The sequence below is a fragment of the Miniopterus natalensis genome, chromosome 20 (assembly GCF_054644295.1).
Source record: "Miniopterus natalensis isolate mMinNat1 chromosome 20, mMinNat1.hap1, whole genome shotgun sequence".
Classification (NCBI taxonomy): Eukaryota; Metazoa; Chordata; class Mammalia; order Chiroptera; family Miniopteridae; genus Miniopterus; species Miniopterus natalensis.
In genome coordinates, this window is record NC_142100.1 from 21,388,518 (window position 1) to 21,532,388 (window position 143,871).

Here is a 143,871-nt window from a genome sequence, read left to right on the forward strand (position 1 = left end):
TTTTTAAAAAACATTAAGTATTTGCTGAATAAATGAATAAAATTACAGGAAAAAATAGTTACTTAATTTTAAAATTTAAAAGCCATTATAAGTCTTCTATATGAATATATTTGTTATCTTGATAAACACTACACTAATTTATACAAGTGGAACGTTTTAATTATTTGGTGACATTAAAATTTTGGGACTGGCAAAGTGGATTCTTTAGTAAGAGATCTCCAGTTTCCCATGAAGAAAAAAAATTGTAGCTTTCTTGCTCAGAGAAAATAATGAGTATACCATATTACACATTAATGTGAATTTCTGAAATAGCTGATTGTTTGGGTTTTTGATAGTAAGCTACAGAGTTTGCTGTACTCTAGTGTAGAGCTTTGAGCTTGAATGGGGAGTAGGTCGGGTTCTCCATCTCTGTGTAAGTGAGGGGTAGTGCATTAAATTTATTGAATGTTTCTTCTATAGAATGTAAGCTCTCTGAAAGTAGGGTTTGTATCTCACATATTTCTGTCTGGTACCTAGACAAGCTGGTCATTTTAGGAACTTATTAAGAATTTGTTGGCCCTGGGCGAGTAGCTCAGTTGGTTAGAGCATCATCCTGATACACCAAGGTTTCGGTTCAATCCCCAGTCAGGGCACTTACAAGAATCAACCAATGAATGCACAAATAGGCAGAACAACAAATTTCTCTCTCTCTCTCTCTCTCTCTCATACACCTTTCCTCTCTCTCTAAAATCAACAAATTAAAAAAATTTTTTTAAAAAGAATTTGTTGTATAAAGAGGGAACATTACAGAGGAGATCTTAGTTTTTTGTGTGGACTCTGTGTAGTAGAATGCATATGTGATCAATTTAAAAAGTACTACTTACTGTATAAATATAATACACTTTCTGAAATATGCAAAAATATTCTATTGGGATAAGGAAAATCACAATTTTGGGGTTGGTTTTATATGATATTGTCACTCTTTCCAGCAAAGTAATTCTAAATTAATCCATAAAGAGCAAATGGACTTTTCAAATCTTATCTAGCAATAGAAATCAAGGAGGATAGTGTTTGTGGCCTCTAAGTCAATCTTTATTCAGGAAGACATAAGATGGAAACTCTTAATGCCAATTATCCTGAGGCTTATTTATGAACATTTTATTTTAAGAGTTTTATAATAGTTTCTCTTCTGCCAGAAAGGAAACTTGAATTTGAGAACCAGTCTCTAAGGACTTGATATTGAATGAACTTAACTCTTTGTCTAACACAGATTGATTTCATTATTCTTGGCACAAGATCAAATAGCTCAGGCATAGCATTTCTATGAATGTTTGGAACATTTTCCTTCACTATTATTATTTCTCAATATATGTAAGTGCTGTTCTTTCAAAGTGATATATGGTTATATTATATAAACAAGAGCTTCAAACTTGTTTGAACTTTAGCTTTACTGCTATGATTAGAAAGTTAACAAAATGAACTTTCCCTAGTCCTGCTTCTTAACCTTTTCAGAACCTCAGCTTCCTCATGTATAAAATTGGGATAATAGTGTCTACTTCTTAGGATTCTTGTGGGAATCAATTAATATAATATATATTAAACCACCACTAAGATTATGTCATCAAGGCAGAATGGTTTTTTTTTACACCATCATATATTTTCCTAATAAGACCAAAGAACATAATTTATGCCAAATGAGTAGGAACTCTTGTGTTTTGGATAGGAAGCCATTTTTTTTTTCTATTTTTAAAAGAGGAACACTTGCAAATAAAATTTCTGAGGGAATACATGTAAATTAATAGTACATTTAACCAGACTCTTTTGAATAGTAGATATGCTCTGGTTAAATGAAAGATTAAAAGAGAGGTTAAAAGGTAAGATTTATATGGATAAATCCATGATCTTTATGCTTTTTAAAATATTTCTTTAACTATACACTTTAAAACCTGACACTGTATAAATGTACTAAGAAGAAGGCACAGTCACTCGCTCCCCCATGTTTATCGCAGCATTATTGACAGTAGCTGAGACATGGAAACAGCATGAATGTTCATTGTTGGGTAAATGGGAAAAGAAAATGTGAGATAAGATCACACACACACACATACACACAATTGTAATTAAGTGAGGTGATGAATGTGTGTTAACTAACCTTATTGTGCTAATTATTTTGCAACATATACATGCATCAGATCATCACATTGTACATCTTAAACTTATACAACGTTATATGCCAATTATGTCTTTAAAGCTGGGGGAGAAAAAGGAAGCAGTCACCCAGTTAGCATTAGGAATAAATTCAGGGGGTGATCTAAGAAATCAAATAATTAGAAACAGTATCTATGTAATATATGCATGATGTCCGGTCCAGCCCCCCTCGCAGTTTTTACGAGTGCCTTTGTTAGCATTAATACCTCATAGTAACCATCCACCTCCTAAATATCCATTCTAAAATATCCCAGCAGCACACAAACTGTCTTCATCAGGACCACCAGCTTATGGTGAGCTTGGAGAACTGTCCAATCCAAAACCCACAGTCTCCTGTATTTACTATTTCATCCATCAATTTTCCTTTGTCATTTACACTTACAATTTAGTTAATTTTACCCCAAACAAATGTTTCTCACATGTGCATGTGGACTCTCATAATTACCTCAAATAACTGTTTAGTCCAGTCTCTTCCATTTTTAGGTCCTCTTCTTTGGGGAGCAGAAGACTTTTTTTTTTTTTTAATTAACCAAGTATTTCAGACATGCAGAATGTAGCTAGCATCTATGAACCTATCTCTCAAAATTAATTTTTTTAGAGAAATACATTATTCCATCATTGAAGTCTCCTTTGTGCCTCTTCCCAGTCCCATTCCTTTCCTTCCCTCCATCCCAGATCCACCCACTATCCTGAAGTTGGTGTGTACCCTTCCTCTTCCCATTTGTACCATTGTATGTGTTTTTCTACAAACAATACATAGTTTTTTGTGTTAAAATTTGCATAAAGTTACATATATGCTACATAGTCTTCAAGTTGGCTTTTCCTCTGTTATGTTTTTTGAGATTTATCTATATTTATAAATTTAGGCCACATTCATTGATTTAAACTATGGCATGGGCTTTACATTGGATGATTATACTACAATTATTCTTTTCCTTATTGATGGATGTTTAAGTTTCTCATTTTTTATAGTTACAAACGATGTCTTAATGAATAACTGACCCTGTGGCCATGTGTGTCATGGGTATGCACACCCCCAACTTTACTGGATAGTGTTAGATTACACAGATAAAATGGTTATTGTAATGTTTTCTTTTTAATTTATCCCTGAGAAAAGATATGGTGTTGATCATGACTGGCAAACACTGTTAAAATGGAAAAGACATTGGGAAAAAATTAGAATGGGGTTTCAGCTCCCGAACTAATTTGGATAACTTGTATTAAGTTATTCCATCTATCTGAGTCTCAGTTTCTCTATTTCCAAATTAAGGTCAGATTGCATATACGACCTCTGAAGTCTTTTCCAGCCTTGATGTTCTATGAGTTTAGTGCTAATGATATATTGTATGCCAAGAGACAGAAGAGCCATACGTTTTTAAATGAAATTAGATCTAATGAAGAACTAATGTCCACAGTCCCTAAAGTCCATATGTAATCCAAAAGTTCAGTGCGGAGAATATCCTCAAGCATCCATTTACTATGTACTGTACTCAATTCAAGATATTTAAAATTACAACTCAATTAAATGTTTTCTTATTTGCATAATTAGTTGTTCTTCAACAGTACTTTTAAAAGATATTTTAAAATGTAAAAGAAGGTATTAGATTTACATTATGGTTAGTAAACTCTGTGAACTAATCTAAAAACCTAAATTCCCTATAAAACATTGATTTGTGGATAAAAATATATTTAGTTACAGACAACTAACTTGGGAAGTGAACATTTGGAACCCAACACTTTTGCAAATTGGAGACTTCCTGTAACGTTAATTTCAGGATATCCTAGGCAAATCTACAGTTATTACTCTTGAAGATATATAGATAGTGTATACTATGCTGGAAATTGAAATGTCACTGCTAAAAGATTTGCACTCTGTGGGCTTGGAAGAGCCTAGAACTTCCTTCTTAGTCTTTGTTTTCTGCACTAGCAGTATCATTCATTTTACTACTTCTGGAGAAAGGCAGGCAAGATTATAGGCATGGCAAGGAGAAAGTTTTAACAAATGCTTTAAAAAAGGGCAAAGACAACTTCAAGGGTAATGGTGATAAATAACTTCTTTGGCTGAATTATCTTATAAGATAGAGCCATAATAACTTATTCCAGTTTGAGGTCTTCATAAGAAATTGACCTGGTTTTCCTTTCATGTAAAAATTTTGGTTTCATTTCTGTAATTTTTGGCCTTAGATTACTGGACAGTTGAGTCATTTCTGTGGTGTAAAAATTTACCATTGAAGTATCTGATACAACCTTATAGTGGGGTCACTATTGACAATAACCTTTAAAATGTTACAGTGTCCCAGTCTTAGGTGAAGTTTTAGGAGTTAGACTTTCTTTCTTTGTAATACAGCTGAAAACACCTTGCTTCTGTAATGCCACGTCTGACCTTTCTACTAGGATTTAGCATTATCCTGATGTGGGTGGCTATCCTGACATGAGTTTTAAACCATAATTTTTTAAAGATTTCATTTTATTTGCTTTTAACCCTTTTTAAATTGCTGTTAGCCTCTTTTCTGTATTTTTCCCATCTTTAATGATAGGAGATTTTTTTGTCAGTTTCATTTTCACTCCAGTTTTTAATACAAGGCTCAGCAAAACAGAGCCTCAGCAGATAAGCACTTATGATTGATGGAGTTCACATCTCTTGTGTTTCCCCAAATGTATTTTTCCCTCCACAGTCTTTTACCACTCTCATGATTTTGTTGTGCTAGATCATGATGCCTCTGGTTGAGATCAGTGTTACCCAGTAGCCAAAAATAATGTAACAGTGCAGGGTTGTGACAAAAGCTGTTAGAAACAAACAAAAAATTAATAGTAGAAGTGATACTCTTCTTTTTCTGTTGATTCAATTTGCAACTTTGAGGAGTTAGTTTCCTTTAGCTTTGCTTTCATTTCTTTTTGACTTCTGCTAACTCTTGTTTTATTTCATTTTTGGCTCATTCTATATTCCATTAACTCATATCCCTGCTATGAACTCCTGTGTTATGTAGAAATTACTTCATTACACTCTCATCCTTCCCATTGCTACGTGATAACTCAATGCAACAGTTCCTGTTTCCTATGTGGTTCTCTTACATTCCTGTTAAATTTGCCTACTGTCAGAAGAAGGTATTAGAGAGAGAAAGAGAGAGATGAATGACATTGGTGGCAATACTTTCCTCCCTCAGAGGTTAGGCCAACAAAACTAATTGAATTCCCACAGGAGCCTAAGGTCAGAGTTAGACTACTAGTTAGATTTTTAGATCTTAGCTTTTTGTTTTACAAATGATTTCAAAGAAAGTTTGAGGCCACCAATGCTGGCAGGGAGGGGGTGGCTGATGGAAGGGTGATTCATAAAGTGGTAAAACAGTACTGAAAACCTCACTACTTCTTGCACAGTCAGTCAAGAGATGTGTCAGCCATTCCTGAGGCAATGACACAGACTCTATAGTTTAGTTATGAGAATCATTATTATTCATTTTCAACATAACTACCAATATTTTGAACTGTCTAGAACTGTGCTTCCAAAATAGCTGCAAGCCATGTAACTATTTAAATTAAATTTTAATTAAGATCTAACAGAATTGAATATTCAGTTCCCCACTCACACCAACCACATTTCAAGTGCTAAATAGCCACATGTGGTTAGTGGCTACCATGTTGGAGAGTGCAAATATAGACTGTTTCCATCATCGTGAAACGTTCTCTTTGAAAGCACTGATCTAGAACAAACTCTGAGAGCAAGGTTTAATGTTCAGTATCCTGTTTACAATCAAATGATTGAAGTCCAAAGTGTAGTATGTAAAATTACCTTTTAAAGATGGAGCCTACTATTATGGCTTGGTTATTCTAGGTATAAATAATAATATTTCTAAAATGAACATTAGCATCCACTGAATAAAAGGTCAGTTCCATGTTAATTTTAGACTCAAGGACTTGAGGAAAAGATGTGTGGATTTTGAAAAATAAAATGTTTTACTTCATTTTCAATCCTTAAGGATAAGTCAAAGTAAAAAAAAAGTTAGATAAAATTTTATGTATTAAAGTTATTGATAAAGGATAGAACATGAAAAATCTGATTTAAACCATGACACAAGATCCTTTACACATTCTGTATTCTTTTATGAAAACAAGAAGACATAAAATCACTTAAAAGCAATTCCTATAATAAAATTTAAACATCAATCAAAGACTGGTCTGGTCTTTAGTTCTAATATAGTAATGACTGTTATTGCTATATCTAGAACATCAGGGTGGAATAATTGAATGATGAGCAGTTGGGCCCATTTTTTGACATATATAGAAGAGTAAAAATTTAACAGATACTTCATACTTTATGTATATGCTCTACACAGACTATCATTTAATTATTTTACTTTTAGTAGTATTGGATGAAGTTTATTGAATGCTTATTCTGTGCTAGCCAACTTGCTTAGCACTTTATATGCACTATCTTATTAAATTCTCTCAATAAACAATCCTGTGAGTTAGGTATGTTTATTATGTCCATTTTAAAGATGCAGAAACTTAACCTTGGAGAGTTTTGAAACTTGACCATGATCATATGGCTAGTTAGGGATAGACCTGGGTGGGATTTAGATGCAGTTCTGCTTTAATTAAACCCCATGCTTTTAACTGTGGTTGCCTTTTCAAGTAGCTGTCTGAAGACCATACTAGTAAGTAGCAGAGTAGGATTGAAACATGTGCTTTTTGACACCAGGCATCATGTTCTTTCTAGTTTTCCATGTGCCTCTCATATCTACTGAAAATAAGGAGGAAATGGCCATAATTTTATAATATTTAATGGAAATTCTTAAAGTCGCTATAATATAGTTTTCCTAAAGTTATTACTCATCTAACAAATTATTTTTTAAAATGCCACAAATTAAAACAAACTGAAATATAAGTTGTATCCATGTGACTTTCAAAACTCAAAAGCCTTAGAGCAGTGGAGACTATATTTATCAGAGGCTTATTTTAACATTGTCTTAATTTCTGACTACATTCATACATTCACCATTAGAAAACAATGCAAACTTGTTGAAGAGTATTTAAGGAGTTCCTTACTTGTAAAGATAAATTGTGGTAATTTTTCTAAACTGGTTTATGAAGAAATAATGAAATATCGTACCAAGAAGTCTAAAAAAGGAAATTAATAATTCAAGACCAAGTCGTGAAGAGCTTTTGGGCTAATATATTTTGTAGTTAGCCTCATTGAGACAGTCCGTGTCTGTTCCCTTAGACCTTTGAGGGTTCCAGTGCTCAGTATGAGAAATATCAAGTGTGAAATTTCTGGAGAGTGAAAATAAAAGAGAAGCAAGTTTTCTTTAGTGGAATTTCCCTCTAAGTGAATGAAATGTAATTCAACCAGTTGAATCACTGAACTATTTTATTGCATTGCAACTCATAAAAGAATTCGTTTGAAAAACACTGCTTACCATTTCAACAACTTAAAACCATAGTCTATTCAATCACTTCATAACAAACCAGTTTGGGGAATGACTTCCCTGAAGCAGTGCCAAACTCTCTTCAGGAAAATGGTCTCAATACGAGGCAGCAAAAGGAAAGGGCGGGACCAGGAACATAAAGAAGAGTTAACTGCACGTAATTTATTAGCTAACATTTAAAATATGAGAGCAATAAGGAAATAATTAGGAAATATTACATGGAGTCATCTTCCAGAAAGTTACAATCTAATTGATATAAACCAATTCATATATGAGATATGTAAAGGAACATTAACACAGAAAAAATGGTACATAGATAAAAGTCAATGCACAAGAAACTTTTTCACATTTTTTGTTGTATTGGAATTTACTTATTTGCATAGGTACTATCTATCAAACATTGTTTCAGACATTGGAGATACAACAGTGAACAAACGCACTAAAAACCTGCCCTCATAGGAGTTACCTTTTAGAGAGAACATATAAAAATTAAGTAAAGTTCATAGTGTATTAGAAGGTGACAAATGCTAGAGAGTAAAAACCAGAGAAGATGGACAGGGACTGTCAGGGAGTTGCAATTTTAAGAAGGGTGGTTAGGGTTTATAATACATTTTTTAAAATTAAAATCATATTAGTCTGTAGAAGCTGAAATTGAAACAAGGCCAAGCTCTTCCCTGTAGTGAAGGAATAAGTGAAAAGAATTCAATAAAGGAATAAGAGTGGTGCCAGGTTATTTGTTTATCTCTCAAAGTCCTGGATGTGGTTTTTTTGAGGGGTAGGGTAGGTATTTTGAAAGTCCATTTGGTACAGCATAGGGAATATAGTCAATAATACTATAATAACTATATATGGTACCAGGTGGGTACTAGACTTATTGGGGGGATCACTTTGTAAATTATATAAATGTCTAACCACTATGCTGTAGATCTGAAACTAACATAAAATAATATTGAAAGTCAAGTGTAATTGAAAAAAAAATTTTTTTAAGTACATTTGATTTTTTGGTGGGGTCAGTTGGCCCTTGAGATAAAACGGGATGGTGGTATTGACCATACTCTCACTGATGGCAGAGCACAGTCCCACTTGTCCTCCCCTCAGATCGCAGCACACGCTACATGTAGTTATGAAGAATACTTTCACGGGATGGTATTTGTGATAATGGGATTTTCACTTGTAGAAAAATTTTTGCTCTAGCCTCATAAAATCTTGAGAAGTCATCATAGTTTAAAAATATATATATATCTCTGTTCCCATGTCTCTAACCACTGAAATCAGGAGAATGGATGGACTCTGTCAGGGAGGGGAGAGTGCATGCAAAGGGCAGAGAGCTAATATCTGAGTCCTCTGTAAAGTACTGTGTTGCTTGTGGTGAGAAAGTTCCTTAAAATTTCAACAAAGCACTTAAGCAAACTTTTCTTATCCAGTGTCCTTTGTATCAGACACTCTGCTAAGCGCTAAAGGGTTTTTTGTTTGTTTGTTTTTAAGCTTCTATTAGCTATTTTGCTTTGATGTTTTCACCTCTTTGCCACTGTAATCAAGCCTTCCCCACAGTGACATTTTCAGCTATTGGTGGCATTATACTATCTAACATTTATCAAGCACCAGGGAAACACAGGCACGTGTGAATAGTAGTGGAGAGGGTAAAATGGACTAAAACACCAGTGCTGGATGAAGAGCTGGTTTGAGTCATTTCTGGCTGTATGAGAGAGGTAAAAAAGAGGAAGGGAGGGTCCTAAGAAAGACGAAAAATGAGCAGAGAATGAGGAAATGATTAGACCATGGACACGCGTAATTGTTAAGGAACAGAAATAGCAGGATTCAGGAAGAAAAGAACAATTTGCAAAACGTCCTTCAATATACTAAAGATTTTTCAATGTGTGTGTATTTAACGTGGCGAGACTATTTAGAAAATGAACTTGTTCTGAATTCATCTTTCCTTAGGCTGCGTCTTAGGTTTGTGAGTTTTGTTCACTGTGCTTAACCCTCGCCTCTGGTACTCAACTCCCAGCCATGCACAGACACACAGTCTCTTGGAATTATCTCTTTCATTGCTTGATATTCAGCTCACATTTACTTTCTCCGGCTTTTGGAAGTTACCACTCAGACAGATGCAAATTCAGTATTACGCCTGCCAAAGTGCTGAGCAGAAGAGAGACTTTCTTTTTTACACCTTCCATCTTTAGAGCTTTTGGTCCTGTTCTTCCCATCTTTGCTAAATAGTAAATGGGGAGATTGTTGTTGTTCAGATGAACACGAGGGCATTTGCATTACTGAGCTTGCTGTTTCTAGTTCTACAGAGATTCTTTACAATTTCCTTATCAGCAAAGGAATCGCCTTGATTTCCTTTGATAATGTTTCCCAGCTGATATTCTAAAACTAGCACGGAAGCAATTCATACTCTCCTGAAATGGCTCTTGCCCAGAAATCCTGCTTGATTTGTACTTATTAGGCTTTAATTGCAGGGTGAAAGGGATGGATGGGAAAGAAGGCAAAAAATACCCACTGCCCTCAAACTGAGCTCCTATCAAAACAGCTCGACTCCCTCAACAGAGACATGCAGGAATACATTTATATTGTAACTGGGGTTTTTTTCTAGTTGTCAGCCACAAAGAATAAACACTTACATTTTTAAAAAATAACCTTTGGTAATTTAAACTGAGCACAAATAGACCTCTGTTGATAATAGTTCCCAAAATCGTGAGAAACCGTAAGTACCTTAGACCTATAAAAAGTATCTCAAAACACATTTTGAGCCTTTGTTGATTTGCCATTATGAGCTCTTATCTTTTTTTAAAATGGGGACTATATTCTTTTCTCAAGATAGCTGTAAAAAGCAAAAGGTTTTGAATGTTTTGTATTAAACTGAGAAAGTTTACCTATATGAAGAGAGGAAACCCAGTGCTGAAACAAAGTGAATTTTTTCCAAGGTTTGAGAAGATTTTAATGTTTTATATATTTGAGGGATCCTATTTTTTGTTTGTTTAAATTTTTTGGTATAATTATCCTTTGAATTTAAACTTATGTAATCTTTAACTGGGTGAAAAAGATGAAGGGACTAAGAAGCACAATCTGGTAGTTACAAAATAGGTCACGGGGATATAAGAAAAGCATAGGGAATATAATCAATAATATTGCGATAACTATGTATGGCACCAGTGGGGTACTAGAAATATCGAGGGGAACACAATGTAAAGTATATGATTATCTATCCACTAAGCTATATACCTGAAACCAATAAAAGGTAAAATTGAAAATAAAAAAATAAAAACTCATGCTTTAAGCCCTTCACCTTCCATTCTAGTTCTCAGGGCAATTTTTTACCTTGTTCGTTTCTGCTGAACACTTTGAAAATTGATCACTTTAAAAATCTTATTAATCACTTTAAAATTCACTTTAAAATTCTTATTAATCACAAGGAAGAAGAAACTTTCCATGGGTAGCAAACTCAAGACCAGAGAGATCAGGTAAATGTATAAAGCTTCAGAGTGTAAGACCATAGAAGGAGTAAAAACTGTGGCATAGGAAACGGTGTATATCCTACCTAAAGGCAGTCAAATAGGTAATTGTCTATTTTCCAAAACAGTATACTAGCCACGCAAAACAGTGGCTTTATTCATTGGTGAATTTTGCTTCCCAAATACAGTTGTTTAGAATCCATATTCATAGATAACGACCCAGTTCTGCCTATCTATATTAAGTTTATAATAGCTGCTCAATAGCTAGATGTAGTAAGCTAAATGTGGTTTAACATATTCATTCTTTTAGGTGTTGTATACTAAAGAACGTCCAAACCTATAGAAAAATTTTTATAAGTTTATTTGAGTCAAACAGAGGACATGCTTGGAAGCAAGATCTCCATAGATGGAGAAAATGCTCCTGAGAATAGCAGTTTAAGAAAGGTTACATGAAATCCATTGGTGTTAGATTAAGGAGGTAAATTAAGGAGAAAGTAAAGAGGGTACGGGGAAATCTCTGAGACTGGATAAAAAGCAAAATGGAGAGAAACATACTTCTTTTACATTGATGGGTGCAGGGTAGTTAACATTTAACATTACAGTAAATAGAGATGGTATGCAGGCAACAAGATAGCAATGAGTGTTGGCGCACCGGCTCTCTCCCTAGAGCGGTTCTGCCTCCAGGGCATCTGGAAATGAAGATTACTCTGGCATTTCAAAGGTATGTTATCCTAGATGCACAAGAACAATGGACAGGGCTCTATTAAGGTAAAGATTAACCTTTTACTAAGGAAGCTATAGGCTGGGGCTTGACTACCCACGGTGATCTACCCAGTTGGAATTTATCCTCGTGTTGTTACTTTTGGTCACTGAGCCTCTCAGGCCTGCCTCATAGTCCTCTGAGTTTTCTTGTCAGGTCTGCTATGTAGCCTCTTTTTCATTCACAATTAATACTTTGGCACTTTAAAAAGTTTTAAAATGCATATAGAACAGTTAAATGTTGTATACATTAACTGCAAAGACAGTAAAGATGTCTCTTACAGGAAAATAAACTCAGATATAGAGCTTAAACGGATGGCTGAAGAGGTTCTATTGTCGGTCAGAATCACACTGCTATTTAATAAAAGAGAGGTGACTGCTGGTCTCTCTGTTCATTTCTTTTTTTCAAACATACAGAAAAGTTATAAGATTCAAAAAAGACCTATATACCTTTTACCTAGATTCACCAAATTTTAAGCTTTTGCCATTTTTGTTTTTAGCATTTTCTCTTTTTCATTCCCCTGAAGCGTCTAACATACATACATACATACACATGCACTGTGCACACACAGGTATGTGATGTGGTCATTTTCCAGGATATCATATATCATACCAGGGCATTCTAGGGGATCTGTCTCAAGTGGAAAACGAAGATAATATATTAGCTGCTGCTTACTCTACTCATATTATGCCCATTCCTCCACTTTTTAGACTGGAAAGTGCCTAAATATCTCCGCTTGGATAATCAAGATATGAAAAGCCTAATTCCTGATCATCCTTCCCTAGCCTTTTCCTATTGACCATTTTCATTCTCATTTGTTGGCAGTTCTATTTTTTGACCAAAAACCCTGAAATCATTCTAAATTACTCTTTTTTAAAAAATATCCTCAGCATAAGCAAATCAGTATCTATCAGCAAATTCAGTATCTGTCATACAACAACATGGATGAATCTCAAAATCACACTACAGTGACAAAAGCCAGGTATAAAAGAATATATACTGTGTATCCTATATAATTACATTTCTGTGAAACTCTAAAAAATGCCAACTAATCTATAGTGACAGAGAGCAGATCAGTGTTTACTTGGGGGACTAGAGTTGGAGGGAGAGACTTACTGCAACAAAGCAAAAGGACATTTTTGAAGGATGGAAATGTTTCCTTGATTGTGGTGGTGATTTCGCAAACATACACATCTGACAAAATTCATCAGGTTGTGCCCATTTTATATGGGTACAGTTTATTATGTAATTTATACATCAATAAAAATCAATACACACACACACATAAAATCAATTCTCACCAGCTCCACTGCTATTTCTTTGGTTCTACCCACCTTCATATCTCACCTGGGTTATTATAATAGCCTTCTAACTGGACTACCTGCCTTTACCTTATCCCTCAGTTTGCTTTCAATGTAACAGAGTTATCTCCTAAAATATAGGTCAGATTGTAATGCTTCTCTCCTTAAAACCCTGCTGTGGCTCACTCTCAGAGTAAAAATCAGAATCCTTACAGTAATCTCTAAGGTCCCCCACTACTCACCCTTTGCTCACTCTCTCTAGCCACATACCCTTAGGGCCTTTGTACTGGCTGTTGCCTCTGCCTAGAAAACTCTTCCCCCAGATATTGGTACCTCCTGCATCTCCTTCCAAATTTGAGACGGTTCAGACATCACCTTCTCAGTGAGGAAATCTATCCTGATCACCGGTTTAAAATTGCAGCTCGATTCCAAACCCCTGGCATCCCTGATCCCCATCCTGTTCTGTTTTTCTTTTACTATAATAATTTACTATATCATGTTTATTGTTAATTGTCTATTTCTCTCTGCTAAAATTTTAGCACCACAGGTTAGGGAGGTTTGTTTTGTTTCTCGAAGTGACTAGGGCTTTTTGTTTCCCCAAGTGCTTAGACTGGCACATAGTAGGCACTAAGTAAATATTTGTGAAATATGAATTAAGTTGAAATCCATATATTTAAAAATCACTGTGCTGCTCAGGAGAAGAAGAGAAGGATCACTTCTGTATGGAGGAAAAGATCAGGAAACTAACTTTCTAGATGAGGAACCAAATATGTTCACAGTAAACTGTTATTATAATATCAGATATAGATGCTATATGTTATAATAAAAGTACAAGAAAATTGGATGTTATATCCTGTACCTGATGGTATTAAAGGATTTTAAGCTGGAGAGTAGCATGGTCAGATTTTACTTTCAGGTTGATAATGCTGGCACTAGTGTAGAGGATGGATTTCATTCATAAACAGCTATAAAAAGTTTTTAAAATCAGACAGCACTATAGAGAGCTGTTAGGGTTCATTCAGCCTCTAAATTTAAAGTAAAGCACTCAAGGATGAAGAGATTGCTTTAAATACCTGAGCAAGAAAGTACTTGTAATCAGATTTTATTCTCAGCTTTCTCTTCTCTTTGCATTCTTTGCCTGAGTTACTATGGTTCCTTCTTGAGTTTCTTATCTACCTTGTGCAAATAATTCTAGACCTGAATTTCTACCTATGTTATTTTCCCTGAATTCCAAGCAGTTTCTTTCTACTTGCTATACATCTCTACCTGGATGCCCATCTAGCACTTACAAGTCAGTTTGGCTAGAAAACACTCATCATGTTTTTCCCATTAAACTTACTTCTTTTACTAAATTCCTTATCTTTGTTCATAGAATAATTGTCTTCCTTGTCACTTGTCCTTAGAGCCTCAGAGCTAACTTTGACTCCCATGTCTTTTCCAGCTTACAGCCACTTGCTAACCGTGCCACATTTTACCATGTTATTCTTGCATCCGGATTCTTGAAGTCATAGCATGGTATCTGCCTTCTCCCTTCAATTTTATTGGCAGCATTCTGGAATAAGACTGTCATTCTTGTTGAGTAGCCCTAACCTGACCTCCCTGCTTTGGTCACCTTCTATTTCAATTCAGTCTTTTAAAAATATTTTAACTTTTTTCATTACAAAGTGATATAGAAAATAAAAAGAAAACAAAATGCCTATATTCCCAATATCCAAAGATAATCATTATTAACATTATGGTCTATATTCCTCTAATTCTTTTTCTATAATGTGTACATAATGTGTTTATTTAATGTCAGTTGACCCAGGAGTAGTAGTCTAAAGGTTCTGATTATTATGATAATCAGTAACCCCCCCCCTCGTCTGTGTTATTTGTTAAGTAGAAATTAGTTGATCATTAAGGTCCCTTTCCATTTCTTAAATGGAGTGATATATGTTTACAATGGGCATATATAGTTAGTGGCATAGAAATCAACTATCATGTAGTCTCATTTTCAAAGAAAAAGTACATTAAAAGGGTTTATCTCAGAATAGCAAAACAGGAAAACTTTTTGCTGTTTTGAAGTCTGACTTAGACAGCTTGGTTCAGAAGAAAGTTTTCTGGGATGGGAAATCAGAAGACCTGGATTTTAATGTGGGGCAACACTAGTACACAGGTGTGGTTTGACACTTAACTTTTCTGAGATTCAGTTTAATAAAAAAGAGTTGAAATGTCTAGAATTCTTTCCTATATGAAACGTTCTGATTCTCATTCCCCAATGCCAGAACTAGTCGGCTCCAGGTTTATTGCTGAAGAAGAGTGATTACAACATTTTAAGGTGACTGAGATATTCCATGAATCCTTTTTCCTGCAAGATGCTAGGCAAAGGGAAATTATTAAAAATATTTACATGTCTGCTCTCAATCAAGGGTTCTTTCTTATATGAAGTCATAATGTCTGTGAAAAATAATTTACTTGATCATCCTTGTTGGAAGGTTTCCCTTTCTTAGAATAATGAAGAAAATTATGTCAGTTGCACATCTCTGATGAAGCCTTCTACTGTAAGCTAGCTGGATCTTTCAGTTGGCCTAAGGGCCTAAGACCTGAAATACTGCATTCTTGGCACAGTTCTAGGCTCTCACTATAAATACAATACCTGAGTCCGCAGGAGGTCAAGGAAGAGGGAAAAAATAATTTCATGCACATTATTTCATCTTCATTTAATTTTTAAAATGTCCTCTTGGGAGGGAGAATGTTCTTCCTCATGGTCTGAGGGAGGGATGAACTGAAAGATAATTTTTAGTATAAAATCAGAATGGAAAAAAGGAAAGAATATTTCAGCAGATTTTATAAAGGATCTGCCATATAAAGGTGCCACAGGTCCAACGTTCAACTCCTAGGTATTTAATCATGAGAAAGTGTATGTTCACACAAAAACTTGTACACAAGTGATTATAGTAGCATTACTATTTAACTTCATTCATATAGAATATCCAGAACAGTCACATCTATGGAGACAGAAAGTAAATTAGTGGTTGCTTAGGAATGGAAGAATGGGACAGGGGGGTGATAGCTAAAGGGTATGGGACTTCTTTGTGTGGTAATGGAAATGTTCTAAAATTGACTATGGTGATGGTTTCACATATCTGTGGATATACTAAAAACTATTCATTGAATTGTACACTTTAAGTGGGTGAATTGTATGGTATGTGAATTATATCTCAATAAAAACTGGTTTTTAAAAAAACATGCCATGGGGATATGATGACTGATCAAAACTGTAGGTTTAGACATGTATCCTGCTCTGAAGAGGCACTTGTCATGCAGTCAGAGTACCGATCGAGGTATATGTATTTAAAACGGAGGCAAAGGGAGAGTATGGTAGGCGTTATGGAAGAGGTGATACTTAGCTGGACTGTGAGGGCAGTTGGGATTTGGATATTCTAGGCAGAGACAACAGCATAAGCAAAGACAAAGGCATGAATTCATTTCATCTGATTAGAGAGTTTAGAATTTGGGTTAAAGTAATGGTTTGAGGCCAGCTTTGAATGTTAGTTAGGTAAAGTAGGCCGTAGGGAGACATGGAAGGATTTTGAGCAGAGATATGATGTTATCTGAACTGTACTTCAGGAAGATGATTATGGTAATAGTGTTTTTAAGATGAATTCCAGGAAAGATAGACAAAAGACTGAAAGAGCAGAAGCAGAGGAAAGAGATAATGAATGCTAACAGAAATGGAAAGTGAAGAACATATGAAAAGAAATATGTGAAGTAGAATTGTGAATTAATTGGGGCAAGGGAAAGAGAAAAGTCAAAGTTAATGCAAGGTGTATGTGAGCCATTTAGGGGAGAAGCCAAATAGATATTTGAAAACATGGGACTGGAACTTAGAATGGACAGAAATTAGGAGAGCAGCTTGCAGTCACACAGAGGGCTTCAGGCAAATACTTCCAGGACCACATTTGTTTAGAGATTATAGAGAAGATAAAACTATAGGAGGAATAATTTGGAAAAACAAAAAAAGAGTTTCATGGAATCCAAGAGACACTTATAAAGAAAGAAGAGAGGTGGCAAAATGCAGGAAAACTAAGGACATCCCTTAGGTGTAATGGGTAAACCTCAGAGTACAGTTTTCAGCCTCCATAGCATGTGCAGTATTCTAGCAGGGGGGAAAAAGGTAAAACTGAGGAAGTTTAATTCCTAGAAGTTTAGAGAGTTTTAGAACATTGATAGAGCCATGCAGCTGAAGATAGGAGAGTACATATTTTAAGAAAATGATGTAAAAACAAGTATTTAGAGAGAAGAAAAATACTAAACATGCATGTTCATAGCATGAGAATATTTTCTAGAAGCGAATGTCTCCCGCATTTGAAATTAGTCAGGGCATGAGGATGTTAGTAAATGCCTTCTTTAAAACTACTTTCTTAGAAATTTTGCAGCGAATGTTCTATAATATTATAAGGAACATTTTCATTGATTGAAGCTATAGTCAGACTAGATTAGCAGGGGTAGACACCTAAAGATTACAGTTATTGTTTAGTTGGTCATTCAGTAAAATGTGATGCTGAATTCAGGCATGTTTTAGGCACCAGTTAACCTAAAGCATCTCACAGCCACAGAATCAGAGGGAATAACAAAAATAATGATTAGTTTATAAGTATAGGCATGAGTAGAGACTGGGGTATCCTCAGCAGGAAAAATGTGAAAGTGGAGGTGGTATCTTTTTTCTCTCCCCTCCCCCATAAAGACTTTCATCTCCAAAGCTACTCAAGTGTCTAAAAATTACTTTAATAACAAAAGTTTAAAATTGCTATATTCTTTGATCCAACAACTATCCTTCTAGAAATCCATTCCAAAGAAAGCCCTAAAACATAGATAGGTAATATGCACAAAGATCTTCAAAACACAATAATTTTTAATAGTTCAACAAAGGGTAGACTGTGGACTTGGTTTCAGATTGTGGAGAGAAGGTTATGAATGAATTGTGACTCCTCCATAAGATATACATTGAGTAGTCATTAAATGATCTTTGTGAATAGTGTTTGATGACATGGCAAGATGCTTATAATGTAGTTAGATAAAAGAGATGGTCTGTGAAATTATATGTATAAATGTGATCTTAGCTGTATAACTAAATAAATATGGGAATGAAGAAATAAATATGTGCTTGGAGAAACGTATGCCAGATTGTTAATGGAGTTCATCCTGGATAGGATTATAGGGGGTTTTTTCATAATATTATATATTTCCCAGATTTTCTACATTGGGCATGTCCTTCTTAAATAGATAATAAAGAATAATCATTACTCCCCAAATGCAGGAGATTGGTTATAGTAGAGCCTAGGAAAGGGAAGATAGATGATTCAGTGTAAATCATCATGCCTATTGGAAAAGCAATTCAGAATATAAGCCTTACTGACAGACAATCAGTAGCATCACTGTGTGCTGTCAGATAAGTCCTGTCTACTGGTAGCCTCTATTGAGTTTCCCTGGACTCAAACAAACCAGTGGAAGCCTCGATATAGATTCTGAAATCTAATGACACATTTGTTTTCGTGGTATTGCTTGCAAAAGAGTAGCCTGTGTCTCTGTTGTGAAAATTTTACCTTTTACATTTGTCATTCACAAACAGATGAAGATAAAATTTTAACTTTGTAATATTAAATTTGTAAATATTTAAAACTACTGTTATCAATTATTGCTTCTTTAATTTTGCCCCTATAATTATGTATTTTATTCTTCTCTTTCCATAGGTGTACCATAAATACAAAAGACTGACGTTATAAAAGGGGAAGAAAAGATTGCTGCTAAAATGAATTTGAGCAACACAGTATATTTTGTGCCATACACAAAAAGGTATTGTCCATGATCCATGACTTAGCTTTCTCCTGTAAAATGGAAACAATTTGTACATTCTGGTTTTTCTATAATTGATTTTTAGTATACTTGTAAGAAAAATACATTAATAGGGAAAGAAAATATTAGTAAAATAGGGATAAAATATTCTTTTATAAAACTTTTTAGTTTCAAGTTATTTCCTTATAGATTTTTATTATTCTCAGTTATAGCTTACAATATAGAGAACTACTTGGTTAAAAGAAATGAGCTAAAGTTGATTTCAATTATCAAATTATTTTCTGGAAATAAAATTTTTGTTGTAGTAATACACATAAGAAAGTCTTATATTATGATTTGTTGTGGGGTTTAAAGGAGTTAATATATATATATGTGGTAGTTAATGTTGCCTGATACATAGTAAGGCTTAATGTTAACTGTTATTATTTCAATATTAATTAGACCAAAATGCTTTTTAAAAACATATTTATTGAGATATAATTTTTTTAAATCATCACCTGAGGGCATGCTTTTTATTGATTTTAGAGAGAGAGGAAGGGGGGGAAGAAAGAGGGGGAGAAACATCGATGTGAGAGTGAAACATCGATTAGTTGCCTCTCGCATGTGCCCCGACTGGGGATCAAACCCTCTAACTGGGCCCGTGCCCTAACCAGAATCAAACCTGTGACCCTTCCGTGTATGGGATGACACTCCAATCAACTGAGCCACACCAACCAGGGCGAGATATAATTTTTATACCATACAATTTAGCCGTTTAAAGTATACAATGGATTTTAGTATATTAACAGTTGTGTTACCATTAACTCAGTTAATTTTAAAACATTTTCATCACCCTATAAAGAAAGCCAATACTCTTTAGTTATCCCCACAAACCATCCTTCCCCCCAGGCCTAGGCAACCAATAATCTACTTTGTCTCTATAGATTTACTTATTCTGGAAGTATTTTATAAACGGAATCATACAACATGTGGACTTTTGAGACTGGCTCCTTTCACTTAGCATGTTTATTGGGTTCATCCATATTGGAGCATGTATCAGTACTTCATTCATTTTATGACTGAATAGTACTCCATTGTATGGATAGACCACATTTTGTTTATTCATTCACCAAACGGACATGTGGGTTGTTTCCATCTTCTGGCTATAATGAGTAAACTGCTATAAATATCCTTGCACAGGTCTTTGTGTGGACATATGTTTTCATTTCTCTTGGCTAAGTACCAAGGAGTAGGATTTCTGGGTCAAATGGCAACTCTGTGTTTAAGTTTTTGATGAACTGCCAATCTATTTCCCAAAATGACTGCACTATTTTACATTCCCACCAGTAGTGTTAGAGAGTTTCAATTTCTCCACATCCTTACCAATACTTATTATCTCACTTTTTTATAATAGCCATCCTAGTGGGTATGAAATGGTATCTCAGTGTTTTAATTTTACTTTTCTAATGACTAATGTTGTAGAGTGTTTTCTCATGTGTTAATGGCCACTTGTGTATCTTTGGAGAAATGTCTATTCAAATCTTTTGCCCATTTTTCTTTTGGGTTGTCTTTGTTATGGAGTTGTAAGACCATAATACTTTTTAATATCAACTTGTATTGCCACCAAACAAAATGTGTTAGAAATAAGTTAATGTCAAACTTAATTTTTCTACAGGTACTAAAAATTTACCAAAAAAAACCATTGTCAATGAGAAAGAAAGCTAACTGGGATATCAAAAGCAAAACGTTTGGTCATCATGCGTAAAGGGGTGCCAAAGGACCCAGAGATTGCTGATCTGTTCTACAAAGATGATCCTGAAGAACTTTTTATTGGTTTGCATGAGATTGGACATGGAAGTTTCGGAGCAGTTTATTTTGTAAGTAATTGAAAAGAATCATTTAGATAGATCAGATTAAGAAAGTTTGACTTCTACACATTCTATTACTTGTAAAATACACTTGGCTTTAATGTTTATTCTACAAATTAAGTGGTATTTACAGCAGAGACAAATAGTCATTGCTGAAAAGCCAGTCTCAGAATTCTAGGCATTATTCAAGTCAATGGTTATCTATGTCAACTAACTCTGCGATTAAGGTAGTATAAAAAAGTTATAAGCTTGGCCCAGCCGGGCATGGCTCAGCGGTTGAGCGTCGACCTAGGATCCTGGCGATCAGGGTTCGATTCCCAGTCAGGGCATATGCCCGGGTTGCGTGCTCGATCCCCAGTCGGGGGCGAGTGGGAGGCAGCCGATCAATGACTCATCTTTGACGTTTCTATCTCTCTCTCTCTCCCTCTCCTTTCCTCTCTCTGAATTCAATAAAGATATAATTAAAAAAATAAAAAAGTTATAAGGTTGAAGTTGAGCCCTCTGCCTTTCCACTGTATGCCAAGCTTTTTCCTCCCTTAGAGCCTTTATGACATGCTCGTACCTAGAAAACTCTGTGCATTGCCTCCCTGTCCCTGTCTAACTCTTGTCTATTTAGAGTGTATGCCTTTTGAAAATGAGGGCTATTTCTAATACATCTTTATAACTTGAAAGGCTAGTACAATGCCCTGTTTACAGTAGGCACCAAATATATGTTATTTGTTGATAATGATAGACTAGAGAAATCAGAAATATACCTGCGTGGCTTTGAAATTGAAATGTAATCATTAACTATATATTGTCTGTATAAAAAAGTGAGTAGTACAGGCCCATATGAGCCCATAAACCACTAAAAAACAGATTAAGGGGAATTAATTGACACTTTACTATAAACTTAAAAAAAGCTTTAACCTTTTATCTATAGTGGTCACATAGGTACTACCTTAAAAATGGATTTTCTCACTAACCAGAGTAATATTTGTGTTGCTCCCCCCTCCCTGCTACTAGATTCTCCTTCTTGTTACTCATACCCTTATAATTAAGAAGACTGTTGTCTCTTACTTGGATAACTGCTAGAGCCTCCTAACTGATGTTCGTGCATGCATCCACTCTGGTCTCTCTCCAATCTATTGTCCATACCACAATAAGCTTGAGGATAATTAAAAAAAAAGTAAATCTGATTGTATCACCTTTTCACTATAAAGCCTTCAGGGAGGCTCTTTCTGTGGTTAGGCTAAAATCAAAATCCTATGGTAGCCAGCCTAAAAAGTCCTTCATGATGTGGTTCCTATCTGTGCCTGATTGCTCTAGCTATAATAGAGTTGCTTTCTTTTGATCACCCACCATAGGCTCTTTGTATAAACTGTTCTCTCTGGAGTGTTTCCCCTTCTATCTTTACCTTCCTAATTCCTGTTCATGCTTTAGCTCTCAGCTGAAGCCTCATATTGTCAGGGTGGCCTTCCCTAGCCTGCCTAAGTCACATCCCCCCACCTATGGCTCTCAAAGTAAAGCATACCCTTCTTTATAGCACACATCATAGTTGCAGTTTTACATTAGTTTGTCAGGATTTTTTTTTTGTTACTATCTATCCTCCTAGAAGAGAGATAGGTATTGGGCATATTTACTCACAATTCTATCCCTAGCACTTAGCCAAATACCCAACAAATTTTGAACACCTGATAAATATTTGAAGAATGAATGAATAATGAAGAACTTAGAGAATTTGGTACTGCTAATTAGTGCTTTTCATGAGTCATAGTCATACTAGCAAGCCATTAAGACCAGAGTCTAGCAACCCACGTTTTTATACCTAAACACTGTAATTCTGTTAGACTCTGTAGTTTACAGCTTTTACACAGAATGATGCCAGAAAATATGTTTCAAGTGAATTGTAAGCTGACACAGTTCTTGCAGAATCAATCAGCTGAGAGTATATATTATATTCAGACAAAATTGAAATTAATAACTTGATGAAATGTCTGTGTGTTTAGATTTATGTAAGTAATTCAGAAATTAGTAGCATTAACAAATGCTAGTAAGAAATTCGCTGTTAAAGGAAAATAAGTATAATATTGTATGGCAACTAGAATTGAAAAATAAAAAACAGAAATCTAAAGAAAGGAAAAGAAAAAAGGTCTAAGCATGTTTATTTTTGTATTCACTTAAGCACAACCAAAAAGTTTCCAGGGTTCTAGTGTTGCCTTGTTCAATTCAGCATAACATCTGTAATCCACCAAAAGCAAATAATTTAGTTCTGTTGTTCTATGTATAATTACCTTTTAGTTTTAGTTGACTCTTAATAACTATGGCAAAAGAAAAGCTTATGCTTAATTTCTGTATTTCTCTATAAACTAGCAAAAAGTTACAGTAATCTAAATATAGCTGGAAAATGGTTAATAGAATATCAAGAACACATTGTAAGTTCTCAACAAATACTCCTTGAATCAGTGATCTTACTTCAAGTTACTGAGACCATTGAGACTATTGGAAGAGTTAAGTATGAGTGTAAGTTTCAAGAATAAAGCTTGAAGTTTTTAGAGCTTGTAATAATTCATAATACAGTGTGAAGCACTGGAAGCTGAGACCGCCATTTATAGTTTCCTTTCCCTGTATTAAAATATTGATTTTTTTTAAAGTTTCAGTTCTGAATTTTAACTAGTATAAAATTGCATTAAAAATTTCATATCTATAAAGAAATCAATATGGAAATGTTTTTCAAATTTTAAGTCTCTGCCCCAGTAGGTAGATTCTGTAAGCAAGTATACTTACCATATTCTAAGTAATGATTACGCTGTGAATCTAAAGAAATATATTTTTTATTTTAAGGTGGTTCTTTGTTCATGTCTCTGGTTCCACATAGCACTGATTATAAATTACTATAATAAGCATTTAAATAATATTATCTGATTCCATTTCTGTGGATCTTTTTTTTTTTTTTTCCTTTTTGTAAAGGTTAAGGCTTTGTTTTTTAAACACTCGAACTGTAAGTTAAAATTCTTCATTGTTTAAGCATTTCCTATACCTTTCCCAAGCTCCTTAAGCTTCACAGTACATAGATTCATGCCCAAAATATCCACTTTTCAAATATAGTCCCTCTAACCTTTATTGTAATACTGAATTTACATCAGCTTTTCTTTGTTGATGTAAATTGCAAGCACAGTCTTAATGTTAAATTTTAAAAGCCAGCAAAATGTGAGAGATTTTTGTTTATAACAAGTCAGTGTATTCCTTCTAAATGAATAAAATATCTAAAAAATGCCTTTGAAGAGTCCTGCTGATTTGCAAACTATAATTTGTGGATACCTTGTTATTATAATAGGCACTGTCTCCTAAGTGCTTGTAAAAAAATTTTTTTTAGTATATGTTAATTTTCTCTGCATTTTGGCATTCAGTAAGACCCTAGGGTTGAATTCAGTTTACATTAGCAAGTTATTGTTTATTGTTTGAATTTAACATTTTAAATCAAAAAGAAACCATTGTTATATCTGAGGAGTTTCTTTAATTAGATGTATTTAGGAAAATGATTATGCATTTTTCTCAAAAATTGGTGACCTGATTTTATCTGTGAGTGAATCCTAATCTTTTACCTCAGAACCACTGCTATAGCTTCCCTGGTCCACAATAATAATGTTCTGGAACCAAAATAACTTGCTTACATCAGGGGTATGATGCAGCCCTGTTATTAAAAGAAAGTCAGAATTAGATCATCTTTTAATGTCTTATATTTATTTTTCTGAACAATTTTAGAAAATTACCTAGTTTTAAATCTCAAGTAAATTGGGAGGAAAAGAATATTACTTGAGTTATTTATAGTTTTCATGTGTGCTTTCAATAAACTTATATTTGGGGTTTGGAGAAGACACATAATTACGAGACAAGGCAATCTATAAAGATGACTTACACCCACGCAAATGTGTGTATGTACATATGTAATACATTCTTATAAAATATAGGTAACTTTGAAAGTAAAAATCCATCCTAAGATTAATTTTACCTTCTGCTGCACTGTTCAGTACAGTAGCCACCATTTAAATTTAAGTTAATTAGAATTAAATAAAATTTAAAATCCATTTCCTCAGTCACATGTGCTGCGTTTCACATGGTACCATATACAATATTGATATAGAACAATTCCATCATCACAGAAAGTTCAGACAGCACTGCTTAGGGATTATCACTAATATATATTCTGGAATAAATTTTTTTATAATCTTTTCTGCACATATACCCACATTATTACTATTTTGCAAAAATGAGGTCATACCATACAGGTTTTTTTGTCATGATATTTTTGACATGTTTCTATATATAGATTACCTCATTCTTGTAGTGGGTACTTCATTATATAACTGTATCATATTTATTTAGCTGGTTCTCTATTGATGGATGGTCTATATGATGAAGCCAATGTGGATGTTTTGGAAATATGATTTGTTTCTGTTTGATTGGATATATTTTGTTAACCCTAATTTTTTTTTCATGTAACCTTTGCATGTATATAAAAAGGAATAAAGATAAACTTTCTTTAAAGTGGAATGGAACTGTCTACCTAGCCTATTAAAAGTTGGACTATCTTTAAATTGTGATAATGAAATGTGAGAATGTTATTTAAAGTCTCTAGTCAAATATTTAAGTTAAACTGGCTGAAATTTCATTCATTCTTTTTTTTATTTTTTCACTGACTTAACACAGGCCACAAATGCTCACACCAATGAAGTGGTGGCAGTTAAGAAAATGTCTTATAGTGGGAAGCAAACACATGAGGTAAGTTAAACACAGTTGTATACCCAAACTGACATAAGCAAGTTCATATGAAATTGACTGGAGAAACAGAGTTCTTTTATTTATTTGTTTGTTTGTTTGTTTGTTTGTTTATCTTTATTGATTTCAGAGAGAGGAAAGGAGGGGGAGAGAGAGAGGTAGAAACATCAATGATGAGAGAGTCATTGATCGGCTGCCTAAGCCTGCAACCTGGGCATATGCCCTGACTGGGAGCGAACCCTAATCTCCTGGATCCTAGGTCGATGCTCAACCACTGAGCCATGCCCAGCTGGGTGAAACAGAGTTCTTTAAATATTTTTTAATCATAATTCTTTTTCCCCCTCCTTGTGGAGCATTCAATAAGCATCCCTAATATTCTAACTCAGTCAACTATTTTGTGGAATAAATGGGTTAGTATAATGGATTTAAATATATATTTGGTGTTAGATTTGCATTTACATGTATTCAAACTTAAAGAAGTAACACAAGATTAAATAGCTTCTTCATTTATTAAACATTTACATTGTTCATTTAAAAAATAAAAAGAACATGATATATGTGTACTTGATAATAAAATACTGTTTTAAGCTTTAGAACGATAACTTTTTTTTTCTGACTTCAATAGAAATGGCAAGATATTCTTAAGGAAGTCAAATTTTTACGACAGTTGAAGCATCCTAATACCATTGAGTACAAAGGTTGTTACTTGAAAGAGCACACTGCTTGGGTAAGTCAGAGGACTTCTATTATCTATTCTTTTTCTATTAAAATTTTTTCTATTTTTCTCTCTTATCTTTTTGATCTGTAAAATTATTAGTCCCATTTTTGCCTCATCTGACTTTTGTTATTAGTATTTCACATTTGTTAATGCCTCAGAGTATGCCATATGCTATATATTCCGTAAGAATGATATCTAGTCTAGGAGAAATTACATTCTATAAACACTCATTGAAGAAATGATGAAAAGTTAACATGATTTTATACTGATTTACTTATGAAACTAAAGGGCAGGGCCCTCTGTTCTCATCCTAGAATTTTTATCTTTGACAGTTTTCATCCCCGCTCCAGTTCCTGCACAGTTCAGAATTGTGCTTGGTATTACAGAGCCTGAGTTTTATCAAACAGGGCCTAACAATAATTAAAATGAAACAATATTTTGTTCTACTCTATCTTCTTAGTGTATTTTTACATGATTGTGTTTCTGTTGGGCATTGTTTCGTACATGAAATGTTATACTTTGTACTTAATTCAGATTGCACATTCCAACTTAAAGTCCAAGTTAACTATCACTTATTGAGTGCTTACCATGTACTATGGCCTTTCCTGTACATGGCCTCCACTTAGGGAGTTGGGGTTTTGTTCCCAGATGGACTATCATATCGAACAGTATACTTAAACATTTCTGTTTAGGTAACTCTTAAGATATCTAGAGCCATTGTTTCTGGTCCGAGGAGAAATTAATCAGAGGAGTATCTCGTTGTCTGGAAATCAGTTCTCTGGCAATCTCAGCAGACTTGAAGGGGTCAAGAAAGGGATTTTGAGCAGGCAGAATAAATGTTACAGTATCAAATGTTCAATCTCATACGTTCCGTCTTCAGAAAAATCCTCTGAGCTCTTATTTGAAACCTGTTTATTCTTAGGTTACACAGAGCCCTAATAGCTTGGTCACCTGGTCTTTGTCTACAGTGGACTTGATAGGTTAATTAGAGAAACTTGAGGGACTGAGCTGTTGGAGGCACACCTACAAACAGCCACAAGACTAATCTGACCATAAAGAAGAAGCTGGGAAAGCCAGAATGCAGACCTAATACTTTAAAAGCAGCAATGAAAGCTGTTTAGTGTCAGGAGCAAACGACCAGCCACAGCTCAGGACCCTTGTGTTATGGAAACGATAGGGAAAAGAATATTTGTGACAAAAATATGGAGTTGTTTAATATGTAATTTAAAATATATAAATATAGAATATTTACTCCATTAGATTTTAAAGCTCTATGCTCATATTCCATATACCCAGTTTAAGGAGGTTAAATATGCATATTAAGTTACTCATTTAAGAAATTAGAAAAGTATGGAGCCTTATTTTAGGATCTGAGCATCTTATGATTCTCATGTATTAAATTGTTTTTTCGCCTGTTAAAAAAAAAAGGAAAGAAAAAGAAATTAGAAAAATATGTGATACAATTGAGAAATGTTTCCATCAAAATTCATTAAAGAAACAAGTATTTATTTGTCAATTATGCCTTGATAAAGCTGAAAAAATAGTGCATATTAAAGGCTACCATTCATTATAATCACTTATGTGGACTCTTTCATTTCACAATAAGAAATAAAATTAATGTTTATAAATCTGCCTACTTTTCATGATAAGCAGAAAACTATACTAAAGTTTCTAAACTTTAAACTTCAAAGCTTCTCATATTGTTCCAAATTATTCTAGTAATACAATAATTTTTATATATTCATATATTTAATATTATGTGTAGTGTAATTTAGATATATAAATATATACTTTATTATACAATATACTGTATATAACATATATTTCTATATGTATTATGTACCTTGCATTGCATTACTACTGGAACAACTTAGAAAAATATGAGGTTGAATATATAATATTGCATAGTATATATAATTACATATTATATGTAATATTTATTATCTATTAATATTATATACCTCATATTCTCCTGTTATTTTGATAACACAAGGGACCTAATATATAGATACATGTTTTCATACTAATTTTTAATTAAAGGAATCAATATATTAATATTGGTTATGTCTAGGTTATTATAGGAAATTTGTATTTTATAATGAGAGTATGAGTTTTTAAAATAAAAAGTAATTTGTAGGAGTTTGTTTGCTTGTGTGTGTATGTGGGGACTAGTCACTGAGCACTCACAGTTCTGACCTTGACTACAAATCAGTAGTCTGGAACACCTGAAAAATCTATCCTGGAAGTAAAGAAAGAGTTTTCATATTTTTGCTTTTATAAAACCCCCCAAGATTGCAAACCCAATAAATATCAATAACATTTTAATAACATTATTTTCAAATTATTTTAAGACATAAATTTAAATATCTCTCAGGAATTCAAGCTAATGTAATGATAACAGGCTACATCTTTAGATTGAGTTCTAAACAATATTTTCTTCTTCTTTTTTTAAATGAAGGTGGAAGTAAATGATCTTGTTTCCATAGACGCAAATACTAAATATTTTCTTATTTAGCACTTAAAAAAATTTTTTTTTTTTAATTTATTGATTTTAGAGAGAGAGGAAAGGAGAGAAAGAGAGGGAGAGAGGAAGAGGAACATCAATTTGTTGCTCCACTTATTTATGCAATCACCAGTTGATTCTTGTATGTGCCCTGAGTGGGGATGAAACCTGAAACCTTTGTGTATCAGGACGATGCTCTAACCAACTGGGCTACCTGGTCAGGGCTGTTTAGCACTTTTTAAATGTGAAAATAAGGAATTTACTACTTATTATTGGTTTATTTTATTTAACTTATATTTCCTATTATAGATTTTACTGGCTCATGTATTTGGTTGCCACTTTCCAAGTTATAGAATTTAATTTGTAGTGCAACCTAAGCCACCTTAAATCCCTTTTTGAAACAATATGGTATAGAATTTATTAGTAAATAAATAAGTTTGAGATCTCTCAGCTTGACCATTTCCAGTGAGTATTTTCATATCCAATTCCCTTATAGTCTTAGACTAATTCCAGTTCCAAGTAGGAGATAACAAAAACAAATGATAAAAATGGTAAAAACCAATTAGTGCCAGTTGACCAAAATTTACTCCAGGGTGAGATACATCAGAATATTTATTCTTCTAGTATTCTCAGGTCCTGGGTTGGTTGGTTGGTTTTGGCAGTTTCTTATTAACCTTTATTGTTCTGCTCATTATTTTAATCTCTTACAGTTAGTGATGGAGTACTGCCTAGGCTCAGCCTCTGATTTGTTAGAAGGTAAGAATCAAAACACTGGCCCCTCCTTTCTGTTTTACCTTGACCAGAATGTTATCTGCTCCTAAATTAAAGTCCAATTTGGGCAAACTAAATGGAAATCACTTAGACTTAGGGTTGTGTGGATAAGCTATGCAAACTTTGTGGTGTCACTAAAAGTATCTGAGTAGTGATTACCAGCCCCCCTGCTGCTTCGTTTAGTTCATGGTCCACTCTGGGCAGGTACTTCTAAAATGTTTGGCTAATGAGATGTAGCATGTGCAGCCACAAACATCAAATTTACGTTTATGTCTGAAAGAGAGGTAGATGATATTAAATTAAATATTGATATTTAACCCTTTCAAATATCTAACTGATCCAGTTCTCTGCAGATGCTGTTATAACCAGAGACTGTGTTTAAATTACATTTAAAAAAAACCTTTCTAATATTATCCTGGATCTCTGAATAGAATTGCTTATTAGCTGCTTTCACAAATAATGAAAACCTGTAGTTAGAGGAGTAATATATGTGGCTTCAGAGCGGAAGAGAATATGCACTAAAGCACTCTAGGGTTTAAAATGTCAGAAGAAACTGGTAAATTTGGGCCTGGCCAATTGACTTGCAATTGACAAATAAATTAACAATTCATTACCATGAATATCAGACTTTATTTTATTTTGTTTGGAGGGTTTGTTTGTTTGTTTTTATACTTGGGTGTTCTGTTATCTGATTGTTTATTGCTATTCTGTAGAAAATATATATCCTGTGTATTTAGATGAATGTGTTCCCAGTTTGTCATTTGAGAATGTCTACAATTGAGTCTGGTATAGCTGCATAAGATAAAAAGAGGCATAAAACTGATCATGTACTCCTGAATGTTTTTTTCTTCCTCAGTTCACAAGAAACCACTTCAGGAAGTAGAGATTGCTGCCATTACTCATGGTGCCTTGCAGGGGCTAGCCTACCTGCATTCTCATGCATTGATTCATAGGTAAGATTAGAGACCAGTTACATTTTCATTTCAGCTATTGGATTATCTATTCAACGAACCTTGAAAATTAGTGCATGCTCCAATTTTGAGGGTGCCTACGGCTTTATGGGAAGCAAATAGACTGCTGCTGCTTCTGGATGTGAGGAGCAGAGTTGCCAGAATTTAGTTCCTATCTCTTGGTCTCTCCCATATATCCACGAAGACTTACATTATCTCTGTTCTATGGTAACTATTCTCCAGGTAGGGTTTTGCAGGGAAATTTGAAGAAGAGCTCCCCAACCTTTTGATACTGTGTCAAGAAGGAAAGAAAAGAAAATTAGCCTCACTTGCATATATTTACTTCCCAGTTCAGCTGCCTCTCCCCTTCCAATTGCAAATAACAAGTCTCTCTTATATAAATATATGCTTTCCCTTTCTCAGTAAAGAACTTCTAGTACAGTTACTTCAGCGAATGGTGCAGAAGTAGTGAAATGTGAGTTATGTATAAAGCATCTGAGGTGGCTCAAAAACAAGAAAAAAGCACTGACATTTGCTAGGAAGAAATGAAACCATTAGGTCATAGGTTCCCCTTTTACTTCTGTTTTAATCACGAAAGAGTAGCCATCACAAGTTCTGGTGCTAAAAAAGCAGAACTTCCTCAAGATAAGCAGACCAAAATTCCTGCTGTGATTTTGGCTTATTTGTAAGGACTAACCATGTATAATAAATATTGATGAAATAAATTGAACCATAATTTCTGTGGATTTGACACATTTTTAAAAATATATATCTTTAGTACCAAGATGTCATTACAGAATGCCGGCTTGTTTATGATTTTGCTCATTCCTATTAAAGCCACAGTTCAGGTTTTTTTTATGCCTTTGTCATCTTAATCTGCACATTAATGTGTTAATTCTATATCATACTTCAACTTTTTTAATATGTAAAAGAAATTGAGAAGACAAAAAACTTTTAAAGAATGCTCTTTATTTAATTATAAATGCTCTCTGTGTCTCATATTTTATTATTTTGATTTAAGAGACTAGCTAGTCAATGTTGTAATTGAAGATAATAGAGAAAAGATTTTTTGTTGTTGTTGTAAGAAAAATAAATAATGCTTTTTTTTAGTTCTCTCTGCCAATTCCTAATGTCATCATGAGGAAAGAAACTGAATTTTCAAGGAAGATTTTTGGAAACGTTATTTTGGAAGTATTTGAATGTTATCATTTTCAATTTGACATAAATTTACCTCATTCTCTCTGCTTTATCTTTTCACTGCCCATCACCTTACAACTCTGGGTTCCTAGTGCTCATTACACCTCACTCCTTTTTTAAAGAGAATAAGGGACACATCCACATCTTGTCATCCTAATATCATACTGAAGAATGAATTTTTAAAATCATATTTTGAAATCTTTTTGCTGCATAAAATATCTAATAGCTTTGGTCGTAACCACTTGCAATTCTTTGCAGTAATACAATAAATGCAATTTCCTAATCCCTAATCCTTGTTTGTTTTGATCTTTCAGGGTCTTCTTTTTACTGTACAGTGTTATTTTTAAAATAACACCTTCTATATAACATGTACCCTCACATGCCTTAGAGTTGCAGTTACAATTAAAGGCAGAGAGAAAGGGTCACAGGCAAGAAAGAAAAGGTATGTGTGTAGAGGAGGCTTGTCGGTAGGTAGTCAATACAGAGTTATTGAAGGTTTATTTAGGCTCCAAAAAATGTCATGTAATTTGGAAAAGGAAAAAAAAAAAAAGAGGCAGTTACAAACGGCACCAGTTTTTCCAGCACAAGGAATAAATACAATTGGCGACTGGATGTAGCATCTGAGAATATGGTTTTGTAGGCATAGCAGCTGAATAGGTTTCCTTGTCCACATGTCTGCCTCTTTTCTCGTTGCCTCCCCTCCCTCTGAAGAAAGCGCTACCTTTTAGTGTAATTACTATGACCTACCTATAAGCACACCCAGGAGTCTGGGCCCCCTTACATCACGCAGTAATTACTAAATCCCCTTCTGGCTATCTGAGCAAGGTTTTTAAAAATAAACGTTTTTGTCTTATTAATTGCATGCTCTGACCTTATTCCATAATCAAAATTGAGAAGTAATTTTCTAACCCTCTTATTTTTTCCTACAGGGATATTAAAGCAGGAAATATTCTTCTAACAGAGCCAGGTCAGGTTAAACTAGCTGATTTTGGATCTGCCTCAATGGCTTCTCCTGCCAACTCCTTTGTGGGCACACCTTACTGGTATGTAGAATTAGAAAACATGACTCGTTTTAAAAGTATGCGTACACGTACGAGGTTTTGTTTTGTTTTGTTATTTTGACAGCGTCTCACCATGCCTCTTGAAATGAGCTCTTATTAAAGGACAGAAAATTCACTAGCAGAAAGAAACACTCTGACTTAGTATAAAATTTCTAGTGACTTTAAATTGTTCAAATAAGGCTGATGTCACTGTGTGTAAACTGAGCAGGATTATCAACACGCTGTCCAAGCTCAGGTTTTAGATTTCATTTAAAGTTTCTTTTCAACTTTTCTCTTGAGGCAGAGTCTCTAGGCAAAAACGGTAGCTTCTTTAACCTCTTGTAGCCACTGAGCGTAAACATTGCCTTTCAGCGAAAGAAATCCAGGTCCTGTCTCTGTTGAGCTCTCTGATACTTTACCTAGCTTATCATTCTGACTTAGTTTTACCTCATTCTATTCAAGATTCCATTCCTTCTTTTCATAGATACATTGGAATTTTATTGTATCCTCAGAAAATAACTTAAATCCCTGGAAAATGACTTACCTACTAAAAAAATCATCTATTTGAATTTTTTTTTCATCATCAAATAGCATTTACTAAGCAACTACTTATATACACTACTAGAGAACAGAACATATTAAACTGATATGACCCCTTCCTTCCTAATGAAAATCCATTATGGACAGAGTAACATCCATAGCATGTTTGTTTGTTTTTAAGTTGTAATATCTTTGAAATATTTTTCATGTTGCTTAAAGTAACTTATTTGTTTAAGTGTTTTATACATATTAATCCTTAATTAATCTCTCCGAGGTAGCTTTTAGAATTCTCTGCATTTTACAGATGAAAAAATACAGAAAGATTAAATAACTTACTGAAAACCAAACTTAAAGGAACTAGTGGAACCAGGGTTTATTGAAAATAATATATTGTTTCATGTAAATCACTAAGTATATTGTTTACATTTTGAATAGTGTTTTTCCCAAATGATTTGTGTAAGGAAGTAATATTTTTATCAGCTAAAATTTTAGAATACCCTCAAAAACGGTTATTTCATTGAGTCACTTTATTAGGTGAATTTAGTTTTGTTTTGTTTTTTAATATATCTTTATTGATTTCAGAGAGAGGAAAGGAGAGGGAGAGAGAGAGAGATAGACACATCGATGATGAGAGAGTCATTGATCGGCTACCTAGCCCACAATCCAGACATGTGCCCTGACTGGGAATCGAACCCAGATCGCCCGGATCCTAGGTCGATGCTCAACCACTGAGCCACGCCCAGCTGGGCTAGGTGAATTTAGTTTTTAATTTACAACTTGAGTTTTGCACATTATGTTTGGTAGGATGGCTCCAGAGGTGATCTTAGCTATGGACGAAGGACAGTATGATGGGAAAGTTGATATTTGGTCACTTGGGATCACCTGTATTGAACTGGGTGAGTAAAGAGTTGCTTTTGTTGTGTTTTTGAGAATCACTTATTATTATGATTATAATTTATTCATCCATCCATTATTTAATGAGTTATTGGTATAAGTGTGCCAGGCAATGTGAATTCATTCTATTTCCCCCCATGTTCTTGTATAACATCAGAAGATTGCTTTATCTCTGGTACATTTTCAAGTTATTAAGTAAAAGTTTAAGCAGATATGGCAATTACCAATGTGGGAATACATGATAATAAGTATTACTATTTAAAAAATAGCCATATCCATACTATGAGTGGTAATATATATCCTTCCTTCAGGTAGTATTTGTTAATTGATTTACAGTCCAACTTGTTTAAGGGAAATTTGCAAAAGTAAAATAGGCTTACCGAAGATCTGACTCTAAAAATTATATTTGACCCAACCCATAAAGAGAACAACCCTAGAGAACTCTTCATTTTAGAAGATACTGCCAGCTTAAAAGTTATTCCCCAAATGTTGTTGCAGTTATCTAAAATTGTCTAAAATACCAAGTAATCTCTGGTTATATACTTTGAATTTTATTATATCTTAAAGTTACCTTTATTTAGTTTATAAAGGTAAATTTAACCAGTGACTCTCTTGGGGTGGGGTGGGAGGGGGGTACGAAAAGCCCTAATTTGTAGCATTTGCCAATTTCCATGGTGTAAATATTTCCACCATAGCCAATTTCAAGCTGCCAATTGGTCACTAAATGTAAAGCTGGGGAAAGGTATGCACAGTTTACCTTCCAAAGCTAGTGTGATCTGGCTCTGGCACAACACTGCCTTTATCTAGATATTTGTATACATTTTAAATAAAAAATGTTTAATACTTTAAAAATCCATTTTAAAAAATATTTCATATGATTTTTAAAATTTGGATTTTAATTTTTTATTTTACTTCCTCTATCCTGATATCCAAATTGATCCTGTAAGAATTTCAGAGATCCAGTTTGGTTCTCAGGCTATGGTTTTCTCTTTCCTTACAATGTTTCCCCTCCCTATAAAGATGATTTGGGATACTTTGTATTGCATTTCCAAATGCTTCATTGACCCCTTCCAACAAAGAAACAAACATATGGTAAATATATACAATTTGTCTTCTTTTTCTTTTTTTTACATTAAAGATATGTTAATGAAAACAAAACAATTCAAGGAGGAAAGTTAGGATTTTTTTTTCACTAAGTAACATTAGCATGATTTATAAATAAAAAAATATAAAAAGACATGCAGTGAAAGGACTTCTTTCCCCTGACACTATCAGCCCAATTCCTACCCCACCTCTGCCAACACATGTAAGGAACCACTATTATTATTTTCTTGTATCTCTTTCTAGACTTCCTTTATGAATGTACAAACAAGTTTGAATGTACACTTATATTCCTTTCCACACCCAAGTTAACATAAAAAGTGGCTCTGCAAAAAAGCTCTATCCAGGTGCTACAATTCAGCATGAACTTTGCCAAGCAGAGTGGTGTCCAAAGGCTACAACTGAACTGATCTTCCTGAACTTTGATCTCATAAAACACACCTGGAACACCCACAGAAACGTGATCATTGTCTTTAAATTAAATACAAATCATTATTTTTTTCTTTTGATTTAGTTAATTCAGCTTTTTTATGCTTCCACTCTTTCCTTTCTTTTGAGAAAATATAAATTACCTATCACAAGGTGGCTTCAAAAGCACTCCCAGTTTGTACTCTGCTGCTTATGTTGAAGTTTGTGTGCAGACTATTATATTACACAGTAAGGGTTGACAAACTTTCTGTAAAGGACCAGATAAGTGCTTTAGGCTTTGCAGGCCATACACTTCTCTATCATAAATACTCAACTCTGCTGCATAGCATGAAAGCAGCCATAGACAATATGTTAATGAATATGGTGGCTGTATTCCAATAAAACTTTACAAAAACAGGCTGCTAGGTGAATTTGGCCCATAGTTTACCAGCCCTTGCTCTATAGTATTCTGGATTAGCAATGAGTCCTGTCACCATGACTCAGAGGATTTATGTACTGCATCTGGCAAAGGACTTGAACATATGTGAAGCCATATGAAATTAATATTTAGCGAAAGCATCCCAGAAACTAATATTTAGCAAAGGCTTCCCAGACCATAGATCTATGCTGTGTTTGGAATACCTTTAGTCACGTGCTTCTCTATACTAGAACTATTCCACCATCGTGAGGTCAGCTATCCTGTCTCATTTATGGACAGAGTGCCCGTTGCTTACAGGTGCTCCCATTCCTATTTCAGATCTGAGCAACACAGAGCTGGCTTTTGTTGTTGTCTTTGTCCTTTCACCTTCCTCTTCCTAAATTTCTGTTTTCTTCTGTCTTCAGTCCGCCTTCCCTGCTATTTCTCCTGTAAAATTCAGTGTTCTTCTGAGCAGCCTGAATTTTATATTTTTTTCCAGTGAATGAGAAGGCTCCTCTCCTTCTGCTAGTGAATGAAGCCATCCCATAGTATCTGTCGTAAGCCCCAAGACTTTGTCTCTTCTCAGTCACTTTGTGACTTCATGCTGCACAGAGATTCTTTTTTGACAATGTTTCTTCTTTGCCTTATCTTCATTTGCTCATTTTATAGGTATCTTTGGCCACTAAAACTAAATACCAGGTGCTGCACGCAACACTGGAAATGCAGAGATGAACATAAAAGACATTGTCCCTGCTCTCCCGGACACATTAGCAAAGACGACGCAAATAGTTACTGTTATGATAGGTGGCAGAAAGGGAAATGTAATTTGCAATGACAGCATCTAGTGGGAGACCTAGTCTGAGAGGTCAGGAAAGGCTTCCCTGAGGAAGTGATTATAAGCATATAATGAGCCTGGAGTAAATATTTATTAAATTAATACAGAAATGAAATTATATTTAAGATAAAACTTGAAGGATTAACAAGAATTACCAGATAAAGTTTAGGGAACAAAAGTGAGAGGTGAGTCCAGACAGAGAGCAGAGCATGTGTGAGAGCCTGCGAGCTTGGTTCTTTCAGTGAAGCAGAGGGTTACATGAGGAGAGGCAGGAAGATTGCTTCTCAGACGGAAGTGCTGGAGCTAGCCAGGGTCGTGTTAGTAAAGGCCAATGGGCTACGTTTAAGGATCTGGGCTTTGTCCTAAGAATGATGGGAAGCCATTGATGGTTACATGATGCATTCCTAGTTCCATGTGGCTTTAAGTACTTGAAGTTGTCAGAAAGCCAAGCTCTAGAAGCTTTCTAGAGTCTATCTCCTGGAAAATAAAACAAACCCGAGCCAGTTATTTCTCTTCTGCATTAGAAATAGATATAAATCCATGCGTCCACACTGCAGCTTTCAAACTTCCACTTGTTAACAGTTCATGCCCCTATAATACTGGTAGCTGTTCAGTGAGTATAAAGTTTTGTCTTAAGAGGTTAATAAGTATCTGTAGAATCGTAGACACTTTCAAAGGTATCAGAGACCTATAAGAGGCCCTCCAAAGTATCACAGATGAATAAGTAAAGTTGCCTTCTGCTTAAGCACTGTCAGTAACCTAAAGTTTACTACTCTTAGCGTTGTTCACTTCAGGGTGGGGGGTTGTTTTATACCACTCTGGCTCTTCACTGGTTCTTCCTTCTATGAGTGAAAATATCTTCCCTGTTACTTCTGCCCTTTGTTCTTGTTCTGTTTCTTAGAATTACATAGGATAAGCCCAGTTTACCATTTTTTAAACTTTATTTTTATTGTTTTATTTTTATTTGGGGGGGAATGGGGACACCCCCGCAAATTTACCACTTTAGAAGTGGTTAATAAAACAATCTTACTTAAAAACCTGTCCTTCTCTTCCCTCCCATTTCTCCTCCACCCCCATCCATACCAGTTCTCTAGCCTAGATGATCCTTCGAACAGTCTTATTGAATTGAATTATCTTATCTCTCGTACTGTGTTCATGATGTTTGAGATGTTCCATTTATAATTTTTTTTCACTTTGCTTCCTGAATTTTTTTCAGTGAATACATATTTTTTAATTAAAATACATACACATGAAGATGTTGTCGACATAAGAGCATCTAAACCTATAGAAAAATGTTATGAGTTTATTAGAGTTTATTTAAGTCAAACTGAGGACGTGTCCAGAAGCAAAATCTCAATGGATTGAGAAAATGCTCTGGAGAATGGCAGTTTGGTGGTTCTTTTTATACATGTAGAATCAAAGGAGAAAACATAAGGAAGGTTACATGAAATCCATTGGTGGTAGATTAAGGAAGCAGGAGAAATCAAAGCAGGGAAATCTCTGGGATTGGATAAAAAGCAACATGAAGACACATACTTCTTTCACATTGGTGGGTACAGGGTGGTAACATTTAACATTTACAGTAAGCAAAGTTGGTGTGGAGGCAGTAAGATAGCAATGAGGAGTTCTGAAGCACCTGCTCTTAGTTGGGCGGTTAAGCCTCTGAAGGGGTCTAGAAAAGAAAATTACTCTGACGTTTCAAAGATATGTCAACCTAGATGCACAAGAACAATGGACAGGGCTCACTTAAGGCAGAGTAACTTTTTACTAAGGAAGCTATTAGCCTGGGGCTTTACTACCCATCATGCCCTGCCCAGTTAGTAATTTATGATCAGATCATCATCATGTGTGGTAACTTTTGGTCACTGAGCTTGTCAGGCCTGCCACATAGCCCCCTGAACTTGTCAGTTTTTCTACATAGCCCCTTTTTCGTTCACAATGTTCTTACTTATTGTGAGAAGATAGGCAAAGACTAGCCTTTTCAAGATACGTGAAAAATGTAATAAATTTTTCTTTCACTCTCTAGAAATGGGTCTGTTAGGAGCTTTGCCAATGTGCATTAAGATGACCAGCAGCTTCTTTTGAATGGCTATTCTGGGCTGACCTAAGAGATTAAAATAAGTGGATTACGTGGCATGATGACAGTAACAAGCTATTGATTTAGTAGCAAAGCTTTGCTCATAGTTCCTTATTTCTCTGTCTGCCTTATTTCTTTCAAGAACTGCTTTGCTTTATCATGTTTCTTTTCCTTTCAGCGGAACGGAAGCCCCCCCTTTTCAACATGAATGCAATGAGTGCCTTATATCACATTGCCCAGAATGACTCCCCAACGTTACAGTCTAATGAATGGTAAGACTCTGCTATCATTTTAAATCTCCAAGAAAAGCACCATATGTATTTGGCACTTTTATTACATTTCATTTTAAATATCTGACCTGGAAAGCATTCCATTTCTTCATTGTACAGGTTATAAAGAGTGACGTTGGCATTAACTGTCACACACACTCACACTCACACACACACACACACACACACACACACACACACACACACACACACACACTCTGAAATTCTACAGGAACATGCCCTGCTACCTTCCTAACAACTCTAGTCTCAACTCATGGCAGTCTCGTATTGATCAGCTCAGCTCGTATCACTCCGAAACAGAGATGAAGTACCATCGTTGATGTCTTTATCTTTCCAGCTGTCATTTTTTTACTATATGTATATTTAAATGTATTGAGACAGAATATATACTATGTATTCAAAAAATGCGATCTTCCCTGCTGAGCATTATGACAAGTCGGTAACCATTGGGGCCACAAGAGTTTTAGCAAAAGGACAAAGAAGAGTAGACAAAATGGACCTTTCAAGATGGGAAGCGTTTTCATCCAGGAAGCACATTTCCTGGTTCTCTGACTTTTACGCATCAAATTTCAGTACCTGGTTATAGGCTGTGGGTGATGGAGGAGTTACCAGCTGGTCACGGAGAATATAGGCTTGAGACTTATGAGAGTGAACCATCTTTGGGGGAAAAATGTGTATAAAACTATTGCATGTAAATATAGTATTTTCACTCTCTGATGTATATTACTATTTGGCCTTGCTTGCGTATTAAGAAATGTTGATGTGTTGACTATCTTGAAGTGTCACACTCATTATCCAAAAGAATTGATTTTTGATACTAAAAACTTGAAAATGGCTCACTTCTCCTAATATTCCAAAAATATTTTATTAAAAACCTAAAATGTAAAATTTTCCCTGTAATGAAAATTATTTTAAGTAATACTAGTGTTCTACAGACCCTGATTTTATTTTATTTTTTGATGTATTTGCACACACAGGACAGACTCTTTTAGGATATTTGTTGATTACTGCTTACAGAAAATACCTCAGGAAAGGCCAACATCAGCGGAACTATTACGGGTAATTTTCGTTTCTTTTTTTTTCCCATCTTTTTAAAAAAATAATTTTTTACTGAATTTATTGGGGTGACATTGGTTAATAAAATAATTTTTCAAATTTATATTTGAGGAGGGGGATTTAAAGTCATGTTGTAGTGGAATATAGTAGTAAATCATTCCTGCAGCAGCTCATCATGACAAACTGGATTAGGACGTGCTGCCTTGTCATTCATCCAGAGGTAGGAGCCAGGCATAGAAATAGCAAGATTACCTCAATGTATGTGCTATATATATATTCCCTGTGAATAGTTTTCCCCTCTCTTTTCCTTTTTCTTATACCCACCCCTGTTTTTGACTTACAACAAAGAATATTTCTCCTTGCTCTGGTTATTATTGTGATATTCCTACGACTAATATCTATATGAACTTTCAGGACAGAGTCTTCCAATGGTTTAAATGACAACTCTGAGATTTTCACTTAGGTTGTTGCCAAATCATCAGGCAGTGAAGATATATGATAAATATATAAAGCAGACATTTGCATAGCATTCCATCATACATCTTGATGATAAGAATATCATGTTAACTGCATTCATTTGATTTAAACATCATATTTTTGAAATCTTTTTTCATGTAACATTTTATTATAGACCTTATGCATAGGTGACATGTTCCATCTATATCAATGAAATACATGGGAATCATTTAAAATAGAAATATCTTTTCTCTGCCGCAAAATAGTCCAGATTTCTTTCCCTTTTTTCTGTATGCATGTTGTACAACGAAAAACTCTGAAGGATTGTATTGCCTAAATTAGAGAAGCTTAAAAATTGTCAATTACCTTTGTAATTGAAGAGTACTTTAGCTAGATCACAAAATCTTGGTTTCCATTTTCTTTTTCTTAGACCTCTGTAAACATTTCTCTATCATTTTCTGGCTTTTAGTTTTCTTGAAGATGTAGGTCTGAAGCGAACTAGTTTTTCCACCCAAAGGCAAGTTTTTCTTCTTGTGGGTTTCAGGCCATAGGAACATGGTGACAGAAGCAATGGGGCAGAGGACTCTACCTGACTCGCATTTGGTGTAGAGCCGCCACATGTTCCAGATATAAGCTAGTCTATATGCCTTAGCAACAGTTCCACATTTCTAGAGGGGAAAATGGCAACCAGGACAAAACACCATAATACAAGATGAAATAGTATCTTTATTACTTTGAAATAAGCAAAGATTTTTTTAAAGGGCATGAAAAGCATTCCCATGAAGGGGAAAAATAATAAATTTGGACTGTATTACAATTAAGGATGGAAAAAACCTCCAAGAAGAATATACTACAAGGATTCAACGATGAATTTTAGGGCAGTAGGCAAAAAAAGCATATAAAAAGCAAGTGGGCAGAGGTAAAGAAAGAAATGGAAGAGGAAAATGAAAACATAACATTAAAATCAGAAGCAACCAGTATTATAAACCAATCCATTTAGGGTGTTTCCTATGGTAGATAGTCTTAGAGAAAGAAAACAAAATTAAAGGCAAATGAAAAATTCCTAAAGATGATTATAGAGAAGATGACACATGTAGGAGACGAAAGAGACCTAACATATGCCAACCTGTTATTCCCAAAGAACAAAGCAAAACACATGGAGCAGAAGATACTTAAAGATACACCTGAAGAAAACTTTTCTGTCAGTAAATGCTTAGATCTTGATTTGACTTGATTTAGTCTTTATGTGATTTGGTGAGCCAAATTAAATGCACCCACCATGTATTCAACAAGTGTCTACTGGTTGTCTGCTGTGTGCCACACACTGTTTTAAGCACTAAATATAATATAAAAGTACATAAGAAAAAGGTAGTTCCTGCACTCGTAACCTACACGCTAATGAAGAACTATAAAAACAAACAAATATATGGTGGTGTACTGTCAAGTGGTGGTAAATTATTTACAGAAAAATAAAGCAGGCACAGGGACAAAGAATGGTAGGAGCTACTGTTAGATAAGAAATAGAAAACAAAATACAACGGTAGTGTCAGGTAGGGAAGACTGAGGCAGATTCTAACAGGAATATTCTGTACTCTGCATTGCTTTTGCTTTATTATATAATTTCAGATTTGACCCTAAGTTATAGCTTCAAGTTTACTAAAAACTGATTTGTTCTTGCATAATTGCAAGCATTGGAATAGCAAAATAATTTCCTTTCTCCATTTCATTCTGATCTTGAAACAGGCAGGCTACACTTACTTCTGGGAATGGTGTTCATCTGCAGAAAGGGCTCTGCAGAGGAAGAGATATTTTATAAAAGCAGGAGCAAAAGCCACAGTTTCCCTGACAGCAAAGGCCGGGTGAAGAACCACAGGACATGTAGATTTTTTCTCTCACAGTGGTCCTGTTCCTCTTTTATATCTTTTTAAACTTACCAAGAAGTAAAATTTATTCCATCACCTAAGGCCTACCATGTTTGTCTCATTTTCCCAGTAGCTTCAAATTATAATTTCCCATCAGTGAATTTTCCACATAACTGAAACTTTTCCTTTAAGAAACAAAACTTCTTCCTCCCACTTCTGATCATTTTCTGTCAGAATATAAGATATGCTTCCCCACTCTCTAGAGAAAGTATAATGAACATAATTTCACTTCTTGATTGCTCAAAAACAGTAGTGTTTTGCGAACTCTTGAGTATCAAACAGCTATGAGGGCATTGTGCCTTTGAAAATAGCCCTCAGACCTTTGTTCACTTCCATTGGGTTGGTGGACAGTGTGTTAATCACGGAATTTCTCTTTCTCTGCTCTCAGACTGTCAGAGAACTTTCAAAGTACACTTCTTACAACGAACAACCCTACCTCTAGCAGCTCTCAATGCTTTTTGTCCCATTTTATCCCCTCATTCTAACGTGCATAGGCTGAGAAGCCAGGAAACCAGAATACGTGTTAAAGATCATTGACAATATGGAAAGGGAGGGCCACTTGTGCCAAGAACAGTTTATGGGCTTTGGGGCAGATATTTTCACTCCTCAGCAGCCCTTTTTCCTTTTTTTCTGGTTGTACAACTCTTCGAAGGAAAGTTGAAGTGTCCAGAATTCTGACCTCTGAATAAATTTAACAGCTGTCACATTTTCAGCCATACACTATATGTGACCACAGAAATAAAAAATAAAATACGTGCAGCCGTAGTGTCGGGTGGGTGGAGGACTGAGGCAGGTTTAGCAAGAATATTCTATTCTCCGCATTGCTTTTGCTTTTTCACATTGCTTCAGACTTGAAAGTTAAGCGCCGCTCAGCTACTATTTACAGTTATAGTCAGTGTTATCACTTGTCGGATGAGAGGTCTCTTACATTAAGAGTTCTCATGTAAACTCTGGGGCAAAGGCCACAAAATGGGGTTTGGAGAAGAGAAAAGCATAGTTATCTCTTTATGAGATTTTTACAATATGAGAGACTACATGAAGCAAAAATCCTATCTTGTTATTTCTGCAAAATCCACAGAACTGGTTTATGCCGATTTACTGCTGTACCTACAACTGGCACCTAAAGACATGTTTCTCGTTACCATTTTTTTCTTGTTTTCCCCTCCCTCAATCAGCATGACTTTGTCCGACGAGACCGGCCACTGCGTGTCCTGATTGACCTCATACAGAGGACAAAAGATGCTGTGCGTGAACTGGATAACCTGCAATACCGAAAAATGAAGAAACTGCTTTTCCAAGAGACACGGAACGGGCCCCTCAGCGAGCCGCAGGCGGATGGAGAAGTAGGCGGGGGGCGGCGCTCGGGCACCGCTCTGTGAGGCAGTTCTGGGCCGGGCACTGTAAAGCGCTGGGGCTAAGCTGTGACGCTGCTCTCCGCCTTAAGGGACATGCAGAGTTGCAAAAGAGGCATTCATGAAATAACTCTTATAAAAACAAAGTATGAAGAATGCTATAGAGGTATATTATCCTGCAAGGCTCTATAGCGGGGAGATAGCTCTGCTGGTGGGGACTTCTGAAGGTTGTGTGGAGGACATGATGCAGATGGCTTTTGACAGAAGGACATAGGGCATTTTTGACTCAGGAAAGGGTTGTGCTTTAGAAAGATTATGCTAGCAGCAGGATGTAAGATGGATTTGATTAGGTATCTATCTAGTCCATGCAAGAGGTAAAAAGGGCAGTGTCAATGGGAATGGGGGGAAAGGAACACTTTTGAGAAACAATGTAGAGATAGATTTGGTAATGCTAGGACCTTAATGAGCATGTCTATACCAAGAACAGAAAAAGAACCAAGGAGAAAGAGTAGGTTTAAGATGATTTTTGATTTGGTGCCTATGGAGTTTAAGATCCTAGCATCATATGCCACTGACATAGAGGTGGAGTTTTCAAAGGAGAGATAACTTCCTGGTTTCTCATTCAAATAACTTGAGAAGGATTGGTTGAGGCAAGGGTAACGACAACTGGGACACCTGGATGGTGTCTAGCAAGAGCACTAATATGATCATGAATCAAGGAGTTGACTGTAGGATGAGAATGCCACATAATACAAGGAAGATCTAGGAGGTAAAGGTATTGCAGATATTAAGAGAGTACACAGTTTCAAGGAGGGAGCAGCCAGCACCATCAGATGCTGCCGAGAGGTCAAGTTAGACCAGAAAAAAAGTTAAGTATTTTACAAGTAGGGCATTCTCAATGACTTTTGTAAAAGCAGTTTTACAGGAATAGTTAGGATGAATAGTAAAATTACTATTTAGAATAAATGGGAAGTGAGAAAATAGAGCAAAAGTTTGTTATTTTAAGGTTTATAAATTTGGCTAAGAAGGAAAAGTGACAAATGGCAGTATGTAGAGAGGTACATAAATATGGGGCAGGCTTTTTCAGATTTATATGCAGAGGGGAAGGAGCCAGGCCAGCGGCATCAAAGATAGAGGAAAGAGATATAGTTAAAGAAGCGGGATCTCAGGCAGTGTTTAGGATGGGAGCAAGAGTATTTGAGCACGGATTAGCCTATCTAAAACTAGGTAAAAAGGAGGAAAGGAATGATGAATCTTATTTTAGCTTTTTGATATAAGAGAAAATAAAACAAAATTATTTTATCAATAATTATAAAAATGAAATTCAGTAAGCTGAATTGGACTATAAAGTCTCTTGATTGCATATATACAAATGATTCTCTTTAATTGGGAAAATAAATCTATTAAAAATATAATGTATTATCTAACATTTTAAATTACCCCAGTTACCTATGCCAGTGATTCCTCATATTGCCAAGTAACAATTCTCTAAAGTTTATACATGTACATATGCTTCTTTGAAAATAGGGTTTATTTGGAACTAAATTGCTTTAATTATATTATTTAATCTTATATCAAAAGATATCCCACCGTGATAGATAAATTATATGTTCTGACTATTTTACCACTTCTCAGATAGTAGTCTTTAGACTAGCAGTGATGAATGCCAATATTATTTAACAGATATATTTAATAAAATTACAGAGGTAAGCATGATAGAATTGCTTAAGGGAGGCAGAATTTAATTACCTATCCAGGACAGTAGAATTAATAATATCCCTGCTTAGCTATAAAGTTACTCAATAATGACTTGCAAAGGAGTATATTGCTTGTCAAACCTCTGAAAACTCTTTTTACTTTATTTTAATTTCAAGTGACCACTGACATATTTGCAAATATCCTAGAGGTCACCTGTCGCCTGCAGTATTTCTCTAGCACCTTGATGTTCCTGAAGGTCTCTTACAAACCTGGCCTGATTCTGCTTACTGAATAGCAATACAATAATATAATATGATAGTTGCATATGACAGGGGAAAGCCCTGGGATAGCAGCATTTGGAGCCTTATGACTCATGTCCGGAATGGCCCCTGGGGAAGGCATAGAGTGAATCTGAGATGTCTGAAAATGGTGGGGGAGTAGTGGAGCCACTACATAAAAAGTTTATCTTTGCAGATTTGGCAGAAAAGCAACCTGGCACTGCAAAACTGAATGTGCTTAATAGCTTAGTCAATGGATTGGCGCTTTATCTCCAGTCATTTTTTTTAACCCGAGTGCCCCATTTTTATAGGACAGCGAACATGGAACCAGCCTGAGCAGGGAAATGGACAGCCTGGGCAGCAACCATTCTATCCCAAGCATGTCTGTGAGCACAGGCAGCCAGAGCAGCAGTGTGAATAGCATGCAGGAGGTCATGGAGGAGAGCAGCTCTGAACTTGTCATGATGCATGATGACGAAAGCACAGTAAATTCCAGTTCCTCTGTTGTGCACAAGAAGGTAGGTTTCACAGTCCTGTTCAGAGCTGTAGGCTTTGTCAATCATAGTGAAGCCAGCTCAGGGCACTTAGCATCCAGATATTTCAGTTACCTTTTTACAACCGAATTGTGGGGCTAAACCTAGCCTGGATAAGTTCTCTTACAGTAAAAAGGTAATGAAGGACAGTGGAAGCTATATCTGTGCCTACGTCTTTATCTTCCTCTCCTTGTTCCTCTGATGTCTACCACTATCAATAAGTAAAAATTTTTAAATTACATAAATCTCCAAGTCAAAGAAACCAGTAAGTCTCTCTCTAAACCAGTAACTTTCATACTGTAGACCTTAAGAGCTTCCAGAGTAAAACCCCGTGGGTGTGCCCTTTTAGAAGTATGCTTTTTCAGAGTATGTTTCTTTATATATATTCCTAACATACTGTGTGTTTTAGAAACACTTTCTACTCTTTTCTATTGTTTCTTGGATTTATCATTTCTAATTCTTCCAAGACTAGCTTCCTGCCACCTTAAATATTCTGACTTTTGAATGAATGATTCTGTTTTTTATTTTTACTTTACATTTCCAATTAAATATCCACATTTTATACAAGCGTATCATGGTTCACAGGTTGAAATACTTTATGAAAAAAAATTTTAAGCATCTTTCAAAGCAATTTCTGTAACATGAGTGTTTCACAGAATTATCAATAATTTTTTGGAGGAATTCCCAAAAGTGTTTTGAGTGACTTTAGGTAAGAAGTTCATAGAATGGAATTATAGGGAAAAAAATCCCTTATAATTTTGTCCTTATTAGATATATTTGAGGTGTGTATGCACTTATTTTTAATAAATGGCAGCGATCACATTCTAATTCCAGTGAGACAGCATGTTTAAGAATTTTTTTCACTTAGACTTCTGTTGGTTGTGCATTTTTCTTGGGAAGGAAAGAAAATTAAACAGGTAAGGATGAAGGGCAGGAGAAAATACATTGGTCCCTGGTTGTGAATAGTGGAGGGTATACATATTTATTTTCTGAACTGATTAACTTATTCATTTATTCAACTAATACTGGTGGGGACCCCTGTTATGTGCCAGGAACTATGGTGGGCCCTGTGGATACAGAGAAAATAGAACAGACTTGGTGTTTCCATGGAGCTCATTATCTGTAAGGGAAATTAAGCAAATAATCATACAAATAACTGTACCATGTAATTATGAAACTTGCTCTGGGTAAAAGGAGGGTTTAATCTGGCAGCGAGTTGGGAAGGCCTGCCCAATAAAGTGACACTTAAGCTAAAACTCTGAAGACAAGTGGAAGTTAGCTAACTTGGGGTGAGAGATGGGGTGAGTCAGAAAGCAACATGTGCAAAGTACTGGAGACAAAAAGAACTTTGTGTGTTCAAGGAAGAGGGGAAAGGTCAGAAAGGTTAGAGCTTGGTGAGCTATGTGGAGAGTAGATTGAGACCAGAAAGACAGCAAGGACTCAGATTATCAGAAAGCCATGGAAAGGAGTGACATCAGAAGGATGTAGAAATGTGCTAAGAGTTCAGCATTGCCAGCTGGCCTTTGAATATGGGCAAGCGATCATATATTTGAAGGGTAGAAAAGAAGGTTTTGTGAGGCCCTCTTTTTGGAAGGAGCTTTCATGGATGCTGACATCTGGCCCTTTCCTTTCTATTACCTCTGGGGCTCCATGGGTATAGATAGAAAAAGAGGAGACGTTCCATTGGATCTTTTTACTCCAGGACTCCTCAAATGGCAACCTAGAATTAGAAGAAAGGTACTACTGGTATAATCAAGAAGTCTCTGGTCTCAAACTCATTGAGGGTTTTCATTTTAATTTTGGTGTGCTGATGTAGAGCTTTCTTGTAATGACATGGGTCTTTCAGTACTTTTTCCTCCCTGGTGCAATCACTTAAGAAGAATGGATGTTAATTTATATTTTGAAGTAGAAGGTAGATGTATTTGATCCACACAAAAATGTTTGTCAGGAAGAATTTAAGTTATATAATGTATTTCTTTTTTATTATAAGATAGAGGAAATGTGATGGAAGAAAATTGAAAAACCTTTGCAAATAAAACTTTGAATTAGTTAATTTTAAAATATAAGCAAGCTAATCAAAAGACTATCAACAGAGTCAAAAGGCAGCCCACAGACTGGGAGAAAATATTTGTAAATCATATTTGCACATATAATATTTTGCATTTATAATATTTTCATATAAAATATTGCATTTCTAATAAGGAATTAATTAATTAACCCAACCTATAGAGAGCTCCTAAAACTCAACTACCAAAAACGAACAACCCAAATCAAACATGAGCAAACGAGTTGAACAGACATTTCCCCAAAGAAGATGTACAAATAACCAGTAAGCTCATGAAGAGATGCTCAACACCACTAGTCATTAGGGAAATGCAAATCAAAGCATACATTGAAATAACACCTCACACCCATTAAGGTGTCTACTGTTAGAAAAAGAAAGAAAATAAGTGTTTACCAGGGTGCGGAAAAGTTGGAACCCTTGTGCACTGCAGTAGGAATGTAAAATGGTACAGCTGCTGTGGAAAACTGTATGTAGTTTCTAAAAAAACAAGAAGTAGAATTATCGTATGATCCAGCAATTCCACTTCTGGGTATATAGCCAAAAAGAACTGAAAGCAGAGTCTCAGAGAAATATCTGTACACCCATAATGCTCATGATAGCATTATTCACATTAGCTAAAATGTGGAAGGAACCCAAGTGTCCATCCGTAGATGAATGGATAAGCAAAGTATGGTATATACATACAATGGAATATTCTTCGGCTTTAAAAAGGAAGGAAATTCTGACATATGCTACATCATGGATGAACCATGGTGACATTATGCTAAGTGAAATATGCTAGTCACAAAAGGACAAATACTGTATGATTGCACTTATGTAAAGTACTTAGAGTTGTCAAAATCATAGAGACAGAAAGTGGAATGGTGGTTGCCAGGGGCTAAGGAGAGGGGAGAAATGGGGAGTTGTTATTTAATGGGGATAGTGTACTGAACTTGTACACTTAAAAATATGGTTAACATGGTAAATTTATAGTATTTTACAATAAAAAGAGGAAAAAATATATAAGCAGACTATAAAAATAGAACATATTATATATGAAAACTTAATGTTAAATATGGTATATCTGTGCTTAAAAATATATCATCTTTAAACACAATAGAAACAAAATATTCAGATAGTTTATAGTATTTGTTGGTTCACTTGAATTTCTAAAAGTTTTCTGCTTAAGAATACAAATGAAATAGGATCTTAAACTCTCAATGGACAAGGTCTGCTTCATCTCTTACCTTATATATTTGGATTCCACTTAAGATTTCCCTTGCAAAGGGTTGGGGTTTTGGTTTGGTTTTGTTTTCTAAAATCCCTGATCAGTCCCATTTTCTCCATAGAGACGGGATGGTAAGTACAACATATTACATGTGGGTAGGTACAGGTAACATTTATGTCACAGGTTGGATTCTTCACAAAGCAGAGCTGAGATGATTTCTCACAGCAGGGGTTTGTTTTGTTTTTTTAAATTATTATTAGGAGTTTCCTTTGGGATGAAGACCTGTGGAAGGGACAAGAAGGAAGCAACATTGATTAGAGGGCAAAGTTAAGCTGAGATGTAGGCCCAGTGGCAGCCTCAGACAACCCCACTGGGAGCTCTGGAGCTAAAATGGTCCTTTAGAGTTGGGCCAGAATGGCCAGGCCTTAGTACCCCAACCTAGATCGGTCAATGAAATGAGCAACCTGGGAAGGGTGTGAACTTGGGCAAGGCTGCCCTCTGCAGCCGAGGCAGCTCCTCAAAGAGCTGACAGCCGAAGACCACTGCCAGCAGCATGTCCTTCCTTAAAGGAGGTGGTGCTTATCTGAGGCTGTCATCAGGGTGACCACAAAGATTATTTTAGAATCACTAAATTACCATATTATAAACATGTTCTACCCATTACCTCATTATCTCATTTTATTTTCTATTTAATACTTGTCACTATCTAAAATTATATTACTTATTAATTTGTTTATTTTATGAGTAAAATGTAAATTTTATTAGGGGAAAGACTATGCCTTCCTTGTTCTGCACTGTATCTCAACACCTATAATAGTGCCTGGCACAGCATAGTACTCAGTAAATAATTGTGGAATGAATGAGTGAACAACAACAACAAAACACACACACACACACAGAAGGAATGAATTAATTACCAGATTTTAAACATCATGCTATTTTGGTTCATTGAATATAATGGATTAAAAGAGTTAAATAATTTTAAGCATTTTTAAAAATTTTATCTTTATTGTTAAAAGTATTATAGATGTCCCCTATTTCCCCCCATTAAAAATTTAAGTGAATAGAGTTTCTCCAATAATAATACTCTAGACAATAGGAACATGCTTAATAAATATGAACATCTAAGAATAAGGGTGGGGAATTTTTGCCCCCCTGGGTTGTTACAATCAAGCAGACATACCCTAAATTAATTAAATCATAGATATGAAACAGATTATCATTTTATATAGGAAGTAAACTTTTAAAGGCCATATGTAACTAGTAAGAGCGTGACTTGCAATTAACTGCTCTGCATCCAGAAAAAGGTGCCCTGATTTTAGAAGGACAGTTCTGTCACAGATCAAGCCCCAAAAATGTAAAGTGGGACAGTGAAAAATTTCCTTTGACACCAGAATTTCAGGTTACTTCTTTCTCTCCGGTCTTTGCCTCTACTCTGGTCTTTCCCAGGCCCTGAAGGAATCCTAATCTAATCTTCCTTTTGAGCAAGAATGATTTGGTAAATCCAAAAGTATATTCTGACAAAATAAACTTTAAACGCTTATTTATTTTCCCCTTGCTAGTGTTGCCACACTGCTTTTTCCAATAACAGGAGTATCCTCATTTCTCTAGACTGGTAGTTCCTCAAGGACCCCTCTCATCACGTACTGTCCAGCATGGTGTCTGCCACATAGTAAGCACTCAATAAATATTTGGGGAACTTTATAGGATACAACTATGCACCCCAATTCTTGACTATTCATAAGTGGTTCCAGTGCAAAGTTTTAATCCAGATTAGTTTTTTGCTGTCACCTAGCCTGCCTCTGAGCCTGCACTCAACTCCTTAAAATTATTATGTATATAGCATACTCCTTAAAATCATTGTGTATATAGTAGTGGCAAACAGATTTTAATATCAGCCTAAGCAGAAAGGCTAAGCCACTATTCTAAGTGAGAATAGAGAGAGCAACAAAGTCTGTTTTCTTAATTTGCCAACTGAAACGTAGACTTTATTTTGTTAAAGTATGAAATTAGTTCTTTGCCTGCTGCTGCCTTCTATTCATACAGATCATTAGACTTTCATATGTTAAAAGTATTTCTTTATTTATTTGTTATTTTAGATATCCCTAAAGAAATCGAGTCATCATAGCCCCCTTTTTAGCGATTATTTTTTAAAAACCATTCTATCCTAACTCCTAAAGCTTTACTTGGCCCTTCCTATTAGTCTTTTTTTTTCCCCGTTCTGTAAAAAAAGAACAGCTTTCACCAATTTTGTGGAAGGAAAAAAAAAAAAAAAATGTCCTTGAGGGGATAGGATGTTGTAGTTTAATTTTCACTTGCTTCAGTGGCCTTTCCTATTATTTTTGCTGAAGAGCAGCGTGGGTTCTTTGACTCTTCAACTCACATTTGACAAAGTAAAAGTAAATTAACATATGAAGGTAATGTTTCTTAACAGAGCAGCTCTGCACACGCCTCTCTGTGGTAACCTCTTTACCCTCGGCATTCTGCTGTCCTTTTTTCTCCCCGATGGCCGTCCTTCCAGGTTAAGGTGCCCTTTTCCATCTTCTCCCCTTCCTCTAGCCCCAGAGCTTGACACTTACACCTGGAGTGATTTCAGAGGAGTGATTTCCAGGACTAATTTCAAGTTAAGCTAGAAACTCTAAACAAGTGGCTACACTATAAATCTTCATTTTAGAAGCATAGCTATTCAGACACTTAGGGAAAACTTCTAAGTAAAAGTAAAGCCCCCTGTCCAGGGTATAATAGTAAAGAGTTTGTACCTCATGCTTCACATACTTCACTATATTGTATAAAGTTCAAGTTTTTTTTATTAAAGATTTGGAGCAGACATTACAACAGCTTGTTTTTAAATCTAAAGAAGTTTTATTTCTTATAATGAAAGAACGTTATAAATATACCAGGTTAACAGATTTACTGAAAACTGGTCCCTGATCATACTGGTATTTCAAAGAGCTAGTTTGTTTGTTCCTGGGCGACAATGTTTTAAAGATAAATTATAACCAAGTCATATATTTTGTCTTTTTTTTAAACAATATTTTTAAATTTTTTAATCCTCACCCAAGGATATATTTATTCTTTTTTTTTTTTTTTTGAGAGAGAGAAGCATCGACCAGTTGCCTCCCACAGACACCCTGACTGCAAACCCAAAACCTAGGCATGTGCCCTGACTGGGAATCAAACCTGCAACCTTTTGGTGTATGGGACGTTGCTCCAACCACCTGAGCCACACCGGCCAGGGCTATTTTGTCATAATAAAGTAGAACATGATCGTTTTTCTTCATATTCTAAAATCATTCTTCAACATCAAAGAAGATAGCCCTCCCATCATTTGTAAATAATCTTCATAGGTGCCTAACCACATAAAATAGCAAACTGACCTTTTCCACCATTAATCTTAAAATGTGTTTAGTTCAGAAACTCTGGGAGCCAAGTACAGTCATTTGCAAAGGGACTGCTACTTAAAAGGACAATATCGCAAACGACAGCATATCCAGTGCAGGTGATAGTTTCATTTGTTTGTACTTGCTTCTCAAGTCACATCCCCCTATTTTAAAATGGCTCCGTTATTTAAGTTGTCTTCAGAGTTTTGAACTTATTATATGCAAAGGCATTCACTATTTTAAAATTCATTTTCCTACATACTTGTAATGGATAACCACTCTTTTGCCCCATTTTGTGTTCTCTTGCATAACTTAGTGTTGGTAATCTCTGTTATGAAATTGCTATGGAAAACTAAAAACTCTTTTCTAAAAGAAAAAATGTTAGGGTATTAAACAAAGATTATGCTGTTAGCATTATATTTAAAGTATATTAAAATGTTGGACCTATTCTTCAGACTAACTTCTAAAATAGCATTAGTTTTAAAATATACCTTACTGGGTTATTTAATTAGTTGTGTGTCAACTAAAAGCACTATGATTTCGAGTTTTAACTTTTCCAGTGTATTCCAAGATCCTTAAGTTTAAAAACTTAACTAATAAAATGTAACTTTTAATTTGATAAAGCAGGATCCTAACCAAAAGTGTTCATTTTTATCTGAGCAAAACCAAAGTAATAATACGAAAATTATATATATTTGCACATAAATATGTTTTGTTTTAATCTGTTCTGTGAAGAGTGTGGATTCTAGTGTCACTGGTTATCATTGTAAATCAAGTTACAACAATTTGAAACACTGGCTGCCACATCATTTGAGACCTCAGTCAATGCACTTAATGTTACCTAACTAATCTTCACCAACACTGTGACTCCTCAGGACTCTACCTAGACTATCCCTTCTGCTTGCTGGCATTTAAAAGCTTCTTGTTTTTCTGGTACTGTAATATTAAGTAAGGTCAATTTTGAAGATAAATGCAATTTATTCGTGAACATTCAGCAATGTGAATGGTAGCCCTTCTCTCTAGAACCTAAACCTAGTGCATAAATATTAGTCCCACACCTGTGAAATAAGAGTTTAGATTTCCCAGAAAATAATGTAGAAAAAATTTAATTGATCTATTATTTTTTAATAAATTTGAAAAATATGGGTTGAAATGTATTTTTAACCTTCAGCACTAATAGAACTTTTTGCAGTGATGGAAACAATCTATATCTGCACTGTTCAATATGGTAGCCATAATTAGTGTCTACGTTGAAACATAGCTGGTGTGACTTAAGAACTGAATTTTACATTTTATTTAATTTAAATATTCATGTGGCTAGTGGCTATCTTATGGCACAGTACAATAGTAGAACATCCCTTAAATTTGATATTTGTGCCCTCAATGGGATTTAGGGTCCCTTCGTTATAAAAAAAAATAAAAAATAGACCACTATACAGTAAACTGAAACCCTCTAAATATAGATATAATGGGAGATACCATCCCAACATTCTGAAGCATTCTAAATTTACAAAAGGAAAAAGAAAATCATCCCAATGATAAATTTAATCTTGGCTCTTGACTTTTACATAAAAACCTGGATGTAAAATCAAATATCCCTCAAGGAATATATGTGTTTTGACTTATCAAAATTTTAGGCTATATAATAAAATTTAGTGTTTTCTAAACCTTTAATTTTGTTTGCTGATAAAGCAAAGGACAATTATAAAAAATTTCAAGTAGCCATGGACAAAATGCAAATCTGAATTCTCACAAATGGTTTCTCCTAAACCCCTAGGGAAATAAGAGAATTAATTTCTCCTTCACTGTCCTGAGCATGTACTATTTAAAAATCCCCCGTGGTTGTACATCTTTTTGAGGCTATTAGTTATTATAGTGTTGTCTTTCCAGCAGGGCTAGAGCTCCTCACTGACTGGCCACTCCATCTTTTATAGAGAGGCCCATCACCCTTTGAAAGCATTTTCCCCTTTAAAAGTCATTTCAATTGCATTTAAGAAACATCCATTACTATCCTTCCAGGGAGTGGTATTTTTTCACTGGGCGTTACAATAAGGTTAATCATCTTTGCCTATCAAGAAGCATAGACATGATTAAATCAGTCAAGGGCATTAAATTCCAGCTTCACTCACTCCAGCAAGCATACCGAGACTGAGTTGAGGAAGAATTTGTGAAAGTATCATTTGGTTAAAATTGTATGCCTGTCTCTTTAAATCTAAAAAAAATCCTTTCAGAGCTGTAGAGAGAAGGTGCTAGAACTGTGTACGATCATGACTGGAAAGCAGGATCCCTCAGTGACTGCCGAATCTTCCCAGCACAAGATAGAGAGGCAGTTCAGCACAAGCCTACGCTGGTTCTAGGCAGAACGATGATCCTGCCGAACAGATCTCGAATAAAATTAAATTGAGCAAGCAGCTCTTTCAAGGGAATGAGGCGGAGGCTCGCTTTTATGTTAAAAGCAACCAGCATCCTCCTTGCTAGACATGGACATGACATTTTTAAAGGAATTATTTGGTTACAGCGTTTTAAACAAACTGTTCTAAGGCGTCTTTACATTGCATTGTTTTTTCTCGTCTGGTTTTCTTTCGCACACATGTAATTCTGGAGGTAAAGGAAAAGCCTGCCAGGGATTCAGAAGGCATCCCACTAGCGATCAGCTGACATCCCTAACTGAAGGCTGCAATGTGTTGCTTATTCATTTCGTACCGTGGGAGCTGCGGGGACTAGCAGAGAGCTAAACTATGCATTTCAAACAGCAGTGCTTGTGCAGAAAGAGGGCTGAGAGAGAGGCAGCCGGCGAGGAAAGAGCACAGCTGGACTTTCTCCTTGTTTTCATCCATTTCTGCAGGATCATGTATTCATAAGGGATGAGGCGGGCCACGGCGATCCCAGGCCTGAGCCACGGCCTACCCAGTCAGTCCAGAGCCAGGCCCTCCACTACCGGAACAGAGAGCGCTTTGCCACGATCAAATCAGCATCTTTGGTAAGCAAACACCCCTCTGCTCACCTTCCCTTCCTTCCCCTCCTCCCCATCTGGCAGCCTCTCGCCCTCCCTGAGCCTCTCTCGGCTTCATGGATGGGAGGAAAGGAGTCAAGAATGTTTTCTCCCTCCTAATAATTTTATTCATTTTAGAAAAAATCTGTTGGCATAGCAACCTGATCTCAGATATTTTAGCTTTGTCTACGGCATGGGGAGGAAAAAAAAACCTTTGTGTGTGTGTGTGTGTGTGTGTGTGTGTATTTATATATGCTGTATGTGCAAAATAAAAGGCCTTTAAGATGAAGTTGCTAACATCTAATTTTTAAAAAGCTGTTTGTCTTTTCATTAAAATAATAATGCTAAAAAATATTTAAAAGGTATTTGATGTATGTGTATGCAGGGCACTATGCTTCTTTTTATATAGATTCATTTGTGTCTGTAATGTATACACATACATCAAAAGATAAAACAATTTTTTTAAATATATGGTTGCCGGCTACTGTATATAATTGTAGAAAATAAGATAACTTGCTTCCCAGGGATGGATTGCTGGTTCGTTCTGGTTCATTCATTTATTTATTGCAACAATGGTAGTGGCTGCACTTCCCCATTTAACCCCTGAAGAATTTCCTGGCACCAATAAAGCAAGAAGGGCTGTGTAGGAGAGGATAGGGATGGTTGTGGAAGAAAAGATACTGTAGGATCCTTCAGCATTTTTACTATTGCAAATGTGATTGCTGGATGCCCTTGTAGTAGCAAAAGGGGTGTGTGCTGGAAGAGTTAGTTTTCATGCCTCCTCCCCTTGGTCCCCAACGCGTGCGCGTGCGCGCTCACACACTCACACACACTCACACACACACACACACACTCATATCGTTTCATCTTTGGCACTCTAAACTCTCTTTAATCTTTTGCTTCTGAATCTCACTTCTCAGCCAAAAAAAATATTGAAATATTAGTTGTTTTGCCCAATTGATGTTAGAGGTTACATGTGCAAGAAGAGTTAGTGTACACTGCCTGGCTATTACATTTAGAACCTATGATGACATCATCCAAGGCCGACCCAGAAATGATTATTTTTCTTGTCCTATTTTTTAAACCTAATTTTCACTTTTATTTCTCAAGTCTTTATAAGGCTTCTATTATCTTTGGAATTGATAATGGATTATAATCTTTAAAAACCCAAATATAAGGAAAATGGGAGTTAAAGCACCTACATATTGCTATGCCTGCTGCTATCTAAAAGCAAGCAATTTAATGTACACTCCTTATAAATAATAAGCCTGTCTTTAAGTTCCTTCATAGAGAAGTTTTTTGTAATCTCTTTAATGGGCAATTTTTCATTTTAAATGAATGCTGTGCTGTGTAATGGAGATCTTAAAATGTCCACTATGTATTTGCTAGTGATTGTTAAGCACCTAAAAACATGCTTCTGAGTCTAAATAAAGCATGAAATATTAAATAATAAATATTCATGCCATGATATCTGACAAAAGAAGAAATATTGTATTTATAGAATGTTACTACTTACCACCGACTCTTATGAGACTTGTAACCTTTATTCAGACCTGTTCTTGTTGAAATGAGAGGAGAAAAGATGAACAGCCACCGAGAATCGGAGCACCATAAGCAGGTTTTGAATGGGAAGCAGACATTATGCCAAGTGGATTTCCCCTCTCTAGGGCAGGTTCTCTCCTTTCCTCACTTGCCACACCCTCATTCCCACATCATATATTCATGACCTCTCCTACCTCCTAGTAAGTAAGATACTACTACTGCCATGGCAGCATGATCTTACGCTTGCATTTGTGGACTCACCAGGGCTGCTCTGTGTACATATCAGCCATCACAGTCTTCCTCTCTGTGGGTAATGAAAGCTGCTTCCCTACTAGGCCACCTCAGGGCTATAGGCAAAGTCCTCAGGAATCCCTCTGAATTCTACAGGCTTCATAGTGCCCATCCAGAGAACAGCTGGGAACTGTCTCTCTGGTGGACTTTTGATTTGCTAAAAGGCCCCTGCCCCTATGTTAAGTTAAAAACAGAGTAGCCGATAGGCTGCTGCTGTAGCCACAAAGTGAGTTGTTTTTTGTGGAAATCCTCTCCAACTGTAATGCTTTGGGAATCACAGTGGGATTGGTGGGAGTATGTCAGAGTTTAGTGGTATTTTACCTAGTGGTTTTTAGAGAGGAAAAAAAAATAATGGAAGGGAAAAGTGGGAACAATTGTATAATTCCATATCTCATTTTGGACAACCTAACTGTTGGGGTGGATACTTTAATGTATATTACCGAGTACTACAGCTCTACCGCCCATTCTATTATTTTAAAGGCTAATTTCAATAGGAATATATAAATTAGGACACTGGAATATCAAAAAGAAGTATCTGATTTTTTAAAAAATATTATGAATCTTGCTGTTTTTCATGGATCCCACCCCAAATGAAAAAGCACTAAAATCACTCAAATGACGTCAGAATAAGAGCAAGAGCAAGGGAAGATGAAGGTCCAGTATAACAAACAGTCAAATCACTGTTGAAACCTCTCTTCTCTTCTCATAACTGGTAGCAATACTATGTGGACTGATTTATTTTCGTTTTACTCTTTACAATCTTCTAGTGGAAGTGATAACAAGCCACAGAGTGATCCAGGCATGAACAGCAAAAAGAGGACTTTAGGAATGAGTTTTTCAATTAGTAGATAAATAAGTGATGAGTATATGTTTCAAATAGACTTGCAAAACTGAAAAAAAAAAATCATGGTTCCTCAAATTTGTTTTATCAGCCTATCTCTTCTATATACCTAAAAGAAGCCTAGCTTGTGATGTTTCCCCTTAGCATTTCTTCCTACATTGTGCTTTTGAATGGGCTCATTGACAAGTGTATGAAGCCCGTGGGCTATAGGCTTCTACTGCTGGGTGTTTTTATTATTTTGGCACCTTAAAACTAAGATTTTTATTGTATTATGCATCCTGCACAATTGCATTTGTAACAGAGGAAAAGCAAGGACTGTGAACTTTGATACCAGAGGAAACCCTAAGGAAACTTTAGAGTATATATTTAATTATAATCATTAAAGGGAAAGATTATTGACCTTATTTTTAAAAACTAAGAAAATCAAGGGCATTTAATGGAACCTTTTAAATGTTATCCTTTCTTCTTCTTCTGTAAGAAAGTTCGTAGCTGATTCGTTATCTGGAGAAAGGAATTGTTTATATAGTTCTTCAGAATTACTGACTTCTTGGGCCTTTGAGACATGCCTTTTGAGTTTTTATTGTTGGTGAATGGAGATCTTAATATTTTAATTAGGTTAGTGACCCGTGAGAGTGTTTTCAGCTGATGTTACATCTGATGTCATTTCTTCTTAAAATTTCATAATGTCCTGGGTCACTGTCTATTCCCATAGTAGATGTTAATATAAAGAGCACCAAGACCATAGCTATCAGACAAGTCAGCTCTTGGTCTTATGAAGGAATTCTCACTGGAATGTACTACACGGGTGAATTTATATTAGAATACACATCAGGGAGGGAGACATAAAACTCTTAGTTGCTAATCTCCAGGAAAGCATGTAGGAGAAAATGATTATTCTATCTATACAAATATAGATTATTTGACTTTGGTTTTACTGATTCAGTAGAAAAGCTCATATAAAAATGGAGCCTTCATTTGGATTTAAAATAATGAAACCTAAGTATTCAGCTAATTGTGAAATTGGGTCTCTGAATGAGTTTGATAGACAAGCATGAAAATATTGGAGCCTCTCCAGTAAATGCTACTGTTTCACCTCTCACAGCCCCACTGTTCTGTTTGCATGAAAATGTGTTCTCTTCCTGGATAGTATATCAAAATATTGCATATCTCCTCTTTCCTTTGTGTTGGCTTCTTAATCTCACTAAGATCACTGCTGATACCATTTTTCCCTTGTGTTGCCCAATCTGTATGCCCATCCCACATGACCCAAGTCTCTTAATAAACATGTGTTGAAGGAATGAGTGGACAAATGAGTGAATGAAGTATCTTTCAGCCCTGCTACCACATCAGAATTTGGATTTATAAGTGTGCATTTCGAAGTTCTTCTTGTTGGTTTTTCTGTATAAGGCAGAATTGCCTGTTATAAGTCATTACTTTTCACGTGAACTTAAAATGATTTCCCCCTAGATATTCCAAAGAGTGGAATGTCAAAAATCCTAATGCCAAAATGGGTCTCATTGTATTCTTTTTAAGAACTTGCTATAGGTTTCATGTGTCCTAAGTTGTGAGGGTGGCCAGTTTTATCATAAGCATTATTTTGATTCTTACATATAATTAATCATGTAAGTTGGCTTTGATCTCTTAAGAGGGTAATCATCAGCCACCATGCTCTTTCATGTTCAGTGAGTTGCTTATTAGCCTTCTGGTGCAGCATTCTGTACTTGTTAGGCATATAGTACACTTTGGGTGAAGTGGTGTGTTTTAAGACCACATTTTACTGGAATTAAATTGGGTAAAATGGGATGGCTATAAAAACTTTCTGAAAAAAGTTCAGTCTTCCCTTATGGTTTTTTATTTTTTACATATTATTCCACATATATAAAACAGTCAATAATTCAAATTCAGAAATTATATATACTTACCATATAATCCACAACCTGGATATAAGTACAGTTTTATTGTTAAACCTGCCCTTTCTCTTAGTCTCACTTCTTCTGATCTATGTTCCCGTTACCAGAAATGCTTTGTAGAGGGAAAAGAGACAGATTACTCAGGGCCTGGCAGGAGAAGGAAGGGAACCAGCATCTGTTGAACATTTTTTAAGTGTCAGACACCTTGTTAGGCATAAGTGTTATCTCATCAGTGATCTCACTGTAGGGGTGGTTCCTCTTTACATATGAAAACTGAAAAACTTAAGAAACTGCAAACTGTCATTCTGCAGAGCTTTTGAGATCTTGCTTCCTGGCAGTTGTTGTCAGTTTGTCTCAAATAAAGTCTTATAAAAATTCAAAAAACAAAAAAGTAATTTGCCCAAGGCCAGTTATATAGTAAGGGATGGAAGGAGATTTGTCTCCAAGCAGCCTACTGGGTGTGCAAGATGAAACTGTTCACTTTTAGTTGATCACATTTTTGAGACCAGGATTGTGAAAACTACAGGCCTACATTTCTACAACTTTCTCTCATTTTCAGACTTGTAACTTGGACTTGCTACCCTCTTCAGCTTTGATTTTTTTGGGTATTGATTCCCTTAATTACTTCATAACAGAAAGTTTCATTCATTTCTGTCTTGGTGATATTAGTTTCCTCAAGCAAATTCAGAACCATGGGACCTTAGTTCAAATCCCAGGCTTTATAAAAATTAAAGAGGTAAATTACATGAGAAAGCGCATTGTAAACCATAAAGCATGATGAAAATTATGAACTCTTTTTAATTTTATTGACGAAATAGTGTATTCATCAGACTCGAAGTTTAAACTTAAAATGCACGGGCATATATAACTATAGGTAACATTTTTAAAAATAAGGTTTATGCTAACTTCACAAATGAAGCATATGCCTATACTTTTATTTACATTCATCTATCTAGCTTGAGCATGGAAGTATAAAACTTACTATCACTATCTGTGTCTAAAAAGACAATAACTTTGAAACTCAGAAAGTTTAGTTGTAAGGTGATGTTAGGAATTTAAGAAGGTGATAATTCAATTTATGGGGAGCGTTTAAAAGCAAAGTGTCTCTCCTGGAATTTAATGATGTACAATGCTAGCATGTTGGGCTTTGTAATTTGTTTTTGCCACATAATTGTATGATCTGGTATGCAGTAGGACCACCCTTTTCACAGAGATTCACCCACCAATTAGGAGAGAAAAATGTTCTTGACACAACTCATCTATGTTTTATCTTTAGGCCACCTGGTTTAGGGAAATGGCCATACTTTATTGGCCACAAACCAGTGAAACATCCTGCTGGCAAGTTTAAGTGTATCATGATAGCTTTAAAGGGTGCCATGCCTCAGCTTTGGGAATCTGATTAAAGAAGGAATACTCAAATAAGGAAAAATAAGTACACAGATAAAACATCTCTGAAACTCATTACCGTCGAACAGACACTGTATTTGTCTGAAAAACAAATGAGTTCAGAAAGGACTAACTGGTGCCCTTTCTATTGATTGGAATTGTTTTTAATCCCTACAGTTGAACTTCAGGAAGGCACAAGCATGAGGAAGTGAAATATACACACATATTTCAAACTACTTCTTTCCTTCCTTTTTATCATGAAATAAGTCCATTAGAAAATACATAATTGTGATGGCAAAGCAGATTATTAATGATCTCTGGAGCGCTGGGTGCCTCTTTGGTGATGGTATCCCCTTTTTGGGTCTTGAAATATTGTCTGTTCTTACTCCTCATACTTTAAAGAGGATTGTCCTTTAGAAAAGAGAAATGAATATGAAACCGAGCCTTAGTTTCAGCTGGAAAGGTTTCAAAGTTCGGCTAATGTTTAATGTGTACTTTGATAATACTATCCAGTTACAGAACAGCACTCGCTTGATAGTGAGGACTCAGTCTAACATGCAGGGACACCTTCTAAAAAGAGCAGAGAAACAGACTGTTCTTTGTACAAAATACACTTTGACCCATAAACTGAAAATAGTAGACAGAATTAATAGCAGCATGAAAAGTTCCAGTAAAACTTGTTTGAGGTTTAGATTGAGGAGGAGTAGCTTATAGTAGATAGGATTGACTCAATTGCTTAGTGAAAACAAAACTAAAGTTATCATTTTGTAATTTTTTTTTTCTAAAATAGGAAACATGAGAAAGAAGTGACAGAGAATCTGACAGGAAAAATAAAGAGAGGTAATAAATTGAAGAAAGGGCTGGAAAATCAGGAAAGGTTTATCAGATAGAAATGAGATACGAAAATTCACATTTGAAGTCTCCAGTTTGTTGGCCACTCACTTGAGAATGAGTTACAGAAAGACTGCTGAGAAAAGTGGCTGTCCAAAAATCACAGAAATGTTTTTCCCTCTTCAGGAGAGCAAGTAGATGTATTGTAATTTGTTAACATCTCTTCTGCAGGGAAGGAAGGGGAGGAGGGAGACAGCTGATTTAAAGCGAGAGAGTTCTTTCTCTCTGTGTTGATTCATATTAAGAAGAGTAAATCAGTCTTGTTCAGACTATTTTGGAAAGGATATTCCAGATTCCTATGACAAACAGACAGGTACTTTGATATGGTGCAGTGGTTCTCAGAGGGATTATACCACTCCCAGAGACATTTAACAATGTCTGGAGACATTTTTTTTATTGTCTTGACTTGGGAGGTGCTGCTGGACTCTAGTGGATAGATCAGAGGTGCTACCAAACACCCTGCAATGCACAGGACAGCCCCCACAACAAAGAACTATCTGGTTCATTGTCAATGGCACCGAGGTTGAGAAACCCTGGTATAGTGGAAATAGCATGGCTCTGGAATCAGACATAAATGCGTCTGAATCCCAGCTCCACTCCTTATTAGCTACGTGACCTTGAGCATATCCAGGGGTGGGCAAAAGTAGGTTTACAGTTGTTCATTGGAAAAAGACATGGAACTTATGCTTATTACAATAGCTTTATTAACTCAAAGGAATGTTACAACTGTAAACCCCTGTATATAATGATATATCAAAAACATGTAAATATATTTTGGCTGAACGAATAAATTAATTCCCTCAAGTCTCAATTTCTTCATCTTAAAATGGGGGTGATAATGGTGATCTCATGGATGAATAAAATGAATGAGTGAATGAGGTGATTTTTAGGATAAGAGAGAAAGTATATAAAGAGAACCCAGCACAGTGCCTAGTACAGGTAAGTGTTCAGGAAATAGTAGGTAAATTGCTGGTGACAATGAGAGATAAATCTATGCCAGAGGGTTCTTCTTTGCCTGGAAGTTTGCCTTTCTTGAACCTGGTTACCTGAGTCCTGTTCCTCAATCCAAATCAGGTTACACGGCAGATCCATGAGCATGAGCAGGAGAACGAGTTGCGGGAACAGATGTCAGGTTATAAGCGGATGCGGCGCCAGCACCAGAAGCAGCTGATCGCCCTGGAGAACAAGCTGAAGGCTGAGATGGACGAGCACCGCCTCAAGCTACAGAAGGAGGTGGAGACGCATGCCAACAACTCGTCCATCGAGCTGGAGAAGCTGGCCAAGAAGCAAGTGGCTATCATAGAAAAGGAGGTCAGTGTGTGCACGCATGCCTGCATGCCACGGCCATGCCCAGCCTGTTCCAGCCAGTGGCATGCTAGCAGAAAGCAGGAAGGTGTGATTTTTGGTGATAAAGGAACCGTATTACTTTAGTGGAAGAGTGGGGATGGTTTTATAGGGCTACTTAAAATTATAATTAAAAGTTAAAATAGTATCTAAAGGTGTGTATCACATTCTTGTCTATTCAAATGTATTCTGAGCATTAGTCCCTTGCTAGGGGTCTGGGTAAAATTTTTAAAAACCACACACACAGGATGCTTCTATCCTATGGAAACTTGCATAGTTTGGGTCTGTTACTGTGCCTGCCACACCCACAATCCTCTGCAAAGGAAAACTGCTCTACAAATAGTCCCTTTTGGTGGTGATAATCCCTGCCTACAGCTGATTGGTCTAGGGATGGGCACCTGACTAATTGCAGCAAGTAATTAACCTGGCTATTGCTTGAGTATTCTAGAGAATATTTATCTTCCCCATCCAGGTTCTAAGCTAATTTTCAAAACAAAGGAGAGGGCAAAGGAGAGGGTCAAAATATCACCTTTATTACTGATGTTAGATTGGAGAAGTGATTTATGTCTGAAGAAAAATGGGCCTAATCCTACTGAACAAAATTAACCCAGGCATTAGTAATGCTAAACCAGTCACCTTCCCTGCCACCCCCCCCATAAGACTGACATAGTGTGGAAGAGCAGGGTGAACATGTGCTCCCTGGGGATGGAGTGATTGGGGACAGGGTGCCAGGGGTGTTTCAATAATTAGGCTGTCTCTCTCCACATGAAAGGAAACTTCAGAATTGTAGAAGAAGCATTCCCTGAACAGCCATTCCCTCTCTATCCCTTAAGCACCTTGTTTATGTATGTGCTTCATTAAATGGTTCCCTAAAACTTAGATTTGGTCACTTTCAGGAACAAATATTTATTGGGTTATCTTTCATTTGGTCTGTATTCAATCCATTTAGGGAGCCCCCAAATGTCCTGGTGTCTAACTGTTGTGGATTGTAGCAGGTACCTAAGAATCAAATGTCATTGGCTTTATTATACTAGAGGTGACCCCCACTGGGAAATCCGATAGTTGGAATAATTAATCAATTAAAGTTAGATTCTTGGAATAAAACTGGCTAGTTATGTTTATCCATTTTTATAATATAACCCTTCAGCTACCAACAATATGAAAAATTTTTTTATTATAATCCTTAGTTTAGTTTACCTCTCATCCCATGTATCTTTTGTGTGTGTTTATGGTTTTCCTTCATATTTTTTCCATAATTGGGAATATATTTTTCAATGGTAAAATTTTTGACTTTTTTGTTTAAGATATAGAAAAATCAGAGCAGGTATTTTCTTATTTTGTTTTTAATTAATTATTTGTTCAAAAATTATGTTATTCAACATGTATGGATCCTTTCAGTGCACTGGGGAATATATGTTGCTGAGTTCTATGTGAACAATTCATCCACGATCATATTTGGCATTTTTGCAGGCAAAGGTAGCTGCAGCAGATGAGAAGAAATTCCAGCAACAGATCTTGGCCCAGCAGAAGAAAGACTTGACAACTTTCTTAGAAAGTCAGAAGAAGCAGTATAAGATTTGTAAGGAAAAAATAAAAGAGGTAAGAGTACCAAGATTTGTAGTCACCAATTTGCCATTAGAATGGTTGGAACTTGAAATTGATTCATCTTACGTTGTAGTCAAAGACAAGTACACTGTGCTTTCTCTAAAAGTGTCATCTTACTCTCCCCCACAGATTAACATCTTAACCATTCTGATTCACTGCTTTCTTCCCTTTACCCATAGGGACTGGAATAATTATGAATTTTGTCCTTTTGAAAATATAGGTAGTTTATAATCCCAAATGAAGACTGTTTTTCCCTAAAATTCAAATGAGTGACATTTGCAGTTAACCTCCTGTCTTTAAAACCTGTCTACTTCTCTTGGTCTTTTCGCCACCTCCTTTGTCCAAGCAACTATCATCTCTCACTAGCCTCCTAGCTATCTCCGTGGACATTACTCTTGCCTTCTTTATTCTGTTTTCCACATGGCAGCCAATCATCTTTTTGAAATGCATCTCATTATGATACCCTGCCCTACATATAAAATTCATTTCTCCTGTCCTAAAGAGCAGTGTCCCTATCTCGGCCTATAAAGCCTCTAACAGTCCTGTCTGTCTGTCCAGCCTCGTCTCATGTGACCCTCCACCACACTCTGGCCTTTCAGTTCCTTGATGATACAGACCATGTTTCAATTAATCCACCCTAAGGGTTTTGTATATGCTGCTTCCTCTACCCAGAGTATTCTTCCTTTCCTTTTTGACTGGTAATGCCTATGGTTTTTCAAATTTCAGCGTAGTTGTTACCAAGGTCCAATATTTTCGATTAAACATTCTTGTAGAACCAAGAACTCACTTCAAAACAGTTATCACAGTAATTCTTAGCTCATTTATATGGTTCTTTGATTAATTTTTATTCTAGACTGAAAAGCCCATGATGGTAGATACCATGTTCTTTTGCTCACCATTGTATCCTTGTGCCTTGTACAGTGCCTGTCACGTGATGGGAACTCAGTAAATGTGTATTTGATTGATGGGTGAACAAATAATTTCTGAGAGTTGAGAAGTCAGAGACTTGGAAACTAACAAGTCTCTCTCTCACTTGATATTCAATTAATTGATTAAAAAAATGTTGGGAGTGGGGTGCTGGGGGGTGTGCAACGCCAAGCCTTTCTGTCCTTACATTCTCACTTACTTTCCAAATAATGTAATCTACCACTGCAGTAAACTGTTATAGTTCCTTTGGCTGATGAGACCGGCATGGTTTCTTCTTTCCCCCTGTTTTGTGTGTGAAGGAGATGAATGAGGACCATAGCACACCCAAGAAAGAAAAGCAAGAGCGGATATCCAAGCATAAAGAGAACTTGCAGCACACACAGGCTGAAGAGGAAGCCCACCTCCTCACTCAGCAGAGACTGTACTACGACAAAAACTGTCGTTTCTTCAAGCGGAAAATAATGATCAAGCGGCACGAGATGGAGCAGCAGAACATTCGGGAGGTATTTACGTTCCTAACTAGTGTCGTTTACCTGTGGGACAGCAAGCCTGGTGAGGACCATGGCTATGTCTTTTTTTTCCCAGTTCCTATCTCCTTGGCCTTTCTAGTCTTTAGTGCAGGACCTGGCACAAAGTAGGTGTATAAAAAAACAGGGAATGAATTTACCGCTGATAAGAGAAAGCCCATTTACAGAACAAGAAATCGACCTTTTCCAAATACATGTTCATTAGGAAATCATTGTAACCTGGAATAATCAAAGAGAAACCTCACAAATGAGCTAGCACATTGGTAAAAACATCAAGTTTGATAAAAACTGGTGCTCGCCTGCATGGGGGAAACAAGCACTTTAGTACATTTAAGGGGAAGGGGAAATTGCTCAACTTTTTAGAGAGCAGTAGTAGTCAAATGGGAAGGAAGAAGGGGTGGTACAAACTCCAATTTATTGACCCATACAGTAATGAGCCAGGCTCAGGCTCTTTATCTGTGTCATCTCATCTTACTGGAAAAGAGAGAGACTGCTGAACATTTTTGAGCCAGGCAATGATGTGGCTAAAATTTTACTTTAGAGAGATCAGCCCAGTTTGGTGGCCACAAACAGATTGATTAGAGCATGAAGTCTCAGGGGAATGAAAATGGTTCTTGTAGGGGAGAGAAGTCTTAGCTATTACAACAGTTTGAAGCCCTCTGAAGGGCCACAGTACATAAACAGATGCACAGTATATGTATGGTATTAACATTTCAGGGGTGAAGATGGTCAGGGGAGGGGGAAGTCTAAAAGGGCTCTGATGCGGGCAGTTGTAGGGGGGGAGGTTGAGAAACACTGGATTAGAGGGCAGAAACAAAAAGCAAAGAGATCAGGTGGCAGAAAATAGGGTATAGACAAAGATGGCGGGAGTAGCTATCAAAAGAGAGGTGGGTTTGAAACATATTCTCAAGTATAAAATAAGCAGGACTTGGCATACAATAGGATATGAGAGGAAAGATGATGGTAGAATCAAAATTATTTCTAGGGTTTAAGACTTGGGGAAATGCAGATTTGGGTGGAAACAGAAGCTTAGAGAGATGTTGGTAAGAAACTGACAATTCAGTATTAGACATGCTAAGAGGTCCAAATGAAAAAAGTCCAATAGCTAGTTGGAAATAACATGTGTGGGATTCTTTTCATCTGGCAATTATTATTGTTCTTCTAATAGCACATATTTAGAGAAAGTCTGAGGCTAAGGGGACAGTTAATGCCCATAAAGCTATAGAAGACAGTTATTCCCCCCAAATGATAGAAACTATATTCATGACTTCATTAATATCAGGTTCTAACCAACTGAGTGAAGAATTCGCTCTGAGGGTATCTTTCTTAAGAGTCTATATTTTCTTTTGTTTAGTCTTAATCTAGAGCCTTCATCATGAAAATGTTCAGTTTTCCTTTATGTTTACAAAAATAATCAAAGAACATTGAAAAAAGACAAATATAGAAAAATACAAAGTCAAGTAGTGAAAGTTCTTGATATTCCCATCCAATCTCTACCCAGAGAAAGTCATCATTAGTTTGGCAAATATATTTCCATATTTTTTGGCGAATGTTTTCTGTACATATATATGTATACATACATACAGTTTATATAGTATACGGAGCTTTAATGTAATAAGGTTACATTAGTATCGGTGGCTTATTTGATTTATAAGCAATAGAAACAAACTCGCTGACTTAGCACAAGAAGGGATTTATTGGAAGGCTGATGGGATAGACAGCAGAGCTGAAGAATCACACTGGGGAAGATGAAGAATCGAGCTGGGAAAATAATGCCCGCTGCCCAGAGAGCAAGCGCCGGTGGACATGGCTCAAGGCACCACCTTTTGAATGTATCTCCTCTAACCATGTTTAAGTTTTGTTTCATTGCTGCTTATGACTCAGATTGCTAGGAGAGATAGAACTTAATGGGGTAATGTGCTTACTCCCTTAATCCCTGATTCCAGAAAGGGTGGAGTAGTTTCTTGGGAAAAGGGGAGACTGTTAACAAAAGAAGGGTCAAGGGATGCTGAACCAGAGAAACCCAGATGTCCTCTATACTGTTTTGTAGCTTTTCCCCCCACTTACTATTTAGGACATACACCTCTGCCTCGTTCTTTTTAACCATTTATAGTATTTTTTTTGGATGACTGTAAGATTTTTTATTTAATGAGGTACTTCAGTTAGTAATACTGAAGTTTTACGGTATTAGTAACAATGCTACAGAGAACATCTTTGTACAGAGGTCTTTCTACACATGTGCAGGCATTTTGTAGGCTGTATTCTCACAAGTGAAATTTCTAGATCAGAGTATAGTCATCTAGATTTTTAATAGATGTTGCCAAACTGTCCTCTAAAAGGGTTTACACTCCCACCCACAAGGAGTATCTGTTTTTCTATATCTTTGCCAAAACTGAGTACATATTAGCAATCAATTTAATAAATAAAAACATTTTTAAAAGATCAATATAGACTAAGTTGAGCCTCTTCCACTATCATCACTGCACACAGATGCCTACTCTGTCCTAAGCAGTTCTGAAACTAAGAAAGCATCAAATGTCTTACACTAACAGCATCCCCATTTAAAAGTTTGGATTCTAGTTTTTGCTCAACCTCAGTGGGCATGAGGACAAAAAATTTGACTTGAGTGAAATCAACTGCTCTTATAGAAGTCAATAGCACTTCCACTGAAACTTAAGTCAAATAGAATGATTGGCCCACAGTTGGGAAGGGTTTATTAGGGGACACACCCTGGATCCACATTTTACACAGGAGGTAGATTCGCATAAAGTTTGGTGATGTGCTTAGGGGCCACGGTATATGAAAATACCTATGTTTCGATACTAAGCTCATATTCAACTTGGCGAGAAGAAATATGTGATGTCTCCCATTTCACTCCTTCCAGAGCATATATACATTGAGTACACTGGTGGGCAGAATTGCCTGTACCATGACATGTGTTTTTGTATTTTTTTTCCAGCACACTTTGTTGAATTTGTATAAGTTAAAGGTGCACAAGGTGTGGCTCTACTATAAATTATGTCATTTGTACAGATGAAGTAACCATTGCAGAATGTCTAGGGCAGAGGAAATCTTCCAAATATTGTATCAAAGACTAAAAAAGCATGAAACAGAAAAATATAAGCCTTCACTGGGATGTCTTTTAATGGAAAATGTGAAAAGTCTAAAAACCTGAGTTTTAGCCTCAGTTCTGCTTTATAGAAGTTGTGTAATCTCACGTCATTAGTCTCTCAATTCCCAAATTCCTTACCACCATATATAAAAGGGATAAATCCTTACAATCTTATCACCACATAGGGTTGCAATTAGGATTAAAATATGGGAAGTCACTTTTAAAATTTGAAAGCTCATTCCATATCATTATGTGGGCACAGCACTGGGCTCCTAATAAGCAGAGTAATGTTTTTCCCCATGGTTTAAAATATTATAAGGAGCTTACTAACTTACATCTCAGCAAATCAGATATATGAATTAAAGGTAAAGGGAACAACCTACTCTTATAACAGAAAAGCCATTCTAGTGTCATGTTTCTTTCACTTTTCTAATAGTTTATAAAAACTAGTTCTAACACATTCACTTCTGAATACAGAAAAATAATAATGACATGTTTATGTACTCCGAAACGTTTTCTTATGGTCTTTCATTTCATCTTCACAAGAATGGTATTTCAAGGTGGGAAAGTTCCCCTCCTTTTACACCTGTGGAAACTAAAGCGTAGATTAAGAGACTTGCCCTAAGCCATACATGAGTCAATGGAAGAGCTGAAACTGACTCACACTCTGAATAGTTTTCCATTGATTCTCAAACTTTAGTATATGTCAGAATTAGCTGAGTGGTTTATAAGAAAGACCAATCACTGTAACCCAGGTAGTTCTGATGGACAACATCCTGTAGCTTTCCATTAAACATAAAATGAAGGATTTGGTTTCTTCTGAAAGTATTGTTTGCTTTGATCTTTTATTTTTTTCCCTATGAGATTCACAGCTCTGGGAAGCTCAGATGCAGCTAGGACTTCTCAGTTTAGGAAAATGTGGAATGTGTAAATGCCCAGTAGCAAGGGCCTGGTACTCAAAGGTTCGACATTACATAGGGACCTAGGAACAAGACATTTACCCACTTCAAGGGTTTCCTTGGCTTTTCCTTGGTCATTGGACTGTAATAGCTCTAGTCTCTGGGAAGGGCTCACTGTCCTTTAGTGCCACCTAGGGGCCAGTTAGTGATTTTTAAAAGACACTTGATGGCCCAGGTAAAGAAAAATAAAACAAGGGAAAGAAATGCAGAAAGCGATGGCGGGAGATGCTCTGGGATATTATTGTTTATTCCTTAAAACAAATGTAAATTGCACCTCTGGTATTTCCCCACTAGAAAATAAACCCCACGAGGGGGTGTGCTTGTCCACTGTTCTTTCCCTAGTGCCCACAACAGTGCCTGACACACACAGGGCATGCTTAACAAGTAATTTGTTCGATACATATATGAATGATTAACGACTTTGCTCCAGTAATAGGTGCTGGGCTATTTAAAGGACTTCTCTTCAAATGGATAGAAGGCCCAAGTATGCAAGATATTCTCATCCACACCAATATACAAATGTTATTGCTAATTCTGTGAAATAAATGACTTGCATTTTCTTCCATAGTGGATCCCATTGAAGAAGAGGGCCACCATATTCTCATTGAAAGCCCAGCTCAAAAGCATTCCCCTTCCATTGGCCCTTTTAACTAGTAGTAATATCACCTTTTTCAGAAATCTTACAGCATCAAATCTTTACCTGTTTTATAGCACTTATCACTTCCAACCTTGACCTCTGTTTTTAAAATTTATACATAAGGCTTGTTTCCTGTATTAATTACGGTTCTTTGTTTGCATGTTACTAAAATTTATTTGAGCTAGCTTAAGCCAAAAGCAGGGAATCTGCTACAGAAATAAGGAATGTTTCATAAAACCCAATAGCAATAATACAGCTGGACCTATAGGGGTGCTTAGAACCAGTCAGGACCTTGGGCATCAATATATCCTGTACTTCTTTCTTCTCTCTTTTTCATTTTTGCTCTGAAGCCCAGCTTTCTCTAATCACTCAGCCCTCATAGCAGTGATGGCTACTGCATATGTAGGTTTTTATATGCCCCTCCATTCTAGTTGTACATAAAGATTCACTGTCTCTGAATCCCAATTCCAAATTTCTAGTGGAGAAAATAAATTGACTAATTTAGCTGTGAGCTGAGCATATACTTCCATACATGCCTATTACAGTTCCCTAGAGGAGTATTAGCTAGTTGAGGACAGAGCCACGGCTTAGTAAACATTTTTATGCACCCAGAGCACATGGTTCAGATCTTTGATACAGTGCCATTCAGGAAATATTCTTGATCTGGTGAATGAAAAAAATTTCACCTAACTTCTCCCTCTCCCTTTAGTTTCTGGTTTCCTTTCTTTCCCCCCTTCAATGAAAGAGAAAGACATGAGTAGAAGTGGAAAGAACAGAATGATTAGAACTAGAAATGATCAAACAGACTATAATGGGCAAGATGAAAGGGGAGAGATCTTTGTTTTTTATCAACATACCATGAACTCTGAAATTTTATTATATAATTGGCCTATTTCTGATACATACAAAAAACCAGGGTATTTTCCCATAAGAACACTGCAGACATTATCAGTTGACCTCAGTGATGCTCAGCTCTGACTGCCTATTAGTATCCCCCGGGGAACCCTTAAAAATATTGATGTCATGGTCCTACCCCAGACAGTTACCTGAATTTCAGGCAGTAGGATTCAGTTATCTTACATTTTAAAGCTTCCTGATTTTAATGGGCAGCCAGGGTTGAGAACCACTGGTATAACTGAAGAAACACTTATTTAGACCTCTACATAACACACCATCTAATTAAGGTCACAACAGCTCTGTGAGGTAAGAAGGGCTCAGGTAGAATTAATCCTGTTTTACAGATAGAGTAATTGTGATGGCTGTGAAGTTGCCCACCTTGTAAAAATGATGGACCTGCATATAGAACCTAAGTTTCCAGAGATTGTTAATCTAATCTCATTCGGTTATGCTGCCAAACACTAGTGGGTTTAATTAAGAGAGTTAGTAGTGCCATTCCTCGTCATCCCTCACTCAGTTGTGAATTTCATCCAGTCCGTCTCCATTCATCTCTCTCCATTTATCTTTTGTTCCTGAACACAGGAACTAAATAAAAAGAGGACCCAGAAGGAGATGGAGCATGCGATGCTGATCAGGCACGACGAGTCCACCCGAGAGCTAGAGTACCGGCAGCTGCACACGTTACAGAAGCTACGCATGGATCTGATCCGTCTACAGCACCAGACTGAACTGGAAAACCAGCTGGAGTACAATAAGAGGCGAGAAAGGGAACTGCACAGAAAGCATGTCATGGAACTTCGGCAACAGCCAAAAAACTTAAAGGTAAGAGGAAATGGAAGTATTTTTCTGTCTGTGGTCCAGGACAGAGTGGGACTGGATCGGTGGTTTCTACACCTGGATGATTGTCAGAGTCACCTGGGCAACTTTTCAAAATTACAAATTTCTGGGCCCCGTACCTACTGAATGAGACTCCAGATGTGAAGCACAAGAATCTGTATAGAATAAACTCCCAAAGAATCGCTGCTGGGCAAGCTGGTTTGGAAGCCTTTATACTAGATGACCTCTCCCTTTTTCCTTATACCCATTATGACCCCTTCATGACCTGCCCTTTTAAAAATTGTAACGTATGGACCAACAGGAGCCCATGGTTCTAAAACCAGGAAATGAGAAAGTTACCTGGCAGGTGTAGGGCAAATGGCTTCTGTTTATCTAATATGAAACCAAAAGTATTGGTAGAGTTAACTCCAGTCTGTGTCATATGTATTATTTTCATTACTATTGACCAGTAATGTGGGTCACGCCACCCAAAGACAGATGGTCCCAGCACCTGTATTGTATCATTACAATGGGAGACTTCCTGAATTTACTGATGTGTTTTATTTTCTCTTTGTCTTTTTTCCACACAGGCCATGGAAATGCAAATTAAAAAACAGTTTCAGGACACTTGCAAAGTACAGACCAAACAGTATAAAGCACTCAAGAATCACCAGTTGGAAGTTACTCCAAAGAATGAGCACAAAACAATCTTAAAGACTTTGAAAGATGAGCAGACGAGAAAACTTGCCATTTTGGCAGAGCAGTATGAACAGAGTATAAATGAAATGATGGCCTCTCAAGCGGTAAGTGGTTAGGTTCGGTGCCATGGCTTCAAGAGTTTTGGGAATCAAGAAAACTCAAGATCCAGCCTTTTGTTCTCAAGATGATTCTTGCACATATTTAGGATATTGGTGTTTTTCTGCCCAGAGAACTGAGGAAATGACGACGCTGAATGAAGCCAAGCCAATGTGGATACTTGCTGGAGTGTCTTATAAGATGGAACTCAAGGAATGCCAAGCCTAATCAGACCTGTGACACGTAGGCACTTTGAGGGCAAGATGTGATAGATACTACATATAATATTATATTTTAATTCATCAAAGATGGCCCAACTAATGTCAGGCATGAATGAGTAAGACGCGCAGACACATTCATTCAATAAATTTCTACTAAGCATCTGTGTTCAGCACCCTGCTGGGCTCAGAGACAGTGGTGAGCTAGAGAGACACAGTTGCTCCCTGTCCTCACACTTTAGTCAGTCAAGCAAGAAGGTCAGATAATTAAGCAATAAAAATAAAGCATAATAAGTGCTTTGACGTGGGAGGTATGCGGGGCTGTGGAGGACTAGTAGGAACAACTGATCTGGTCTAGGGGAAGCTTCCCAGCAAGAGCCAAGAAACTTGAAGAAACTCGAACAGGTTCCATGGAAAGGGACCTACATAGGCAAAGGTCCGACAGTTGGAAAATGTGTGTTTGGGGACTGAAAGAGCTTTGGTGTGAGCCCAAAGTTAAGGAGGAGGATTGTGGGAACCCAAAATAGAGAGGTCTTGGTAAGCCGGTGATGGGAGCTTGCCTGGTAATTCTTTGGAGTTTTCACAAGGAGATGAGTCTTAAAGAGCAATAGTTCACCAAACAAAAGAGGAAACATCGTTACTGGCAGAGGATATTGTATATGCAAAGATTCAAAACCCTGAAAGACGATGGTATATTTGAGGAATGGCAGGAGTATAAAGGGAAGCAGGTGGGTGTTCAGGGGTCAGGTCCTCAAAAGCCAGGCATTTGGACATTATTGTAGAAGCAATGGAGAGCTCTTGAAGCCTATTTTCAGAAGGAAAGTGACAGAATTTGTCGGTATCCAAGTAGACAGGTACAGAGATAGAAGTCTATAGTTCAAGAGAGAGTCAGGATTAAAGAAAAATTAGGCATTATTGTTATGTGGCGGCAGCTGTAGCTTTAAGATTACCTGAGATCTAGGGACAGGAGATGGTATTAGGGAGGGGACCAAGGACAGAGTCGAGGACACCTATGCGTGAGGGCTGAGTAGAGGTAAACCATAGAAGATGAGTAATGAGCATTGTGGAAGGGGAACTGAAGAGAGCACGCCACAGAGGCCAGAACAAAAGTTTCCAGTTGATTTCAGATGTTGCAGAGAGACCACTTGGACCTAGCAGTGGATTTGTCTATTGATTATCACAATCAGTGGAGTGGTGGGAATGGAAGGAATTATAGTGCATTGAAAAAGTTATTAAGTGAGATAGAAACTGTAAATGAGATTGCTTTTCCCAGATCTTCATCAGTGAAGGAAAGGAGAAATAGAACTATAGCTAGAAGAAGAGACAGTTAAAGGACTTCTGTTCATTGAAGTCTTAAAGCTCAGTAAACATGTCCTTAGGCTGAGTGAGGATAGGAGCCGGTGCATTCATTCATTCGTTCATTAATTTATCCAAGAAGTATGTGTTGAATGTCTGTACTGTACCCCAGGCATCCTGGGGTACTGTGGTGGATAAGACAAGTCATCTGTCATGTCTTCACAGGATCTGTAGAGCAGTGGAGGAAACAGACTTAGAAAAAGTCTACCCGTTGTAATGGCGGAGAAGGTACCTTGTGCTAGGCTAATCTAGAGAGTCAGGAAAGGTCTCTCAGACACAGTGATTATCTAAGCTGAAGGGCAAGGAGCCCATTCCGGGCAAAAGGAACCTCATTTGTAAAGATGGGAAAGACAGTGGCACTTCTCTAGAACACAAAGAAGTCCATTATGTTTGGACTACAGAGAACAAGGAAGGAGGAGCCTAACTGAGAATAGGACTGGAGGGTAAGCAGGAGCTCTGCCATTTAGGGGGTTACAAACTTTCTTAAGAACTTTGATCTCTATCTTAGAAGCAATGGAAAGCCATTGACAAGGAGGAAACTGATGTCAGATTTGCATTTTTGAACAATCTCTCTGGGGACATGTGGAGAACGGCCTGAGAAATGGCAAGAGCCCTTATAAGGAGAGGGAGGGATATAAGGACATGGGCAAGAGGGAGAGGGGGCCAGACTAGAGACGGGGCAGTTGGGATGGAGAAGTGACGAAGTTTGAGAGAGATGCAGGAGATGGAATGAAAGTCTTCAGTGATAGATTGAATGTGGAGAGTGGGGTATTAAGGATGACTTCCAGTCGCTAGTTTGAACAAAATGGTAGATGGTGGTTAAAAAATAAAAGGGAAATGGAGAAGACTGGGGAAGGGGGAAAGGAAAGATGGTTAATATTAGTCATTAGAGATTGATGGCCCTGGAAGCATCCAGGTGAAGATGTCTCTAGCACACCGGATAAGCTAGCCAGGACCTCAGAAGGGAATTCTGAAACAGAGGTACAGGTGTGGGAGCTACTTGCATGTAGGTGGTAACTGAAGCCTTTGGAATAGAGGAGATTCCTTAGGAAGCAAGATAAGAGGAAGAAGAGTGCCCATGACAAAGCCCTGAGACACGCCCATATTTAATGGTCCAGTAAGGAAGGGAGTCGCTGGAAAAGGAGAGGAGGGAGGAAAAAGCCAGGAAGGTGTGTGGTATCTCAGAAGACAAGAGAAAGATTTCAGGAAGAAAGGGGCGATCCACAATATCAAATGCTGCATGGGATGTCAGGCAAGGTGAAGACCCCCTCGAGGTGGTCGTCAGTGACCTTGATGCGAGCAAGTAGAGGAGCAGGAGCAGAATGAGGAGTGCGAGGGGGGCGTGCAGAGAGGGACTGAAGGTAGGAAGGGAAGAGAGGGACTGGGACACAAAGGCAGATAGGATCTTCATCTTGTTCACCTGTGTGCGCTCAGCATCTGCACCGCAGCCTGGCAGACGCGCTCCAGGAACATTTGCTATGGAAGATGGGCAACAGTGGGTCAGGAATACAGGTTCAACATTGCCCTTGAATAAACAGAGAGAAATGCCCTCTGCTCTGCAGCAAGAAGCAGAGAAAAGTATATATGATGATTACTGCCGTTCTTTACTGACTGCTTACCATGTGCCAGACACTGTTTTAAGTATTTTCTAAGTATTGTCTCATTTCATTTTTGTGAAACCTCTTTGAAGTCATTACTGTTTTAACCCTAATTTACCTTTGAGGAAACTAAGGTTTATTGAAGTAAAGCCACTTGCTTAGGGCAGGAGTTGGCACAGTTTTTCTGGAAAGGGGCAGATAGTAAATGTTTTAGGCTTTGTGGACCACAGGGTCTCTGTCACAACTGCTCAACTCTGTTATCATAGTACAAAAGCAACCATAGACAGCACATAGCTAAATGAGCATGGCTGTGTTCCAATAAAACTTTACTTACAAAAACAGGCAGCAAACCAGGTATAGCCCTTGGGCTATAGTGTGCCAACTCCTGGCTTAGGGTGTCACTTGACTAACTGGAGACAGAGCGAGGATTTGAACCTGTTTTCGGGGGAGCCTATAAGCCTCTGTGCTTGGCCACTACTACATTATGCTGCCTCTATCACATCCTCTTCTTCAGTTTAATTCACTTTATAAAACAGACATGATATTTACCTCTACTTTTATTTGTAAAAACTTATTTGTGGATTTTGTATGTGCAGCTTTTGGAGAATCAATTCCAAATACTGGAATATCGTCTGATTTCTAGACTGGCATTTTTGTAGAGTCAGAGCTGATACAAAATAACCTGGTTGCTGACATTAATGATAGAATGCCAGAAATAAGAGTAAATGGAGGTGTTTCCATGGTCTCAACTCCCCATAGGATGAGCTTCTCACCCACTGGCCAGGGCTTATAGCAGTTAACACACACAAGTATAAACAAACAGACTTTCATTCTCTGTATTGGTAAGGAGCCTCCCATATCAGGAGGAAATTGATAACAATCTCACTGGGAGCCAGTAAACCCTTTGGCATTTACCTGTATGTCTGTTCCTGCTGCAGATGGACTGTTGTTCACTGTGTCTAGTATTTCTTCTGCCTCCATTTCTCACTGGGAAGATGAGATCGAGGTCCTTTTTAGTGAGTTTCAGTGAAAGCTGGCTAAGATGAAGTATTGGAAAGCACCTTGGAAATATGGTCACCTTATTTTGTATTCATTTGCTATGTGTCTCCAAAAGTACTAAAGAAGACACTATGCAAATAACTTTCTAAAACTATTCCGATAGCATTTCAGAAAGTCATTTCCCAATCAACATATTGAAATATATCGTTACTTGTCTTCTATGTCTTTGTATTCTCAGCATTGTACAGACAGGGAAGGAAGCATAAGGTGAATGACAGCTGTCTCGGCGAAGTGGTCTGTGTATGGAGAGATGCAGATAAGCTCAGGGTAGAACATCTAATTCAAGGGTTCTAATTACAGAGCTCCCAGCCTAACTGAGCACCTGCTAAACCTAGACAGACCCAAGCCTGGGACAGGAGGATCACTGCCCCTAAACATACTCCTGCTCATTGAAAGGTTGGCTCTTCTGCTGGCTGGCTCGGCCCATTTCCCACACAGGATTGATACCATTCATGGTGCATAACAAACACAAAATTCAGGTGCTACAGGGAAGTGAGGGAAACTTTATCAGGCTGGTTTATAATCTAGACTTTACAGCTTCAAACCAGAATATGCCCGTTAAGATTATGAAGGCTACCTTCTATGGGGAAGAGATTTTGAGCAACTTGAGTTTTAGATTGGCTCACCAGCAGGATAACGTATAGCCAGCAACAGGGACTGAACTTACTTGCTGGAGCATAACAGTACTGTGGTATATTCCTCAAGTGTTATGGTATCTAAATGTATTATGGTTTTTAGGGTTAAATGTATCTAAATATGGAAATGGTTAGTCAAAACCAAAATAATGATAACAGCTACTATTTATTGAACACTTGGTATACATCAAGAACGATGCCTAGGATTTCATATGAGTTCTTTATTTAATCCTCACACCAATCTTAGATACTTGTTGTTTAGAACTTGTTATTTTCCTGAGGTGAAAAAAAATAATGAGACTGGGAGAGGTTAAGTAACTTGCCAAGGTGACAACCTAAGTGAATGGTGGAGCTTGAGTTCAGGTTCAGGAGTCTGCCTCCAAAGCCCCAAATTTAATCACTGGAGTGTGTAGCATTCCTGACTCCTGCTAGTGTGGTTTTTCTTAATGTTTTGTGTGGGTGTTTTTTTTTAAGAAAAATGTTTTAGGGATGTGTTTTTAGAAGTCTGTAGCCCTTTGGGCAGAGTGTACTATTTTTGATTCCTAACTCTGGATGTACCCAGAGCATCTGTTTTTCTGAGGGGACCTGTTACAATCCAAACACCAAAATGTCTCCCAGTAGTCACCAAGTGCTGTAAGCTAGGAGTGAATTACAGTGTACATCTTCTGTGCCCGCAGTTACGGCTAGATGAGGCTCAAGAAGCAGAATGCCAGGCCTTGAGGCTACAGCTCCAGCAGGAAATGGAGCTGCTCAATGCCTATCAGAGCAAAATCAAGATGCAAACAGAGGCACAACATGAACGTGAGCTCCAGAAGCTAGAGCAGAGGGTGTCTCTGCGCAGAGCACATCTTGAGCAGAAGGTATGAGAGAGTTCCTACGCGTCCTGTACAGCGGGGTGGAGGATGGGGCACAGCCTAGGAAACTGCCCCTTGTTGGGCCCTGTCTATGCACTGGGGATTAAAGTAGGCACTGTTCACTTATTATCTACTTTTACAACCCTAGTACCCCTGAGAGGTAGGCATAATCTCCATCCTACAGGCAGGATACTAAGACTCGACACAGTTAGGTTTCTTGCATAAATCTGATCCGGAGCCTAAGCTCTTTTTATTACTCTGCTAGGAAACCCTCCACCTTCCCAGCCAGAGGAATGCATGGGTTACTGGGTAGTTGATGTGACTTATAAAAGACACTACGAGCTGATAGCATGGCTGCTAAATGGCATGAGGAAGCCAAGTGCAGATTTGGCTTTTATTTTTAGCTATTTCTAAACGAAAAGAAATCACCAGCAGGGCTCTTTAAAAAAATTGAAATGAAGAGAGGCCGATATTGCCATGCATAATAAATGTTATCTGAACTGAAATATTCATTGCTTTAAACATTGCTGAGGAATATGGAGTAGAAAAGATTTCATAAAGCATCTCCAAGCTGTTAAGCATTTATTTGCTTAACCAGTTATTTGGGCTTTCTTCCGGTAGTTCCCTGAGACCGACGTAAAAGACTGTTGTCCCAGCTCCTGTTCTAGAACTAAATTGCTAATGACCCAGGGGGCATCTGGCTCTCTATGGGATAGCGGCATAGTCTAATTGTGCTTGAGTGTCTTCTACCTTCTCCTGAGTTACCTCCTGCTGAGACAGGACACTGACCTACATCAGCCCAGCTGCTTAGCTTGCTAGAATGCTAGAGCTAGCCCCAGGTGGGCCCCAAACATTTTTACTCTTGTGAGCAAGTTTTAAATATAATGGATCGGATAGAAGACATTTATCACAGGACTCTCCCAGCCTGCCCCAGTCTAGTTCACCTTTAGTTCCTGTGGGTTTGTGTGGCATGTGTGTGTGCGTATAAGTGCATATGTGTGCATGTGGGTGCCTGTTGGGAGATCCTTGCTGTTAAGAATCTGCTCATTGTGTTTATTTCAGATTGAAGAAGAGCTGGCTGCCCTTCAGAAGGAACGCAGCGAGAGAATCAAGTATCTACTGGAAAGGCAAGAGCGAGAGATTGAAACTTTTGACATGGAGAGCCTCAGAATGGGATTTGGGAATTTGGTTACATTAGATTTTCCTAAGGAGGACTATAGATGAGATTAAATTTTTTTGCCATTTACAAAAAAAAAATAAAACAGAAAAAAATTCAGACCCTGCAAAACCACATTCCCCATTTTAACGGGCGTTGCTCTCACTCTCTCTCTCTTACTCTTACTGACATCGTGTCGGACTAGTGCCTGTCTATTCTTACTCCATCAGGGGCCCCTTCCTCCCCCCGTGTCAACTTTCAGTGCTGGCCAAAGCGTGGCCGTCTCTTCTACTCATAGTACACGTCACGGTATTGATGTGATTCAAAATGTTTCAGTGAAAACTTTGGAGACAGTTTTAACAGAACCAATAAACCAACAACAAAAATGTGGATGTATATTGCTCTAAGCAATCACTCATTACCACCAATCTGTGAAAGTAAAGCAAAAAAATAATAATAATAAATGCCAAGGGGGAGAGAGACACAATATCCGCAGCCTTACACCTTAACTAGCTGCTGCATTATTTTATTTTATTTTATTTTTTTGGTATTTATTCATCAGGAATTAAAAAAAAAAACAAAGTTTTATTAAAGATTGAAAATTTGATACATTTTACAGAAACTAATTGTGATGTACATATCAGTGGTGACATATTATTACTTTTTTGGGGATGGGGCGGGTGGGTGGGGTGAAGAGACCTTGTGATTTTTAAGAACCTGCTGGCAAGAGTTTAACTTGTCCTCAGCATATTCTGATTGTATCATAATCATTTTCTGCTGTTGCAGAGGATGTGAATACACTTAAGGAGCTCACAGAATCCCAGTAGCACAAATTGGGCTTTGGCAAATCGTGTATTTTGTGTATAGAAGGAATTTAAGGAGAGGTATTACTTATTTTCATATTGTATTTTAACTGTTTCTCTGATCAAATTTTTTTACTTCCTCCCCCCCTCCCTCCCTTTTCCAATTCAGTATTTGGAGTTCAACACTGTCTCTCAGTCAGATCATCTTGATCTTTTTCTTTATTTCCCTTCCCCTCCCTAAGTCCCATATCTTGGTCATAAATATTGCATTATTCACACTTTCAAACTGTGTATTTTCTTACAATAAAAAATGATGAAAAAAAAAAGGCTTTACTTCTTTTGCATGCACTTTAAAAAACAAACATTTTTCAGGTTCCAAGGAAGAGCATGATAACTGTCAGAGCTTTTAATTATATTTGTAAATAAAAGTGTTCATCACACCGCCTTGCTGTGTTATTGTAGCAGGAAGCTTCCCTTCTAGGTTTACCAGTTCACGATTCAGATGGAAAGCCACCCTCCAGAAACCATTCTCCGTAGCCCCGGTTGCTCCGAGAAGAGCCATTCGAGATTCTCAGGTAAAGCCGTGTCTTCCAAGTTCTTCTACAGGATTGACTATAGTGTTGCACAGGTTGAAGTGGTCAATGGCACCTTTTTGCCCTTAAGAATAGAAAAAGGCACATGTACACACACACACACACACACATACACACCAATGTGCCAGTCGTGTGTAGCAGTACGTATTGCTGAGAAGTTGGGCACCCTTAAAGAAAGGCAGTCTATGAAGAAGACATTATAGCCAAATATTTTAAATGATCCCACTGTAATAGATCCCCCACCCCTCATATTTTGCTTTTATTAGAATAATGTTGCCCAGCCAGCATGGCTCAGCAGTTGAGCATCAACCTAGGATCCAGGAGATCGAGGTTCGATTCCCTGTCAGGCACATGCCCGGGTTGCTGGCTCGATCCCCAGTAGGGGGCGTGCATTAGGCAGCTGATCAATGACTCATCATTGATGTTTCTCTCTCCCTCTCCCTTCCTCTCTGAAATCAATAAAGATATATTTAAAAAATAGCAATGTTATATGCATATCAATGAGGTAGTAAAATATATAACTGCTAGAATACGGCTTTGGGGTTAAGATAATCTCAGTAAGATCTCATATTCTTAGGGTTCTAAGTCCGGATGTTGAGCCTGAGCATGACGACCTGAAGATGACTCTTGTATCCTACAGGATATTCAGTCGTCACAGACCCGTGTGACCAGTCATGTTCACTGTAATAGACTACAGCAGAGAGGTGTACTCAAAAAAATACAAAATAAGTATCCACATGGGTTAAGCCCAACCATAAAGCCATTAATAATTACCACCTGGTTTCCTAAGCAGCTTAGTTCATTGAAGTTTCTATGTTAGGCACAGCAGAAAATAATAGTGGGAAGGGCTGGAAAGAAGACTCATAATTACCCATGAGAAATAGCCTGTATTTCATGCTTACGCTTAACCATGTGGTGGGGCACTAAGCATTTTACAGATGAGGAAATAAGCTCAGACCAGGGCAAGTGGTGCTGGTGGAGACTGAATCGAGACGTGTCTGACTTCAGAACACACACTCCTAAGCACAGGTCGCACTGCCAATCAGGACATTAAGTCTTCCATAGGCAGAAAAACTTCAAGTCTCTTTCATCCATTTCTCTCGATAGTGGAACATGTCTAGCTAGCTTGTGCAAAGGCTCATGTCTGTGAGATGATAGGTGCTGATCTTTACAAAATTCCCCTCTCCAAGAGTTTTTCAGCGATGTGTTCTGAGGTCGAGTCACCGGAAGGAAGGAACGTGGGCCCTGTCACCTGGGACAGACTGAGTCTTCCAACTGTCAGTACCTTCAGGAGGAGGCAGAATAGACAAGGATCAGAATGGCAGCAAGAGAACAGGTATGAAAGGTGCTGGGACAGCAGCAGAGAGCCAGGGCCCTATAATTTCAGCATACACTAAACTCCCCTCAGTCAAAAAGAAAAGAATGATTACAGGTTCATCCTACATATTAGTAAAGGCTGCTTCCCTTCGATTTGCAATGACTCGTTCAATATTTACTGAGTACCTTATATGTCAGGTGCCAGGCCATATTTTTGAGATACATGTATCTCAAGACAGATAAAGATCGTTGCCCTAATGGAGCTTACATTGGGGTGGGTGGGAGGAAACTGATAACACAATAATTGTAAATAAACGATCCAACTTGGTAATAAGTGCTATAGATAAAGGAGGAAGTAGAGAAGGGAGATTAGGAGTGCCAGGATCAGCATACACGCATCCATTCATTCAAGAAGTATTTATTGAGCACCTACTGTGTGCCTGGGGGCATAGCAGTAAATAAGATAATGGGGTCACTACTCTGCTGGAGCTCATGGTTTAAATCTCTACTGAAATAGAAGTAACTTGGCAGTAGACTAGGTTAATCCACAGTGGAGTAACAGGAGGCGCAACAATGCAAGGACTGGGGGTGTGACGGAGCTGTAACAATTCCGAGTCACAGAGGGGGTCAGAGAATGCTTACCAGCGGCCTCTAATTAACTGAGGCTAATGGGGGTAAAATCGTAGAATCTGACAGGTCATGTTGAGGATCTGGTCTGTATCCCAGAGCAACTGTAAACTGCTGAAGAATTTTAAGTACACAATATAGAAGAGTATGTCCCTTGCTCCCTGATCAAGAAGATGATTTAGGCCACGTACTGTGAATGTTTAAGAATTAGAGAGATATCAATGCTGTGTTTCTGAGATCTGGTCTCGTCTGTTCATCAGGGTTTAATTTAGGGCCTTCCAGAGTAATTGCCATGTTCAACGTATGTTCTGTCATGAAGGGTCCAGAGTTGGTTAGAAACCCTGGGGTCTGGAGAGGCTGCTGAAGCTGTACTGAGAGAGTAAACTCCTGTGTCCCTTCATTCTAAACCCTTAAGAGATACACTTTTGGTAAATTTGTAGCCAGGCAGGAAGCAGCATTGAGGAAAGCGACCGTTTGTAGACTTTGTTCCTATGTATTGATCGGGTCAAGTTTGGTTCCTACCTGTCAATCAGGTCAAGTTAATCATTTACATGTATTAATTCACTTAATCTCAACAACAAAAATCATTGCTCTCCAACAACCCTGTGAAGTAAATATGGCAGAATGCTCCTCCCCACCCATTTGTCACACGTGGAGGCTGAACCTCAAAGAGAATTTGTAAGGGGGCGTCGTGGTTAGGAACTGGGTTTTGAGGCTAGAACTGGGTTCTGGACCTGGAGCACCTGCTTCCAGGAGAGGTGCCCTGGGGCAAGGTCACTTTAACTTCCAATTTCAATGACTCTCATCATTGATATTTCTCTTTCCCTCTCCCACTTTCTGAAATCAATAAAAACATATTTTTAAAAAATTAAAAAGTACTGCAGTTAACAAAAGTCTCAAAGAAAAGTTTAGAGAAACAGTGATTTTAAACATACATAAATATCAAATTGTCAAGTGCTCAAAGTTTGAGGAAACTGGTAAGGGTATGGAAAAAGTTACTTTTCTATACCATTGACAGGAATAAAATCAGTATGATCTTTTTAGAGGGTGGTTTGTATCAATATTGAAAATGTATATAGCCTTTGAACTATTTCAATGCTAGGAAGTTATTCCACCAAATTGCTTGCAAAAATATTTTATACACATAAAAAAAGTTTGCTGAAGCACTGTTTATAATAGCAAATAACCAGAAACAATCTAATCACAGTAGGGAATTAGACTGGTCAATAATGAAACACCCATAAAATAGAATATTTGTTAAAAATGACATGAACTGTGCTGATGTGTTAACTGAAGGTAAGCTGCATGAAGGTATATTAGCTGGGGAAAGACAGAGCAAAACTGTCTTGCTTTTTGTATACCAAGACTCTAATTTTTTAAGGATAAATATGTAAATATACTGTTATCAATATTTACATTTCCCTCTGGAAAAAAACTGGAAACTGTAATTCAGACAGGAAGAGGAAAAGCATTCTCTTCCTGTACTGTTTGCCTTGTCTAACCATGTGCAATACTTTTCACACTTATCTTTAAGGTCAGCAGGGTTGTTGTTTTCTGTACAACTTTTGTTTTATAAAATATGATTTTTAAACCCCTGAAGTTAAAAAAAATTACTCTCCCTTATCTGCCCCCAGAGATCATATGAGGCAACGTTTCTAACAATTTTCCAGAGAAGTACAGCAGTGAAAGGTGGGGGAAAGCCCACCCCTGCTTGGCACCTGCCAGGCCTAATTCAGGATCCCTGTTTCCATCACAGACCAGGTCAGTGATATGGACCTTCAAACCCCTTTCCTTTGTTTTGGTACATCGACTGTTGTGAATGATCTATTGCCCCCCTTCCCCTTTGGTATTGATTCTATGTGGATTATAAATCAGAATAAGGAGAGGTGTAGGCTATTCCTTAGCCAATTGTTATAGTATATGCACACAGCTACATCATGGGGCACCACTTACAAAAGCAAAGATGCTTTAAGCTTTGTGATTTTCTTTAAAAAAACCCTCAAGTTTAAATGGTTGTTCCTGCTATAGTTTAATGGCACGTGTGTAAGTGTGAGCCCTCTGTATGGTCCCTGAATCAACTCCTAGTTGTTTCCGCTGGCAAGGGAAAGGGGATATTCACCCTTCAAGGAAGAGTATTCACTCTTCACATCCCACATTTCTGAAACCCCATATCCAAAAAGGCAAAAATCTGGAGGCCCAGTTTGTTCATACAATGTTTTTTATTTTTATTCAACTATAAGCAAACAGAATTAACACAACATTCAGCAACTCCGGCTTCTGTTACACCAATGAAGGGTGATCAGTTTAACAGATACAGACTAACAGATTTCTGATAACCACTCACTCAGCCCTGCAGCTCATCTAGACGGCTGTGCCTCCACAGGAAAGTGACTCTCCCTATTGGTTTTTCCAGTACTGCTCTTCAAAGGAGCGAGAACAGGATACTGCCACCTAGTAACCAATCTGAGATGTACCATACTGGGGCTTAGTGGATATGCCAGCTTCTGGTTGTCTGGTGAGAGGCAGGGCTGTGAAAACACATCCCAGAATATGCCACCATGCACAGTTCTGGATTCGGGCTCACAAACGCAGAGGCAATGAGTCTACACTATTACTGTAGACTTGTTCTTCTTACCTAAATTTTTTCTCCTTTAAATTCTGGGTTGCTGTCCTTATGTTAACAATCTGATGACCATCACAGGACCGAAATAGCCCCCAAAATGGAGTTCAAAGTTGATCAAAACATAAACCAGGGTATTTAACCCTGTACAATCATAAAGGGTAAACAGAAGGAAAAGGCACCCTACACCACTATCTGCTCAGGTCTCGCCCTTGGGAATGGGGACAGGGAAGAGGAGAGATCTACATGCATCGCGGAACTTGAGAACACTGGCTGGGGCCCCCGGGGCGATGTCTGTCTCCTGACTTTCCCCTACTTCCCAGACAGCTGCTCATAGAGCTTGGGCACATAGTCGTCCCATTCGGCCTGGTAACACGTGCCAGCCACTGGGGACCCAAGCTGGTACTTTTTGCGGAAAGCCGCCACCTTGAATTTGCCACGGTTGTCTCCAGATCGGTTGCTGAGAATGGGCTCGTCACACTTCAGCGGCTTGTCCTGCTCGTAAACCAGCCAGACGTAGCGGTGAAGGCCTGGAGGGAGAGGCAGGGGGGAAGATATACGCACAGCTAGGCATCCGATGGAGACATCATCCATTTTCACAGAATGTGCCAACTGGGAGGGACCCAGATCATCCCATTTACAAGGACATTGAGAACCCAAACAGGAAGAATGAGTCCCTTACCTGCTGAAAACCATCCAGGGTCACTCCACTGCAACTGGTCTCAAGTCCGCACCCTGCACTGTAGCCTCTAAGGACTACAGGATTTGGCCCTGGCCCACCCCTCTTACAGCTCTCTGCTCCCCATTCATCCACTCCAGGATTCCCGCCCACCTCCAGGAGGAGCTGATCACCAGCCATTTCCCACCAGTGCCACGAGGACGCCCATTTTACTCCAGTTCACAGTAACATGGCTATCTGAAATTCTTTTTAATTTCATCATCTCACTGGAAAGAGAGTCCCATAAAGCTACAGTGTTTGTCCTGTTGACCATAATCACCCTAGAACCTACCCTACTTAGTGCCTGGCACATAAAAAATAGGAGAGAAATGGATGAAGGGCACAGCAAATCCCTGACCAGGTGCCTGTCATACCACAATCATGCCTACACAGGCTACTGGAGAACAAGACCTTTCTACCTCCAAGACTTAATTCCTTGGGAGACAAGGGGCCTGAATGTGTGCAGCAACTTTATTCATAATATCCCCAAACCGGAAACAGCCCAAATGCCCATTAACAGAGAACGGCTGCATGAACTGGGGTATATCCACACACTGGAATCCCACTTCTCAAGGAAAAGGAATAAATTACTGATACGAACAGTAACATGGATGAATCTCAGACATGATCTCGAGTGAAAGAGACCAATCACCCAAAACAAATGCATACCGCATATCACTTCTATGAATACAAAAGTAATCGTGGAGAGAGGTGTCAGAAAATGGCTAGCTTTGGGAAAAGGTAACTTAAAAAGGTGCATGCATCGATCAGTATTCACTGTTTAAACTGTGTGCTCTATTATATTTAAGTTACACCTTATTAAAAGAATATGGGGAAAAAGTAAAACAAAAAAAAAGTGAGTTACTGAGGCTTTTTTTGTTAATGAGAACACAGTTCCTACTTGAGAGAATTGCTTTATTCTCATGTGTGTACTTACCATAATTAAACTGCCTCATTTTATAACTGCCCTAGAGAACTTAATAGATCCCTGAGAAAGACCTACCTGTACCTTCCTTTTTATGAATGCATGAGAGGGCTGAATGTTTTCAAATGTTTTCAAAATACAGCACTAGATTTTTGAGAGAAAAGGGAAGCTATAAAGAAGTCAATTTTTAATAATTTGGAAACTACAATCATTTCTGAGATCTTTTATGGAAACTAAAAGCTCACAGATCCCACAGGGCCAAGGTTGAAAACAGATGGTTTAACTGTGTTCAATCTATGTGCAGCCCCCTCTAGGAAGCCATGTCAAGCATTCTGCAAGAATGCTTCCTTGGTATCTTCTCAGCACACTTCCCTGCTTACTAAAGGCTTAGCAGCCTAGAGGCAATGCTAACAGACCATCTAACAAGAACCCAAGGCTCTAGCCACATGATTCTACTGCCTGAACTACACTACCGGAAACCTCCACTAGGGTAAGGGCTCTTGGGAATAAAAATAAAGCTCTAACAATCAGACTAAAATCTGCAGCCAATCCTAATGTGCACCCAGGCTCCCCTCCCACATCCCTCTAAAAGCAGCCTTTACTAACCTGTGCCTTTAGGAGGCCCAGAGCCCACATAATCGGAGAGGACTGTGCCACTGCTGATGTCGTTGCCCTTCATGTTGACCACGAGGAAATGGTGCCATTCCCTATGAGAGGTTACAGGGCCAATCAACACCATGGGAAATTAGCACGCACTCACTGCACCGCCAACAAACATGCATGAAGCCCACATTCAGTGCCAGGAGGCAGTGATGAACAGGCCAGTCTTACTTTCTTGGCCATCACAAACCTAAGGTGTCTGCGAAAGAGATGACCCAGCACCTCCCTCCCTCTGAGATTGTCTGCAAACTTTCTATAAAGAGCCAGAGAGTAAATGTTTTCAGCTTTGCAGTCTCTACTGTCTCTGTCACAATAACTTGACTTCCTGGCTGTAGTATGAAAAGCAGCCATAGACAAGATTTAAATAAGTTATCATGGCTGTATTCCAAGAAACCTTTCTTTATGGACACTGAAACTTGAATTTCACTTAATTTTCAGATGTCACGCTGTATTCTTTTTTCTTCAATGTTTCCCCCAATTATTAAAAAATGTAAAAACCGTCCAGCCAGGCATGGCTCAGCGGTTGAGCATCGAACTAGCATCCAGGAGATTACTGTTCAATTCCCAGTCAGGGCACCTGCCCAGGTTGCAGGCTCAATCCCCAGTAGGGGACATGCAGGAGGCAGCTGATCAATGATTCTGTCATCACTGATGTTTCTACCTCTCTCCCTCTCCCTTCCTTTCTCTGAAATCAATAAAGATATATATATTTTTAAAAATGTAAAAACCATTCTTAGCTCATGGGCTGTACAAAAACAGGCCACAGGCAGATCTGTCTCTCAGCTGCAGTTTCTGGTCTCCCACCTAGGAAGTGAAGAGGCCAGAAATGCACACTCTGGCTTAAGCAGGTATATGAACATCCCAAACCGGGTCTACTGGCACAGCACGTCCAGTGAAGGGCATACACAGCACAAGAAGCACCAGCTCATATGTGGATGGCCCACAGTTCACCAACTTGCCTATATTTGGGGTCCTTTCTGCTTGGAGCATCCGGGTCTGTCAAGACCAAGGTGTATAGTTTACTTGGATCAAGGCCATCCCATGTAATACTGGTGGGCCGGTTCTTGACCTGTAGGAAGGAACCAGTTTGGAGTTTAAAAAGTCAGGGATGCTAAAGAAACCAACACTCAGATTCCCAACAGAGTAGATTATTAATAAAAGCTGCAGTGTATTTGACTACTAAGCATCAGAAGCTGAAGTCTCATGTACTCTTTACATTATTTACTTTAGTCCCAACAACACGATAAGGCTGGTATCCTAGCATGTTATTAACAGAAAGACTGGGGTCAGGATTTCAACCCTGGCGCTGAGTCCTCTTTAACAACAACCTTACACTGTCTGAAACGACAGGGTCTCCAGATTTGATGACCAGGAGGTTACCTGGGGCCTGCTAAAGTGAAATCTGAATTAAGTGTACAGAAAAGGAGAAAACCGAGATGGGGAGACTTGGACAATTGAGCCTGGGAAAAGGGAGGCTGCCAGATGGGCACTTCATATTGAAACACCCAAAACAAGAAAGTGTCATAGGTAGCAGGTTTGAATCACACCACTGCCCGGGGCTTCGTGACTAACAGCTCTCCTCGTCGGCACTCAGGTTTCTCCACTTTCAGCCACCAGGACCTGGTCCCGCCTCTACCACGGGCGTCGGAGGCCAAACAGTAGAACAAAGCCCGCTGCCCTCGAGCGTTCCCTGCAACAGCCACCACCGCGCTCTGATCCGCTACACAAAGGCTGGGCACTGACGGTCGCCGGTTACATAATGCGTCACATGTCCTCGGGTGGGGCCTCCGCTCCCCAAAATGAGACCTCAAATCCCGAGACGGGTGGGGGGACTCTGGGGTGCGACCAAGGCCAAGTCGTTCCTGGGCAGGGTCGCCTCCCTGCCCGTTCCCCGCGGTCCCGGCCGTTCCAGGCCTACACCCCGCCTGTGCCTAGAAGTCCCGAGAAAGTGGAGTAATTGCTCCCGCCCGCCAAGGGCGGAGCTCCCGGTGCTCGGGTAACCTCAGGCCTGTAGCGTGGGCACCGCGACCTCCTCCCCCCTCGGTGGATCGGGCGCCAGAGGGCTGGAATGTCCGCCCGGTCCCCGCCCCGCCAACTGCCCGCAGCGCCCGGGCCCCCCGGCTGCGCCCCAGGCCCGCGGTACCTGGGTGGGCGTCAGCACCTTGCCCAGCTCGTCGATCTCCGCCCCGGAGTACTTGACCTGCAGCGGGTGCTGCGGCCTCTCCTCCACCTCCTGCAGGCTCAGGGACCCCGACCACTTGCTGAGATCCACCGGCATCGCGGGGCCGACGGGGAGGACGACAGGGAGACGCTGGACGGGACCGCGGCACCGACTGCGGGCGGTTCGCCGCCAGGCCGGGGGCGGCGCCGGTGGGAAGCATGCGCAGAGGCCGCCGCGCGCCCGCGTCCGTGCAGCGCGCGGTGCCTTTCTTTTTGCGCGGGGGCCGGGGGCGGGGGCGGGGGCGGGGGCGGGACCTGCAACCCGTGGTCCCCGAGGACCCCGGAGCTATGGCTCGGCTTGCAAGACAGTTGTTTCAAGAAACGCAGTTGATTTTTCCCCCCCACCTTTTTGCATGACTCTTTGCGCCACTTTCTCAATTCAGAAATGGGAAGGCCTTGCCTAGAGCCAGCCGGTGGCCCGGCCCCCCCGTAGTTTCGCGCATGCTCACTTGTTTGGGTAACGGCAGGGTTGGAAGGGCCTGAGCGAACTTTTGAGCATGTTGCTCTACGAACAAATATATTTGTGCATATATTTGATTCTCGACCCCCCAACTTGGTCCAAACAAGATTCCTGGGAAATTATTTTCTTAAATCATAAAATTAACTAATTAAGCAAATACCTTTAATGGGCCTACCACTTCAAAGCAATGAACATCATACTGTATTTCCTTTCAGACTTACACACACACACACACATATATATATACACACACACACATATATACATATATGTACACATATATGTATATATGTGTATATATATATGTGAATATGTGCATATGAAAGTATGTATTCAGTATGAATGGGGCCAAATTATACATACATGCTGTTGTGTCACTTGCCTTTCTTCACTTCCTTCCGTCATATCTATAGATAAATTACTACAGCAACATTCTTAATGGCTGCACAGGATTCTATTGTGTGGATTGTGGCTTGTTTACAAACACAGCCCCCCATTTAGCAACATCTAAAGTGTTTTCACTGTTATGTTCTAGAAATATCTCTGCAATATGTATTCTTTTACATGTACCTTACAAGTATTTATTTGGTTGGTTGTTTTCTCCCTAGTATAAAATCCTAGAAGTGGAGTTACTGGGTCAAAGAAAATTCACATTTTAAGTTTGGGATGCCAAATTCCATGTTTGGTGGGGCCTCTGTGGCTGATCAGTTCTTAAGCCAAAAGGGAACCTAGTGATCAACCAGGTTTACCCTCTCATTTATTTTCTTTTTTTATAGCAGGTTTTTAAAATATGTTTTTATTGATTTTTAAAGAGAGAGAGGAAGAGAGAGAGAGAGAAACATTGACCAGCTGCTTCCTGCATGTCCTCTATTGGGGATCAAGCCCACAACCGGGGCTTGTGCCCTGACCCAGAATCCAACCAGTGACCTCCTGGTGCATGGGAGGACACTCAACCAACTGAGCCACCGCAGCTAGGGCTACCCTCTCATTTATTTTCAAACATTTCTATCTCCACAAATTTTATTTTCATGTTCCTGACAATAGATGTAAAATATGTGAACCACTTTTTTTAAAAAAAATGACTGCCCAATACGATGGTGTGGTCAGTTGTTTAATACTGCATTTGTTGTCGGAGTTGAGACTGTTTCTCATTTACCCTCTCTTTTGACAGTTGAGAAAACTGAAGTTCAGATAGTCTCAGAGATCTGCCAAAGGCTGACATCCACCTGAGAAGAGAAGCTGGTCTGTGGTGAGAGCTCTCTGCAGAGCTGGGAGCAGGTCTGGGCAGAGGCAGGACACCCAGGAGAGAGCTTTTCCCAGCCGGAGGGGAGAAGCCAGGTGCTCCAGCAAATGTCTACAGAAAGCCTCCTTTTTAATCCAGAAACTAAGAAGTGCCTAAAAATACAGGTAAAGACCCAGCCCTGGGGGAGTTTAGGGGCATATAATAGATGCTCGATATTTACTGATTACTTAGAGCACTGTTCTTATATTAAAGAAGGTGAGAAAGCAATTTTTAGAAAGAAAGAAATGTTATACATTGGCACACACCCACCATATACTGGCCTTTCTGGACTGTAATCCATGTGTGTCTGGGTGGAGAGGTTCTGTAGGTGCTGCTGTGGGTGGGTTCGAATGATTGAGCCTGGAAAACCACAGGATGTTTTTGTTTGTTGAGTGAGGGGAGGAAATTCACTGATGTGGTTATTTAGTGGAATGGCTTCATTCCAGTTTTACTTGTTATGCTTCTGCTAGAGAAAGTGTTTCATAGGAAGGTCTGGACAAAAATAAAGCTCCATCCAGTGGCCACAGCACAAACAGGTGTCCAGGCCATGCCAGTAACTTGTAATTGTGACTCCAAGGGACCCAGGCACTGGCTGTTAGCCAAGGATCTGTACTGAGGCATTGTTCTGGAAATTGACCTCCAAATGGTCTCCAGGATTCCACTTGTTAGGTTTTTTATACTGAGGTTTTTGCCTTTCCTCTATGAGAACTTCAAAACATTTTTTTTAAAAAAAACATTTAACATTCTTACTGGCATCTTCTGCATAAAATATTTTTAGGAAAGAGTTAGGCAGAACATTCATTTTAAAAACAAGCAAATTCTGGTTCCTCAGAACTTAAAAATAGTCTTAACATATGATCCAGCAATTCTACTTCTGAGTATAATATCCAAAAGAATTGAAAACAGAGTCTTGAAGAAGAGATACTTGCACGTCACAGTCACGGCAGCTTTATTCATAATAGCCAAGAAATGGAAGCAACCCAAGTGTTCATCAGCAATGGATAAAAAAAAAAAATTGGTATGTACATACAATGGAACATTATTCTGCCTTAAAAAAGGAAATCCTGTCACATGCTACAACATGGGTGAACCTTGAGGACATTATGCTAAGTGAAAAACCCAGTCACAAAAGGACAAATACCATATGATCCCACTTATATGAGATATCTAAAATAGTCAAATTCTTAGGGACAGAAAGTAGAATGGTAGTTGCCGGGGGCTGGGGAGGAGGGAATAGGAAGTTGTTGTTTAATGAGTATAAGGTTTCAGTTTTGCAAGATGAAAAAGGTCTGAACGTATTTAATGCCACAGAACTATACCCTTAGAAATGATTAAAATGGTAAGCCTTCTGTTATGTGTATTTTACCACAAACATAAAAAATAAAATAAAAACCAAGCATATTCTAGTATATACATGCAATGGAATACTGTTCAGCCCATCCCAAGGAATGAAGTTCCGACACATGCTACAGCGGGGATGAACCCTGAAAACATTGTGTCAAGTGCAAGGAGCCAGACACAAAAGGCCACTTATTTTGACCTATATGCAATGTCCAGAGTAAGTAAATTCATAGACACAGAATGCAGATTGGTGGTCACCAGAAGTAACAGGAAGAGAGATCGAAGAGCATCCCTCCTTAACAGGCATGGGGCTTTATTTTGAGGTGGTAAAAATATCCTGGAACTAGACAGAGGTGGAGGTTACACAACACTGTGAATGTACTAAATGCCACTGAACTGTTCACTTTAAAATGTTTAATTCTGTGCTTTGTGAACCTCGCTTTAATTTTTTTCTTCAATTTAAAAAAGCATGTTCTAGAAGTCACGAGCAAAAAAAAGTTTGTAAGCTCAGAGATTATTTGGAGGGTTACTTTACAAACAGCACATCCTTTTAGAGACTGGGAAACAGAAAGGAACAGATAAAGGGGTGTAAACACTGGTATTGCTTTTGCCAGGATCCACTTATCTTTCTTCAATGAATAGCACCCCACTTTTCCTTTGGGAAACCACTTTCTGTCACTTAGTTCATGTGACAGGGGATGGTGGTGCTCCAGGGGTGGCCCTGTGACCCAAGGCTGGCCAGTCGAAGCATTGCATCCCTCTGGCCCAGCCATTGGTTCAGGCATGCACAGGTGAAGGAAGCCAGGCCAATGAGACTGGGCTCTGGGACTTGGGTGGAACCACTGGGAAGACGGAATCTCACTTCCAGGCGGTGCTGCTGAGGAGAAAGGATGCCTGCCTGGAGCTGCTGGTGCCCCTCTTGCCACCAGGACAGAAGAGACTGCCTGAGAATGAAGTCAACATTGAGGAAAGTAGCTCTGAAGAGAGAGAGAGAGAGAGAGAGAGAGAGAGAGAGAGAGAGAGAGAGAGAGAGAGAGAGAGAGAGAGAGACATTATGATGTGATGACATTGACACTGTTTGACCTCTGGATGGAGCCAAGCACGAAGCAAGATTTGCCCTTGGGCTTTTCAGATGCCTGAGCCAGCGAATTCCATTTTGGACCACTGCCTGTTGAAGTTGCTCTTCACTTGTGACAGAAAGAGTCCTTGGTTATTGCGCATGACCTCCTTATTGGAAAGGTGCTACAAATAGAAACCAGGCCTCCCAAATCCTGCTAACACTCAGTGAAGCTCCGTCCGTTGAGACTTTAGTGCTGTCAAGCTGTGATTATTGGAACCGGCATCTTTACCAGCTCTTATGAAAGATGGTTTGCCTTGTGTCTTAGACAAGACAAGCTGCAGAATACTTGCCATGCTCACAACCCCTAGGAAGCCCCCAACCCACCTGACAACCAGTCCATAGGCTTGTCATATCACCTGTGAACCCGCCTGGCTCAACGGGATCAACTGCATGAGATTCAGCCTCTTGAATCTCCACTTGTGTGTAAGAAGAAACAGGAATTTAAAAAGAAACAGCAGTGCGGCCGGGCATGGCTCAGCGATTGAGCATCGACCTAGGATCCAGGAGATCCCACTTCAATTCCCAGTCAGGGCACATGCCGAGGTTGGGGGCTCAATCCCCAGTCGGGGGGGGGGGGGTCGTGCAGGAGGCAGCCCGTCAATGACGACTCTCTCATCATTGACGTTTCTCTCTCTCTCCCTCTTCCTTCCTCTCTCTGAAATCAATAAAGATATATTTAAAAAAAGAAAAGAAACAGCAGACTTGGGTCACTTTGTGTGGGGGCAGATAGGTCCTCTAGTTCCCACAGATAGCACAGCACAGTGGCCAGTTTCACAATGTTCACAGGCACAAAAGCTCATTCCTTGACTTGTCATAAGAAAATACTGCCTTGTGTGTCCACTGTGCTCCGTTCAGAGTCAGGGAACTATGCGATACATTTCAGAAATATCAGAGCTTGGATATGTGGGTGGGTCCTGGCTTCCTCCAAGAGCTGTGACCTTGCGCAAGCTGCTGAACAATCCTGGCCCTCTTTTCCTCCTCTGGGCGGTGAGAGTTATTGTTTAAACCAATAATCTCTGAAACTTTTTTGAGTCCCGTGCAGTTTAGACCAATCTTATCTCTTGGAAGACCTTGGCTTGGAACCCAGAGTCCATACAGGGTTGAGAGCGCCACCTGGTGATTCAAGTTTATAAGTAAATGGTGTGTGTGTGTGTGTGTGTGTGTGTGTGTGTGTGTGTGTGTGTGTGTGTGTGTGTGTGTGTGTGTGTGTGTTAGCTTCGGTTTACAATTCCAATTTAGATCTGTAGGATCCCTCCCCACTCTCCACCACCAACTCCTTAAAATTGCTTTTGAAATGTTGTAAATTTGTGCATTTTCTTGAGTAGAGGGTACATAGTTTTCATTACAATCCTCTCTACCCCCACTCTGAGTTTTTACTACTCTTAAGTAAATGTGAGGTGTCCAGAGCAGAAATGATTCATTTTATAAACATAGGCTTGAGGTTGTGACTTTATTTGGAAATTTATTCCACCTCTCTGAGCCTCAGCTTCCTCATTTGTGAAATGTGGATTAGAATAGCACCTCCTTCAGACGTTTACTCAAAGAGAGGTCATGGAGAGTGTGCCTGGGAAGCGCAGACAGTGTCTATTTTGAGGGCACTTTCTCAACATCTCACAGGAAGTCGGCCATCAAGTGGTTACTACTCTCTACTGATGAAGCAAGAATAAGTTCACTTGGACAGGGAATGCAAAATCTTAAGAGTTGAATTAAGTTTGACACACTCATCTTGGAGAAATGGGCTGGAACTTTTGCAGGGATGGGAGAAAGAACTGAAGAGCAAAGCGTGCTCAGAGGCTGGGACCCTGAGATCTGGGGAATTCCTGGCTATGCACCCGAAGGAGATTCACTGAAATCTTTGAAAAAGGGAAAAATAATGGCATCAGATACTATTTAACCAAATCCCAGCCAGGTGCCTTGGCATACAGAGCGCCCAGTGTAAAGAGAGCAGGCTTTTGTGAAAGGCCACTCTGCTCACAGGAGAGCGGCCAGGGAAGAAAGGACACTTTATTTCCAGAAGACACACGTGGAGTGATGGGTAAGGCAGAGAGGAAACCGGGGAAGAGTTGGACCAAGTCCTCTGAGTTACTCAGTGGCTTAAATATTTATCGAATATCCATCCACTGATGAACGGATAAGCAAAAATGTGGTGTGTGATTTGGCCATAAAAAGGAATGGAGTGCCGATAGATGCTGCAACACGGGTGACCCTTGAAAACAGCCAGTGAAAGCAGCCAGCCACAACATATATTGCTTGAGTCCATTTATATGAAATGTCCAGAACAGGAAAATCCATAGAAACAGAAAGTAGATTTGTTGTTGCCAGGGGGAGGGGAGAGGGGATAAAGGATAAGGTGTTTCTTCTTGGGGGGGGGGTGACAAAAAATCTAAAATTGCGGTGACGGTTGGATAACTCTGTGACTATACTAAAACCCACTGAATTGTACACTTTAAGTGTGTGGATTTATCGTATGTGAAATATGCCTCAATAAAGCTGTTGGAAAAAACTGTCGTTGGATTTCACACATCTGGTAGTGGTAACAGACAGGTCCTCTATCATTACAGAAACTTTGAACACACAAGTGTTAATGGCTGTGTGATATCCCGACAGGTGCATATCAGGAAACCAGCAGACACTGTGGTCTGCAGAAGTTGGTGAGACTGTTTGTCCCTGGCAAGAGGACTAGGGGCATGGGGAGAGGTGGGCAGAAGGCTTACTTTCAAGATAGAATTTCACTGTGAAACTGCTTGGATTTTTTTGTTTCATTTTTTTATTCATTAAAAAGTAGCTCTGTTCTCTGTCTTGTGTCATTCCGCCTCCCCCTATTGTTTGCCTACAGTCTCATTTTCTTCTGCATTTAAAAAAAATTGTGGTAAAATGCACATAACAAAATTTACCATCTGAACCCTTTGAAGCATTCAGTTCGGTGGCATTAAGTACATTCATGTGGTTGTGCAACCATCACTACCATCCATCTCCAGAACTCTTTTCCTCTTACAAAACGGAGACAACACACACACTAAATAACAACTTCCATCCCCCCACCCCCACCCCCACCCCCACCCCCACCCCAAGTCCCTGGCAACCAACCTCTGCTCTGTCTTTAGGAATTTGACTACACTAACTGGGTGCCTGGAATAAGTGGAATTGCACAGTATTTGTCCTTTGGTGACTGGCTTATTTCACTTAGCATAATGCCTGCAAAGCTCTTTTGTATATATATGTATTTTACCATTAGTATTTAATTACTTTTCCAGTTAAAAAGATAATTACTTGTCAAAAAAAATCACAATATATACTTATAAAGTTAAGGGGGAAAGCAGGAATCAAAGGTTTGTGTAAAATAGCATTACAACTCTGAAAAAAATGTATCACACACGTTGGAACTCAGCAGAAAAGACTAGACTTTCTAGCGATGATAGTGATTAGTCCTAGGTGGGCTATGTTTACCTTTTATTTTCTATTTTTCTCATTATTCTAGAATGAGCATGGTATATTTATAATCAGGAAAAAGCAAATGCAATCTAAAAAATAGGTCTGTCACCTTCAGGAAATAATGCTTTATCTGAGCTTTCTCAGAATACCTGAGTTTACTAAGTTCCTATATAATTTAAATGCACTTATTGTCAATTCCTATATCCCAACTGGAGTTAGGAAAGTAACACTTAATCTTGGCCAACAAATGCATTCAATGGGTGAACGGAAGATCAAAGAACAACAGAGTGTGATCAAAGTGTGTTTTCTACCTGAGTTATCTGTTTGGCTCCCAGCAGGTCTCCTCCTGGGTGATCCTGCCCAAAGTGTCCCACTTTAGAATTGTCTCCTTGGGGAAAGGGGGGGCTGTCCCAGTGGTACTGGCTTGGGAGAGCTGATTGTGCCTATGTGACCGCAAATACATCAAGAGGCACCAGTCCCACAGAAAATTCCGGACCCTCGGCTGAAAACTTGCCAATTACCGATTTTACCTGTATCTTGCCAACTGCAGTGAGGATGTGAGGTGTTTGTCAGAAAAGCTTGAGGAGCTGCTACACCAAAACCAATGCACTTCCCTTTGTTTATTTAACAAAATATATATTGGGTGGTAACAAGGTGCCAGGCACTGGGAATCCAGGAAGAGGTCCATCTAAAATAGACTTATTTCCATACAAGGTAAAAGATGAAAGCCAAAACTAAAGGGGCTGGGAACCGAGGAAAACTGTCAGGAGCTGGCTGAAGAGTTAAAATCACCGGGCAATAGAGGAAAAATAAAAACACTGTGCAACTTCATGGCTCAGTTCACTGGGCGAAACACTCTCTTTTATTGGTTTCAAGAGGATTTCGTCATGGAAGAAGTATTTCAATAAGAGGGCCTTTGAGCAACAAAACAAATTATTATTTTTTTTTAATAGCAGTTTTTTGGTTTTTTTCCTCAACATTGCACCATGAGGAAAGTCTCCAAACTAGAAAAGATGAGAGAACACAAACACTGCCCCTCCACCTAGTAGAGTATCCAATTACTGTTTTATTGTACTAATAGCACTTTTTTTGTTTTTAAAGAGGAAGTTTCTGGTGGGGCTTCAAGGATCACCCCTTCCTGAGGATATCACAGCCGGGTGTCCCCAAAGACATGAGGACGGATGCGGGCGGGAGTGGCAGATTAGAGAGGAATGCAGTTTTCTGGGGAACAGGCTGGAGGGGGGTGGAGAAACTTTTAAAAGGGAAAAACAACCCCACCCCACCCCCCAAAAAGAAAGCTCCCCAGGAACAAGCTCGCTGGCTCCAGGGCCCTGGCCGGTTCCTAGGACAAAAGTCTCGTGGCCGCTCTTGGCCGGGAGGCCCAAGGGTTCACCTTTCTCCTGCCCTAGACTTGCCTTCGTTCTGCAAAGGGCTAGAAAAGGCAGCGATGGCGGCCCTGGCGCCCGCCCGGAGCACGGGAAAAGCAAACGGGCATCCCCGGCGCGGCGCGGCGCAGCTGAGCTGGGACGCCGGGGGCACCCCGCACTCCGCAGCCTGGCCGCCGGGCCCTCGGGGTGCTGCAGGCGGAGCGGCTGGCTGCCGAGACCGGGGTGTCGTCCTGCGGCAGCTGCAAAGCTCAGCCCCGGCCCGGCCCAGCTGTCCCCGCGCCTCCGGGCTGCAGCCCAGCGCGCGGGGGGCGCGGGGAGGGCCCAGCCTCTGCGCTCCTCCCCCGGCGGGTCCGCTCGGCGAGCCCGGGCGCGCGCCCTTTGCATAAAGCCCTCCTCCCGGGCCAAGGTAGAGGAAGTTGGGCTCCCGCCTGGATGGGAGGCGGGAGGGAGCCCCGCTCCTGTTGTTTTTTCCGCGAGCGGGAGTGGTGGGTGGCGGGCGCAAGGGGCGGGGTGCGCCCTCCCACCCCCTGGGCCGAGCGCTCGGGAGAGAGAATCGCACCCGGAGCCCAGCGCAGCTCACGGCGCCGACCTCGGACTCGCCCCAAGCATCCTTCCCGGGGGGCCGCGGAAAGTGGATCTAGTCTGCGGTTCCGAGGACCTGGGAGGAGCACTTGGTACCCTAAGGGGCCGGAGCGCTGCGGGCGGGGGGGCGCACACCCTCTCCAGCCAGATCCTGCATTTCCTGAGGCGCCCTGCCCGCTCCTGGGGCGAGATGGCCGCGCGGGCGCCCGAGCCCCAGGTCCTCCTCTGCCTCGGGGCGCTGTTGGCCCGCTGGGTCGCCGCAGGTAAGGGCCGCGATCTGCAAGGAAAAGTTGAGTTTTGCCAGGCAGAGCGGTAGGGCGGAGGGAAAGCCGGGGGCTGGATTCCCTCCGACCCGACCGGATCCGGTCGTGGCTGTAGCCCCGAAGCCGCCCGGGGTGGGTCTTGAGTTTCCTGCTCGCAGCTCGGCTCCCTTTGCAGAAAGGAATTTGCCCGGGTGCCCGATGGAGGGAGCAAGATATCGCCCCTCTCGGGGCGGGCGGCCGGCGGGGCTGCCCAGGCCTGCGGAGAGGTGGTGGGGAAGCTGGGGAAGCTGGACGTGGGGATTTTAAAGCTGGGGACATTAAGAGGCACGTGGAGGGGGAAAGGGTGGTGATTTTTAAGCGTCGGATGTAAATTCGGTTCTGGTTTTACCTGCTGAGCAGGTGCTCAAAGTGGAGGCTCCTTCTGTCCCTGTCTCTGCCCTTCCACCTGTAACCCCTGGCTTTCCCTGCACACCCCTGCAAGCAGACTTATGTGAACTGGCGCATTTAAAGAAGTGCCTTCTTACTTCACTTATTTTGTTTTTTTATTAAAATAATTTCAGGCTTACAAAAACCTTCCGCCGCACTTGACCCGACCTCTTACATTTGACATGATTGGCAAGAGTTCTCAGATGTTTCATCTCTGCCCTGCCTTGTAACCGCAGAGAGCAGAGGGTTGCTTAACAAAAATGTGAGGGATATGAAAAGATTGAAAAAATACTTTTACATTTAATTCACCTGCGAGTGCATGTCTGCTGTGTGCAGGGCAGTGTGACAGGCGGTGAGAGGTCTTGGGTGGAGGGGAAGGGCAAGGAGCCAGCTGGTGATGGAGTTTGCCAGAATTCTTGTGGAGTGTTATTTTGTGGTGCCCAGTCCAGCCCACTCCACTGATCTCTTGTCAGTTCCTGCAGGAATTGCTCCCTGAGCTTCCCAGCAGCAAGTGCCAGAAGTTTCTGTTAGGCCTCGCACGAGTGTTCATTTTGTTTTGTTTTCAGCAATCATTTAAAAACATTAAATCTGCCCTGGCTGGTGTGGCTCAGTTGGTTGATCTCCACCCCATGCACCGAAAGCTCGCCGGTTCCATTCCCAGTCAGGGTGCAGGCTCAGGTTGCAGGCTGGATCCCCAGTTGGGGGGTGTGGGGTAAGCAGCCAATCGATGTTTCTCACATTGATATTTCTCTCTCTCTCTCTCTCTGAAAAAAAATCAATAAAAATATTTTTAAAACATAAAAATAAAAACAGTAAAATCTCCCATAATCTAGGTTTCCAGTTTATCCGGAAAAAAGTCTGAAGATCTGACAGCACAGGGCCTGCTTTCCTACCTTGAACTGAGCAGTGGTCGCCCCTCTTCCCTAGGGCATCACCTCTCCCTGTTGTAGTACTTACCCCTGGCCCTCTTTTGACTTAGTGGTCACTGTGCAGTGGGTTGGAGGAGATGATGGATAGTCTGCAATCGGCTGTCTCTCCAAGTTCCTTTCTCCCCAGCTATTCGTTTACTGCGCTGTGAACACCGGCGACCTGGGGACATGAGACCCAGGTTGGAAATCATCCTATTGGAATGCACGAGCTTTCCGGTTGGCTGCGGCTCACCACCCAGGAACGCCTCCTCCTCTGCCATGCCCAGTTATTCTGATGCCCAGGTCGAGTTCACCTTTGTGTACAGAGCTGAGGGCTTCGCTAGCTTGTTATATTTTTGTTTGTTTTTCAGATTGGGGATTTTCTTGGGGAAGAATGTGTCTTTTTCCTGTCCCTTAACTTCAATTTTCATGCCTCCACTGTTGCCTCAGATTGTAAACTCCAGGTCATTCTTGGGGAAAAGTTGCTAGGGAAAAAAAAAGGGTACAATCCTAACTCTGTACATGACGATACGAGGGCAGAGTTGGAAATTGGTCGTTTCTGTATCGTCTTGTCCCAGTGGGAGATATCAGGGGCCCCTCTAGACACCAGGTGGATGACTTCTAGCAGCACAAACTGTTACTATGTCTTATTGTCCCACCCTGTCTGGTTGGGAGACCAGAGTAAATCCCTGTGACCTGGAGTAGTGAACACCTGAGTGGGCGTGCTAGCTCTCTCAGTGACTCACAGGGACTTTAAGTAAATCACTTAAGCTTTCTGAACCTCAGTTTAATCAATGTAAAACGAGGGGCTATAGGACAACCAGGCATGGATCTCGTGGACTCCGGGGACTTCCTTTTCTGTGGCTGCGTCACAGCCGTCACTCATCGATGACTGTATTCCTCCTCACGGAGCCAGGACTCAGCCCGCCTTGCCTCTAACCCAGCTCACAGGGCTGCCACATCTAAAAGATCTCCGGGGTCAACTTCAGCTTTGTTAGTTTAAAAGAATGGGAGCGAGCAAAGCCAGGAGAAGTGAAATGCCTCACAATGGCTGCTTCTGTGATTATGTCATTCTAGTCCTTGGAGGAGAAGACAATGTTAGCTCAAGTTCTAAGACTGACGTTTCACCAGGGCTTTTCCAAGTTCCTTTAGCCCTTTGCCAAGGAGCCAGGGAAGGGGCAGGCCTGCAGGTCTCGTGAACACATGTTGCATCTGTAATTCTACAGCTCCTTTTCTACCCTCAGTGGGGGTTGTCACTGAAAACTTGGGTTCCCAGCACTAATTGTTCTCACTTGTTTTTTTTTAATTTTTTTTATTGATTTCAGAGGAAGGAAGGGAGAGGGAGAGAGAGATGGAAATATCAATGTTGAGAGAGAGTCATTGATCGGCTGCCTCCTGCACAACCCCTGCTGGGCATCGAGCCTGCAACTGGGGCATGTGCCCTGACCGAGGATTGGACCCTGCTGGATCATAGGTCAGTGCTCAACCGCTGAGCCGCACCAGCTGGGTTCTCACCTGCTCTTTAAAGTGACTTTTCAGAAGCATTTCTTGCTGTTTTGGAATCTCTAGCATTAGATGACATTCTCCGCCTCCCAGCAAGGGGCTTAGGTTTTCTTTTTTTGTCTTGTCCTGGCTTTGGGGCATGGTGTGGCCAAGATGGGGAGAGAATTGGAACATCCTGTGGTTCCAAGCTGGCTTCAGATTGTTCAAATGGAACCCCTTCTAACCAGAGAGAAGGCCCAGTACAGATAACTGTTATAATTGATTTTATAAATGGGAAGGCTACCCAGAGGCAGGTGACAGCTTTATTTTTTTACAATAACTCTATTGAGAGATAATTCACATACAATAAAATCCACGCTTTTAAAGTGTACAGTTTATAGTTTTTAGTATACTCACAAGATTGTGTAACCGTCAGTACTAATTTATTCCAGGGAATTTTCATCACCCCAGAAAGAAGCCCTATATCCCTTAGCAGCCACTCCCCACCCTCCCAGTACTCCACTTCCTCCAGACCTAGATAACTGCTAATTATTTTCTGTCTCCATAGATTTGCCTGTACTGGGTGTTTCAGATAAATGGAATCACACAAGTTCTATGCAGTCTTTTATCACTGCCTTCTTTCATTTAGAATAATGTTTTCAATATTTATCCATGTTGTAGCATGTACTGCATTTTTTTATGGCCAAATAATATTTCCATTGTATGGATATACCACATTTTATCTAATCATTTATCAGTTGAGCATTTGGGTTGTTTCTACTTTTTGGCTATTATGAATAATGCTGCTGTGAGCATATATGTACAAGTTTTTGTGTAGACATATGTTTTTCATTTCTCTTGGGTGTACACACCTAAGAGTGGAATCCCTGAGTCACACGGTAACTTTAACCTTATGTGAAAATGCTGTTCTCCAAAGTAGCTGCGCTATTTAAAAAAAAAATCCTACCAACAAAGTATGAGTTCCAGTTTCTCCACACCTTTGCCAACACTTATAATTGTCTTCAATTTTAGCCATTTTAGTGTATGTGAAGTGGTAGATATCTTATTGTGGTTTCGTTTGTGATTCAAGTACTGGCCAAGAGTCCCAACAGGGTGGGGGCTCTGTGTGTTACTGCAAGTTAAAAACACACACCTGATTTTTTTTAAACTCCTAATGTGGAGGAACTCTGCAAAAAAGGTGGTTGTTCAGAGATCAAGAAAAGTATTAATAGCCTGACCTTTCCTTGTACAGGTTTGGAGGCTGTCGTCATCGGAGAAGTTCATGAGAACATTACTCTGCACTGTGGCAACATCTCAGAAACGAGGGGCCTAGTGACCTGGTACCGGAATGACTCGGAGCCAGTCTTCCTCCTGTCCTCAAACTCCAGCTTCCCGCCAGCCAAGCCACGCTTCTCTCTGGTGAATGCTAGCTCCCTGCACATTGAGCTACTGAGCCTGCAGGATGAGGGCAACTACAGCTGCTGGGAGGCCCTGGACGAGACTCGGTGGTTCCAAGTGTGGCTGCAGGTGGCCAGTAAGTGGGGTGGGAGGGCACTGGGACTGGCTGGTGAGGTGCTCAGAGCATTAGACAGGAGGCAAGCTTTGAAGTCAGTGGCCTGGGTCTCATTCTGGGCTCTGCTGCCTGCAAACTGAGTCACCTCTCCCACCTGTGTCTCCTCATCTGCACTATGGGGATAGAAAGAATTCTTGCCTCATAGAATTGCTGTGATGAAAAGATAGCAGTCGACCGATATAAAGTGCTATCAGTAGCTCCTAGCATGATAGTTAGCTGTTACTTTTGGCTTGTTAGCAGTGTCATTTTGCTGTTAATACCATTTTACTGTGCAACAAAGTCAGAGGATAACATAATCGAGTTAGACTGCCCGAGTTCCTACGGCTGTCATTTAGTTCTGTATCATTTTGAGTAAGTAGCTTAATATCCCTGAGCTTCAGTTTTCCTTATGTATTAATTGGGGATAATACATTGCATTATTCAGGTATGTGCTCTTAGGTTATAGTGCTTAGTACGGGGCTTGGAATGAGCTACTGTTACTACTGTGCTTTCCAAAAACAGTCTAGTGTCCGTAAACATGCATGAATTTAGAGCATGCTGTTGGCAAACAACAGCCTGTGGGCCATATCCAGTTTGCTGCCTAGTTTTGTATGGCTACAAACTACCCATATTTTTTTTACATTTTTAAACAGTTGAAAAACATTAAAAGAAGGATAATATTTGTGACCTGTGAAAATTATATGAAATTCAGACTTTAGTGTCCATAAATAAGGTCTTTTTGGAACACAGCCACACTTGTCTATTTACATGTTATCTACGATAGCCTTTGGTGCTACCACAGCCACATTGAGTGTCTGTGACATAGACTGTATGGCCTACAAAGCCTAAAATACTTATTTTCTGTCCCTTTACAGAAGAAGGTTGCCGGTCACTTGTTTAGAGGGACATCGCGTTCTGAATGCAGGCTGTATAGTTTAGTAGAAATACCAGTGTGGACACTTTGCTGCTCCCCAGTTTCCTGATCTGTAAAATGAAGAATTTCTCATTCCTTTATTTAATGTATATTTATTGAGAGCCCGATGCCAGGTACTGGGCCATGGGACAAGCAAGGTCCCCACCAGCCTGGAGCTGATATCCTAGGGGGGCAGACAGACAATTAGCACACAGATGCATTGGGCAGGATCAGATGGGGTGATGTGATTCTCTGAAACACTTTAAAGTTGGGGGGGGAGGGTCAGAGAGGAGTTTTTGGAAGGAATGACATTTAAGCTGAAGGATAAGTAGGAGCCAGTCATACAAAGATAAAAAAGAATGCAATCCAGGCAGAAATTCAACTGGTACGTGCTCAGATAGGGAGAAGGCTGGTAGGATGGGAACCCCGTGTGCGAGAGGGCAGGATGTGTGAGATGTGGGAATATAGCCTGAAGTCCTAGCCCCTGGTAACCGTGAATGCTACCTTATTTGGAAATAAGGTCTTTGCCGATGAAATCAAGTTAAGGTGAGGTCATTCCTTCAAGCAAAGGAACACCAAGGACCAATGGCCCGTACCGGAAGCTAGGGAAGACGCAAGGACAGATTGTCTTCCAAGGGAGTCTGACCCCCCTGACACCTTGATTTTGGACTTCTGGCCTCCAGAACTGTTAGAGAGTCAATTTATGTTGTTCTAAGCCACCTAGTTCACGGTACTTTGTAAGGAGTTGGAATTTTATTCTAGATGCGAGAGAAACTTAAGGAGCTTTTAAGTAAGCAAGGGTGCAGTATCATTTGAATTTCACGTGGAGAATGTAGGTGTGTGGTCTAGAGAAGGACTGATAAAATAAAAACAGGGAACCTATTAGAGGTACAAGATATTGGTGGCCAGAAACTGGGTGGTAGCTGTGGCCTTGGTGAAAATGCACAGGTTCAGAAAAATATTTCTAGGTAGACCAGCAAGACCTGCTAGTGGAGTAGAAGTGGAGATTGAAGGAAAGAGAGGCTTCGGGGATATGTCTGGATTTTTAGATGGTCTCTAAGGTTTATGGATTTGTGAACACAGTGTTTTTTACGTCTGGAGGTGCCATAGAATAATTGCTGAGTGGCCAGGAATGAATGTGGGTGTGTCCAAAAATGTCACCCATCTGTTTGGTTCCCACTGTGATCCCACGGGCAAGTACTGGCAGGCCTCCCTCACTCCAGCTGCCGAACAGTAATTCTTAGTTCCTTCATGTCAGTCTTGTCAATAGAAATCCTCTCTTTGACCACAGAGCAGTAAGGTGGCATTACAGCTTTTTGCGGTTTTTTTTAAGAACGTTGCTCTCTCTAGTTTATGATGACTTTATCTGATGCTGATTGTATTAATCATTGGCTAAATTTATTGGGGGGTGGGTTGGATTAGTTTCATTGTTACCCTGTAGGGAGATAAGTGAAAGACCTTATGATGAAAGTGAACTTACAGTAAAAAAAAAAAAAAAAAAAAATCACTGACTCAGATGGCGCTTTCTATACGCCTGGGCTGGTTCAGCCTGCCTGGATGGGCACCACAATGCGATTTTGTTACCCGTCTCAGGACAAAAAGACTCAGCACTAATGCTGGTTAATTGAATGGTGCCATTGAAGAGTCTTGCCATTCGGATTGGGACTGCCTCTCCTGAGAGTCCAGAAATCCCATCGTCCAGAGCAGTTCAGAGCTGCCATGGTGGTTTCTTTCACCAACTTACCCATCCTCTCCTGGTATCAGATTGGGGTGGGTATAAGGTTCGAACAGCTGTGTGTCTACCCGCAGAAAGGCTGGAAGAATGGGGAAGGTGGCACAGACCTTAACATGTTCCAGTAGACTTCGTGCTTCTCTCAAGATATCATCTCTTACGCCTTGGGGAGCTGAGGGGTCCCGCTAGAGATTAGCCCCGTGAAAGACCGCACTCATGGCACACGGAGCCAGACTCTGTGTCCATTTTTCTCGGGTCAAGCAAGTGTTGAGGGAGGGAGCATTGCAGCCGGTTGGCACAAGAGTCCAAATCCAAGAGCCCCGTTGGATTGAGTTGGGCTTTGGAGGATGGGGGTGCTCCTGTCTACCCAGTAATGTGGCTGACACTCCAGATTTACAAGAGACAGAGTCTCAGGAAAGTCCTGTGGTTCCCGTCCTATTTATACTCATTCTCTGTGGGCGGTGGTGACACTGTGCCTCAGCACATCATAAGGTCCTAGGGAAAGGGACTGTTGGGTACACTGAAGAAAGATCGTTGACCCCCATCTGAAGCTGGATGATCCTTGCCCAGAGTCTTGCCAAGCTCATCAGAAGCAGAGATGGGTGCTTAGATAGGCTGAAGACCTCTGGGTTCCCATTTTTGGGACAGGATCTGCAGTCACCAGGGAGATCGGGAGGCAGTGGGGTTGTATTTCCGTCTATATTGAGTCTCTAAAAGTGATGTCGAAACAGTCTCTAAGTTTTCCCAGGATTTTACCCTCTGTAGAACTATAAATATGCCCACTGCCTAGCAGAGACTACCCAGTGTATTTGTTTGCCATTTTCAAATAAAAATGCTGATAAGAAGAGTAAACATCTGAGGATAACTTTTCCTATTGGTGAGGAACCCATGACACTGAGATGGAATCTCCCTTTTTGTGGTTCCCTGAGAAGCAAATTAACCCTCTGAGACCCTTGACTCGCCAACCTATAGCTGTGAGGAAGGAAAGAAGTGAGTTCCTATGTCAAGAATGACAGCAGAGGAGGGCAGCAGCAGTGGTAGATTGTTCTAGAACAGAAATCAAACTTTTTCTGTAGCGAGCCGGACGATAAATATTTTAGACATTATGGGCCAATGAGGATATTGTATAATACACACATATATGATATATGTGTGTGTGTGTGTGTATATATATATATATACACTTATATAAAAAGAAAGAAAACCAACTTTTACATCACATTTATTGACAAAATTCAAAATATAATAGTAATTGAGTATGTTTTTTTGTAGTACAGGCCTACTAATGAGGAAAATGGAATTATTTCCGGGGGAGATAACATTTCACTTAATTGGGGTTCAAAGCCAGTGTTCTCGCTCATCAAATCAACTGTGGATGTTCATCTGTAAAAACCTTTCTTAGCTTGTGGGCCACACAAAAACAGATAGCAGGCCATCGTCTGCCAAAGCTTGTTCTAGAATCAATCTGCAGGTATACTACTGATGATACACTGATAAACTATTGGTCACATGTCAAACACCAGGCTAAGTGTTCTGCTTACTTTGTCTCATTGGATCCTTCAATAATCCAGTGATAGAAGTTATTACTGTTCTTTTCATTTCATAAAAAAGACAAGAAACTGAGAATGTCAGGGGCGGGTCCTTGCCCAAGGCGGTCTCTTTATAGCCGCCACAGGATTTACACCCAGGTCTGTCTGAATTCAGAGCATAAATTCACAGCTACTAGGCTAAGGCACCCATCCCACAAAGAGTCAAGAATTGAAACTGACAGTGACCACGGCCTTGATAAGAGGTCCAGGCAACTGAGGCACTCCAGCTGGGGCCTTTCATTTGATTTTTGGTTTTAACTCTCCCATGTGCTTCCTTCTCATCTATTCCCTGTATCCAACTCCATTTCTTGCTGAGAACTCTGCTGGTCAAAAGCTCCTCCCAGCCAGTTTCTGGGGGTCCACACTGTCCTTGCCAGGCTTCTGTAGCCCTCCAGACCACAATTTGGAAGTGCCAGGCTGTCCAATCTAACACAACACCTTTACTGGCCCAGGCTTGGCTGCCGGTACTGTGGAGGCACCCTGAGCTTAACTGGGTGTCCGCCAACTGTGGGCACGCCCTCGGACCTGCTGGTCCACATGCCTAACCAACGAGCCAGCAGCAGTGAATGGGACAGTTGAGCACCTCCCAAACCACAGTATAATTCCCCCCCCAGACCCTCTGTGGGAGGTGGCATGAATCTAACAGATTGCTGAAACTGTTAGGAGCCAGCCCCAACCTGGCAAGCATATGGTCAAGAATATTGTCTTCAGAAACCCACAATTTCTAGAGTTATACAATGGCGTTAGACGTAAGTGAAGTAGATGCTGCACTTTGAGGGAAAAGACTTTTCCTCCCCCCAGTAATTTTTTCCACTGGCCTATTTCTGCCCCAAATTTTCTGCAGTCATAAATTTATTCCTTTGGCCAAGCATTGCCCCTCCTAGGTCTTCAGAGGGAGCCTCTGGGAGAGGTAACACACAGAATGACTTTAGTATAAATAGGCATTAGATATATCTTCTCATCAAAGGGGACATGGCATCTTAGTGCACTGGGTACCAACAGTGGGAGGGCATTTCTGGGGGACCAGAAAGAAATTCGGAGAGGTGAGGGGAACGAAGATAAAACCTAGCATTTATCAAGTGCTTTCAACAACGCAGGCATTGTTCCAAGTGCTATATTGTACTAACTCATTTGATCGTCACCATGACCCCATGAAGTGGGTCCTAGCATTACAGATGGACCCATTTCACAGATGAAGAAGTGGAGGCTAAGAGAGGTTAAGTAATTTGCCCTTGTCTTTCGGTGTGAAGTTGTGCTGGGGGTTCTGTGAGAGTCCTGTCTTGTAATATGATCACAACAAAAGTACACAAAGCAAAGTCTGCAGAGGGAAAAGGCACCTGGGGTTAAGTCCAGGGAAAACCAGGAGCGAGCTTCCTAGAGTCCTTCCCAGTGGAGTCACATGGACACGCTTAATTCCTTGAGCAACAAGTTGTGGCAAACGGGTGTGAGATGTTGTCTACCAGGAGTCATTAGAGACTCTGCACCCTGAGTTTTTATTGGGGGCCTAGCACGTACCCAAATTCTAGACTCTCAGAAGGAAAGCAGGGGTGCAGCATGAACACGCTGTCTGTACCAACGGTTTAGGCACAGTGAGCCCCACTCTTATCAGTTCTGGGAATGGTGGGAAACCCCCTGACATCCAAGTTCCCAGTTACCGGTCAAGGCCAACCTCAGCCTCCCAAGCCGGCCTTTGTAAGGAAGGCAGACTCGGGCCTGCTGTGTTAACTGTTTAGTGCACAGACCTCCTTGCCACTCACCAGTCTTTTGAAAAGGAACAATTTGCATTTTCTTTTTTCTGTAAGGATCGATCCCCTTGATAAATCAGACGTAAGGGCTTAGGATTAACTGAGAGCATGTGTAAGGGCACTTAGCGTAGCATCTGTCATAAAGGAAGCATTTGATAGATATAGTCATCCTTACTGGCTGCTTCCTGATCATCTGTGAGACTGTTAGAGCTGGTAAGGGGCTCAAATGAACTGTTCAGCCTTCCCCATCCCCTCTGTCATTCCCAGGTGGCCCCTACCAGGTCGAAGCCAACATCTCCACCACCGGCGTGCTCCCCAATGGCACCCTCTATGCGACCAAAGGCTCCCAGGTGGACTTCAGCTGCACCAGCAGCTCCAGGCCTCCCCCCATGATTGAGTGGTGGTTCCAGGCCCCGGATTCCAGGACCGAGCTCTTTGGAAACAACCTGACGATCAGCAGCTTCATGCTGCTGCTGATGTCACAAAACCTCCAAGGGAACTACACCTGCTTGGCGAAGAACATGCTCAGCGGGAGACAGCGAAAGGTGACCAACGAGCTCCTGGTCTACTGTGCGTAAGAAGCACTCCCCTCCCCCACTGCCTCGCCTCGGCCCTTTGTGAACGACGTGTTTGTGCCCCTTCCTTTTGTCTACAAAGGCTTGCCCGCTGCATGGGTCCTAACATGCTTCTGCAACTCCCTCAACACTCACGTACACACCCAGGGCTGCATGTCAGAGAGAGGGAGTCACCTCTTCTAGAAGGTTGCTGCTAAGTAAGGTACAAGAGAGACCTTGTGAGACACAGAGGGAAATTAATGCTGAGCTTATTGCTTGTTTGTTTTTTTTTTAATGGAGATGAAAGTACGTAACATTAACCGTTACAAAATGTGTAACTGGCATTTAGCACACTGAGAGTGTTGTGCGGCATCACCTCTGTGTAGTTCCAAAACATTTCCATCACCCCAAATGGAGATCCCGTATCCATTGAGCAGACATTCCCATCCCCTCTTCCCCCCCAGTCCCATCAGTTTGCCTTCTATTTCTATGCATTTCCATGCATTTGCCTCTTCTGGACATTTTGTACAAATGGAATCACACATTATGTGCCCCACTGTGACCGGCTTTTTTCGCTGAGCATCGAGTTTACCAGGTTCACCCATGTTGTAGCATGAGTCAGGACTTCATTCCTTTTTCTGGCTGCATAATACTCCATTGTGTGGATGGACTACAATTTGTGCGTTCATTCACCTGTCCTCACGCATTCTCTTCCTGAGCCCTGGGCCCTCTAGCACTGTTAGGAACCAGCAGTTCATAAACCAGTACACAGATTTCTTGGACAGAAACAACTGTAGAGGTGCAGAGAGTACTCACACTCCCTGCTAATGGAAGGGAGCATCCAAACAAGCTAGTGGGCAGGGTAGTGACACACTACTGATTCTTGCGTTATGCAGAGCCTTTGTAAGTCTCTGTTTTCTCTATCTTAAGTGGCATTTATTGTATGTAAAGTCATACATGCTTGTCGTGGGAAACACAGATTAGTAGATCACTTATACTCCAACCATCATTTTGGTATATTTCCAATATTTTTTCTTGTAGATGCCACCAATCTACCCGTTAGTATAAGATCCAAATTTATTTCTACTTATGTGTATTGTAGAAAATATATGATAATACACATGTGTAATATAATACGCATATGTAATATATGTAAATTGATATATAGTTATTAGCACATGGATTACATTGGATTTATGGATTTGTAACTTGTTAAAATTTTGTGTTTTTAGTAATACATGCATTTGGTAAAAAGGAAGTCTCTGTTGAGGGTGGGAGTGAGTAAGTCCCACCTGTAACTCCCTCTGGGGGCCAAAACTGCCCAGTAGAGTTTTCTGTGGTGGTGGAAGTGTTCCATTCTGTGTAGACTTGTGCAGCAGCCACCTACCACATGTGGCACTGAGCACTTGTGATGTGGGGAGTGTGATGGAGGAACTAAATCGGTAGTTTTATTTTATTAATTTAAACTTCAGTAGCCACACGAAGTTAGTGAGAAACACAAAGATAAATCAGTCCCACGCCCTGAGATATTGAACACCTAGCAGAGGGAACCTGACTATTGTCAGGCACTGATTTGTGCTGGGAGCTATCTCAAGGTACACTACCTGGGGTTGAAGTTTCTCTGATCCTCTGGTTCTTAGTCCTTAGAACCAGCCCAATGCCGGATCTTGGAGTCTGTGATTAAGCCCATGCTTTCCTCTGGTGTTCTGCAGCTCCCCCTTCATCAGACCTTGAGTGCTGGGCAGAGATGTCACCAAGATTGTTCATGCTGCAGCTCACCTGTCGCTGGGACGGGGGCTACCCAGACCCTAACTTCCTGTGGACAGAAGAGCCAGGAGGTGTGGTCGTGGGGTCGTCAAAGTTGGGAGTGGAGATGCTGAACCGGTCCCAGCTGTCAGATGGCAAGACGTTCAAGTGTGTGGGGAGCCACATAGTGGGGCCGCAGTCAGGAGCCAGCTGTGTGGTACAGATCCGTGAGTCTGGCTTACCTTGTCCTGGGGTTGGGGTCTACTCGCTTTCTTCTGGGAGAACCATTTGAAAGAAGGTCTGGGAAAGAAATCCAAGGATGTCAGAATGAACCGAATTCCTTCCCTTTCTTCCTTTCTTTTGCTTTATGTTTCCTTCCTTTCAAACTTGGAAGATACTTAACCAAGTTTTTTGGTCCTAGTCCGCGCTGTTCTTCACGTCACAAATATTAATTAAGCACCTGCTGTGCACCAGGCACGGTTTCTAGGTGCTGGCAATGGAGCAGTGAACAAGACTGACAAGGTTCTTTTATTATCTATCTCCTGTTATATAACAAATTGCCCCCAAACTTAATGGCTTAAAACAACAGATCATTTATTATTTCACGATTTCTGTGGGCCAGGAATTCAGAGAGGGCACAGTGGGGCTGGTTTGTCTTGGTTTCACCATGCCTGGGGTCTCTGCTGCAAGACTTGGCTGGGGGAGCTGAAATCATCTGAAGGATCCACTTCCGAGGTGCTCACGCTCACACCTGGCAAGTCGCTTCCTCTCCAGGGGGACTCTCCACAGGGCTACTTGAGTGTCTCCACAACATGGCAGCTGGCTTCCCCTAGAGCAAGTGCTGCAAGAGGGAGTAAGCCAGGTAGATGCACTCCTTTTTATGACCTAGCCTCTTAAGCGAAACTCTTTGAATGTGTACAGGTGCCATGCCAACTGGGTGGGTGACTCAGCTTTTTGAGTGGTGCATGCTGTGTTTGTCAAAAATGTGTTTATGTACATGATCTTTGGGAGTTGTGGGGAATAACCAAATTGTTTGTTTTGCTTTTAATAAAGGGTGAGGGGCCACTTCTCCAACTTTGGTTTGGGGGCTTTAAGAGACAAACATACTGAGGCTTGTTACTGCTGCTGGCTTGGTGACCCCAAAGGAAATTCAGGTTAACCACAGGCAGAGGAAGGTGTGATTTAGCAACATAGGGGGGAACCTGAGAATTGATCCAAGAAGGGGTGCAACATGTGAGTGTCCTGAGCAAACCTAAGTTTGGGGGATTCTCTTTTGTTGACCTGACCTACAGAGAGAGGTTTTAGTCTGTTCCACCCCCACCCCTTTGCCCCCTGCCCTCTACCCAGGACACCAGCCATGAAACCCTAGATTCTCTCTTGGAACAACTGCCAAGGGAAAGTGTGTAGTTTCACTCTCCCGGGCGGATACCCAACATGCCACTCTGTATCTCTCAGCTGCCGAAAATACGGTCTTTATAACCCACAAGATGAAGTTGTCACCCTTCCCAGGAGGGTGTGCATTTTGGGAAAAGGCTTCTTGTGTGGAGAAAACAAATGGATCACTATGGTCAACCTTATAACTCCCCATGTCCTGCTTAATCAGACCTCAAGGCCACAGGGACATCCCATGCATTTCTAGGACAGAACTGGGATAGGCAGAGTAATGGTCCCCCCAGAGATATCTATTTCCTAATCCATAGAATCTGTAAATATGTTAACCTTCCTTGGCAAAAGAGACCTTGCAGATGTGATGAAGGACTTGAGATGGAGAGATTGTCCTGGATTATCTGGGTGGGCCCAATGTTATCACAAGAATCCTTATAAAAGGGAGGTTGGAGGGTCAAACTCAGTTGTAGGTGATGTGACAGCAGATGCAAAAGGTTGGAGTGATGCAAAGCAGGGCCCACAAGCCAAGGAATGCAGGTGGCTTCGGGAAGCTGGAAAAGCAAGGAAATGGCTTTTCCCCTAGAGCCTCCAGAAGGAACCAGCTCTGCCAACACCTTGCTTTTAGCCCGATAAGATCATTTTGGGCTTCTGACCCTCAGACCTATAAAAGGATACATTTCTGTTGTTTTAAGCCACTAAGTTCAAAGCCGTTTGTTACAGCAGCGAAATGGAAATAATGGCAGGGTTGTTGTGAGAACTAACTGGGTTCATATGTACAAAAGTGCCCAGCCCATCATCAGTGCTCAGTAAATGTCAGTAGTATAAATGACCGGGTATGGTGCAGAAGTTCCTGGAGTTGCTTCCTTAGGAAGGAAACAATATTCTTAAAAATCTCCGGCCACGGCTTGAATCTTCTTAAGCATTTGTCTTTCTTTACCTCCTTCTGTCACCAGGGAGCCCCTTCCTTCTCTCTGAGCCCATGAAGACTTGCTTCGTGGGGGGCAATGTGACACTCACCTGCCAGGTGTCAGGAGCCTACCCCTCTGCCAAGATCCTGTGGCTGAGGAACCTCACCCAGCCGGAGGTGGCCATCCAGCCCAACAACCACTATGTCATCACCCAGAATGACCAGACCTCCACCCTGACCATCCAGAACTGCTCCCAGGACCTGGATGAGGGCTACTACGTCTGCCGGGCCGAGAACCCCGTGGGGGTGAGGGAAGTGGACATCTGGCTGAGCGTGAAAGGTGAGTGACAGAAGTGGCCCCAAATGAGGAGGTTTGAGAACTCTTCAGAGGACCTGGCACCAGCACGGGGACAGCTTGGTGCTTCTCCGCAGGTGGGTCATGCCATCTGGGAGAAGGCATGTCTGCTTGCCTGTGGCTTGACAAGATGGATGGGACAAATTCATGGCCAGTCAGTCCTAAAGCTCTAATATTTGCATAGGGATAAAAATTACTTAATCTCTGCTGTATACCAAAGGATATCTATGTATGAAAAAAACATAAATATGAAATATATAAAAATAAATATGTAATGTAAGTTGTGAAGCATCATAGCAAAAGGAACACCCAAGAAACTATATCCCACGTGATACAGAAGAAGGCCTGTAGGGACTGTGGTGGCCAGATTTAGAAAACAACATAGAAACTAATAAAATGGGATGCCCGCTTAATTGGCATTTCAGGAAAAAAAAAAAGAATAGCTTTTAAGTAGTATAAGTATGTCCCAAATATTGCACAAGGCATACTGATTCTAGAAGATTATTTGTTGTTTATCGGAATCCAGATTTAACTGGGTATCCTGTATTTTATCTTGGAACCCTACCTATAGGCTCATTTTTAGTATCATTCTGGCCTCCTAGAAAAGATAACCCCTATCCTGAATTTTGTCTTATTTAAGAAAAAATGTTGCTGCATACGTACACACTTCTAAATAATACGCTGTTTGTTTTTGTCTTTTTGAGTTTTAAAAAATGACAGTTACCATGCAAACGTCGTCTTTTGTGACTTGCTTTTTTCCCTGTACATTTTGTTTCATGGATTTATCCACGCCGACGTGTGTAATTACACTTTGTACCGCTTCACCTGCTGTATAACTCTCCACTGTGTCACTATTACACAACCAGGTCACTGTTTTTCCTGCTGATGGACGTTTGTGTGGTTTCTAACTTTTTTGTTTTGATAAACAGCGTTGCCATGAAAATATTTTACCCAGCTCCTGTGTGTACATATACACTGGGTCCCCCGGCAAATATTTCTCTAGGATACGTAAAGGAGTAGAGATGAAGGGTTACAGGTTACTTGCATTTCCATCCTATGGGATAACCAAGTCCTCTTACAACACGATTACACCAGTTTCCATTTGTTACAGTCGTGTAGGAGCATCTTTGCTCCATGTTTTCACCAGCAGGCTTTAGGATTTTTGTTCACCACCGTGGTTCTAATTTGAGTTTCTCTAATTACTCAGAAGATTGAGTATTATTTTATGTTTATTTGCTACTTGTATTTCTTCTTCTGTGCAACTCATACATATTTGTATCTTTTGATATCTTACCCTTTCTTAGAGATGTGGAGGCATTCTCCAGGAATCCCGCATACCGATTCCATGTTAGTTTTAGGTTACAGGTATCTTCTTGATGGTCTTTTTCACTTTCTTTATGGTATCTTTTGATTAGCAAACATTCCTACTTTAATGCAGTTGATTTTATGAATTTCTTCTTATATCATTAGCAATTTTTGTCTTAAAAATCCTTAACTATCCCACAGCCACAAAAGACAGTTAATGTTTTAATGGTTTGCCTTTCACAATTAAATCTTTACTCCATCTGGAGCTGATTTTTATGAATGGTGTGAGGCCAGGATCAAGTTTTTCTCCCCCTTTTCCCCAATTTGGATAACCATTTATTCCAGCGCCATTTTTCAAATAGTTCCTCTTTTTACTCACTAAGCTGTCATATATCAGCTTTCCTTTCACGTGCGGGCCTGATATTGGATTTTCTAGTCTGTTCCATTGATCACTGTTTATTGTGGCATCAATAACTCACTCATAATTACTGTGGCCTTACAAGGTCTTAATGTGTGGTAGACACGTAGGGATTTTAACTTTCCAGTGTTCTTTTATGTCACATGCTTCACTTGGTTCCCACGCGCTGTCCGCGGTAGGCAGGGGATTTATTTACCCTGCTTTACAGATGGGTCACATGCCTTGCCCAACACCATGAAACCAAGATAAGACTAGGACCAGACAGAGGAGGGGCGGCATTGCTCTCCCTCTCCTAGCCCCGTGCCTGTCAGGTGCAGGAGTCAACGGTGTGATTTGTCTCTGCAGAACCTTTAAACATCGTGGGAATTGTGGGAACCGTCGTGAGCCTCCTTCTGCTGGGACTGGCCATCATCTCTGGGCTTATGTTATATTACAGCCCTGTCTTCTGCTGGAAATGTAAGGACTTCTGGGGTCCTTTCTCTTCTCCTTCAGGCCTTTTGAAAGGGTGTGGTTGGGGGAAGGAGGCCCCTGGTATGCTCCCACCTGGAGTCCCCATTCTGTAGGCTTCTTCGTTGGGTCCAGATGTGCAGAAATGAAGCCCCCGAGTACCACTCCAGAGTACCCTGTCACCTCTCCTGTGGGGTCGGGTTTCTCACCATCTTCTCTTTCGTAGATTTGACATTGACTAAAAACTTTTGTGAGGCTGCAGTGGATGTTATTTGATACTAATTTTTTTTTTTTTCCTTTCCCTCTTTAGTAGGAAACACTATCAGGTGAGTGTTCCCTAGACTCAAGCCAAAAACCCATTTCCACTGCTGTTTTGTTTGCTTTCACATAAGAACAATCACGGCGACTACCATTGAGGACCAACCATTGCCAACCCTGGGGGGTGGGGGGGGCGCTTCCTTAGGCACTGTTTAGAAATTCTTTCATAAACCCTTTGGGGTGGGGGTGGCATCCCCATTTCCAAGAGAGAGGCTCAGCGGAGTAACTCCTGCACTGGTCCAGGAAGTAAGGGGCAGTGCTGGCAGGCGGACCTCGGCCCCACTGGTTCCAAAGTCTGCGCTCTCTTTACAGTGCAGGACTCAGGGTGGGGCGCATGGCCGGGCTGTCACTGAGGCGTAAAGACAGTGTATAGTCCGTGCGAGCCCAGTTATTCATGCATTTATTTTACCTAGTTTTCTAAAAAGAGCTAAGAGGAAGAGTAAGTCATAGTCTCGTGGCGTGTTTGGGAAAACTAGTCGGAGCAATGCCTTGGAGCCCCCCCAAAAGGAAACCGCAGGAGGGGCAGAGAAACTAAGCAGAACTTGTGCATTTTATCCCCTAAGGAGATTCTGGGTGGGGGCAAGAGCTCTTTGTTTCTCTTAACCCATTAATAACCGTGGGATATCACTGTCCTCAGATCACCACTCATAATGCGGGGATATTATTGTTTGGGACCCTTTCTTACTGCGATGTGTTTCAGGACCATTCTCCCAGGGAGGCTGTCCGTTTCCCAGGTTTATTTCTCACAGGAGGTAGCAGCGAGGCCTGGTGGGAACAGGCTTTGGAATTAAGGGACCTAGGTTCAAATTGCAGTTCTGCTGTCCCCAAGGCCCTGCGCTCATGGAAAAATCCCTGACCTTCTCTGAGCCTTTGCCTCCTCTCCTTCCCAGAGGGAGACCGTCAGGGTTAAATGAGAATGTGTTGCTCCTGGGATGGCCGCTGGCCTGTGGCATTTCATTCTCTCTTCCTTTAGAAATGTAGTCGGACTGGGTGGGCAAAGCCAGCAACAAACCAAGAGCAATGAAATGCTAACCCGCTGGGGGCACGGACTCCACATGCAACGACAGCTCAGGGCTTCGGGGGGGGGGGAAGGAGAGGACTGTCCCTGGGCCTCAGATACTGAGGAAGGGGAGGAATTTCAGGTAGCGGAGCAGAAATAGGGCATTTCGGGAAAGGAACAGAGCATTGGTGCGCCCGGGGTGAGGGGAACTAAAACGTCAGGTGCCTGGGACAATGAGGTCACCCTCCCCAGGAGCAGGGGCAGGATGGTAAAGCTGACCCAGGACAGGATAAGCTTATCTGCAGCAATCTGTGGCTGTCTCTCTCTCTCTCTCAGAGAGAGGGGTTACAATTGCACTGTCACCTCGTGACTTCACCAAGCCGAATGCAGGAAGAGTTTTCTGCGTTGCCAAAGGGGTTGCAAAGAATCTAGTGTTTCTTATTCGGTGAGGGCTGGTGTTGGAAAAAAAAAAACACACAAAAAAACAGGGGCATCTTTCTGATTATTTCTCCCCCTTTGGCAATTTAGGGGACAGGACATGGGTGATGTCATAGTTTTGGTGGATGATGAAGAGGAGGAAGAGGCGGCAGAGGAGGAAGAGGAGCCGGAGGAAGAAGAGGAAGCCAGTGAAGGCGAGGAGTGGCCAAAAGAAATACACAAGCACGGCCACATCCACAGGGTGACTGCGCTGGTGAACGGGAACGTAGACTGGACGGCCAGCGGGCTCCAGGCTCTGCAGGGTAAGCCCTTGTTTCTTAGAAGCACCCCCACTAGGTTGCCGTGAGCTTCCCGGTAGAAAGCCTCTAAGTGGTTTTTGTTTTTGTTTTTAATGTATTTTAATTGATTTCAGAGAGGAAGGGAGAGAGAGAGAGAAACATCAATGATGAGAGAGTCATTGATCGGTTGCCCCCTGCACGCCCCCACTGGGGATCGAGCCCTCAGCCTGGGCATGGGCCCTGACCGGGAATCAAACCCCGATTGCCTGGATCCTAGGTTGATGCTCAACTGCTGAGCCACGCCCGGCCGGGCTAAGTGGTTTTTTAAAGGCTGGAGAAGATAAAGTTTAACTGGGAAGCTGAGAATCTGTTACCCACAGGGCAGTTGACAAACATTCACCAAGGGCCTGCTCTGGGAAAGGCACTGCTGGACAGCAGGAAGGACAGACCAGGGATACCTGCATGCAGGGAGCTTTACGAGACCAGCCAGATGAACAGGCTAAGATGTGGGGAAACTGAAAACGGAGGCAAGATGGAACTTGGGTGGGAGGGGAGCTGTCGCAGGAGGAATTTGATTAATCGCCCGGTGAATGGTGTGTTTAAAAATGACAGGACCTCAGGAGAAAGACGAGAGCTTTGAGGGGGGTGCCTTGGTCAGGAGAAGCTTAATGGGATTAGTGGGACATGAGGCAAGTCTTCCAGGACAGTCAAGTTTGAATAAGCCAGGAGAGGGGACGTTCCAGGGGAGGGGAGTGGCACCAGCCACGGGCATGGAGGGTGGACAGGGTCAAGCACGTCTAGAGGATTCTGAGCGGAAAGAGCAGCTGAGAGGGGGGCACACCCCCTGCCTCACCTGCTCCTCCATGAAATCGATCCTGAGGCTTACCCGTCAAGGACTAGAAATCAAGATGATTGGAGACGGGTGGAAACAGGGTCACCTCTACTGACATCACTGAGAATTGGATCTCCTTTTCCCTCCTGTACAGATGACAGCAGTGAGCAGCCGAGTGACATCGTTCAAGAAGCAGACAGGCCAGTTTGAAAAGGAGGGCTGTCCGTGATCCTGTCTGAAGAGCTTGGGAAGCTACATCCAGGATGAGCTTTTCATTTCGCTTTGACTTGACTTGACTTGCACCCCTGCCGGGAGGGCTTAACACGGTTTGGGGCTGTCAGCAAACACACACGCGCACACGCGCGCGCACACACACACACACACACACACACACTTCCATTTTTTTAAAATATTGGTTTTATTTGCTGTAACTCTTCTTGATGATGTTAAAAGGCTTTGGGAACAGGCAGTGTGTGGGGGAAGAGCTGCCTTTGGCATCTGAGGTGCCCTTTTCGCTGTGACTCCTGGCTTTACCCAGGTTGACTGATGCTGATTTTGGGGGGAGCAGAAGTGGGTGGAGGCACTTGGCCTCAGTGCCCTTTGCCACTGTTAAAGGTCTGTAACCAGCTTACCTCAGCACACAAGGGTCTAGTGCGGGGTGATAGGGACACTTCCTATCACTGCCCAGGTGAGCCAAGGAACCAGGTAAATGTCAGCTCACTGGAAAAGGTGGGGTGTCAGCTACTGATGCTACCCAGAGGGAGGCAGTGTGGTTCAGGTGTTTGGAGTCAGAAACACCCAGGCTTGATTCTGGGCCCTGCTACTGACTTGTTCCATGGGCTTGGGCAGGTTGCTTTACCTCTCCCCTGGGCCTCAATTTTCTCATCTATAAAATAGGTGAAATCACACCTACCTTACAGGGGTATGGTGAGGACTTTGGGATGGGAAAGGGCCTAGGAGGTGCTCAAGAGAAGTTCATTACCTTCTCCTTTGCCTTCCCTAGTGGAAGAAAAAGCTGTAAGTTGCCAGCTGCTGCCTGGACCCTTCTTTGTAGAATGGTTTCAGACGAGGGCATTATCAGAGCTCTCCTGACGATTTTTTGCTTCCCTGGAAATGTAATTCTTTTCGAAAGAGGTAGGGGCCCATAAGAGAAAGTGCCTTTCATTAAAACCTCACATTTTGCAAAGCTTCGTATTTATACAAAAGCCTCTTACATAATACACTATTAGCTTTCAGCCTTTCCCATTCTTTCTCCTGTGACTTTGAGAGAAGGCAGGAGAAATGTTTTGTAAGGGAGTATCTGGTGAGAAGTACTCCTTGGGCATACCAGTTCACCTGGCCTCGGTTTCCCCATCTCTGAAATGGGAATGGGAAAACTTGTTTCCTTTCTCTCTTTAAGGATGTTATGAAGATACACTGATCAATGATGCTAAGTTTCAAATGCAAATAACGTGATGAGTTTAAGCTGCTAATGCTTCCAGTAGAAACTGTACAGTTTAGAGATATTTCCCCCCTGATTTTATTCAAATCTCTTAAATGTCAGGGGCCTTATAAAGGTGCAAAGGGTATGTGCTAAGCCTAAAAATCTGACTTGAATTTGCATTCTTTAATGTTGCACATTCTGCTCTGCTGGGCAAGACCTAGAGCTTAAAGGGGAACTTCCCTTCTTCAAGTAACAGGGACTGGGACTCCTAGGATGAGGCACTGGGTTATCTGCAGGGTTGCCCTGCAGGTGTCCTTGGGCTTGGTCTGTTTGTTTGATTCAAGGGGCTAAACTGAGCAAGTCACTAGAAGTGAGTCCCATCCCCAGCTCAGAACACTGGGGAGCTCAGGCGCGGGCTGCAAATCTGTACCCCTCAGGAACAGCTGTGAACTGCACTGTCATTGTTGGGCTGGGTCTTTTGCCGCGTGGTACCTCGTGTATGTAACCACTCTAACCAGTCTAAGTTAGCGTCATCTACAGAACAGGCTACTCAGACAGGTTGCTTTTCCTTTAGAATCTCCGATGAATTCCATTCCTGAATCTGAGTGTCTACTATGCAGAGGCAACAATATTTTTTACAAAGAAACTGTAGGAAGAAATTCCCTAGCTGGGAAGACAGGATGATTCAAGATCACTGAGATGTTCCTACAATTTCCTCTTCTCTTGCGCATACCCGATAGGTAGGAAATCTTTGAGGCAGAGTTTTTCCACTAGCAAATGGGAGCTTCAAGGTCTTGGTGCCAAACACTATAAACCCTTGACTAGTTGAGCTGTGACCACTGTCACTTATGTCTCAGCACTGTGTACACATTAATATGATGGGGTCAGTTAAGACCCCAGGTACCGGGGGAGGGGGGTTCAAGTTTTAAGGATTTTTAAAGAATTAGGGCTTTTTTTTCTTTTAAGATGACCCATCCCCAAATCCACAAGGCTGTTGACAATGGGTTACAGACTGTGTGGCAAAGTCCAGGTTGTTGCATTATGCTTTACATACATTCTTATCTGAATGTATTGTGAACTCACAGGCCAGATCTCCTTATCAGAACCAGGAAGATAAATATTTCAGGGCTTTCACAACCGACACTTCCTTTTTACTCAAAACCTGGTGGACACTGGGGAAAGGGCTCCCGCAATTTTGTAGCTTTGATATTAGCTCCAATTCTCACAAGCACATACGGGCCCTATTACTGCAGCAGGAAAACACATGATGGAAAATTTCCATAACCCATGCACTGAAACCTGGAAAATCCTCCTTGCTGGGTAAAAGTTACGATGATGCAATAAGTGCCAACTGGTATTTCTCACCATGGGGCTGGCCAGGACCTGCTGCAAAGAGAAACAAGCAGATCCTCTGCATTATTTACATTGTAATATTTGATGTGAGAGGTGGGTTTGGAGAAATTCATTCTGAGGTTACAATGGATTTTTTTTTTAAAGAAAAAAGATTATGGAATAAAGTTATTTTTAAATAAAAGCTTTAATGTGTTTGATTGAGACCTGACTAGTTAAACAGAAAGATCTGGGGAAATACCGGTTTACCTCCCCCAACTTTTTACCCGCTTTCCCACTATTGGTAACAATACTGTCCTCGCTGCCACATTCTTTCCCACGGCCTGTAGATACTACCCACCCTCAGAGCTGCCGAGACGCCTGCACTTTTTTTTTTTTTTAATTGATTTCAGGGAGAGCGGGGGAGAGAGAAACATCAATGCGAGACATGGGTCGGCTGCCTCTCGCACGCCCCCTACCGGGGATCCAGCCCGCAAGCCTCTGCCGGGATTGGGAATCCAACGTGACCCCGACTCCCAGATCGGCGCCCCGCCACTGAGCCGCCCTGGCCCGGCGCCCCTCGCCTTTCTCAATCCCTGAGAAACTTGTTCCAGTTTTTCCCTCCCTACATACGCCTCTTTTTGCTCTGACCGCAGGCTTTCTAAAGGGCTAGGCGTCAGCAAGGGGCGCACAGAACTGTCCGGCAAGAGGATGTCTATCAGCCTTCCCGTCCCTGTCCTCGGTGGCTTTTCACCGGGCTCGGCTGACTGCCGACCCCGCCATGGCTCACCCTGATTCTCACCGGGCTCTCCCCGCCATGGCTCACCCTGATTCTCACCGGGCTCTCCCCGCCATGGCTCACCCTGATTCTCACCGGGCTCTCCCCGCCATGGCTCACCCCACCCTCCCATCTGAGGTTGCCCAATTCCTTTCCCTTTCCCTGTTCTAGGCCTTTCCTCTTAGGCCTCCCCCACCTTTCTGTTTTATGTTATTATTTTATTTTTTAAATTTTTATTTGTTTTTATTTTATTTATTATTTTATATTTTATTTTAATTTTATTTTATTATTTTTTATTTTTCCCTCCGCGCCGAGCTCCCTGGCCCCCGCAGAGGGCCCACGTTAAGCCCCCTTGCTGTCCATCCGGACCCCGCGTCCTACCTCCGCCTGTCTCCTGGGGGGTCTCCCCCTCGTGCCTCCCATTTAAAGCCGCGCGTGGTGACTCCGAGCGCCCCACTGACCTCCGGCTGTTTTCGCCTGTCCCCCGCCCCCGGCCATGGGGAACCCCTCTCCCGCCCCCTCCCGCCCGGACCCTCCAAGGTCACCCCCACGTCTCCCCAGCGGCTTCTCCACTGTGGGACCCCCGCCACTTCCCACGCCCCCTTTTCTCTGGCGAGCTGCCCCCTCTCACCGCGGCCCAGGTCAGCCTCGGTCCCTCCACCGGCCGCGGGGCTCTGCTTTGTCCGGGGCCCGTTTTCAGGGACAGCCCGGCTGACCTCGGGTCGGGGCTCGGGCCCCCGCGTGGTCCTGCAGCCCCGTCACTCGCCCCGGCGCCCGCTCGGCCGGCCCGGCCCCCCCACTCTCCCGAGCCCGAGCTTCGGTCCCCCGAGCCCCCCGAACCCCGCTGTCTTCAGGTCCTTTTTCAATCAGCCTCCTTCCTACCCGCCCCCCGCCCCGGCTCCCCTGGTCCCACCCCCTTCCGGTTCCCCGCGCCCCGGCTCCCCTCGTTTCCCCTCAGCCCGGCTCCCCGCTGCACCCCACTTTTATTTTTATCAGTATCTCCTTCACCCCTAGCCCCCAAGCACCCCACCCCACCCCCGGTGTTACTACCCCGCCCGCCCTCGTGCTCGGTCTCCCCGACCCCGGTTTCCCATCAGCTCCACTCCTTCCCGCCCGGGTTTTTACCCCCCTCACCCCCTGCTCCCCCCACTTTTACCGGGTCGGCATTCACCAGAGCCGCCCCCCCGTTTTCCCTCAGCGCCGCTCCGCCCCCCCCTCCGGTTCCCCCCAGGTTTTCCCTCAGCGCCGATCTTCCCCCTCCGTCTTCCCACAGCCCCGCTCCCCCCAGCCCCTGGTTCTCCGCGAGCCCCCGGTTCTCCCAGCCCCCCGGTTCTCCCCGAGCCCCGGTTCTCCCAGCCCCCCGGTTCTCCCCGAGCCCCCGTTCTCCCAGCCCCCCCGGTTCTCCCCGAGCCCCCGGTTCTCCCAGCCCCCCCGTTCTCCCCGAGCCCCCGGTTCTCCCAGCCCCCCGGTTCTCCCCGAGCCCCCGTTCTCCCCGAGCCCCCGGTTCTCCCAGCCCCCCGGTTCTCCCCGAGCCCCCGGTTCTCCCAGCCCCCCGGTTCTCCCCGAGCCCCCGTTCTCCCCGAGCCCCCGGTTCTCCCAGCCCCCCGGTTCTCCCCGAGCCCCGGTTCTCCCAGCCCCCGGTTCTCCCCGAGCCCGGGTTCTCCTCAGCCCCGCCCCCGGCGCCGCCCCGCCCGCGGCCGCCCCGCCGGCGCCCCGCCCCGCGTCCCCGCGTCCCCGCCCGCGCCCGCGCCCGCCGCCATGTGACGGGAAGCAGCTGATGGCCTCTCCGGGCGGCGGCGGGCTCGGCGGGGCCGGGACCGGAGCGGGGGCCGGGGCGGGGGCCGGCGCGGGGACGCCATGAGGGCCGGCGGCCCGGGGGGCTGAGGCGCCCGCCGCCTGCCGCGGGCCGCGCGTCCTCCATGGAGGCGGGAGGTGAGTGGCGCGGGGCGCCGGGGGCCAGGCCGGGGCTGCGGGTGGGGTGCGGGCGCGGCGGGCGGCGGCGGGGCGCCGGGCCTGGGCCGGGGGCGCGGGCAGGCGGCGGGGTGCGCGCCGGCGCCCAGCTTTGTTTCACTTTCGCCGTCAGCGGCCGCCCCCGCGTCCCCCCCGGGCCACCGGCAGGACCCGGAGAACGGGCCTCGGCGCGGGGGGCGTGGGGGCGCCGGGGCCCGGCGGGGGCGCGGGGGCGACACCCCGAGGGGCGGGCGCCGGGGGCCGCGCTCGCGGCCTGGGCGGGAGTCGCCTCTGCCCCCTGCAGGCTGCGCCGCCCGGCCCCGGCCCCTGCCCCCCCTGCCCCCCCGGGTGTCAGTTTGTATCTGCAAAATGGGCAAAAAAAAAAACCTGCCTCCGTGGGTGGCCGGGAGCTTCCCGAACTCGCCTCGTCGTAAAAATGGGGTGTGGGGTCCTTGCTTAACCAATAAAAATGAACGCGCCTAAGGGTCCAGGCTAACGTCTGTAAACAGACGCCCCGCGCCCCCCCGGGGAGCCGGGCTCGCGGGGGCGGGTGGGGCCGGATGCGCGGGTCCCCGGTGAGGCGGTGACAGGTTGCGTGTCGGGGACGCCCCTGGCCGAGGGTCACGCTCGCCTCTGTCCCGCTTAATTCACAGCTGTCATCAGAAGTCGGGGAGCGCTGGGTACACTTCAGAGCCAGCCCCCCCCCCGAACTTGGAATCCCCGTGGGAATGGGGGGGGGGCTTGTTCTGCAAAGACAAAACCTCGGGGCGGGGGACGCGTCCCTCCCTCCCTGTGCCTGCGGGCCCCCTCGCCCCCAGACCCCGCCGATGTGCAGATGCGGCGTGTGTTTGGGGTGCATCCTGGGGGCCCCGACCCCTGCGTGCTGCCTCCGCGGGGGACTCCTAGCAGGGCCCGGGCAGCGCGAGCTCCGGGGCCCCGGGATCGTCCCCGCCGCCAGGGTTCCAGCCGGGATGGTGGGTGGGAGGGTTGAAATCCCAGGGTATTCCCTGGGGCGGTGTAACTTTTTAATTTGGGAAATGACATTTCTTTGTTTGCTGGAGCCAGGCATTCAGGAGAAGGTGTAGAGGCAAACTCTTCTCTGCCTTCCCATCTAGATAAGGGCTTTTTTTTTTCTTCCCCTTTCTTTTCAGGGACTGTGTTACCCATAGAATTCTCTTTATAAATGGCCCTTACTGTTGGCCTGAATCTTACGCGAATCTTTTGATAGCTTCCGCTGGCGTTTTCCTCCGCTGCTTATAGTTAAATCTGAAAGCGATCTGTAGCTAGCCAACCTCCCCCCCCCCCTTTTTTTTTTTTTTTAGAAGGAATCTGTTTCCAGTTCTGGGTTTTTTCCTCATGATCGAGGGCTGTGTTTTGGGGTGTGGGCAGAGCTGTTGAGAGCTGCCAAGCTACTGTTTAAAAAAAAAAAAAGCCCGAGAGTTTTACATTCTTTTAAAACTGAATAAAGCCTATTGTCACGAGGTTACAATAGACAACAGTAGATATCTTCAGAGCAGTGGTTAGAATTCATTTATTCATTCAACAGATATTTATTTATTGAGTGTCTGCTGTGTGCCAGGCCCTGGGCAATCAAGGCCAGCGCTGGCCAGTAGAGAAACAATGTGAGCCAGAGCCACATGTATAATTTAAAATGTTCTGGTAGCCACGGAAGAAAAGTGAAACAGGTGAAATTAATTTAAAAACTGTATCTGCATCAGCCCAACTTGACTAACATATCATTTCAACATGTAATTATGATTACTGGTATATTTTAGGGTTTTTTTGTGTTTTTTTGGTATTAAGTCTTCAAGATAAGATGTATATGATATACATAACCTTAATTCGCACTCGCCACATTGTAAATGGTCAGTAGCCACGCGTGGCTAGTGGTTACTGGATTAGACAGCGCAGCCCAAAGCAGCGAACAGATAGACAAGTTTGGGGAAGAGATGGACAATAAATACATAAGAACAGCAAGTGTAATCAAGAAAAGATGGATGAGTGCTAGTTATAAAGAAAATTTAATGGAGTGAGAAGAAAATGACTGGGCCACTTTAGATCCTGAGGCCTGGAAGGGTCCTCAGAAGGTGACATCAGCACCCAGCCCTGAATGACAAGGTGGAGCAGCCAGGCAAAGATCTGGGGCCCCAGGCGGAGTTTTCCAGGCCGATGGGACATCGAATGTAATGATCCCCAGGCAGGAAAAATCAACCAGCTTCCTGCTGCCTGGAGGCCTAGCTTCCATCTCTGCTAAGGCGAGTCTCCTTTCACAGACAAGGCCCATAATAAAATCTTTCCATTCAGCCTGTGTGTCCATCCGCATCCCAGTGTTTAATTAGAAAACCCTCATCTTTTTCACCAAGAAGGGCCACGGCAGGTACAATCCCAGATGAAGCTGAATCCTCTCTGCTCTGGGTTTTTTTAAGTCCTGCACTAATTATGGCTTTCTTTTCCAGCAGCCATGTTTAGTTGGGGCCCAGACTCCCCTTCAGAATTTCCTTAATCCTAGGAATGAAGGAGAGACAGGAGTCACTGAGTTCTTCCTTCTTTTAGCTCCTGGATTTCGGAGCCTGAAATAGCAAGAGATTAAATCCCCAAATCACAGAAATAGAGTGTGAAATCTGGGTACGGCTCATGTTTAAGAAGCATTTCATGTGACCTGTTTGGCATAGGCATCATAATAGTTTAAGGAGCTTTGTTTCATTTATATTTAAAGAGGTATACCGTGTATATTTATTCAACAAATATTTAGTGACTGCCTGTTCTCTGCCGGGAGCTCTGCTAGGAACTGGGGGTAAACACACAAGGTCCCTCCTCCCATGGAGTTGACGTCCTAGCTGGGGAAGATAGTTAATAATCAAATTAGTGGTTGTGCTGTAAAGAAAGGAAAGTAAGGAGCTGTGAAGGAGATTGGCTTGGGGTCAGAGAGGGGCTCTGGAAGTTGTCGTTTAAGCTGAGACCTGAATGAAGAGAAGGTGCCAGCCATGGAGAGGCATTCCTGGAGACACGAATAGCTGGTGCAAAGGCCCTGAGGTTGGAACTAACTGAGCACAGTTAAGGGGTGAGAGGCTAGTGTGCTAGAGCCAGGGCCAGGGAGAGGAGAGAGATGAGCCCAGGTGGGAGGCAAGGCAGGGGCCAGTTTCTGTAGGATTTTGAGGGTAGGGTGAGAAGTTAGTGTTTTATTCTAAGAGTGATTGAAATTGATTTCTCTGGGAGGTAAGGAGAATGGATGGTAGGGCCAGAGTGAGAGCAGCTGGAGGGCTGCTTAGTAAGAGGTGATGTTGCGTAGATTAGAATAGTAGCCATGGAGATGAAGGGCCAAGTTAGGTTTGCCAAGCCTTTTGGAAACAGATTTGATAGAACTTGCTAATGGACTTGGATTGGGAGGTTAAGAAAAGAGGGAAATCAAGGATGACCCCTTTTCAGATCATGTAGAGAGCCTCCACGGTGTCCAAAGGACAGAAGTGAACCAAGTGTAAATATTGTCAGGATGGAACAGAGACATTTTTATCTGGATCAGCTGATGAAAAGGTACCTTCAGGTCAGACAGTGTCATTTAATAGTGTCTACATATGGGGTCTCAGCCTCGGCACTAGTGACATTTTGGGCCAGAAAATTCTCCATGGGGGGACTGACTTGTGTATGGTAGGATGTCTAACAGCACCCATGGCCTCCACCCATTAGATACCAGCAGCACCGCCCCCAGTTGTGACAACAGAAATGTCTCCAGACATTGCCACGTGTCCCCAGGGGACAAAATTACACCCAGTTGAGATCCATTGGGCTACATGTAGGAGGCATTAACAGATCAGGGCTGTGTCACCATGAGAAAATATCTGGAAGAAACTGTTGCCAGATTGCTGCATAACATTAAGAGCCCTGTTTTGGATTTTAAATATGAAGTAAAATATTCTTACCATGCAAATTGTCACATCCAGAGTAATAGGCTCCTACAGACAAATAATGATATAAACAGAAGGATCACACGTGCAAACACAAATTTCTAGGAGGAATCGCCAGGGCCTGTAAAAGCACCAATTTAGACTTGATATTTTAAAACCTAGATTTACATGTAGAACCTCAGGGAATGAATATAAAAGAAGCATCCTTAAATAGCAAAGCCACCGAAAGTTTGATATGATTTATTAAAATTCTATTTAAAGACAGTTTTCAGCAACACACGTATTTTATAAAACATGATATGCCCATGTATTTTCTTATAATGCATATGCTGGAAAGTATTAAAAGTACATGTATAAGTATTATATACATATATGCATCTTTACCGTCTGTTTCGTTGAATCCAAGCTATGGATCATATTGCTATATGTGTCACTGAGAAAAAAATGCTGCCTTTTTAACCATGAAAAGTCATCACTTTTAAGACACATCCTGATTTCTAGGTCAGAATGTGAGAAGACATAAAGATGTGTCCTGTTTAAATTAGTATCCATCTGATAACAGCTATAAAAGGGTCAAAGTCTCGAAACTATGTTAAAATGGAACTTACACATCAGGAAGTGACCTCAGGATGGAAGCCAGTTTTTATATTAGTATGTATCACCATCATAGTGGTCAAAAAATCAGTTCTGAAGCCCTTAACTTAGGAGCTTCATCAGCCATTGAGAACCTTCCACTGCAGTAGAAAAATGAACCAGGGAGCTGCCCTTCGGGTCGATGGAGAAGCACCGGTGAATCCAGCACCTCTTGTTCCCAAGGTGCCATACTAGGCCCAGCGGCCACAAAGGTTAACTCGCCTTGCCATTTTGGAACAAGGGCGCCTACATTCTGGTGAGGCGTGAACGAGAATGAGCGACTCGGGGCGTGACTTGTGTGGCCAGTGCGCGGTGTTCAGGGAGATGTCACGGGTGCTGGAGCCGATGCTGGGGGTGGAAGCCCAGGCTCAGCTGCCTTTCTTGTGTAGGCAGGTGGAACACATTTGAAAGAACTGGGGGAGATGTGATGCGTGTTTTTGTTTTAGCAGGGTACCTGGGGGCAGTTAAAAGGAATCAGGAGAGTCTTGGAAAAAGTTCTGGGCAAAATGGGGTGAAGGTTTAGATGAGAACAGAGGGGAGATGGAGCTGGGAGGCCGTATCCAGTGATCTAGGCAAGAGGAAGCAGGGCAAGTGCTGAACATTTCATTTTAGCTGGGATGTTGGGGAGGATGCTGATGAATTTCAGTTAATCTTTTTTTCACCTCTTTTCCGGTAGCAGGTTCTTTCGAGGAGAATTTAAATACATTTGAAAGCCTCCTAATCTGCACCATCTACCGCATCCTTGCCTGGTCTGGTCCTGATCTGGTCCTCTCTCCTTTCTTCCTCTTTAGGCATTCATAGGAAATGCGACCTCCGTACACTGGGTTTACCCTTCCTTCCAAAGGTTACTGAGTCATGGTTAACCAACAGAGGGGAGTGCCAGAACTGAGTAACCACCGTGGAATGTGGCCTTTGGCTACTGTTACTGCCCCAGGTCACTTAGATGACCATTCCCTCCCAGAATCCCACCCTTTGCCATGGGAGACTGTGGCTTCCTGTGTCTGAGTCAGGGAGGTGGTGAGGGAAATGAGAGTGCTTGTTTGAAGCATGGTGTCTCTTGTCCCAGAGGAACCGCTGCTGCTGGCTGAGCTCAAGCCCGGGCGCCCCCACCAATTTGATTGGAAGTCGAGCTGTGAAACCTGGAGTGTCGCCTTCTCTCCAGATGGCTCCTGGTTCGCTTGGTCTCAAGGACACTGCATTGTCAAGCTGATCCCCTGGCCGCTGGAAGAGCAGTTGTAAGTATTCTCGCACCCAAAGGAACGACGGAGTCCCCCAGGATGAGAAACATGAGTGCTTACCCAAATTACTCCCTACTCTCCCGTGTCCTCCTGCCCAAGAACAGGAGAGGGAAAATGTCAGAAGAGTTGTTGGTCTTTTTGGCCATCCGGGTTGGTGTGAAGTGGCATCTCCTTGTGGTTTTGGTTTGCATTTCCTGGATGGCTACTGATATTTGGCACATTTGTATATCTGCTTTGGAGAATCGTCTATTCAGAGCCTTTGTCCATTTAAAAATTGGGTAATTATTTTTTTGTCATCGACCACGTTGGTTTCTGATATTTTTCTTTCTTTGGGCTGGATAGGTCCCAGTGTCTGATGTCCCAACATTTGCATTCTTCATTTGTCCCAGGGAAACTCTGTCTGTATTTAGCCAACAATTGCTGCAAATCTTCTCTGCCTGAAACTGAGCTAGGGGCTGAGAATCCTAAATAAATCACACAGCCTCTGCCCTGGAGGGTTTCATTTGTTTTGCTTTAGGCATTTCTTATAAATTGCATATTAAATTTACGTTTTTTATATTTAGTCTGAAACTTGTTGCCTTGATAATAGGTAATGCTGATGGGAATTTGCAGAGATGGGTACTTTGTACACTGCTAGGGCCCAGGGGTGTAAATTAGTGCACTCTCTGGAAGGACAGCTGTTTGGCAGTAGGGCATCAAAAACCTTAAAAATGTTCTTCCAGTGATTAGGAATCTCAGAAATGGGGTCATCTATTTACATACACTGATTTTCATCATGAAATTAATTATATAGTAGTTAAAAATCAGAAATAACTTCAAATCTGGCAATGAGGAAATGGTTAAGGACATTGTGGCATTTCCATATATTTTTGCAGCTGTCAGAGATTGTGTGTGTTTTTTTAAATCATGATTTTCAGTTCCTTCTATGGTCAGTTTAATGATAATGCCAAGGTTCATTGTTTATTGATCCACCCACTCTAAATACAGGGGACTTCATACTTGCTCTGATAAAGTGTACCGCGGGCAGGAACTTTCAGGTTTTCTGGCTGAACTTCAGTCTGTCTAATTGCTCATGCATTTGAGATACCATCTGGTAGGTGGCGTGGTGGAAGAACTGTATGTTAGGGACTGAATCTCACTTAGCTTATCTAGGCCTATGTTTCATCACAAGTAGAATGTAAAAGAAGGGGGCGGGTCAAGATGTTTAGTGCACCCCTGAATAGTTCTGTGGGTTCTTTCTCTCTGTTGACTACCCTACTGGTTTGATATACCATCAGGGAAGTAAATGATGGAGCCTCATTAATTGATTGCAACATAGTAAGCGAAGGTGGAAATCAGGGTGTACCAAGCAAAGTGTGTTGGCAAGAAAAGCATTTGTTTCCCTGCTTCTTAGGCATTTTCTAAGCTAGAGATGGGGGGTCTCATCAGGCAGGAGAGCTGCAGATGGATATTCAGGCTTTCAGTTCTGCCCTAGTTCCAAATCTGCAGTGTGCTTTCTTTCTCATGGAAAAAACTGAGTGCATCTTTCCTTCCACTCACCAAAACCTGAGAGAACTTTCTGAGGAAGCGTATGGCTCCCTGCAGCATCTGTGGTCTCGTTACCCCACAAGGCAGGTCACCCCATTGCGGGGCTGCCACAGATGGAACGAGCCAAGGCCAAGATAGGCCTGCTGACTGGGAAGCCTCTTTTACACGAATTCTAAAAAGCAAAGTCAGACCAGAATTCACCAAAGGCCAGTTTGTTCCTAGGACTTTAAAGTCTCAGGTACCCAGGATGAAAGGCTGGTTGACTTGGTGACAGTTTCAGACTTATGAAGAACTTTCTACTCTCCCCAGCATCCCTAAAGGATTTGAAGCCAAAAGCCGAAACAGCAAAAATGATGCGAAAGGGCGAGGCAGCCCAAAGGAGAAGACTCTGGACTGTGGGCAGATTGTTTGGGGTCTGGCCTTCAGCCCGTGGCCATCTCCACCCAGCAGGAAGCTCTGGGCACGCCACCATCCCCAAGTGCCAGATGTCTCTTGCCTGATCCTTGCTACAGGACTCAATGATGGGCAGATCAAGATTTGGGAGGTGCAGACAGGTAAGTCATTTCTGGCTGGTACAAGGTCCTGGAGGCCTGTGTGCATGGTCTAATCAGGAGCTTGGAGGGCCACCAGCTCCCCATGTGGCTGAGGGGTGTCGCTGTGACTAGCAGACCGGGCGCCATCTTTCCCACTGACGGTGCTCCTGCTTCCACTCTAGGGCTCCTGCTTTTGAATCTTTCCGGCCACCAAGATGTTGTGAGAGATCTGAGCTTCACACCCAGTGGCAGTTTGATTTTGGTCTCTGCGTCTCGGGATAAGACTCTTCGCATCTGGGACCTGAATAAACATGGTATGGAGGTTATGGAACTCCTGAGACACTCCTAAAATACTGTATTTGCCCCTTTCTCTACTTTATCAATATCATTTTTACCTGGAATAGTGTTTCTCAATCTTTTTTTTCTATTTTTGCTTCTTTCAGAGCTTTTTCAGACATTTTTTTCCTAATCACTCCACTTCACCCCTTGATGATTTTAATATTGTATATCCATGTACTGAATGCATATTTATGCTTTGTATGTAAAAAAAAAAAAAAAAAATTTTTTTTGACCGTAGAACCAGTTTTTGCCACTGTAGATATCACCTTTATTGAAAATACCATGGTGTGGAATACCTGTTCTCACCGTGGCACTATTGACATTTTGGGCTGGATAGTTCTTTGTTAGGGCGCTACTGTGCTCTCCGCGACGCTGAGCATCGTCGCCGGCCTCTACCCTCTAGATGCCAGTAGCACCCTCTACAGTCGTTGAGAACCAGAATGTCTTGAGACATTGCCCAGTGTCCACATGAAGGGCAAAGTCTCCCCAGACTGAGAACCACTGATCTAGAAGAAGTCATGGGAACCTCCTGTTAGCAACAGCGTTTCTTCGGCAAGTCGAATCCCGGTGGGGAAGAATTCTCTCAGGCTGGAGGAATTCTCTCAGCTTTCACGCAGCTCTGCCTTGAGCAGGATTATGTCCAGGAGTGCAGGTGCTGTTCTTGTTGGATAGCTGAAGAAACCATGACCAACTTTAAAAAAATTAATATATACCCATACATTTATAAATGCATATAAATGACCATGTACATTCTTAGTATGTGTTTTTCCTTTCATTTTGGCTTCACAGCGTCCTCCCCAGGCCTTTCCCTTCTTTGTCCCTCTGCTGATCCCTCCTTAGTCCCCTGTACGCTTGTGACCCGGCTAAGCGGCTTCCGTATTTCTTTCCGTATTTTGCTTATACTTGTATGGCCCTGTTCGGACACTCGCACTCTTAAAAACTTACGGGTTGGGGTCATTATTTCATAAGAATGGAATCACAGTCTTCATATTTTCTCTGAGTCTTATCTTTTTTATTAAAGATAGTCCATGGAAAATCTGCATTCTTAGTTTCATCTGAATTAACAGGGTCTTCCTGTTACATCCTTTATTCACTCATTTCCCTATGGATGGGCATTTTATTTTTCCCCAAAATAGACCTGGAGAGATTACGTGAGTGATCCAGGGTTCTGTGCTAAGTAAACGGGAGCCGGGGTTCAAACCCAAGTTTGCCTGACTCCAGAGCACATGGCCCTAATAATTACACCATTGCTCACCCAGACACCCTGATTGGGTGGAGGCGGGGAGGGTGTGGAGTGGGACCCTTGTGACAAGGGGAAACCATTACAGGGAAAAGAGAAGGTAAACACTCTCAGATTCGGAAGGATGGTTCAAAGTATAATTAAGGTGGTTGGGAGGCATGAAAAGAATGTTCTTTGCTATCAAAGGGTTCTGTGGAACTTGATCTGTGTACACCCTTTGTCCTGACGATCGTGTGGAGTCTGGTGAAACAATAGGTCATGATTTCCCTTGGGTGTTAGAATATTGTATTAATAGATTTCAGATATCTAAATGACAGGTTCTGTCGTATTTCTTTCTCTGCCTTGAAAAGTGGGCGTTGGGACTCCAGTTGCTAGAGAACTCGGTGGATACACTGGGTGGGCGGCCCATCACTCCCAGTTCTCAGCCTTCCTGCTTTGTGGTTCTGAGACAGCTCACCGTCTGCCCCTTTTCTCTGCCAGGTAAACAGATTCAGGTGTTATCGGGCCACCTGCAGTGGGTTTACTGCTGCTCCATCTCCCCGGACTGCAGCATGCTCTGCTCTGCGGCTGGGGAAAAGTCGGTAAGTCTCACACATCAGGTGCCATTTCCTCTGTTGGGTTAGCTCAGCAAGACCTGGGGGTCTGGAGCAGCCAAGTGTCTGAAAACCTGTCTGCACATCAGCCCAACAGAAGGCATGCTGGTGGGCCATGACCTCCTGCATGCAAACCTCCCTTTTCATTTGCACTTTGACATGAACCAAAAGAGGATGTGTTTAAGTAGATCGCTGCCATTATCAGAGGCCTGTTTGTCTTTATAAGTAGTATAGGGGTCCTTTTTAAATTTCTTTTCCCCTTAGAGTCTAAGATTTTAAGAGTTGCAACCCACATATGGATCCAGATTTCGTTTGAACAGTCTAATTTGTATCTACCTAATTAGGATTTCCATTTCAGATCATAAAATGTATGGCTACTTGCTCAACTTTGTCCTGAAATCCTTCCTGTTATTCTAAACCGTATTAGAAACCCAAGAACAGTTTGGGAACAGTGTGTTTGTTTGAATTTTGTATCTGCACGGAGCTGTTTGCTGTGACTGACTTGGGAAAGTTAAGGATTCACTATTTGGTACAGCCCAGGTGGTTAATCATTCATTTGAGGTTTGGAACTATGTGAAAGTGAGTGTTTTTTTAATGGAAAGAAAATAAAATCCTGTTTTTAATGATTCTCAAAAAGGTTTAAAGTGATGAGCTATGTCAGACATACAGTGGTGGGGCCAGTTTCCACGGTCCCATAAACACATGGGTATAAAATGGTGTGGCAGGGTGCCACCACCTTGTTGGTATCCCTGAGATTCACCTGACCCCTATTTTTGGTAATAAATGAAAGGACAAGATGGCCCTTGGCTTAGGTCTTCATCCACTCACACTGCATGTTTGCAAACAGGCTCAGCAGCAGAACTTGGAAGTGCTGGTACATGTTAGCTGGCAGTCTTTCTTGTGCATTCCATTGGTTAGGCGCCTCAGGAATTCAGAACTGTGACTTTATTTAAGCTGTAGAAAAGAAGGGGTGGAGACCTTGGCTTCATCTGGCCATGGGGCCTGAAGTGGGCACTGGTCACACTCTAAGCACTTTGTTTCCACCCCTAACCAGGCACCTGTTACCTTCCACAGGTCTTTCTATGGAGCATGCGGTCCTACACATTAATCCGGAAGCTAGAGGGCCACCAAAGCAGTGTTGTCTCCTGTGACTTCTCCCCTGACTCTGCCTTGCTTGTCACGGCTTCTTATGATACCAACGTGATCATGTGGGACCCTTACACTGGCGAGAGACTGAGGTCACTCCAGTAAGGACCAAATCCCTGCTTACGACTTCCTCGTGGGGTGACTGATGAGAAACCTTGGATTAGACCTGTCCCTTTTAGAGTCTGGGGCATGGGAGGGGGCAACCTGGGGAAGGGACACAGTGGAATTCAGTGCTTGTTCTAAGTGCCTTCAACTCTCCTGCTAGATGAGACTGTACTTCTTTGGATTCAGCCTAAAGAAACCTCAAAGTGACTCTTTTTTTCCATTTACTAATAGCTGTACTAACAAGTTCAGAATGTTCCTCTCATCGAAACTGCTATTTCCAAAATGAATTTTCATGTTCTCACAAATTTGGTCTGTTTTTCTCCTTTATCTCTGTTGTTTTATGAAGCAAATAACAGGTAGTCCTATAATTATCATGCATCTCAGCCTAAAAAAGACTTTCAGTTTGTACTGTGGCCTTAAAGGGAGGGTGACCTACTTTGCATAAGAAAACTAGCACAGGGAGTGTTAGTAACCCTTCAGCCCCCTCCATGAGACACTTGGAGCCTTAGTAAATGCACTTTTTTCCAGTCTTCTTTTCTAGTCCGCAAGTCCCAAGGTTTTCCATGTGGGGTACATGATGCATCCCGAGCCCTTCCATAGCCAGGTAGTTTGGCCTCCTGCCTGGGTTTGAAGACGAAGGGCAGAGGGTGGCCATCGCCCCTTACTGCCTGCTTCTCTCTCCTCAGCCACACCCAGCTCGACCCCCCAATGGACGACAGTGATGTCCACATTAGCTCCCTGAGGTCTGTGTGCTTCTCCCCGGAAGGCTTGTACCTTGCCACGGTGGCTGACGACAGGTAACAAGAGAAGCTTGCTTTATGTGGCCTCTTAGCAAGTGCTTGCAAGTCACGGTGGCATCTCCCCAGGGCTCTGGCCCCAGGTTTGCTAATGTGCAAACGTCCTTCTCTTTCTCATCCAGACTCCTCAGGATCTGGGCCCTGGAACTGAAAACTCCAATTGCATTTGCTCCTATGACCAATGGTCTTTGCTGCACATTTTTTCCACATGGTGGAGTTATTGCCACAGGGTATGTATCTGTTAGCTGAACAGATGGGCAGCAATTTCTGCTGAGTATACTCCGCGTAGCTTTTTAAGGAAAGCGAGCATTTAGAATGTTCTTGCCTGTGAGGAAAGCTTTAAGGAAATCCAAGATTACATAAAATTCTAATATTCTGTTTTGCCAATATAGGTTACCATTTATTTTTAATATTTAATCTAAATGTAATTAAAGAGTTACAATTCATGACAGCTAATGGACCAAGCCTGCAAGGAAGCATAAGTTAAGATGATGCAGAATTTATATGGAAGCGGTCACAGCAGAGACCACCTTTCAGGGACCATCTATAATTCAGTAGGTGGCATTCTTCCGTTACTTTGGAATGCATAGTGTGAATTAGAAAGGGCTGTGCTGACAGAGAGAGCACTTTGGTATCAAAGGTGTCTGGAGTTCTTACAGTCCTCTTAGCAGCCTTAATTATTCAGCTCCACAGCTTTTACATCCATTTCAACAGTCAGGGTTACATTTCACTCTCTGGAGCCTCCTGCTAGTGCAAGTCAGATAGAAACATTAGTATCTGTCACCATGAAAACATCTATTTCCAAGGTCTGTCTGAATGCATTGGTTTCTGCTTTGTTTCAGGACAAGGGATGGTCACGTCCAGTTCTGGACAGCTCCCAGGGTCCTATCATCACTGAAGCACTTATGCCGGAAAGCCCTTCGAAGCTTCCTCACCACCTACCAAGTGCTAGCACTGCCAATCCCCAAGAAGATGAAAGAGTTCCTCACATACAGGACTTTCTAAGCAACGCTACATGGTCTTACTTACTTTCTCTGTAGCAGGATAAATCACCCTGGCAAAGGAGTAGCTGGAATAATGGGCCGAATACGTGGTCTTGGATGGAAATAGAAATTCTCTTTGGGATTGTGAGTAGAATGTAGCAAAACCGGACTCCAGTGGACTAGTCCTGGATCTTTTCCCCACGCATGTGAGAGTCAGGCATAGAGGAGGGGATTCCACTTCCATGGCCACAGAGCCTTATCTTAAATCTTCAGTCCACGCAGAAACAACAGTTTTGAATTCTTTCTAGTAGTTCTGATTCAGAGTGCGGTTACTGATGTTTTGTTAAGGAGCGTTAACTAGGCCTCCAGAGCCTCTGTAGTGGCAGAGGGGTTTCAGCTCCCCCCTAGGAAGCGTGGCGACTGCCTAGTACTTACTGTTGTTCTGATGCCACAGTAGCATCGTTTCAAGTTCTCTCCTGTTGTGTCAGAGTCGCTTTGATGTTGGCACGTCTTTCCTTCCTCTAGCTCCCCTCTGACCAGCAGTTTTCATGGAGTGGCCTCTGGTATGAGGTATTAACCCAGAGGCTGTGCTCCTGACTAATACACTATCATTGGTTTGCTTTTTTTTTTTAAACCAACAGTGGTGTGCATGTGCAGATGACAAATTTATATGCCAGGTTACCCCAGGATTTATTCCTAAACTGCATGACTGTTCCAATGGCTGAGTTGTCAGCTGTTTGCCTTTCATTAGCATATTTATTTGTATTTTCTCAACAGATGTTAAGGTACAACTGTGTTTTTCTTGATGGTATCTAAAAACCATAGTACTTAAGTCTAACAGTTGTGAAGCTGTCTCCTTCATTGTGTAAAGCATTGGTGTTGTCATCACTTCTGCTGATCTTCTCGTGTACGAGGTCTGACTCTGCTGCTTCACCTCATTGGACTAGTGAGCCAGTTTCAGCTCTACCCCTAAACAAATATAGCTCCTTAAAAGTACTGTTCTTCAGTGACGTATAGTTATCTAATCAAGACACCTCATTCAAACAGAATCTGCCTTTGGAAAGTTTAATATATTTTAAATTATTTTAAAAGAAGTGCAACATCCTATCCTTTGGCTTTCTTACTAGGTGCTTTATGGAGGCCAGTGTAACATAAAACGTGTTGAAAAGGGGAGGAATCTCTCCTGTACTGCCTTTGTTGCTGAAGAAAGACATTTCTTTTCAAGATGACTTTCATTGAAGGAAAAAGTTAAAAGCTTTTGGTTCTCCGTTTCATTTTTTCCATTAAGAAAAAAAAATCACCTTTAAAACAAGTGAGTACAACAGGATAGGTGGGAATGGATTGGGCAGGTTTTTAACTTTGTGGTTATCTTGAAGAATCACGAATAGTGTAATCCGGGAGGCTCTGGGTGGCTTCCTGGAGGCCCCACTTAGCCATTAGCTTCAAACTTTGCAGGTGTCCTTGGGGAGCGAGCCCCACGTGAATGACGGAAAAACCAACTTCTCCCTTTTGATAGTGTCAGAATTTGACACTTTTACAAAGAACAGCCTCCAAAGTTGATTCTGTGGTGTCAGAGGTGAAGGTTTCATACAGATGCAAGGTGAATAAATCACAGTGTCTTTATAACTAAGGAAAGGAGAGTCACTTGTAACAACCAACAAGAAAGATGCTTTATTTTAAACACAGCACAACTGCTATAAGGTAAACTGCTACATCCGTACACAGGCCCCAATCCTTCCAGCAGTGGCAGGGTTAGTCAGGCTTAATCTCCTGTGCCCTCCCTGCATTAAATCTGTGTTGTATAACCTCTGACCCCTAATGGCTTAATGGAAAGTTTTCTCTACTGTCCACCCACAATTAGGAGCCTGCTAGGAAATCCTCTACTTCAAGAGGAGAAATAAAAAGACCAGTTTTTAAAGTAAGACAAATGAGTCTGTTGTATGAGTATAATAGTTTGGGCCAGATATCTGTTAACATCTACTCTGAAAGTAGCTACACAGACAGTGTCATGGATTACACGTGGTTTGGGAGATGCTGTTTATCTGGAGTTGGAAGGCCTGGGGGCCATAGACTTGAAAGCCTTACAGTCCAAAGTTAAAGGGTAGGCTGACTTCCTGTCACGCAGCAACTAAAGGGTAAAAGCCTTACGGTTGAAATAAAGGTGTTTGCTTTTTTCTCCCTGTAAAACACAGTGGGCAGTCAGTAAGACAGTTGTAGATAAAATTGTTTTGTACATCTCTGCTCCAAACAGCCACAAACATGGTACTTTTGTTACGTCTTCCCACCCATGCCTGGAACAACAATTTTCCAAGAGTGGGGGTGATAATGGCTTTATCCCCTGACCCTGGGCAGCAGTTTGTCCCATAACCAAGTCCTCTGTTCTCTAGCCACTGCTGGGCCTGAGAATTGCAGTAAATGGTCCTCAGCCAGCATCTAGGCCTCTGAGACAATCAGGTCTCTGGTGACTTGAAAAGCTGCAATGAGGGAACTCAGCTGAATCTTCTCATTGGTGCCAACAGAAAGTCTGTACCTAAGTGGAATCAAAAGGTAATGGTAAGAGTAGAGAACATCAGACAGCAACCCTTTGACAAGAGAACAAGAGATCAAAGACTGCACATCTGAAGGGGAGGCCAGCAGGCAAAAATTTATCCTGGACGTCAATCTTGTATGCTCCCCTAACGTTTTCTTCTCTGTCCTAAACACTCATAATTTTTTCCTCACCAATTTGAAGGAAAAATGAAGTCTAAATTGTTCGCAGTGTTCTGAACTCAATTTTGTTCTAGCTCTATAAAGATATGCAGAATTTACATGGCTAAGGATGATTTCTTCCCCTACAGAATGCACTGAGGAATTCTAGTGATGATGTCCTTCCTCTCAGCTCACTGAGGTTTGGCTGGTAACACTGTAGAGGTTCTGTGCAGCCAGTACAGCACGGCACTGCCATTTCTTCCACCTTTTATGTGATTAAGTCATTGAAGGCAAAACCATGACATTCACAGTGTGGTGATAAGAAGTCACCTAATTTGTGCACCCGAAAGCCAATGAGGGCCAATTAGAGCTGGCCTATGTT

The 143,871-nt window shown here is 41.1% G+C and overlaps 5 protein-coding genes across 8 annotated transcripts in view; 3 read left to right on the forward strand and 2 right to left on the reverse strand.

The window, feature by feature from the left end:
- The first annotated feature begins 18,869 nt into the window (after positions 1-18,869).
- TAOK3 (TAO kinase 3) lies at positions 18,870-82,846 on the forward strand. Its single transcript, XM_016201613.2, has 21 exons — positions 18,870-18,961; positions 20,616-20,817; positions 25,498-25,569; positions 26,192-26,293; positions 29,498-29,543; positions 30,415-30,511; positions 32,635-32,748; positions 34,090-34,181; positions 39,197-39,290; positions 40,286-40,367; positions 43,918-44,085; positions 46,382-46,588; positions 56,101-56,235; positions 64,183-64,419; positions 65,923-66,051; positions 67,284-67,487; positions 73,699-73,938; positions 74,523-74,735; positions 80,271-80,453; positions 81,510-81,574; positions 82,576-82,846. The coding sequence occupies exons 2-21, from the start codon at positions 20,698-20,700 to the stop codon at positions 82,718-82,720; spliced, it is 2,745 nt and encodes a 914-aa protein (XP_016057099.2). The 5' UTR covers positions 18,870-18,961; positions 20,616-20,697; the 3' UTR covers positions 82,721-82,846.
- Positions 82,847-87,143: 4,297 nt separating this feature from the next.
- On the reverse strand, positions 87,144-92,229 carry PEBP1 (phosphatidylethanolamine binding protein 1). 3 transcript variants are annotated; one of them, XM_016201615.2, is made up of 4 exons: positions 92,028-92,229; positions 90,826-90,935; positions 89,813-89,913; positions 87,144-88,093 (listed from the first exon to the last, which is right to left on the reverse strand). In XM_016201615.2, the coding sequence occupies exons 1-4, from the start codon at positions 92,142-92,144 to the stop codon at positions 87,876-87,878; spliced, it is 546 nt and encodes a 181-aa protein (XP_016057101.1). In that variant the 5' UTR covers positions 92,145-92,229; the 3' UTR covers positions 87,144-87,875. The 3 variants fall into 3 exon arrangements, with proteins under 3 accessions (XP_016057101.1, XP_016057100.1, XP_016057102.2); XM_016201614.2 differs by having other exon boundaries at positions 92,010-92,229; XM_016201616.2 differs by lacking the exons at positions 90,826-90,935; positions 92,028-92,229 and adding an exon at positions 90,057-90,517.
- A 9,388-nt stretch (positions 92,230-101,617) lies between these two features.
- On the forward strand, positions 101,618-125,540 carry VSIG10 (V-set and immunoglobulin domain containing 10). The gene is made up of 9 exons (XM_016201617.2): positions 101,618-101,954; positions 106,023-106,304; positions 112,569-112,871; positions 114,568-114,828; positions 116,941-117,234; positions 119,318-119,428; positions 119,730-119,745; positions 121,266-121,477; positions 122,440-125,540. The coding sequence occupies exons 1-9, from the start codon at positions 101,882-101,884 to the stop codon at positions 122,493-122,495; spliced, it is 1,608 nt and encodes a 535-aa protein (XP_016057103.2). The 5' UTR covers positions 101,618-101,881; the 3' UTR covers positions 122,496-125,540.
- Positions 125,541-127,719: 2,179 nt separating this feature from the next.
- Positions 127,720-141,639, forward strand: WSB2 (WD repeat and SOCS box containing 2). Of its 2 annotated transcripts, XM_087828490.1 has the most exons (9): positions 127,720-127,747; positions 133,367-133,535; positions 135,375-135,619; positions 135,781-135,912; positions 137,658-137,758; positions 138,845-139,017; positions 139,708-139,818; positions 139,941-140,048; positions 140,661-141,639. In XM_087828490.1, the coding sequence occupies exons 1-9, from the start codon at positions 127,735-127,737 to the stop codon at positions 140,821-140,823; spliced, it is 1,215 nt and encodes a 404-aa protein (XP_087684616.1). In that variant the 5' UTR covers positions 127,720-127,734; the 3' UTR covers positions 140,824-141,639. The 2 variants fall into 2 exon arrangements, with proteins under 2 accessions (XP_087684616.1, XP_016057104.1); XM_016201618.2 differs by lacking the exon at positions 127,720-127,747 and having other exon boundaries at positions 133,348-133,535.
- An 807-nt stretch (positions 141,640-142,446) lies between these two features.
- Positions 142,447-143,871, reverse strand: part of RFC5 (replication factor C subunit 5) — a 10,541-nt gene continuing 9,116 nt past the window's right edge. The window contains exon 11 of the mRNA XM_016201619.2: positions 142,447-143,331. Coding sequence (XP_016057105.1) covers positions 143,235-143,331 — 97 coding nt within the window. The 3' untranslated portion in view covers positions 142,447-143,234. The remainder of the gene's footprint in view (positions 143,332-143,871) is intronic.

What these genes read in the sequence shown, in the direction of transcription:
- TAOK3 (XM_016201613.2), top strand. Translation starts at nt 20,698, where the DNA reads ATGCGTAAAGGGGTGCCAAAGGACCCAGAGATTGCTGATCTGTTCTAC. An exon ending in GTGGGAAGCAAACACATGAG is followed by an intron (nt 25,570 to 26,191) that starts GTAAGTTAAACA and finishes TGACTTCAATAG; the next exon opens with AAATGGCAAGATATTCTTAA. An exon ending in AGCAGCAGAACATTCGGGAG is followed by an intron (nt 67,488 to 73,698) that starts GTATTTACGTTC and finishes TCCTGAACACAG; the next exon opens with GAACTAAATAAAAAGAGGAC.
- PEBP1 (XM_016201614.2), bottom strand. Translation starts at nt 92,144, where the DNA reads ATGCCGGTGGATCTCAGCAAGTGGTCGGGGTCCCTGAGCCTGCAGGAG. An exon ending in AGAAAGGACCCCAAATATAG is followed by an intron (nt 89,914 to 90,825) that starts GCAAGTTGGTGA and finishes AACCTCTCATAG; the next exon opens with GGAATGGCACCATTTCCTCG. An exon ending in TGGGCCTCCTAAAGGCACAG is followed by an intron (nt 88,094 to 89,812) that starts GTTAGTAAAGGC and finishes CTCTCCCTCCAG; the next exon opens with GCCTTCACCGCTACGTCTGG.
- WSB2 (XM_016201618.2), top strand. Translation starts at nt 133,348, where the DNA reads ATGGTGTCTCTTGTCCCAGAGGAACCGCTGCTGCTGGCTGAGCTCAAG. An exon ending in CTGGGACCTGAATAAACATG is followed by an intron (nt 135,913 to 137,657) that starts GTATGGAGGTTA and finishes TTTCTCTGCCAG; the next exon opens with GTAAACAGATTCAGGTGTTA. An exon ending in GGTGGAGTTATTGCCACAGG is followed by an intron (nt 140,049 to 140,660) that starts GTATGTATCTGT and finishes GCTTTGTTTCAG; the next exon opens with GACAAGGGATGGTCACGTCC.
- VSIG10 (XM_016201617.2), top strand. Translation starts at nt 101,882, where the DNA reads ATGGCCGCGCGGGCGCCCGAGCCCCAGGTCCTCCTCTGCCTCGGGGCG. An exon ending in AGTGTGGCTGCAGGTGGCCA is followed by an intron (nt 106,305 to 112,568) that starts GTAAGTGGGGTG and finishes TGTCATTCCCAG; the next exon opens with GTGGCCCCTACCAGGTCGAA. An exon ending in CGGGCTCCAGGCTCTGCAGG is followed by an intron (nt 121,478 to 122,439) that starts GTAAGCCCTTGT and finishes CCTCCTGTACAG; the next exon opens with ATGACAGCAGTGAGCAGCCG.